Source organism: Lactuca virosa, chromosome 5, assembly GCF_052849685.1.
Source record: "Lactuca virosa cultivar CGN04683 chromosome 5, Lactuca_virosa_CGN04683_v6, whole genome shotgun sequence".
Classification (NCBI taxonomy): domain Eukaryota; kingdom Viridiplantae; phylum Streptophyta; class Magnoliopsida; order Asterales; family Asteraceae; genus Lactuca; species Lactuca virosa.
In genome coordinates, this window is record NC_136430.1 from 399,402,575 (window position 1) to 399,546,753 (window position 144,179).

A 144,179-nucleotide genomic window follows, 5' to 3' on the forward strand; every position below is an offset into this window, starting at 1 on the left:
AAATTAAAAGGATGTAAGACCATGATATACCTCTCGGAGGGAAGTGGTCAATACCATGATAGACGGATAAAAGGGAAGTGGTCAATATTAGGTCAACTAGAGATAAAGCTCATGGAGGGAATCTAGTGGATTGGAGTTAGTTATGCTAGCATATATGATATGTGATGGTATGTAAACTAATATGTGAACATTACTTGATGTTTATGTGTGCAATATGAAAATGCATAAGATTTGTATAATGGATAAGTGTTATGATTACTCACTAAGACATAGGCTTAGAGTTGTTATTTCATGATTTAGTTGCTGGTCCTCGAGGTTCGAAGGGCAAGGAGTTGTCTTTATTGGGATATTTGGACATTCTCATGGCATGGCATCTATTTATGTTTATCTTTTATGCTTTGGTTTAAAAACAAGAACTTACATTCTGCATTTGACGATGTCCATGTAATACTATGTTTTATGTTATTATGGATGTAACCCCTTTTTTCGTAATGTCATACTCTGATTTTGAAAGATTTCAAAAGTTGGTTTTTAGAATGTTACATGGTCCTTGTGGAACTTGTGGTTTTTTGAGTAGGTTCATTAGGTTGTGGTTCTTGTGGAACTTGTGGTTTTTGAGTAGGTACATTAGGTTGTGGAACTTGTGTACTTTCATTAGGCTTATTTCTTTTGGAAGTTCCACCACCATTGTTATTTAATTGTCTTTTGAAAAATTTGTTAATAGAACCCTATAATAAAAATATTTCAACTATAAACTTGATTTCAAGTTTCAACAACAAATAATCATTAACTATTAACCCTAAGTTCCTAATTAAACAAACATAATTGCTAATTTATAATTTTTCAACACAATGACAAATAATGGAAATTTGAAATAAACTAACAATAAATAATATGATTGACTTAATTGGGATTCTTACTTGTTTCATTGTGAAAAGTATGGGGAAGCTCAAAGCTCTTCGGCAGGAGAAAAGACATTTGGCGGTAGAAGGATCATCGGCAATAGCTACAGCAACGTGAACATGGAGCAACATGGGGGAGGGAGCAGGGGCCTCGATCGATGCCTTATGTTTTCTTTAATATCTTCCTTTTTTTAACAACTGGGTACTGGAATTGGGCTATTTTTATTTCATTAAAAGATTTGGGCTATTATTTTGGGCTACTTTTAAAGAGTTGGTTATTAAATTTGGACTTTAAACATTTTGGATTTATAAATTAAGGGTAGTATAGCATCGTAATATAAGAAAATATTATGAAAATTTTTATGCTTTCAGTCGAAATTTACTTTTATGCTTTCAGTCGAAATTTGAGGGGTAGCACGGGCTACCCCGGACATCCAAGTAAATCTGTTAGTGAAGTCACAAGGTATTTTACCTACATGTCATAAATGAGTATTTCAAACCATCAAGTCATCATCCATGGAAAGCTTTGCACCTAACAGTTTAAAATGAAGTTGTGTTTTAGATGGCATACCAATATATAACATTGTGATTTTATACTTTGTCAAGTAATGTAATGATGTCCTTTTCCATTTACATCATAGAAAATAGTCATGAAAGTATAAAAAATGGTTGGTACCATGTAATTTTTTAAAACCAAAGAATTTATAGAATTTTTGTGAAAAAAGTAAAAGAGCTAAAGTAAAATAAAAATTTGAGACATTTTCATAAACTGAACCAAAATAATGGGACTTTTGTAAAATAACCGAGTAAAAAAAAAGTTTACCGGTAAAAAAGGGTTGATTTGAATTTTTTATCCAGTAATCAAAACTTTTTTGTTAACAAAATAAAATTTAAGACTTTTTCATCAATTGGACAAACATATTAGAACTTTTTTTTTTGAGATTTCCCTTACATAAATGGTTCATGTTGTTTAAAAAATCACAAATATACTCACTGCGCGCACACACACACACACACACACACACACATATATATATATATATATATATATATATATATATATATCATTGAAATTTAAAAAAAAATAGAAATCTTAAGATTTCTTTTTATTTATATATGATTAATAACATCATATTTAGTCATACATTTTATGCAATATCTTAGTGTTTTTAGCTGCATTTTAGTTATTCATTAAGATAATTGATATTTATTATGTTTATATTTCGTTTTGTAGCAGCACAAGCATATTCAAGATAAAAGTAGTGAAAATGCGTTGTTAGAAGCAAGATTGTTGAAATGAGTCAACAAGGATCGAATTATGGAGAATCTTGAAGAACCACGACGTGGTCACATTATTGCCATGTCATGGTGAAGAGTCATCAGTCGATATACTTAACGAATGAAGTACAAGTCAAAACTCTTGGAGGGCACGCAAAGGAATCTATACCACGACGTGGCCTTAACTTTTCCACGACGTGGTGGCTTAAATTTGGAAAACATTATATATTATGCTCTCATTCATTATTTGGAGTATTCAACAAGTTTTGGACGAACCCTAGCGATCAGAAAGCTTAAGGTTGCTTTCTGATTCGAAGAGAATACCAGTTGAAAAAAGAGATCGATAGCGAAGCGAGATTCCAAGAGATCGAGAGACGAATAACGATTAATCATACGGGTTGCTTGTCTTAAACATGTTTAATTCAGTTTACTTCATGTTAATTCGTTTTTCTGATTTATTTATGGGCTAATAATCATAAACTTTCGTTTATAATAGATGAATGTAACGCCTGTTCCAAGCATTACTTAAATTATTTATTTAAGTTTAAGGTTTTGTGCATGGACTCGGCGAGTTGGGAGTTCAACTCATCGAGTAGGAGCCTTATGGGTTGACACGGGATCGAGACCTACTCGACGAGTCGGAAGGTCGACTCGACGAGTAGGAGCTGTAAAGAAAAACCCTAATTTTTAAGGGTTTGTACCCTATATAAAGAACATAACCTGCCCTTATGGCCTCCCTTAGCACCTTATCACCCAGAGAAGAGAGTTTGCGGCCGTAAACCCGTCTTGAGTGAGAGAAATAGTCCTTGTGAGCAATCTTGGAGTAATTGTGAAGTGATTTGGAGCTTGAAGAAGAAGGAGATAGGAGAGGAACAGTAGATCCAACATCTACTTCATATTGGCCATCATCCTAAGGTATAAAGTTGTGACCTTGACCTCTAGTTGTTTAGATCTCTCTTCTTGGAAGTAAATGGCCATTCTTGGTGCAAATGGATTCAAACTTGGATATGGACTTATCACAAGGATAAGGTTCCAGATATGGACCTCTTTAGGTCCCAAATACCATAAAGTTGCTTCCTTTATGCAGTTTGGTCTCTTCCCATGTACAAAAACCTTGTAAGAAGCCTAGTTTTGAAGTTAAAGCCTTGAAGGACCTTGCATGCACGTAAAGTTTGCAACTTTACGTGGTATCTGTATTAGGAGAACTTGGATCTGGAGTTTGGGACCCTAGATCCCACTAAAAAGGGCTGAACTTGAAGAAGACTGAAGGAACTCGTCGAGTCCCTTAGCTGACTCGACAAGTCGAATGGGGTTTACCCGTTTTCGGTTGTAAAGAGTTTTCGGTTGTCATGAGTTTTTGGTTGTGGACAAGGAGGGACTCGGCGAGTTACACAGGTAACTCGGCGAGTAGATGGATTACTCAGAAACTCGACGAGTTGCTGGATGCACTCATCGAGTTGAGGTTAACATGGACTGTTGACCTTGACCGGTGACCTTGACTTTGACCAGGGTTGACCAGAGTTGACCTTAAGGGTAATTATGGGATTATGACAAGTTAATCACATAATGATTATAGGCAGCTGAGTGGGAGCAGCACGTGGGACCTATCTAATTCTAGCTTGTCAGTTCAGCATCCGAGAGGTGAGTCTTCTCACCATACCAATGGGTCTAAGGCACCAAGGCCGAACCATTATGTGATTATGTTTATGTGTTAGTCATTTCAGTGATTTGATATGCTATGTGATTGTGTGTTATTGCATGGAAGACCCCGGGGGGGGGGGGGGGGGGAGCCCGTGGCATTGGATGTAATACCATGTGGGGTAGCTCATGGCATTCCTAGGTAAAGACCATGTGGGGTAGCCCATGACATTGGATGTAAGACCATGTGGGGTAGCCCATGGAATTCCTAGGTAAAGACCATGTGGGGTAGCCCATGACACGAAGGTGTAAGACCCTGGGGGGAGCCCACGACATCCTTACATGTTTATGTATGCATGGCTTATGTGTTATATGTAGCTTTTATAGCTAACAAGATATGTGATATGTGTATTGTGTGTGGTATGCTCTGGAAAACTCACTAAGCATTTAGCTTACAGGTTGTGGATTTGTTTCAGGTACTTCAGATCACAAGGGCAAAGGCAAGGCGTGATGACGCGGCGTGCACTCTCTCCCAGGCGTTTTTATGGACACTCTGATGTTTGGAATAAAAGTTGTATTTGACATATGTTTTGAAAACAATTATGATTGAATTTCTTAAATCATGGAAATGTATTTGACTATTCAAAAATGAAAATTTTCTTTGAAAAATTAGGTCGTTACAATGAACCACAAATCTATACGTTGATTTTGATATTTACAGATTATTCTTAGTCGTTTATTAGTTACGATTGCTTGGTAAAGAACCTTACGTATCAAAGTGTGCTTTTACTATTTATTGTTGAGTATTATTAGTGTTAGACAATCAATCTATATTATATCATATGATTTTCTGACTTTGATATTATATGACTAGTGTTTGATCAAAACCTAGGGTTAAATAGTAAAGTCGTGATTTTGATGTTTGAGAATGCATGTGATGATTATTCATATGTAAGTAATTGGTATTCATCATCATTAATATCAACTAAAAATCAAGTCTTTCATAATACGAACTGAATACTGATTTGTAGGAATACTAGTTCACTTGATAACTGAATTTGATAAACTTATAAAATCAAAGGATTGGTAATCGGAACATGAATGCTAGTCATGATAGCAATTGGTAAATGACTACGAATAATTCATTTAACTTTTACAGAAATCAACTATAGTGCAGTGGGGAATTGAATCTAGACGAAAGTACTTTTAAAATCTTGCTTGAATCGTTATTTGTTCTATCTGTTTAATTTAGTATTTATTTGCTATTGAATCGTTTGAAGTTAATACTAGAATTTTTTGAACTTTAAAATCATAAAACCCCTCCATCTAATATCGTTTCTTAGTAATATTAGTAGTAGATATTTTATTAGAATCATACTCATTCTGTAAGTGTTCGACAACTCGTTCTTACCATCATTATACTGTTAAACGAATGTGTACACTTGCCTAGTTGTATAGCAGTCCCTAGTTGTGATTACCTCCATACTTATAAGTATTAAAACTAGTATTAAAATAACACGTCGATGATTATTCAATAATCATATATTAATAATCAAAAAGGAAAGAATAATCATATATAATTTATATATGAATATGTTTTTTTTCGTTTTGATTAAATCATATATATGATTATTCAAATATGTCTATTCTCTTTTGATTATACATATATGATTATCGAGTAATCATATCTAAAAATTAGTTACGAATCTTCATACACTCAAACCCTCTCACTAAGCTCCAAGAACTCAAAATTAAACCCTAACACCACTGTTGCAACCTACCACCTATTTAACTACTACCGTAATCGACCCCACCATTGTATCCTCCACTTTGTTATAATCTTCACCATTGTTGCCTTCACGATGTCGAACCCACCAAAACTAAAATCAGATCAAGATTAATTGATTCTCGCTTCTTCTACGCCACCACTGTGGAAACCACCACCAGATCCATATCAGAAGGAAAGAAGAAACCTGACCGGGGCAGTCATGATGCAACTTTACGGTGACGATTAATGTAAAATATTGAATTGGTGTGGATAAATGTCATCGTGAAAGACGGAAGCATTTAGGTGCGAGTAAAAACTTGATATCAATTCGTGATTTCTCTAGACTTCCATAAGATTTGACTACTCGTTTTCTTCAATTTCGCATATCCCTACACGTCTCTCTCTCTCTCTCTCTCTCTCTCTCTCTCTCTCAATTAAGTTCTTTTTCTTTTTTGGGTCTTTTATCTTCACAAGTCTGTAAATCCTAATACCTAATTTACCCCTTTCGATTTTAAGTTAACTTTCCTATATAGGTATTTTGGTATATCCTAGTAAACATGTATTTTTTGGCCTTTTAAATATTTTGGACTTATTCAGAACATGTTGAATACGCTAAAGGTTCGTATGTTACAAACATATGCTAAAGGTTCATATGCTAAAGTTTCATACACTAAGGTCGGTCTTATGTATATCCTTTAACAAAAAAAATGTTTCGACATACTAAAACACCTACATGACATGTTGGGCCTTGCAATCTCATTATGTGGTACACATGATGGTTCATAGTTTACAAAACATAAGAGAACTTAAAACCTCTTAATATTTGGGTAGACTTTGTGCTAACTGTTATAACATGTTCCATTTAAACATTATAACTTGGAGAGCAAAGGGGAATCCATAACCACGTGGCTGTGGGTTTGAGCCCATGGATGGCGATTTTGTTAGTCAGTGTCATTATTTTTTGCAATGTGAGACTAGTCCACTTGGTATAGGTAGAACCTCTTAGATTGAACGTCCCTAGTTCAAACCCGAACGGAGGATAATCAACTAACTTGGTAAATTTAACTTTAACCACTAAACATCCGTTAAAAGAAAAGGAAAGAGAAACAAGTCTGACATGATTTGAGAATCGGGTTCGAGTGTTTTTTACAACTTGTTTTGTTTTAAAAGTACGGTATATGTGGGACTTTCATGAGATGAAAAGATTTAATAAAATTTTAACAAGCCTTATACATTTTATTTCAATTTAGCCCATATGGGTTGTTTCAAAACCCAAATTTGTTTTTGCATTTGGTCATTTTGGTGGGTACATCGAAAGTGAATAACTGACCTTACATCTCACTTGAATATTTATTAAAAAGGGGCAAAATAAAGAAAATGCGGATGTACTTTCGCTAGTTTATAATCTTGACAAGTCAGTAAGAGTATAATAATTATTATATAACTAAAAAAAAATGTCTTAAATCAAAATAAGTACGTTTTGTTTCTTTATTTTATATAGTTAATGTTCTTTATCGTAAATAATTTTTAGGATAGTCTATTTCATAAGATAAAAATGTTATTTTTCTTAAAGTTATTTATGAAGCAAAAAAAATTCAGGGAAGGTTTACCATATATTTTCGTAAAAACACACGTACATTTTGCTTTGTTTTCGCAAGTGACACTATTAATTCCTCATAATTAAAGATGGAAACGGGACCGAGAAATAGCAGGGACTCCAATCCTAATTCTCGTCCCCGTCCGCGAATCCTCATTCCAATCTCCATCCTCATCCCAACCCCAACGGAGAATATAAACGACAGGGCCAGTCCTGAGGATTCAAATGCCCAGGACGAGCCGAAAAAAAAGGCCCTTAGCCATAACATGTAACGAATTAAAATACATAAAGTATTTTTTTTAAAAAAAGACGATAAACTTTATAGCAATAAACAAAGCAAAATCATAGTATTTTAATGACTAATTACATATTGTACATCTAACCGACGACCCGTGAAGCTCTTCTAACATTACTGATATCAAATTGGTTGATCAACTTTTTATAGTTTATACTCTTTAAGATTTCGTTCTCGGTGGATAAGTTTAGGTTTTACTTTATTGACGATGAATTAAATGTGTGATACCAAAAAAAAAAAAAATACAAGTCCAATACTTTTAAGTTTGAAGATAACATTAAGTTTATTAAAATAAAAATAGCGATGTTTAAAGAAAAACTTAATTACAATTTTAATAATATAGTTTTTAACTTTTTTTAATTAATTTAAGGGAAAACTGCAATAAAGTCCCTACATATTGGCCTTATAATCGATTTAGTCCCTATATATATTTTTTATTCAATTAAGTCCCAAATACCGGTAATCGTATTCAATTTAACCCTTTGACCCGGTCAACAGGTCATCCAACTTTCAAAAATTACATTTTTGGCCCAGATTTCAAAATTTATTACAAATTTGGTCCAAAATTTACACTTTTGGCCCAGATTTGAAATTTTGTTATAAATTTGGTCCAAACTTTACCCTTTTTGCCCAAATTTTAGAATTTTATTATGAATTCATCCTAACTTTAGTTTTTTTTACAACTTCTCAAAGAATTGTTTCTAATATGTTTTTTCTTTATAAAATCATATTTATACAAAAAAAAATGTATTTTCACATAAAAATCTTATATTTTCTATATAAAAACTTTTTTTAAAAAGTTTTTGTGTATGAAATATCTAGTTATAAAAATATGTATTTATTAAGTATATAAATATATACAAATCCGTTTTTTTTAAAAGTTTTTTTTATAAAATCGTGTTTGTTTATATTTTTTTATAAAAACATGTTTGAATAATTTTTTATATAATACGTGTTTGTATACATTTTATAAAATCGTGTTTGTATAATTTTTTATATAATACGTGTTTGTATATATTTTATAAAATCATGTTTGTATACATTTTATAAAATGTATAAAAACACGTATTATATAAAAAAATTATTCAAACACGTTTTTATAAAAATGTAAAAAAACATGATTTTATAAAAAAAATATAGATAAAATAGGTGTTTGTATACATTTTTTTTTGTAAAATACGTTTTTTTATATATTTTTTATTTATAAAAACGGATTTGTATATATTTATATACTTAATAAATACCTATTTTTATAACTAGATATTTCATATACAAAAACGTTTTTAAAAAAAGTTTTTATATAGAAAATATAAGATTTTTATGTGAAAATACGTTTTTTTTTTGTATAAATATGATTTTATAAAGAAAAAACATATTAGAAACACTTCTTTGAGAAAAAAAGTTGTAAAAAAAAACTAATGTTAGGATGAATTCATAATAAAATTCTAAAATTTGGGCAAAAATGGTACAGTTTGCACCAAATTTGTAACAAAATTTAAAATCTGGGCCAAAAGTGTAAATTTTGGACCAAATTTGTAATAAATTTTGAAATCTAGGCCAAAAATATAATTTTTAAAAGTTAGATGACCTGTTGACCGGGTCAAAGGGTTAAATTGAATACGATTTCCAGTATTTGGGACTTAATTGAATAAAAAAATATATATATAGACTAAATCGATTATGAGGCCAATATGTAGGGATTTTATTGCAGTTTTTCCCTTAATTTAATTATTATAAAATTACAACAAAATGTTGATGAATTAACTAACTCGATCTGTTCGAGTTTTGATTTACGATCAAATGTTCGTCATTTTTAACAAAGTCTTATCCGTTTTAACTATTTCCATTGAGAACGCATAACTTAAAGTAAAATCAATTGCTTTTATAGAGACAAATTGTATTCGTTTGTTAAATCCAGAAACCTTACATTCATAGTATTTGTTGGATTATCTTTCCATTAAGATATGGGCATAACAGGAAAAAAAAAATTGGGCCCCACTAAAAAATTGGGCCCTGTGCACAAGCCCCTATTGCCCACCCTTACAACCGGCCATGATAAATGAATCTCATTCCCCACCCCCAAGGGAGATTGGGTTCCCCTACGGGGAATCAGATATTTCTTTTTCTATTTTAATATGAAAACTTTTACAAAAAGAAAAAATCTAAATTTCAATTTTACCAACATACGATTAAAAATTTTACAAACCATAAAAATATTAATAAATTTCATAAACTATAAACAAATTTTTTACCAAATTTAAATACATAAATAAAAAATCAAGTAGAAAAAATTATGAGAATGATATTTGAGGAAATAATAGATAAATCAACTAGAAAAAATTATACACAAGTTTAAATTAGATAAATGAATAAGGAAAAATATAATTTCAACCAAGTAATTTAATAATGAGTTGGATTACTTGGATCAATGTTTAAGTATTGTAAATTTTATTATAAATATATGTTTTGTTTTAGGATTAATATCATAAAAGTCATAAGTTTTAACGCGTAATTGGAGAAATCTCTAACATATTTTTTTTGTTATGACCACAACTTTCTCGTAGAATTATCATTCTAGCCCACTTAACGAGTTTCATGGATAACTCTGTTATCTTTTTTGCAAACTCAGTCCTAAAATTATGTTTAAAGTTCAAATTTGGTCCATGTAGTTTGCAAAAAATTACACTACATGATTTTTTAACTTTATTTTTCGTTTTTATATACTTAATTTTTTTTTCGTTTTTATATATATACCTTTTTTATTTTCATTTTATATATATATACTTTATTTATTTTCGTGTTTTAATTTTAGTTTTCAACAATTTGATTTTTTTACCATTTGTTTTTTATTTTTTTAATTTTAATTATTTGTGGTTTTTCTAATGTTTTTATTTATTTTGATTCAAGTAAATGAATTTGAATTATATTTAAAATATTATAACAAGTTTTTTTTATAGAGACCGACTATTATTATTTCTTTTGTTCTTTCTTTTAGTCTGTTATCAAATTGAAAAATATTATCTTGAATTTAAACTATTGATATCACATATAGAAATATTATTTAATTTGCAAGTTATATCACATATTGAAACATTAATTCTCAATAAATAAGTTGTTTGTTTTTTTTTTCTTTTTTTCGTAACATAAATTTAATATCACTAAAGAACAAAAAAATAAAAAGAAAATAAGTTGGACCGAAATTATAAATATAAGTATAACTTTTTTATTTACTTGAATAAAAATAAAAAAATTACAAAAACTATAAATTACCAAAATTATAATATACTCTAATATATTAACACATTTTACATTTTTTTTTGAAAAAGGTCAAGAAAAAAGTTAAAATTACGAAAAAAATGAAAACATATAATATGAAAACCAATACGAAAAAAAATAAAAATACGAAAAAACCAAGATATAATACGAAAAAATATGTAAAAAACTAAAAAAAATACAAAAAATGTAAAATGTATAAATATATTAGAGTAAATAAAAAACAAAAATAAATAGAATATATATATATATATATATATATATATATATATATATATATATATATATATATATATATTGTAACGTCTCAAAAATACTAAGTGAATTTTTTTTAAATCAATCAAAAACAACCATTCATTTAATTCGAAATCCCATCAGAATATAAAAACATGTCATATAGTCATCAAAGTACAAAACAAGTCAAATAATGTGGAACACTGGTGGATGTGGTGCAATCACGTCGAGCTCTTCTATTTGAAACCGGAAGTACCTCAAAATACTTTATACCATACATATATATCATACATATATATCAGCTCGAAGCTATACGAGTAAGCATAAAGCTTAGTAAGTTCCTCAAAATACTTTATATCATACATATATATCAGCTCGAAGCTATACGAGTCTATTTCACCCCCGAGTCTATTTCAACTCAATCCGTATTTTCTAACCGTACGGGTCTATTTCATCCCCGAGTCTATTTTAACTTCATCAGTATTTTTCAACCGGATGGGTCTATTTCACCCCGGGTTTATTTCACCCCACATACAATCATCATACAATCATATCAACAAGAGTCACAAAGATAACAAGCATATACATGCATATCAACAAGTGACACAAAGACCACTATCATCCTACAACATAATCCAGTGGGTCGGCATTGGTGCCTTCGACCCACAAGTACAATGAAGAGACTCACCTCTCAGACGGTAATCAGCTGCTACTGCTCTAACTGCTGAATGTTATACACCACATATATAGTTACACAAGGTAAGCCCCTAGCCCTCCTTCCAAAACTAGGAGTTTGACCAAAAGTTAACTCAAGTCAGAAGTCAACGGTCTAAATTGACTTTAGTTGACCGGCATGTCGTGACCCATAAACGACAACACAGATGGTAATTCCGCAGACGCCACACTGTGGCTACTTAAGGCCACGACACCACGTCGTGGCTACTTAAGGCAACGACGTAGGCACCAGGTTCCTAGCAGCTTAATGGGTTAAGCCGTTTTCTTCGATTCTAAGAGCTTGAAAGCTCAAATCTGGTCCTTCCTATGGTCTAGATGGATAAAGTTCCCTACTTTATCCTTTGAGACCCTCCAAGAGATCAAGATGTCAAACCCTAGGTCCAGTAAAAGCAAAACACAACATGGACTTTATCATTAAGCACTAAATCTTGAAAGTTTCTTGTCCATTAACTCTATAAGAGTTCCTAGCACCAATACAAACATAAAAATTTATGCTTTACAACAAAATAGGTCAAAATAAGGGTTTTATGACCAAAATTTCATGCATGAAACCAAAACCCATTCTTACTTCAGATCCAAGGCCTCAAACACCCTAAATGTCCCAAAGATTCATAAACTTGTAAACTTTATGAGATCTCACCACTCCAACCCACCAAAACATGAAGAATAAGGGACAAATCTAGAGATCTAGCAACTTAGCAATGTAAAGACTGAGTCTTAGACACTCACCAAGGTCCAAATGATATGTTAGAAGATGAAGATGATGCTTGCAAGGCGAACCACTATACCAAAAGGCTTCCTTCTCCTTCAAAGATCACAAGAAGTACCAAAATGAGCTCACAATATGCAAAGGAGGCTAGGGTTAGGGTTTCTGAGCTTGGGAGGGTGTAGTTGTAATTGAATTGAGTATGAATTACGAGATCAGAGTAAAGTAAGAATGATGAACACAAGATGTAAATAAAGTCTGTTTGGCTCAATTATGCTTCCAAGAGTACAGAGAGTATTTAGACAAAATGAAAAAAGTTCTTATCTATCTCTAGTACAGATCCCATATATATAGGGATACGGAAAGCACACAAAAAATATAAGGGACTTTACATTAAAGCTTTGAAACAAAAATGCCCTTATAATAACATTACACACTATCAAAGCTTTCTATGATCATCGACACCTCACAATACTATTCGACATCTACATTCTCCCCTTTTGTGAGCAGTGACAAAACAGGTCATCAACATATTTGCAGCTTGATGAATAACCCTTTGAATCTCAGCATACCAATTAACAATCTTCCGAATTTCAACCTTCTCCTTATCATTGTTCTTGGCACAGCTGTTCATTCGAACCATGAGATTTGTGTAATTCGAACCATAGTAACTATCTATAAAAACCTTTAAATGAGCAAAACCATTCAAAAAATCTTCTTTGTTGGTCACTTGCAGCTTCAAAATATCAACACTCTTCATAATCTTCACAACAACCAGCAGATCATGAAGATTCATCAAAGGGAAGTCTGCAACCGAGAAGTCGAATGCAACGTTGTTGGCTCGGACTGCATGATATCGATAATTCTGTAACATACCCTCGAATAGAAAAACTTTGGATATGCCAAGAATTCGAACTATCTTAACAAGAGACCATATCTACTCCTCCCTTTTTCCAAGTACGGCGTGGAATCGAAACTTCAAACGCTTAAACTCAACTTTGTCCTTGTATTTATCAACAATTTCGAACTGCTCATCCAAGAACATCATCCTGTCCACTGGAAAGTCCAACTGATTCAGGTTTGTGTTCTCAGTGTCGAAGCTTTTCTTAGGAGCCTTCGCAAAATCATGCATCTCCCCTGTAACTGTTAAAGCTTCGATATTCTCACAAGAATAAAGCTTTGTAGGATCACCTTTGTTAAGACCAGGAGGATCATTTGATCTTTGATGAAGAACACTTTGTATTTGCTTCGGTTTTTCCATTTCTTGTTTAAAGGCAGCTTTCTTCTCCTCTTTCGAAAGCTCAACACTAACACCTTTTCCCTTCCCTTTATATGCTTCAATAGGCTTGAGTTTCGAAGAAGTTGAATCTCCAATCACAATTCCTTTTGTCAAAGGATTTGTTGTTGTTGTTGTTAATGATGTTATAGTGGAAGTTTTTGGTTAAGAAGTTGGAATTTGAGTCGTTAAAACTTTTCCAACAACTTTCGCATCACCACCTGCATTTCCAGAACCTCATTCTCCTTTATTGATGACAACACTCCTCCTTTTCCCCCTTGCACCCCTGTGACAATAGGTGGGGCAATCGTTGGCATGAAGTTTGCAAACTTCGCAAGTGGAGCTAAGTCATTGTGAATGGCTGACTCTAGCAAGCGAAATTTCTCAGTGAAAATTTCAGGAGAAAGTAATGAAGACTTCGAAGATTCAGACTATGCCATAAGATCCTTTAACTCTCCCAACAACTTATCAATATTTCCAAAACTTGTAGCATCCACTTCAGCCTTCTTATCAAGTTTCGGAGCCATGGATTGATACCATTGAACCATTTTCGTGATTGTGTCAGCAATTAGTCTTGCTCCAACTGCCATCGGTACTCTCAACTTTGTGCTATTCGTCAATCCAAACTTCTCAATCAGATTTCTTGTATATTTTTCTTGATTGATGAATATTCCTTCTCTGCTTTGATGAATATTTAATCCTAGAAAATTGTTTATCTTCCCCATCATGCTCATCTCAAATTGGCTTTTCATTAAATTTTCGAATTCTCTTGACAAAGCAGGGTCAGTAGAGCCAAAAATAATACCATTAACATAAATTTGAACACTCATGAGATGATTCCCAAATTTCTTTCGAAAGAGAGTGGGATCCACTGATAATTGTTTAAAATTTGATTGCTTTAAGAAATTGGTAAGAGTTGCATACCAGGCTCTTGGTGCTTGTTTTAACTCATATACAACTTTATCTAAAATATACCGAATGATCAAGGAATTCTTCGTTAATAAAACCCGGGGGTTGTTCAACGTACACGTATTCTTCGAGTTCACCGTTGAGAAACGCACACTTGACATCCATCTGGTAGACATCGAAATCCTTGTGTGCTGCATATGCTAAAAATATTCGGACAACCTCGAGTCTTGCGACAGGGGCGAAGGTTTCCTCATAGTCTATACCTTCTTGTTGCGAATAACCTTTAACAACAAGCCTATCTTTGTTTCGAACAACATTACCATCTTTATCAGTTTTATTTTTAAAGATCCATTTTAAGCCCACGATTGAAACATAATTTGGTTTGGGAATTAGTCTCCAGCCCTTGTTTCTCTCGAACTCAGCAAGCTCATATTGCATGGAAACAACCCAATCAGGATGTTCCATAGCAGCCTTGACTGATTTAGGTTTAATTTTTGAAATAAAAACATTGAACATGCAAAATTCCTGGTGTACATTAAGTACCTCGTTCTTTGCACGAAGTTAAGCTCGTGTTAACACTCCTTCATGAGGATCACCAAGAACTTGTTGCTTTGGATGACTTCGTGTCCATCTATCCATTGGAGGATATGCAGGATCAAAGTCTAATGGTACATCTTCGAACATTTCTTCAGTTTCAGATCCATCACCTCCATTTGACAAATTATCATTAATATCATGAAATTCATCATTTTGAACATTCGAAACATTTGTATTATTTCCAACTTGATCCCCCTCGACAATTGGATTATTATCAGGATGCTCCCCCTCGACATTAACAATCATTCTTTCTATCCCCCCTCGAAAGTATGCTCCCCCTCAACTTGAGCAGACGAATTCAAGTGCTCCCCCTCCACATGAACATTCGTTACAACATGCAGACTTTCATTATTGCTTGAAGAATTTGTTGATGAAAGCGAATCGTTGTTATCTTGTGTTAGAGTGGAATCATCAGAATGTTTCGATGCTTCAGGCACTTGATTGTTATCAGCATTAACTTCTGCATCAATAGTCTGATCTGGAACACCAAAAAATCAAGTCATAATCAAAATCTAACGAATTCAATGATTGAGATTCATTGTTTGATTCATTCATTATTGGTTGTTGTTCAAAAGTATTTTCTAATTGTTTAACATAATAATCATCAAAAGTGAGATTAAATGTTTCTTCAATTTTCCTCGTTCGTTTGTTTAACACCCTGTAAGCAACCGAATTATGAGAATATCCCAAGAATATCCCTTCATCAGCTTTTGACTGAAATTTCGAAAGATTATCCTTGAGATTCATAATAAAGCACCTGCATCCAAAAACATGGAAGAATTTAACATTTGGTTTTCGGTTGTTGATAATCTCATAAGGAGTGATGTTAAAACGACGATGAATAAAAGATCGACTTTGAGTAAAACATGCAGTTGAAACTGCTTCGGCCTATAGATATTGAGGAAGATTCGCATATGTGAGCATTGTTCTTGCTGCTTCGCAAAGTGAACGATTTCTCCTTTCTACAACACCATTTTGTTGAGGAGTGTAGGGTGAAGAAAAATTATGCGAAATTCCTTTGTCGGTTAAGAACGAATCAAGAACATTAAATTATGAGTCATTGTCACTCTTGATCTTTCGAACCTTTTTCTTCAAACTTAGTTCAATATGCTTGATGAAGTCGATCATTGCTTTAGCAGTTTCCGATTTCAATCTTAGAAAATATACCCAAGTAAACCTTGAAAAGTCATCAACAATGACCAATATGTATCTCTTCTTGTTGAGAGTCTCAACATTTGAGGGTCCACAAAGATCAATGTGAAGAAGTTCCAAAGGTTCAACAATCTTTGAATCAATAACAATCGGATGACATTGTCTGTGTTGCTTTCCTTGTTCGCAAGCTGCACACAAAGTATCATTATCAAATTTTAACACATGTAAGCCTCGAACAAGATCGTTTACCACCAATTTATTCAGATTTCGAAAATTTAAATGAGAAAGTCTTCGATGCCAGAGCCAGCTAACATCAGATGAAACTTTCGAAAGTAAGCACACCGAGGGAATCCCAACAATTGGTTTGATGTCGAGAGTAAACATATCGCCTTTTCATTTTGATTTGAGCACTACTTCCTTTGTGTCTATGTTCGAAATCACACTTCCTTCTTCATTAAACACCACTTGTGTAACGCCCTGTTCTGAATTGACTCCTAGTCTGAGGCTATGGCCCGAAGGCCGGTCATCATAAGGATTATGGCTTTTGAAAAGGGTAAGATCTAGGCCATTTTGGGTGCGAGTGATGTATTAGAAGCGATCTGGATGTTCGGTTTGTGTTTTGGAGCCTAAGGGTATTTTGGTAAAGTGTCAGTTTGGGCTTTTGTGGAAAATGGACTCTTGTTGGGAAGGTCTTAAGGAATATATGAGTTGATAGAAGTGTAGGGCTTCTCGTTACCTTTTCGTGGATATAAGGATCGTCGAAAACAGATTTATAACGAAGAAGTTATGGCCTTCGAAAGTTTAGTGGTTTCAGGCTTAGCCGAGTACGCTGGGCGTACTAGTGAAGAAGGCAGTACGCTGGGCGTACTTTGGAGTACGCTGGGCGTACTGACCAGGATGGATCGCGAATGTTCTTCGGAGTACGCTGGGCGTACCATATGTACGTTGGGCGTACGCCAATCAGACCTGAACCCTATTTTAGGGTCTTGGACCCTATTTAAGCTCATTATCTCATAACCTAACCCTAATATCTTCAGCCTCCACCCTCTAAACCCTAGAAATCGACCCTTAGCCCTCATTTGAGTGATTTTGGAGCTTGGATGGCCATTAGAGGAGTATTTTGGAGTTTTTAAAAAAGAAGGTGTTTAGAGAAGAAGCAAGAGATTGAAGGGAGCTTGTAGATCCAGAGGTTTTACATCATTTCCAGCCTATTGAAGGTATAAAGTTCTCATCTTGGTGCTTCTACATCATAGATCTAGGTTCTCATGGATATTGTCCCTTTTTGGTTTCAAGAATGGATTTTTATGATGCAAATCCGTTTCTGGACTTTGGGTTGCCACACATGAAGTTATTTGAGTCCCTTGAGCAGTAAAGTTGCAATCTTTAAGGCCCATTCACATCCATGCAATAGATCTAGCCATTTCCATGAAGATAGTTGCTATTTTTCCAAGTTTGATCTCATTTGGTGGGGTGCAAGCCACCAAGTGATCAACTTTATGGGTTAAGAAGGATTATTAGACTCAGATCTGAAGTTTGGAAGTTGTGTCTTAAGGGATTAAGCAGTTTTGAAGAATATGGCTTATCAGGGGAGTACGCTGGGCGTACACGCCAGTACACGCAGCGTACAAGCCATGCAAGCTGTACGCGCAGCGTACAGAAGAGTACGCTCAGCGTACACTCAGACTGTGGACTTTGCGTTATTGGGCCTCGGTTTGGGGCCAGGCTTTGGGTTAGCAGATGTTGGGCCGTGATGGGTCACCAGGAGACAGTTAAGGGCCCAAGGGCTAGTTTGGGTTTGGGTGGAAAGCCTATTTGAGGAGTTGGGCCCAATTTAGAAAATTGGGCCATTGGAGGACTTTAATGGGCCTTAGTCAGTTTTTAAGGACTAGAAAGGATTGGGCCTGGGTCATGGCCCAAATTGGATCAGAAGGGTAAAATAGTCATTTTACCCATAGAAGGATCCTCATTTTTGATTAAGTGTTTTTATTGGTCATGATAGCCGGAGAGCAGTCGGGGCAACAGTCAGGGATCCTTCACTCAGATTTTCAGCAGTCAGTTCTTGGAGGTGAGTTTTCCTTCCAGTAGGAACGGGTCTACGACCACAATGCCGACCCGTTTAGTTAGCAGTAGTTCCGGATTTCGGTCCGATGCAGTAGTTCAGTGTGCTTGATGTCTTCGTGACTCAAGCATGTATGTGTGTTATGTGTTCCGGACTTCGGTCCGATGTAGTATGCAGTATATGTGTTTATTCTAGTAGTTATGATTATGCTATGCTATGTTCAGTTAGTTCCGGACTTCGGTCCGATGTAGTTTCCGGACTTCGGTCCGATGCAGAGGGCAAGGCCCTGGTTAGTTCCGTACTGCGGTCCGATGTAGTTTCTGGACTTCGGTCCGATGCAGAGGGCAAGGCCCTGGTTAGTTCCGGATTTCGGTCCGATGCAGTTTCCGGACATCAGTCCGATGCAGAGGGCAAAGCCCTGGTTAGTTCCGGACTTCGGTCCGATGCAGTTTCCGGACTTCAGTCCGATGCAGTGGGCAAGGCCCAGTAGTTGCTTTATATGTTATTGTATGGTATGTGGTAGTTGGGGAGACTCACTAAGCTTCGTGTTTATAGTTTTCAGTTTTGGTTTCAGGTACTTAGTTTTCAAATGAGGAGCTCGGGAAGATTGCAGTGCACACACCATTTGTTCAGCCTGGGATGTTTATACTCTGATATACATGACAGTTGCTATATTATTCTGAGATACATTGTTGTGATTTTTCTGACGTATGATGACTATGGTTTTATTACTGATTTAAAACGAAATTTTTAGACTGTATTTTTGGGATGTTACAAGTTGGAAAAAAAAGGAAAAAAAAAACATGAAGTTTGTCAAATTTAAAGATAATTTCTTGTTTTGTGAAAAACTAATTATTTGTAAAATTTGAATCATTTGCTATATAAGTTGAATTAGGTCAAATTTAGTAAAAGATAAAATGATATGATTATTTTATTAGTTTTAAAAGTTTGATCTAAATGTTTTAAGGAGTTACAAATTTTGTCATAAAATTTTGGAACTCAAAAGTTTTTTTTTAAAGTTGTGATCTTAAGAGTTTTGAAACTTCCATAAGTTATGGATATGAAAGATTTTTTTTAATAAAAAAAAATTGATTCAAAGTTTTTATGAAGTTACAAAACTTGGTGTTAATGTTTTAAAGCATTCCATAACTTGTTCTTAAGTTATGGAACATGGAAAGTTTCATCATAAAACACCATTAATTCCATAAGTTATGGAATCCAAAGGTTTTCAAGAGTTACAAAACTGGCCCTCAAGTTTTGGAATTTGAAAAAAGTTTTTTATGATAAAAAAAGAATTGAATTCTAAGACTCTTGGGTTCATAACTTAAACAATTAATTAAATGGTTTTAATTTTGAATTTAATAACTGGAATTATGATGTTTTGTTGAATAGTTCAAATTAACTTTTATGGACTTTATTAATAGTTAATTAAAACGTTTAATTAAAAGAGTATTATTAAATCCATAAATAAAGATATGGTTTGAGTTTAATTAAATTAAAAGTTTAGTTTAATTAATAGATTAAACCACCAAGTATTTTAAATGTCTAAAATACACCCTTATATTATTATAATATTAAAAGTTTAATATATTATATGTATAAGAGCAAGTCGTCTTACCATTAGTAGGCCTCATTCACGAAGCCGGTCTATAAGGGGGGTATAAGGTTACTGCCTATAAAATGGCAGTTTAATGGGTGTTCACTCTCACCCACCGCTTCCTTGACCGGTGGAGGGTCGTTAGCCGAATGGGTAGGACAATGACTATAATTCTCCCTTCATTAAAAGTATTAATGATAAATACTAAGTAACTAAACATTTATAAATTTCCAATCTTAGTTACTTAGGAAAATGTGAATTTAGTGCTAACCCATGAAATTACACTTTGCACTTTGCTTAAGTCGTTAGTGGAGCGTGTGTGGTTAACCGGTACACTAACCTGGATTTAACAAAGTAGGCAAAGGGTAACTTAATATTTATTATAGTATCGGTGGAGCGCGTGTGGTTAACCGGCACATCGATTGAGTGATAAATATTAAGGGTACCAAGTATATTTGCATGGTTATTCACACCTTGTTTTGTGATCGTCGGCATCCCAGTCACAAAACTTGAGAGGGCACAATCGAGATTGAAACATGCCATTGAAAAGTTCAATGAATCTCAAAAGATCTAGGAGTTTCATATGCAATTAAAACTTAATTATATTTCGTTTTTCATGGTGGAAATTGGTAAATCGTCATTTACCTACCTTTAACTATTTTATAACTTGGATTACGACATCCCTCTTCTAGTTATAAATAGGTTGTTGGGTCCTAGCCTTAATATTTCGTATTGGGTGTTATATTAAGGACTTTAAATAAGCTAAACTTGAATTTCTCCCATTATAGATGTCTAGTTAAGACAACTATGGTCTTCCCAAATCTTTAGGAAAAAGCTTTCCTGATGAAGATGATATTCCACATGGCAATCAAGGTGGAATATTAATCCCTTTGTTGAGCATTAATGGGACTGGAAATCATGCTTCACTTCCTCCACCTCCTCCAATTATTCTCCCTATCCCACAAGTTCAAATACTTGAAAAGTTCAAGGTCACTCAATCCCTATTGGCAACCCGGGAGAGTCGGGTGTCAAAGTCTCGAGGTAGCTGGCTGTTGACTTGGTTCTTCAGTCACTCCCTGATGACAGACCATGAAATGACCCATAGTGATCTTACCTATTTGCTTTGTTGATGCTAAATCAGCAATGATTTGGAGCATTAGTAAAGTAAAATTTGGTTGGAAGATCAACTTCCCAAACTTCCATGGACATTGACAATGGTAACATTAGAAGTCCAGAAAAAAACTTTCTCTTCCCAATGGAAAGGGATCGGCCATGGTCAAGTCACTTGACCTAATGGTAAAGAGAAAGGATAAGTCTGAGATAGGCTCATGTACCATTTCCAAAGAGTCCATATGTTTCTTTTGCCAAAAGAAGCTGCCAGATTTACCTGAAAGATATCGTAAAGTCTAAAGTTTGACTCTACTTCAGGTAAAGTCCATTATCTAACTCTATTAAGTATATTTTGGAGATTCCTAATACATAATGTAATCTAATTACATCTTGATGTTTTAGAGAATCAAAGGAAGCTTAAAGAAAGAGTATGCTGATTCTGATCGCGAAGTTGGTTCGGTGATCAGAATTTTGAGCAACTGCTTAAGAGTTACGATAGATTGCTTAGGAATAGATATCAACATAGTTTTCATATGTATTTGCATTGTAAGGGTAAGATTTTTCCGCAAGTTTTAAAATAAAAAAAACAGTTTTGATTTATTTATTTTAAGTATCCTTACAATGGCATTTGTGAAAAAATTGTTGTTTACATGTTTCCATTGATAGCAATATTGGAAAATGGATTTGATTCCTTCACTTGTGGTAGTGTCATAATTTACCAAATAAGGAAAGATTCTCATCACCCAAGTTTCAGTTGGATAGAAACTTGAAATCATGCAAGTTGTATTGTGTGATGAATGAGAATTGTCATCTTTGGGAAATTAAGACTAAGTCCTTATTCACATGTATATGTGGCTCAAGTGTAGGACTAAGGGATCAAGTACACATTCTTGTGTACTAGTTAAAGTCCACCACACAAGATCAATAAGACTATTCGTCATGATTTACTAAAGTTTAGTAAATATGGTTATACTTATAAGCTTAAGTATAATTCTGAGACATTGGAAAAGTTTCAATGTATGGCAGAGCGAATGAGAAGAATCAAATTTGGTAGAAGGATAAAAGTGTCTCAAATCTGAAAAGATTGGAGAGCACTTTAAGTATCATGTTTTATGATCATCTTAATGATTATGAGACCTTATCACAATTCATCCTTTAAGTGCATTCTGATGGCTAAGAAGAGGAGTCATGAATTGTTGAAGTGGTTAAATCAAGAAGATGATTCATACTTCGTTCCAAAACAAATCTTAGAGTCATACTCCAAGATTGTAACTTGAGTGACATATCTTAAAGAAGGTTTATTAACACTTGTCAAATGTAAGAGTAAAAGTTTTCTACTTTTACATTTGAAGTTGGTAAGTTGTGATGTTTTGGATAAAACAAAGACCAACTAAGGCCAATTGTGTGAAGTGTTTGTCTTGATTAGAATCCACACTATCTCTTGAATATTTGACAAGAAAGTCTTATAGGTCAAGAAGACAGTGGGAGTATAAAAGATCATGAAATAGTTTCAAGAACTAATCAAGAATAAAACCTGTATTTCATCACTAGCACACGACTAGAGGTTTATAACCTATCGTGTTGACATTTATGTGCCCATTCCAGTAAAGTTGGCTATACATTTGAGTTCTACATGTTCTCAATTGTTTGCATAACTACTTGGAAGCAATGGAAGGCCCTGTAGTTAAGATTGCACAAGTTCAATCCATATGAGTTTGAATTTGTCACTAACCTTGTCTTGTGATTATGGTTTTGACAAATTCACATGGATAAGAACACATACACCATAAAATCTAAGTGTCACAAGGTTTCTCTCCGACTCATGAAAATGATGGTGAGGAAACACTTTCACTAAGTAGATTTTAAGAAGATAGCAACTGTGATATTTGCAGTTCTCAAAGTCGTTAGTGGAGCGTGCATGGTTAACCGACACACTAACATGGACTTATGAGAAATGGCAAAGGTCTAAACAATTGAGACTATGATTACGGCATCCCTTTTCATAGTTCTAAAATTGTTTAGACACACCTGTAAACTATCTAAGATAAAGTGTATGAGTTTGATAAAGTCTTATCAAAGTAATCTCGTATCAGAAATCTGAACTTTGGTAAGAAAGTCAATAAAGTATTGACTTCTAGAAGTCCAGCTGTTTTCTGGATACATGTCAAAGCTAGTGGGAGCATAAGTGTTATGCTAATAATCATCATGTTAGTGGGAGCATGATAATTATGATAAGTATTGCAAGTTAGCAATGTTAATTATAGAAAACAAAAGTTTCAATTCGTGAAGTTGCAAGGGTTGAAAAAGTTGTTTTGCTATAATTAAGGGAGAGGATATATATATGAATTTCATGTTGGATTGGTTCAACTTAAGGAAATTCTATATATTGCGTTCTCAAAATTCGATTATGATTATGGAATCCCTCTTCATAGTCAAATTTTGAAAACATGGCAAATAAAAATATTGTAGCAAAAGACTGGTCTAGAATCATGTCTTTATGTGAGACATTATGAATCGTGTCCCATTTGCTTTGGGTACAGGATCGATTGCATGTGCTATAATATTTGTCCTTTCTAAATTTTCCAAATTCCCAGAGGCATTAAGAAGGGAAAAGGTCTAGAATTGGATATGACTAAAATGATTAAGCAATTGTCGATGACAATCTAAGGTTTACCAAAGATTGGTTGCTCAGGGACAGTTGGAAGTATAGTGCTAATTTTGGAAGGTCCATATTGACATATTCTGAAAAGAGGCATCTCTTGTTCAGAAGTGATAGTCAAAATGAGAATATGGAGTTGTCTCCATAGGTGGAAGTTATCTGTGTAAGATTAGAAAACTTAATGCAAGAAGCATGTTCAAAGCAATGTACTTTGAATATGAGACTTAGTTTACATGGAGTTGATCTCCATTGGAATACCTTATAATGACTGTTGACAAGTGTTTGTGACTTTGTACATATTCATTACAAGAGGGTCAGTGCATATAAGTTTAAAATCTAAACAGATTTCGATAAATGATAGGAATTTGAAATTCTCACATTTTTCGATAAGGATTTGGGAGTGTGAAATTAGAATCATTGAAATTATGTTCAATTGGTTTATTTCACAAAGTAAGGATCATAGACAAACATAGAGTGCATACTTGGTGTATGGCAAAGCTATTGTTTTGAAAAACATAGTGTACATGCTTGGAGCATCGGACAACTAGTGTTTTTAATTCAAGTATAAAGTTGATAAAACCGAAATAATGAATAATGAGTAATCAGTATGGTGATAAATAAAAAGTGTTCTATTTATATTCATAGGTTTTGATACCATATTGGATTCAATTATTCTTGTGTTTCATTTTGCATGTTTTGACTTCCAGAATAAACTAGGTCATTCTTTCGAATGACTAAGTTATGCAAACCATCCACAGTCGGTCATATGTTGGAAGTAGATATGAATCAAGACTGTCATGAGTTGGCTTGTAGATGTCTAAGATGTTGGACATAGCAAGAGTTGCTACAACACTCATGAGTACTCATAAGTTCTGAGTATTGGATTCAACCCACACTTATTTGAATCACTTCATGGATTTTATCACGAGTGAATCATGAGACGATAATATCTTATATTCTTCAAACCTAGAGATATGAGTTGTTACTATGAGTTGGTTATACATTGATTGCACAAAAACGCATTGGTAACTCGATGTTATAAAACGTGTCTTTGTGTATGATTCAACAAGTAGTAGAACAAGCCATATGAGTCGAAGTTTATCCATTCCTTTTACCTTCGGGATAAAAGCGATATCTGTGGGCCCCTCGATGATTTAGTGATGACACATGTGAGTGCTTGGCCAAGCCAGGACTGATTTGATTTGTTCAATCAGTCAGTCGTCATAAATCGGAAATCGGGAAACAACAAATGGACAAAGAGAATGATTATAATCCATGTCTCAGTCCATATGATATCTAGAATGGAGGAATATATGATCCCTTATCAAATGGACGCGTCATTGATTTGTTCAGAGTTTGACAGCGGCTTTTGAGAGCTACGATTGCTAGTCGGGTTATGAAGTCATACACAATAATAGTTTTTAGACTTATCCAAGTGGGAGACTGTTGGATTAATGTCCAAGTCCATAACTATATTTGGTATGTACTTGACCCGACCCGGCATGGTCCATTTGGGTTGCATGGCATCGGGACATTTGGATAGACCTTTTGTGAGAAGAGGATATTTGTGACATATTAGTATATTATAAGTTCTAATATATTAATATGAAATCATATTATTTAATTAGTATTGATCAATAATTAATTTGGAATTAATTGAGTGATCAAAGAGAGACTAATTAAATATATGGGGATTGATTGTGTAAATCATTCATTCTTATATATGTGGGCTCATGATCCATGATTCCTTATGTTGGGTTTAACCCATGTGGTGATCCATGGATACTCCATGGAGGTTAAAACACATGGAGCATAAGGAATGGGTAAAGTCATGAGTTACATGGTGTAACCCTAATGAGCACACTATATAAAGACCCCATTAGTTGGTGAAATTGGTACTAGTGCATAATATGGAGGGCAAGCCGATTTCTAACTATCATATCTTCTCTCATGGTTATTCCAAGATGTTCATGGTGTTGTGTGAACCATTTGAGGTGTCACACTTGGGGCACTAGGCACTCAAGCCTCATGGAGTCAAGCTACATCAAGGGGTATGTATTCTAACTTGTTATATTACCCAAGTATATGATATTTGTATGTTAGTATAGGGTAATATCTTGGAAACTTCATATTTGCATGTATAATAGAGAAAACATAGATCCAAGGTATTAAGGGTTGTATGTGCACCATAGGATGTTATAGTATACTAAAACCCAACAGTTTCCGGACTTCGGTCTGATGCAGTGGGCAAGGCCCAGTAGTTGCTTTATATGTTTGTATGGTATGTGGTAGTTGGGGAGACTCACTAAGCTTCGTGCTTACAGTTTTCAGTTTTGGTTTCAGGTACTTAGTTTTCAAATGAGGAGCTCGGGAAGATTGCAGTGTACACACCATTTGTTCAGCCTGGGATGTTTATACTCTGATATACATGACAGTTGCTATATTATTCTGAGATACATTATTGTGATTTTTCTATGACGTATGATGACTATGGTTTTATTACTGATTTAAAACGAAATTTTCAGACTGTATTTTTGGGATGTTACAACTTGATTGCCAGTGCCCACAACAAGTTGCGAAACACTTATCAAGTTATGTTGAAGACCTTTGACATAAGCTACCATGTTCACTGTGAATTTCCCATTCGTTACTTTTCTATAACCTTTCACATAACATTTGTTATTGTTGCCAAACTTCACCACTCCAACATTATCTAGACTTCGATAATCACACAAGTTTTCCTTCTTTCCAGTCATGTGGCGAGAGCAACCACTATCGATATACCATTTGTCGTCATATTGCTCGTCACTCAAAACCTGCAATCAGTGAAAGAATTTAGGTCCCCAAGGTTGCTTGGGTCCTTGGTTATTAGATTGAAAAACACTATGAAAAGAAGATCCTATGATCCAATTACGAACTTTAGACTTGAGACTATCAAGTAAGTCAACTTCGTTAGTTAAAGGCACAAGAATGTAATCATTCACAGGTTTAGGATGATCACTGACTTTCGCCTTTTGTTTCTCAGTTCGTTTCTCATTAACCTTTGCTTTCGGAATAGCTCTCCATAGTTTGACTGAAGGATTCGATTCCTTGGATGAAGAACTTTCATTCGAAGATTCATTCAGATACTATTCATAAGCATCCTTGATTTGTTGTTGAGAAAACTTCCCTGATTGAAATGATTTCCCTTTGCCTTCAAGCCAATGGTTAATGTTTTTCACATCTGACTTTCCTTTGACATACGAAACATTGGAAAATTGTTTCGTAGGAGGATTGGGAAAACTTGGTTGTTCTGGAGTGAAAGTCACATTTCTTTTAGAATGGAATTTATCAAACTTTTGAGTTGAAAACACCGGTTTCGTTTGAGAAGAAAAACGATTTTGAACATTCGTTGGTTTATTCAAAAATTGGTTGTCTTGAAAATGATTTTGTGAAAACCGTGTTTGTTGATTTGAATTGAAATTCCTGGTTGAATGATGATTTTCAAACCTCTTTGCATTTGATGTTTGACCTTTTGTTTGGAAATCTGATTTTGACTCTTGAGTTTTAGACTTTGAAAAATCATTTTGTAGTTTATGTGGAGACACATCTTTTTGAGTTAGAGCGGAATTTTTCTTATTTTCAACTTTCTTTTGAGAAGAAGTCTAAACCGATTTAGACTTTTTCTGTTGAGATGATTTATTTAACATAACATTTGGTTTCTTTCGAGACTCAATGGTTTGCCAAAAAACTTTCTTTCTTGCTTGTCTCTTTGAAATACCACTTTCTTTCGAAATCTTTTCAATTTGTTCCTTAAACTCTTGAGAATTAATTTTGACATGTTGAGAAAAAATGTCATCTTGTTTTGAAACATCTTTTGATTTTTTAGATTTTTCAACCAAAATTCGTTGAGGTTTTTGTCATTGAAAAGTGTAAGAATTCTTTGTTAAACTGTTTTCGATAGTACTTTGGTTTGAGAAAAATCATTCTTTTGATGCTTTCTTGTTATCATCTTCAACCATTTTATTAAACTCAAGTTTAATATTATCACTATTTCCTTTTGTGACAAAAACCTGATTCATAAAGATAACCTCTTCTGAGCATTTGAAATTCAGATACACAACATTATTTGTTTCAAGGTAATGAGAACCTTTTTCCTTCATAATTACGTCGAATTTCTCAGTTTCGTCAAAAACCCGATCAACTATAACCCTTAGAATTGTTGTTTTTTTCGGAACATCATTATTGTCATCATCATTGTCTGTTTGACTATCTTCGATAGTCACATGGTTACGATCATGAACTTTCGAAGTTGAGGGTTTGTTAGTGTCAACTTTAACCGATGAATCATTACATTTTTCTTTGCCTTTAGCCATTGATGTAACATTAATGACAGACAACTGAGAACAATCAATAACTTCCTCCTCTTCAGTTTCACTAATATCATCAGAATCATCTTCGATATCAGCGAAATTAGTTTGAGGGTCAGTTTTCGAATTCTCAGTTCTTTTCAAAATCTTTATTTGTTCATTCTTGGTCAAGGTCTCATTGACAATATCAACTAATTCATTAGCATCCAGACATTCATCAATTTTCACTATACCATAAGCATATCTATTATCTGTAACCTTATCGAATTCAGCAATAGTCTTTTCACAATCATAGGAAATATAGTCAATTTTCTCCCTTTTGAATGCTAAAAAGGGCAAAAGTTTCCTATGTTGTTCTTTGCTAATATCCGATGAATGATGCAATGCTGTCAATTTACCATAAAACGTTTGGCTGAGTTATAGTATATATTTCTTTGTTTTATCATGTCACACCCCGAAACCGTGATGGCGGAATCGTTCCGGGGTGGAGGACGTCATGCGTAGTATCACAACATATGTATGGCAAGCATAGTAAACACAACCAAACATTGAATACAAATATGAAAAGTGTTTACATCATTTTGAAACTTGTTTTAAATACATCAAAAGTATGTATAATATAGAAAACATGACTCTTATTGCTCCGGCTTCACCGAATTCCTCGAAGTACCTGTCTACTAATTCCCTGAGAATACAAGCAGTTTTGAAAGAATATCAGCATAAAACTGGTGAGTTCATAAGCATTTAGTTTTAGAGATAAATGTTCTTTGATTCTTTGAAAAGTGTTCCTCAAGAAAATCCTATATTTTCTTATGAAAGGTAGTGTTGAAAGAGTATCAATTAGTAGAAGATAAACCATCAGTTTTAGAAAACATGTTGTCCGCCCTAGAGGTAGAGATGCCAGTTTTGAAATCCCTGAATGCTATCAGTATATATAAAAGTAGTTTTATTACTCAAAATAAAACAAATGAAGGGCAGAGTCTGTAAACAAAGTTAGTTTATACTTATTTGTGAGTCGTATAACCATACTTGATATGACCGAGAGACCTTTATAGCGTTCTTCAGGCGTTAAGCTAAATGACATTTGTTCACCCCAGGCGTGCCCGCCTAACTGTAGCTAGCAGTTCAGGTGTGGGATTGTCAGTCCCGAATAGATCTATTCACAAATCTCACGCTCTCCCTCCAGGAGACTCTGGTTATACTGAGATAGGATTTATCACTATACACCTAAGGGTACAGTATTGAAGTAGAGCCTCACAATTCTGTATAATCTAGTTTACTAGCGAGAAACAGTATAAAAACATTTATTATCCTTGAATAATAGTACTTTATACTCCTGATAAAATATATAACATGAACTAAATCTACCATAGTTTATATATTCATTTATGAAATCTGATTAGGTAGAGACTGCCTAGAGGGTTATCCCAAACTATACCCATTATAGTTTATTAGAGTTGATATGGAAAATGCTTTGTAAAAGCCTTTCTGAAAACTATGAAGTTGGATTTCCAAAATAGAAGTTTCCCTTATGCTCAACATATTACAAAAAGAGATAAAATATCCGAATATGTTATTAAACGTGGAAATCATTGGACTGCATTAATAAGTTTAAAACTTAATAAAATATTTAGAGTTTGGCTTGTATTCCCCCCTGAAAACATTAAAAACACGGAAAATGTAGGGGTATGAACTCACCTCGGGTGATTTGAATGTAGGATCGACACGAAATGCTGGATGTTCAAGTGAAGCCTTGAACACGATTTGACCCTAAATTACATGCAATGACACATAAAGGAGTCAAATGGAGGTATTTCACCACTAAATGTGATGGAGAACCACTCTAGGAACTTGGGACTACTTGCACTAAGTGTTAGAACCTTGAAGGATTGCATGAGGGGAGTGTATGGCCACCTTTAAGGTGTGTGCGGCCATGGGTGTGCGGCCCAAGGGGTGTGCGGCCATACACCCATGATGGAAGGTGTTCTTGGGGTGTTTCAAGGTCCATACTTGCAATCCATGAAGTGTTCTTGGTCCAAACTTAGTTGTAGTACAAGCCTAGGGTCTTAGAAGTGGGTTTATGGTCCTAGAATGAGTGTGTGGTCGCACACTTGGGTGTGCTGCCGCACACTTGGAGTGTGATGCCGCACAAGGGTGTGTGCGGTCGTACACAGGTGTGTGCGGTCATACACCCCACACAAAGATGTCCAGAAATGCCATTCCAAGGTACATCAAGGCTAGGGGCATGTCTACATCGAATATGGAAGTTAAACTCTCACTTTGGAGGGTGTTTTAAGGGTGTGCGGCCCACCTTATGAAGGTGTGCGGCCGCACTTACTTCCAACACGAAGAACATGTCCGTTTTTGCACACTTAAGGCCTAGATAGAGGGGTCTTTCATGAATTGCAAGCTAGGGGAAGAAGTACTCACGTTCTTGAAGCTTTGGAAGGTTCAAAGTTGGAGAAACTTGAGAGGAAATGATGTTGTGTGCTGCCAGGTTGTTAAAGGAATGAAAGGGAAGGGGTCTACCCTTTATATATGGTGGGTGTGCTGCCTAGAAGGGAGTGTGCGGCCAAGAGGTGAGTGTGCGGCCGCACACCCATGTGTACGGCCATACACTCCCCCTAAGGGTATGTATGGCCTGATTTTGTCACTCTATGGCTTGCTGACTCATTCCTAAACTCAACCTTGGTCATACTCGAGCTTAAAATCACTTAAACGAACCCTCAAACAGTGCCAGAAGTAAACAAAACATGTTTAACTTTGATTGAATTGACTAAGTGTGCGAGATAAAAGTTCCGGGTTGTCACATATCAACAATTTAACATCAAGACTTAAACTATCCCTATCACACATCAAATTCGTTATTTGCATATCTAAGTACTCTATTTTCACTTTCTTCGAATCCAACATCCTCTGAGTTTCTAAGAGTCGTGTCTTCGACTTCTTAGCATCATTACTAGCAGAAATAAGTAGATCATTAACATAATTAATTGCTGCATCAAACTCAGATAGAACCGAATCATATGCACTAGAGGGAATATTAAAAGATTGTAAAAGAGAACGTACCTGAGAAGTCATTGGTGATTTGTGTGATGATGTCGAAACAAAGCACTTCCCAGTAATTTTATCTTCCTCATGCATCGCGAACATAGCCTCGTGTGTAGGGTTTCACATCTCGTCGTCGTCAGAACCAGATGACCAAATCTGGTATGTTCCATCTTCGTCATCCACACCTTTGGCCACCAGATACAATCCCTTCGAATTTGCACACACCTCTTCCAATTTCTCAACATAATAAGCTTCATTTTTAACCTTGTTCTTCTTCTCATCACGCTTTCGCAACATACAATCATTGGCCATATGTCTCGCCCCATTGCAACAATGGCAGTCGAATCCAACATCACCTTTCAGCTTTTTCTCTTTTTTCTCTTCCTCAGCACGAACTTCCTTTTTCTCAACCTTCTTCTCATCATTCCCAGATTTTCCATCAAAACTTCCCTTCACATCATTTGTTTTCGACTTTGCATTGAACGACTTCTTAAAAAATTTCTTTACTCGATTGTTAGAGTAAAATGCAACATCTTTATCGTCAGAGTTTACAATTAGACCTTCATCATCCTTCTCTGCAGCCTCTTTCTTAGCGTCCCTTCCCATAACTTTCGAAACCAAAGCAAGTGGACCACCCAGACTGATCTTCGATTCTTTACCAATTTCATTAACTTTGGATTCATGAGTTTTCCACAGATTGTAAAGATCATTCAAAGAGAAATAATCGAAGCTTTGCTGAGTCTTCACCATCAAACTAACATTTCGCCACTCTTTGCGAAGCCCCATAATGAATGTGAGATTGAACTCCATTGTCGACCTGGTGATCCCATATCGATTGCACTTGTATATGAGTTCATTCAGACGATCATAGTACAATTCGATGGATTCACCTTCTTTTTGTTTAAATTCTCTTAACTCCACCATAAAATGTTTTACTGAACGGATTTTTGTCTTTTCACTTCCTTGATACTTTTTCTTCAAAGTATCCCAAATCTCTTTTGCAGTCTTACAGCTACGCACGTAATTGTAAACAACAGGAGGAAGAGCACCTTTGAGTTCTTTCATACACTTCTTTTCATTCTTCAACAATCTTTCAGTCTGTTCATTGACATTTTGATTATTGGAAGAAGTTCCAATACTCAAAACAGCAACAGGAGGACGAACATCACCGAGAATACACTTCCATAGTTCTTCATCAATTTCGTTCAAGTAATCCTCCATTCGATCAGCCCACTGATCGTAGAACTCGGGAATCAACATCAGAATCTTCATTGATGAACCAAGGAGATGAGAGTAAGAAGTCATCGTGTTCATGTTAAAGTTCGCCATTGTTGTACGGAAAACTTTTGAGAAAAGCTCAAATTAGATTAAGATCAATCAGCTAAAACGGTTGCCACACCGTGGCGATCATTAAAATCCCACGATCAAAACAAGTACAACCACGTCGTGGTGAAGCCCCACCATGTCATGGTCACTCTAAAAAGAAAACTTAAAATTATAAATCAATTCATACCTGAAATTGGTGTCACACACACACACACACACACACAGATATATATATATATATATATATATATATATATATATATATATATATATATATATATATATATATATATATATATATATATATATGAAAATCACTCGACGGTAGTTTGACGGTTGACTGACGTTAAACGATAAATCGAATTAGGCGGGGATTAATCGGGGACCTTAAATTATTAATAAAATTAATATATCCTAAAAATATGTATTCGAAAAATTTATATTTTAAAATTTTAATATAATATTTTAAAATATGAGAACTTAAAATTTTGAAAATTTAAAATTTTGGTGTAATATTTGAAAATTAAAAAATTTGATTTTTTTTAAATATTTCCCGCCTATGACCGCGAAGCTTGAGTTTGACCGATTTCCCATTTCCGCCAAACACCCTAATCGTAATTGGGTCAAGGCCGTCAAACGATTAATCGGCAGCCAAGACCAATTTCTGCAACACTGATATATATATATATATATATATATATATATATATATATATATATATATATATATATATATATGGTTTTTTAACTTTATTTTTCGTTTTTTATATACTTTATTATATATATATATATATATATATATATATATATATATATATATATATATATATATATATATATATATAATAAAGTATATAAAAAACGAAAAATAAAGTTAAAAAACCATATGATGTATTCTTTTGCAAACTACAGAGACAAAATTTGAACTTTAAATCCAATTTTATGACTGATTTTGCAAAAAATATAACATATTTAACCATGAAACTCGTTAAGTGGGCTAAAGTAATAATTCTGTGACAAAGTTGTGGCCATAGAAATAAAAAAAAATATTAGTGCTTTTGTTAACTACACATTAAAAACTTAAGACTTTTATGATATTAATCATTTGTTTTATTTTTATTTATTAATATCTACTACGATCGGGGTATAGGGGTATCCCCATCCCCATATTTTTATTTGGGTATCCTCATCCCCATCCCCATATTTTTATTTGGGGATTCCTCATCTCTGTCCCATCACGGATCAACTTAGAGATTTATCCATCAAACCCGGTATAAGTTTCAGGTTATCCATCTGGTTTGGGGATTTTTTTTCCATCCCTACTCATGATCATCTTTCAATGAAGCTCCTATTATTAAGACTTGAAGTCTTTGAATCTCTCTGTGAGGAGCCGCTATAAGATAAAAAAAAATTTATTACATTAAATAAGAAATGATCCAAAAATAATTATCCTTTTATACAATTTTCCTTCATTCTCTTGTCTCAAAAACGAAAGTAATATTATTAAAACAATATAAACGTAATCAATAATTTATTATTGAATTGTATATTTAAAGAAATATAAAAAATAAATGTAGTCAACACCAGCTATTTGTCTTAAAGTTTTCCATTCATTGTACCAAATTAGTCATAAAATTGTAATACTCCATAAGTAATTGTTTTCTCATATGCTACCAAAAGAGTGAACAGTTATTTTGTAGAAAAATCTTTTTCAAATACAGACGACAGTGACAACCCATGAAAAACAATGACAACCTATGAAAGGTGGTTAAATTTAGGGTCGTTTCATTGATTTTGAGGGGTTTATTACGAAAAATAAAAATAGGCCCTAAATATAAATTTTTTAATATATATATATATATATATATATATATATATATATATATATATATATGATAACTTGATAAATGTTATAAAGACAATATAAAAAAATACAATATATAATCTTGCATGGTTAAATGAATCATGAGACTCTCATAACATTATTCAATTATTTAGTATGTTTGTTAGTGTGTTACAGTCGTTAATCAACAACAACAATCTGAATATAAAATGAGATGGCATCAAATTTAGAAATTAGATATAGTAAAATACTTAGTTGTTTAATTTCAGTTAACAATAACAAAGTAGAGTGATAGTGCAATATAAACGAGAGATAGAGTTTAGTGGAATCCGAAAACCAAGAAACAAAAAATATCGTTTAAGCTTTGTAGTTGCTGTAAATTTGGAAGTTTGGAGTTGGAAAGAAAACGTAAGCTATTGTTTACGGTAAATTTACATTAGCCCAAATGTAATTTTTAATTTTAAGCCTAATTTTTGAAACGTGTTGTAATTTTTAATTGTAGTGTTAGCTATTAGAATTGAAAAATATATTTGAGCTTTTGACTTTTTGATTGTATTGATAGCTATTGAACTTGAAAAATACATGAGCTTTTGTCTTTTTGATTATTGAATTATCGATTGCTAGACCGTGAACTTAATCATATGTAAAATTGGGTCCCCTCCATAACATGGACCCTATACGGTCGCCCACCTCGCACACCTTCAAATACGTCAATGGCTAAATTCACAAAACCAGTTTCTACATTAATATTTACTACTTATGCCAATGAAGTTATGTTTCAATCATACGACAGTTACTTATTAACTTGCACAACGACCTAAACGCACGCCATTAATGCATTCATGTACACACACATATACATGCATAAGTATTCAACATAGTTTAAAGGGTGCATGGAACCAACTTCTATGTCGGTCCCACCACATATCCACTTAAAAAAATCCTCCAAAAATATCTCTTCTGCAGAAAGGGGCCATCTCGACATCATCTTTTGTTGAAAAATAAAACTTTCTTTGGAACTATTTTTTCGATAAAAAAACTCTAAAAAATCTTGAATTTTCATTATTTTTATTTATTTTATATGTTGTTCAATTTTTATCAATAAAAAACCAATAATCTAAAAAGCTGTACACAAACAATGAAAATAAAATATTATAAGGAGGAGAAGATAAATTTTCATCTCCAATCCTAGGAGATCATAATTGATTAGGATAAAATCCTCAATCAATTATCAAATTCAAATTTAAAAAATAAAGTTGTCGAAAAAAAAAATAAAAAAAATTGTTTTTGTGGTCACAAACGATCCCGAAAAGCCGAAAAACACCACACGTCATGGCGAAACGCTAAATTCTCTTAATCGACCCATTTTACATGTCGTGTGCGAATTTCGTCCAATTCTAAGCTGTTAGATTATTTCGACGGATTTGTAGCTAATGTCATCATACTTCTATTCCTACTAGTGTTGATTGACATCATCAAACCATGTATCAACACTTGTGAATTGATAATGTTTATACGTCACAAAAAATCTTTATAAAAAAACTCTCTTATTATATTATAGATGCTCTAAGTTAAGTTAGAATAGGCAGATCCATAACAAAATATTAGGGATAGCACAATAAATCGAAAAAAAAAATTCAAACAATTACCAATGCATCTAAAAATTTAAGAGGTGGCACACGCTACTACGGGCTCCCACTAAGGTCGGCTAGTTAGATTATTAATTATATAAAAAGTAAAAATATTTTTATAAATTGGATGTTTGGCAAAAATAAATTATTGCTTATTAACTTATTGACTTATAAACTAATAAGTTAGAGTGAAATAACTTATGAAAAAATGGCTTATTAAAAGTTTCCCACAACAATAAGTTATTTTTATCCAATTGTTTTTTTAGTTTATAACCGTGACTAATAAGTTAATAAGTTTCTTAAATAAGCTTAACCAAACACCATTTAAAACACAATGGGTAAAATTCCATAAAATTAAAAACCGAAACTAAAACTTATTTTCATATTTTTAAAACCTAAACCGAAAGAGTCACACCGTTCCAGACTTCCAGTTTCAGAAACAGCAAATTCCCAAACGATTTGGGTTTTAAATATGGATACTCGGTAGCATTTAATTTGTAATAAACTTGAGAAACGTGGTGAATGGAGGCATGGTCTATTCGGAGGCCGGATGTGGATGATGATACACATGGATGTTGTATGGAGGTTAAGAGACACCAACGCAAATGCAATTGGTTCTCATCCATGGATAGTGTAGGGACTACGGAGTCGTTTTGTTTTTTTATAAGTTATTCTGTTAATTCATTATCCGATCAAATTTTTTATAATATACGTGTAAAATTTCTAGCTCATATGATTTGAATACGATTTCAATTTTAACGATGTGTGTAAATTAGATAAAATTTCAAGATTTTCAACCCAAAAATGAAATTTTAGATTTTTTTTTTAATTTGTGAAAATTAAGAAGTGAGATGCAACGAATAACAAATATGTGATCTTTTTCGAAGATCATTGCAACAGGTTAAAATAAGAAATTAGAGTCACACTTTGTTTATAAATATAGCAGACCTCCATTTTAATAAGCGGGCGGAAATTATAAAAAATTATGGTTATTAACGTGTAAAACTTATTATCAATGGAGATTATATAAAACAAAGACGCATGCATAATAGAAATTTTGTAATCTAAGTATCTAACCAGTTCTTATGCACTTAGAAATATGAAAATTTAGACAATTTGTCAACTCTATTAGGGATATTTGATTTTTGGGATAATAACTTTTGAAAGGTAACCAATTATATATATATATATATATATATATATATATATATATATATATATATATATATATATATATATATATATATATATATATGATCATTTAACTTTTTTTCGTGTATGGTTAACACTTCAACTTGTTTCTTTGTTCAAAATATACCATTATGACCGGGTGTGGAGGGTTTTTCCGGTTTCCGATGTCTTTTCCGGCTAAGTATGATTTGCCGGTCATCTTTTCCGGCCAAAATAGATTTTCCGGCGAGATGAGTTATAAATACATTTTTCAGATTTCTTGTTTCTCTCTTCCTCTCTCTTTCTTAATAGTATTCTTGAGACTTGTTTGGAGTTCTAAGATCTGGAGCATGAACACAAACATATATCAAGCTTCAGATTTCAAGATTCATTTAAGATTTTAAAGCTTCATTTCATATTTTAAACAAGAACAAAAAACCCTAATGATTTCAGAAATCAAGCTTCTTTTGGAGCTTCATTTCGTTTTTTCAGATTCATATTCGATTTTGAAGAACAATAACCCACCTGCAATCAATTTCCTTTGGAGAACCCATTGACTTAGGGTTTTTAATGAATGAAACCATCGTTTAGATCCGATTTTGGGGTTCTCAGGAAAACGAAACCCATATATTTAGGGCTTTTTGTGTTTTCATTCTCACGTATCCTATCGTTGTTTTCATCGCCGTGAATCCAAAATTAAATACTCTTACACATCGATTAAGCTTATTGGTTTCATTATCACATCGATTTCTATTTGTGGTTATATGTCTTCTATTATGGGGGATTTAGGGTTCATCTTCCATCTTCGAGTTCATCATTTTTTTCAACCAATATTCTGTGACTGTCGATTTTGATTTGAATCGTTTGGGATGAAATGAGTTTTGTATTCCCAATGATTTCACTAATTATATTTGTATATCGATGATGATATTAATTTTTGTAAATCTGGAAATACTTTGAATTGGTCAATATGAAGAATGTTGAAGATGGTTTAACGTTTTGAAAGATATGTTTGGATGTTGGATTCGAATCACTGATTTCGAGTTCTTTATTTTATTAGAGACTCTGATGAGGGATGAAGGTGTTTTATTTTCTGGATATGGAGTATTATGATGATCAATCAAAACGATGATTATTAATTTCTTGTTTCTTGTGGTTATTGGGTTGAACGAGGATGAAATGGGTTTTTCGTTTTGCTCATTGATGATAGATGCGATGATATAATCCGGAGAAGTGAGGCTGGAGAAGATGATCGAAGATGATAGATACGAATTCTCAGGTTTGTTCTTCCATAAAAGGAACTTCGCCGGAAAACTCATGTTTATTGGAGAAGATGACGGAAACCGGCAAAAACTCACTATACCCGGTCATAATTGTATGTTTTAAACAAAAAAACAAGTTCAAGAGTTAACAATACACGAAAAAAAGTTAAGTGACCAAATATGTACAAGGGGTATAGTTGTGTAACATCCCGATATCAGGTATTTTTATTATTTATTGTATCTTTATCAAAAGTGGAACATTTGGTCCCTTGAAGAAAAGCCTTGTGATTTTGGTTGTACGCAGGGTGTACATAAGAGTACGTGCAGCGTACTCATGCAACATGAAAATCGCGGATGACCAGCTAGTATGATGGGCATATGTGTGGTACGCCGGGCATACTAGCCCAGGCTTCAAACCCTAATTTTAAGGGTTGTTCCCTATTTAAAGAACATGATGTCCCCATTTGATCATCCTTATCAGCCACCAAACCCTCCTTAAACCCTAATTCTGAACTGAGTTGCTTGTGTGAGTTTTTGCAAGATTTTTGAGTGTTCTTGGTGCTTTTAGTGGAATAAGGAGACTAGAGAAGAAGGATTGGGTGCTAGCAAGCTTGTAGATCTAGAAACCTTTCCTCTTTGTGCATCATTTCAAGGTATAAAGTCTATACCTTGGCAAGTTTTTCATTAGATCTTCATGGTTGAAGTTTTATGAACTTTTTTCCCCAAGATTGGATCTTTATGAGTTTGGAGCACTCCAGGGAATTGTAGCTGTCCTTTCATGCATTTTAGGACCTATAAATTCATAAAAATGGTTGCTTGATCATTCCTTTTGTCTCATGCATGAGTAAAGTAGCTTAGAGTGTGTTAGAAGTTATAGACTGTTGCATTGGGTCCTTCCTAGCCATGCAAAGGCTTAAAGCCAACGAATTTATGGGTTAAGATATCTTAGAATATTCAGACCTAAGGTTCGGTTAGTTGTCTTAAGGGATTAACACACAAAGTTGGTGAAAGTAGAAGCCGACGGAGTACGCCAGGAATACTCCTGGCTACACCCCGCGTAGCTGGTTCCGCCCCCCCAATGGGTTCTGATTCCGTTATACGCCCCACGTAAAGAAGTGTATGCCCATTGTATGCGCTGGGCAGTTGAATTCATTGACTTTTTGACCTTTGGTCAAGATTTAGGGTTTTGGACCATAAGAAGGGCAAAATAGTATTTTTTTTTCCCTTAGAGGATTTAGTTGTAGGATTTGGACTTGCAAGATGAGTTTTGGACCTTAATTATTAATTAGGGTTAATTATTTTGTTGATTAGGCGGAGTCTAGTTCCGACAGTTCGGGTGTGAGATTTACTTGTCGTCTGTATCAGGTATGTCTCCTCACTTATTCTTACCTGTGTGGTAGAATAGATGTATATGTGATGACTAACATGGTCTAGCAGTTATTACTGTGTTATCCTGTTACTGAGACTGCTGATAGTCTCCAGGGTTGCAGATAACCCATAGGGCGTGCTATTAGCCCACTGAGACTACTGATAGTCTCCAGGGTTGTTGATAACCCACCGGGCGTGCTGTTAGCCCACTGGTACTGCTGATAGTCCCCAGGGTTGCTGATAACCCATAGTTGTTGTTAACGTTACCTCACGACCACACTAAGTGTAACGGAAAATGTAACAGAAACGTTACATCCTTGGCTAAGACCCGGTCTTGGCCTAAGCGACCCAAGGCCAGGGCAGCAGCTCATTTCTCATCACATGGTAAGAACATTCCATGTGATCTTCTCATTCACTCACAACCAATGAGAATGCAACAAATAGCCCGGGTGACGCCCAAAACTGACGTCACCTGATAGTTAGTTAGCGTGAATAGCTCTCCCAGTAAGAGGAGGCCACGTTTTATGCTCACGAGGCACGGTCCCCACGATCAGTTAGTAACAAGTACAAAAGGATCTCTTCCGCCTCAAGGAAGGGATCCATCTTCTCTCCTGAAAAAAGACTTCTCTCAGATTTTCTCTATCCCTCAGAAAAAACTAACTTTATCGTCCGAGCGACGTCCCGGGAGATCACCCGGCCGTCCTCTAACGGTTCTCTTGTGATTGTGTTCTCAGGCAAGCACCCCAGACGGATCCTTCGTTCAACATCCAAACCATCTGTGAACATGTCACAACATTTGGCGCCATCCGGACGTATCCTCAGAGTGATACAGCCAAAGGACGACACTGGTTCTATGTATAAAGGGGATCTAAGCCCAACAGTATCTGTAATGGCAGTACAAGATCTGTTCGAAACACACGAACCATCCCAGGTGCTGATAACACAGATCCCATCGGTCGCGATAAGAACAGCAAAACCATGCCTCCAGAGCAGTTTTCGGCAATTGTCATCGAATATCTCAAAAAATCGGACGACAATATTAAATCCCAATCTATCTCACACGAATCTATTTGACGGCACTAAGGTATTCACTATCTCTAACTCCCGTAAGAGGAACGCACCTCACCATGCAGAAAGCTAGATTGAGGAACTCTTGAGAAACCTACTCAACATCAGCTTCTCGAGCAACGATCCCAGACCATCAAATTGGGATCCACGAGACCTACTCCTCATATCAGGGTTCATTCGCAACGCGAAAATCCACTGAATATACATTGACAATGGTAGTTGCTCTGATATACTCTATGAACATTGTTTCCGACAGCTACCTGATACGTGGAAGAAAGGGCTACAACCCCCAACCGGTGGACCATTAGTAGGATTCACCGGGCATAGCTTGTGGCCACTAGGTACCATTCGGCTGCCCTTAATGTTGGTCAGCCACAACGAAAGGGATTGGATCACAAGGACAGTCGAATTCTCTGTGATGAACACAACATTCTGCTTGGGTGATCAGCAATCACGCTACTACATCTCGTGCCATCGACGATACATGGCATCATTAAATTCAGCAGTCGATCCTCGCCACAAGCAGCAACACACAACATTTCCACTAAATCATAGCCGCCCCGCAACTTGTGCGAGCGCCAAAGAAGTCTAAGGAGGGATGCTCCACCGAACAAAACCAGATAAACATGGAGTATCCAGAACAGCTCGTGCGAATTGGCGCTCACTTAACAGACGAAACTAAGACACGGCTGGTGGCAGTCCTGAGGTAATACTCCACCGTATTCGCCTGGAAGCCAACGGATCTGACAGGCGTCGACCGACATGTAACACCCCGTTCCTGGTATGTATTTAAAACATTATTTTCTTCTTATGTTAGAAGCTACTCGACGAGTCAGTGGCCCTAACTCGTCGAGTAGCAGCGGGTCAGCACGTGGAGTTGGCGTGGCGACTCGACGAGTCCATATTCCGGACTCGGCGAGTCCGCCAGTCTGGGTGAAGCCCTAATTTTAGGGAGTGTACCCTATTTAAACACCATTATAGCCCCAAACCAGCCTCCTTCACCTCTCAGAGACTTATTCCCGAAACCCTAGCCTCCTTGAAGTGCGTGTGAGTGATTTTTGCCCTTGTGAAGAAATTTTGGTGCATTGTTGAGCAAGAAGAAGAAGGAGAAGGTAGAAGAACTCAAGGAAGAAGAAGTAGATCCAGATTATACTCCTCTTTGGCCATCCTTTCTGGTAATAAAGCTTTCATCTTGGTTATTGTATTGCTAGATCTAGTTTGTCCCCAAATTGATGGTTTTGAGCTCAAAAACCCCAAATCCCTAGTGATGAAGCTTTGTAATCAAGCCATATCTCAGATCTAGCCTCTCTTGAGTTCCAGGAGCTCAAGAAGGCCACCTTTTGGCAGCCATGGCCTTGTTCTAGACAAGTAACCCCCATTATAGCCAAGTTTGAGTGTTATTGCTTCATTGCATCATAGATACACGTAAAGTTAGCAACTTTACGTGTTCAAATTGTCCCAGAAACCCAGATCTATGAATTGGATGCACTGAAACTGATTAGAATCGGCTGAATAGAAACTGCATGCAAAGGACTCGGCGAGTCGTTCTTCGGACTTGGCGAGTCAGGTCGCGAGTCTTAGATTCCCTGTTCAGTAGTAGCGAGTTCATTAGTGAGTGGAGTAAAGACTCAGCGATTTAAGACATGGATCTGAGTGTAGAGGGACTCGGCGAGTCTATGCCCTGACTCGGCGAGTCCAAGGCAATCTTCTTACCCGTAAGAACAGACTCGACGAGTTGTTCATACAACTCGGCGAGTCACAGACTGGACGTGTTCTTATGTTGAAGGTGAACTCAACGAGTTGATCATACAACTCGGCGAGTTAGATGAAGGTAGACTCGATGTTATTATAGAAGGAGAACTCGTCGAGTCTTCACTAAACTCGACGAGTAGAGTCGGGAATGGGAGTATAAGGAAAGATAGGGACTCGACAATTTGGCGGCCCAACTCAGCGAGTCAGGTCAACGGATTGTTGACTTTGACCAGGGGTAAAATAGTCATTTTACCTTAAGATTAGTTATCAGTTTCTGATTAAGTGTCTTTTGGGAATTGTAGCCGGGGAGTTACCGGAGCAGCAGTCAGATAGTTCCCGAGCAGCATTTCAGCAGCCAGCCTTACGAGGTGAGTTTTCCTTCTAGTAGGAACGGGTCTACGCCCATAATGCCGACCCGTTTAGTTAGCAGTAGTTCCGGACTTCAGTCCGATGCAGTAGTTCAGTATGCTTGGTGTCTTTGTGATACAGGCGTGGTATATGTTATGTGTTCCGGACTATGGTCCGATGAAGTATGCAACATATGTGTTCATATTATATGCTATGATTATGTTATGCTATGTTTAGTCAGTTCCGGACTTCGGTCCGATGCAGTTCCAGACTTCGGTACGATGTAGTGGGCAAGGCCCTAGTCAGTTCCGGACTTCGGTCTGATGCAGTTCCGGACTTCGGTCCGATGCAGTGGGCAAGGCCCTAGTCAGTTCCAGACTTCGGTCCGATGCAGTTCCGAACTTCGGTTCGATGCAGTGGGCAAGGCCCTAGTTAGTTCCAGACTTCGGTCTGATGCAGTGGGCAAGGCCCAATATGTGCTTTATATGTTATTGTATGGTATGTGGTAGTTTGGGGGAGCTCACTAAGCTTCGTGCTTATAGTTTCAGTTTTGGTTTCAGGTACTTCAGCTAGCAAAGGGAAGGGCTCGGGATGATGGCATGGCACACACCACAATTTTAGCCTGGGAGTTAGACTCTGATATTTTGATATGATCTTGACACTAGTTTCGATTTGATAAATTTATTATGACATTTTGAGATACATGATTCATGGTTCTATCTTTTATTATTTGATATTATGGTTTAGTAAAGTTTTCAAACAAAAAATTTGGGTTGTAATTTTTGGGATGTTACACGATAGGTCATAGAACACAGCCTCAACATCGCACCTAGAAGTAACCCTGTGAAGCAAAAGAAGCGAGGACAGGCGGCAGACCGTAATAAGGCTATTAACGCAGAGGTGGCTGACCTGGTGAGTGCTGGTATACTCAGAGAGGTAATGTTCCCAACATGGATAGCAAACCCGGTCATGGTGAAGAAAGCCAATGGGGCATGACGAAAGTGCATAGACTATTTGTTGGAGATAGTGTCTAAGTCCATAACTATATTTGGTATGTACTTGACCCGACCCGGCATGGTCCATTTGGGTTGCACTTCACCTGAACAATTTACGGATAATCTTTTGAGAATAGTATAAGTTATGATTTATTAATATATTATAAGTTCTAATATATTAATATAAAATCATATTATTTAATTCGTATTGATCTATAATTAATTTAGAATTAATTTAGAGATCAAAAGTATGACTAATTAAATATGGGCTCTTGTATTTATATAGTGTGGGCTGATGCTTATTTGGAATGGGCTAGGCTTGAATGGAAAGTCCATGGATACTCCATGGAGCTTTAACCCATGGATCTCATGGAAATGAAAAGACATGGGTATTAGGGTTTACATGGATGTAACCCTAATCCACCACACTATATAAAGGAGGCTTTGGTTCTTGAAATAACACTAGTTGATGTGTGTAAACCAAGAGGGTCGATTTCAAGAAGTTTGTGACTATTCTCTCAAGTTTCCAAATTTGTGGTGATTTGTGACTTCCATTTGAGGCATCCACATTATTGGTGCTAGGCTCTCAAACTCCAAGCAATCAATACTACTACAAGGTAAGTAATTCTACTAGTTTTATTTGATTCAAGTATCCCATGCCATGCTAGTTAGGATAAGAACCTTGGAAAAATAATTATTTGCATGTATCTTAGTCAAACATAGATCCAAGGTTTCTAGGGTTGCATGTATACCATAGGAGTGTTAGAATGCTCAACACCCATCAGTGGTATCAGAGCCTGGTTTGTTTATTTGATACTTGATGCAAAAAAAAAAAAAAAAACTTGAAAATCGAAGTTTTGTTCAAAAGCTCGTATCAAAATTTCAAGTTTTTGTATATGTACTTACGATTCTTGAAATTTTTGATATGAACATTCATAAACATATGAGTTTAGAAGATCATAGTAATTATGTGCTAATAATTGATTAGATTAATTCTTGATCTTTATGTGTTTTAATGGAGTCCATAACTAGTTCTTAAGTTATGGATAACCAAAAGTCACATTTATAAATAACCATTAAAAGAACACATAGGTTACAAAAAATGAAGAGTCTTCATTTTTAATAACCATTAACTCATAAGTTATGAGAAATGAAAAGTTTTGAAAGTTTACAAAACATGCCCTCAAGTTTTGGAACATGTAAAGTCATATTAAAAACTTTAGTTCCAACCCCTAGAATTTTAAAAGTTAAAATTCAACCCTTATACTTTATAATATTATAAGTTTAATAATATTTATATATGTATAAGATCAAGTCGTCTTACCGCTAGTACGCCTCATTCACGAAGCCGGTCTATAAGGGGGGTATAAGGTTGTTGCCTATAAAATGACAACTTAATGGGTGTCCACTCTCACCCACCGCTTCCTTGATCGGTGGAGGGTCGTTAGCCGAACGGGTAGGACAAGGACTTATAAATTCTCATTAAAAGTATAATGATAATACTAAAGTAACTAAACTTTATTGAATTCCCAATCTTAGTTATTTTAGGAAAATATGAATAAGGTGCTAATCCATGAAATTACACTTTACACTTTGTTTAAGTCGTTAGTGGAGCGTGTGTGGTTAACCGGCACACTAACTTGAACTTAACAAGGTAGGTAAAGGGTGACTTAATGTTTATCATAGTATCGATGGAGCGTGTGTGGTTAACCGGCACATCGATTGAGGGGTAATACATTAAGCGTACCAAGTAATTTGCATGGTTACTTCACATCTTATTTTGTGATCCTCGGCATCCCAGTCACAAAACTTGAAGGGCACACTCGAGATTGAAACATGCCATTGAAGAAAGTTCAATGAATCTCAAAGAATCTAGGAGTTTCTAAACCAATTAAAACCTAATTAAATATTTCGTTTTTCATGGTGGAAATTGGTGAATCGTCATTCACCTACCTTCAAATATCTTATAGCTTAGATTACGACATCCCTCTTCTAAGTTATAAAATATTGTGTTGGGTCCTAGCCTTAATATTACATTTGGGTGTTTTGTTAAGGACTATCTCTATATCTAATCTAATCTATTCCCTCTTCTTTTCAGATGTCTTCCAATAACAATGCTTCTGGCTCAAACCCTACTAGCTCCTTCTCTCTCATGAATCTTTGTGGGAGAGTCATCTTTGATGGGTCAAACTTTACAGATTGGATCAGAAACATCAGGATGGTCACTCGGTATGAGAACAAAGAATATGTTCTCGACAAGGAGCTGAAGGTACCCGAGCCAACTGCTACTCCTGAAGAGCTTGCTGAATATGAGGTACATGAAAGAGATGCTACAAAAGTGGCATGCATCATGATGGCCACCATGACAGCCGAGCTCCAAAAGTTCTATGAGGACTATTATCCTTTTGAGATGTACGAGGACTTGATGGACCGCTACCATCAAAGTGCTCGTCAAGAGCGATATGAAATAATCTCCTCCATGATAACAACCCGAATGAAGGATGGTGAACCCATCACGGGCCACATGCAGAAAATGCAAAGGTATGTGGACCGTTTACTGAAGCTGAATGTGAACTTCCCTGAGGAGTTAGCAATAGACATCATTTTGCACTCCTTGCCATCGTGTTATGATCAATTCCGCATGACATATCACATGAACAAGGAAGAAGTCACCCTTAGCAAACTTCAAGGACTCTTGAAGACCGCCGAAAGTGGTCTAAAGGGTAAGTCAGTTGTTACTACTCCTACTCCTACTCCAACTGCGGCCAATGTCTTGGCAATCGGGCATGGCAAAGGGAAGAAGAGAAAGAACACTTCTAAGGGTACCAAGGGTAAGACCCTTGAAGGCTCCTCTTCAAGCAAAACTAAGAAAGGTTTTGTCACTCCTTCTGCTAACCCTAATGAGGCTGAATGCTTCTATTGCCATGCAAAGTCGCACTGGAAGCGAAACTGCCCAAAGTACCAGCAAGATTTGAAGGATGGGAAAGTAAAACCCAACCATGCAGGTATATACACTATATTGTCTAATAACTCACCTCATTCTAAGTCTTGGGTCTTTGATACAGGTTGTGGTATTCACATATGTTGTGATTTGCAGGGACTAAAAGGAAGTGAGAATGTGGAGCAGGGAAAGATAAACTTGATCATGGGAAACAGGAAAGCTTCACCTGTCACCAAGATAGGAGTTTATTCCTTAGTGCTAAATAGTGGGTTTACATTAGATTTGAATAAATGTTATTATTCGCCAGAAATGGCAAGAAATGTTATTTCCTTTCATGCATTGTATAAACAAGGTTTTACATTTTATTTTGATAATAATAATGGTAGTATTGATGCTTTCTTTAATAATGTTCTTTATTTTAAAGCACTACCTTGTGATGACGTGTATGAAACTGTATCTGTTGTAGATAGTCTAGGAAATAATGTATTGTGTATTAACTCTTCCACTAGCTTAGATAAAGCATCCTTATGGCATTGTCGTCTTGGACATGTAAGCAAGAAACGCATAGGCCAACTCCAAAAGGATGGAGTCTTGGAGTCATTTGACCTAAAGTCAGATGATAGTTGTGAATCTTGTTTGCTTGGTAAAATGACAAAGTCACCTTTTATTGGCACTTGTGCTAGGGGTGAAGGTTTGTTGGACCTCATACACACGGATGTGTGTGGACCCTTCAGAACCGCCACAAGAGATGCTAATCGGTTCTATGTGACTTTTACTGATGATTTTAGTAGATATGGATATGTCTACCTAATCAAGCATAAGTCAGAAATCTTTGAGAAATTCAAAGAGTTTAAGCAAGAAGTGGAGAATCAGTTGGGCAGGAACATTAAGATGCTTCGATCCGATCGTGGTGATGAGTATCTTAGTACTGAGTTCCTTGACTATCTTAAGGAATGTGGGATTGTCTCACAATTGACACCTCCTAGGACACCACAGTTGAATGGTGTATCTAAGAGGCGCAATCGGACCTTGTTGGACATGGTTCGTTCCATGATGAGTCGAGCTTCACTACCAATCTCATTTTGGGGGTATGCCTTAGAGACTACCGCCCATATCCTTAATCTAGTCCCTACAAAGAAGGTTGCCAAAACACCTCACGAGGTGTGGACTGGAAAAGTTCCCAATCTAGACCACATCAAGATTTGGGGTTGCGAGGCTTTCGTGAGACGCGAGACTCACGATAAGCTCGAACCCCGAAGCGAAAGGTGTATTTTCATCGGCTACCCACATAAATCCTTTGGTTACATCTTCTACAGACCCAGTGATAATGTGGTCTTTGTAGCAAGAAGAGGATTCTTTCGAGAGAGAGAATTCATGAGCCAAGGAGACAGTGGGAGGCAAATTGACCTTGAGGAAATTCAAGAGTCAAGTGGTGAAGGAACCTCAAACCCTAGCCCTCAACCTGAGGAGGAAACTCCTGTTGAGCCGACTGAAGAATCTATACCTCTGAGGCGTTCCACCAGAGTTAGGAATGCACCTGAGCATTATTATGGTTTTCATATTACTGCAGAAGGTGAGACACTTATCAGTGATAACACACTGGTAAATCTGGATGAGCCTAACAGCTACACGGAAGCCATGGCAGGCCCTGAGGCTGCTAAATGGAAAGAGGCTATGGATAGCGAGATACAGTCCATGTATGACAATCAAGTTTGGAACTTGGTTGACAATGTACCTGATCGTAAGATAGTTGGGTGCAAATGGATCTTCAAGAAGAAGACCGACATGGATGGTAATGTACACACTTATAAGGCACGACTGGTTGCAAAGGGTTATTCTCAAACTCCGGGAGTTGATTATGATGAGACCTTTTCACCAGTGGCCAAGATTAAGTCTATTAGGGTTCTGTTAGCCATTGCTGCATTTCATGATTATGAAATATGGCAAATGGATGTCAAAACTGCTTTCCTTAATGGAAAGTTGGCTGAAGATGTTTACATGGTTCAACCAGAGGATTTTGTCAGTACAGAGTACCCCAGTAGAGTGTGTAAGCTCGAGAAATCCATTTATGGATTAAAACAGGCACCTCGCAGATGGAATCTTTGCTTTGATGAGAAAGTCAAAGAATTTGGCTTTTCAAGGAGTGAAGATGAATCTTGTGTCTATATCAAGGCTAGTGGGAGTATAGTCAGCTTTTTGGTACTGTATGTGGATGACATACTACTCATAGGAAATGACATCCCAACCCTGCAGGAAGTAAAGTCCTGGCTTGGGAAGTGTTTCGCTATGAAGGACCTTGGAGAAGCTGCCTATATCCTAGGGATAAGAATTTTGAGAAACAGGAGTAAAAGACTAATTGGACTTAGTCAAAGCACCTATGTGGACAAAGTGTTGAAAAGGTTCAACATGCATAACTCCAAGAAAGGAGAGTTACCCATCCAGAGTAACGCCAGATTGAGTAAGACACAAAGCCCTAGTACTGAGGCTGAGATAGCAGAAATGAGTCGAATACCTTATGCTTCAGCTGTAGGATCGATCATGTATGCTATGACGTGTACTCGACCTGATGTAGCCTTTGCTTTGAGCATGGTTAGCAGGTATCAGGGGAACCCTGGCAAGGCACACTGGACTGTGGTAAAGAATATCCTCAAGTACCTACGGAGGACTAAGGACTGGGTCCTTACCCTCGGTGGCAGTGAGGACTTGAGAGTTGTAGGGTACAGTGATGCTAGCTTTCAGACTGACAGGGATAATTTCCGCTCTCAGTCCGGCTGGGTCTTTACTCTAAACGGAGGGGCAATTACTTGGAAAAGTTCCAAGCAGGAGACAGTGGCTGATTCCACTTGTGAATCAGAGTATATAGCAGCAAGCGAGGCAGCAAAGGAGGCTATATGGCTAAAGAACTTCATCGGAGACCTTGGAGTTGTACCAGCTATAAAGGAGCCAATGGAGATTTTCTGTGACAGCAATAGTGCGGTTGCCTTAGCCAAGGAACCAAGAGATCATGGGAGATCCAGACACATTGACAGAAAATATCACTTCATTAGACATCGAATAGAAGAAGGAATCCTCGTGGCAAAGAGGGTATCATCGGATGAGAACCCAGCAGATCCCCTCATGAAGGGACTGACTCGGGCTAAGCATCTCCAGCATGCTCGGAGCATAGGGCTGAAAGATGATATTAGTTTTAGTAGTTAGATAATCTTGAAATTTGTAAAATGTAATTGACATTTGATGATAAATAAAAGTTGTTATTTATGAGTAAAGTGTTGCTATCTCTTGTCAATCGTTTACTATTATTTCTTTTTGCATGTTTTGACTTCCAGAATAATTATGTTATGGTTTATATCATATTATTCAAACTCTCCACAGTCGGTCATATGTTGGAAGTAGATATGAATCAAGACTGTCATGGGTTGGCTTGTAGAGGTCTAAGATGTTAGACAAAGCGGGGCTACAACACTCATGAGTGCTCATAAGTTCTGAGTATTGGATTCAACCCACGCTCACTTGTATCACTTCATGGAATTTATCTCGAGTGATCGTGAGACGGTAATATCATATAAGTCTTCAAACCTAGAGATATGATTTGTTGCCTATGAGTTGGTTATGCATTGATTGCACGAAAACGCATTGGTAACTCGATGTTATAAACCGTGCTTTTGTGTGTAATTCAACAAGTAGTAGAGCAAACATATGAGTCGAAGTTTATCTGTTTCTTCTAGGATTAGAAGCGATATCTGGGCCCCTCGATGATTTTGTTTTGACCTATGTACCGGGCCCGGTCAGAATTAAATTGATGTGTTCAGTTAAGTTCTATGTCAAACAAATCGGAAATCGGGAAACAAATGCTGGACAATAAGCAAGACCATGTTCCATGTATTTGTCCGACTGATATCTAGAACAAAGGATTATATGATCACTTATCTAAAATGGCGCTTCATAGTTCAACCGAGTTTTAAGAGCTATGATTGCTGATCGGTTCCTGAAGTCATACTTGCAACTATAGTTATATGACTTATCCAAGTGGGAGACTGTTGGAGATAGTGTCTAAGTCCATAACTATATTTGGTATGTACTTGACCCGACCCGGCATGGTCCATTTGGGTTGCACTTCACCCGAACAATTTACGGATAATCTTTTGAGAATAGTATAAGTTATGATTTATTAATATATTATAAGTTCTAATATATTAATATAAAATCATATTATTTAATTAGTATTGATCTATAATTAATTTAGAATTAATTTAGAGATCAAAAGTATGACTAATTAAATATGGGCTCTTGTATTTATATAGTGTGGGCTGATGCTTATTTGGAATGGGCTAGGCTTGCATGGAAAGTCCATGGATACTCCATGGAGCTTTAACCCATGGATCTCATGGAAATGAAAAGACATGGGTATTAGGGTTTACATGGATGTAACCCTAATCCACCACACTATATAAAGGAGGCTTTGGTTCTTGAAATAACACTAGTTGATGTGTGTAAACCAAGAGGGCCGATTTCAAGAAGTTTGTGACTATTCTCTCAAGTTTCCAAGTTTGTGGTGATTTGTGACTTCCATTTGAGGCATCCACATTATTGGTTCTAGGCTCTCAAACTCCAAGCAATCAATACTACTACAAGGTAAGTAATTCTACTAGTTTTATTTGATTCAAGTATCCCATGCCATGCTAGTTAGGATAAGAACCTTGGAAAAATAATTATTTGCATGTATCTTAGTCAAACATAGATCCAAGGTTTCTAGGGTTGCATGTACACCAAAGGATGCTTAGACAAAAAGCAATTCAAATGGACAGCGGAAGCGGATGTGGCCTTGCAAAAATTAAAAGACGCACTGCAACAACTTCCAGCTCTCGCCTCTCCGCTCCCGGGGGAGACGCTACAGATGTACTTAGCAGTGTCTGAGGAGGCTATCTCCTATGTGTTAGCAGTGGAAAGGGAAGGCAAGCAAATCCCCATTCACTTCGTCAGTACTCAGTAGGGCCCTACAAGGGCCAGAAGGAAATTACCCGGCCTTGGAAAAACTGGTCCTCGCCCTGGTCTACGCAGTTAGACGTTTACGGAGGTATTTTCAATCCCATAAGGTGGAGGTACTGGCCAGTTACCCAATCAAACAAGTGCTGCTAAGACCGGAAAAGTCCGGACGCCTGGCCAAGTGGGCCATAGAGTGGGGCGAACACGACATCCAATACCACCCCAAAACCAGCATTAAAGCCCAGGCCCTTGCTGACTTCCTGGTTGAACTCGTAGATACCATCAAAGGAGTACTAACGACAATCTCTGTCGACCCACTCGAGCCTGAGGCCGGCAAAGAACTTTGGAAGTTGTATACCGATGGCGCAACAAGTAAAGAAGGCTCAGGCGTAGGACTGATCCTCCAAAGTCCCAAAGGTGAAGAAATCACCTACGCACTACGATTTGACTTCTAAGTATCTAACAATGAAGCAGAGTATGAGGCACTCCTGGCTGGACTAAGGATAGCTAAGGAGGTTGGTGCAAAACAACTAGCAGCTCTTAGCGACTCGTTTCTCGTCACAAACCAAATCAACGGAGTATACGAGGCAAAGGACCCTAGGATGCAGAAGTACCTAGATACGGTCTGTAGTCTAGCCAGCATGTTCAAAAGCTTTTCAATAAAGCAAATATCTCGGGGGAAAAATGCACGGGCAGACGCCCTTAGCAAGCTGGCCTCTACCTCCTACGATCATCTCACAACGAAAGTGCTGGTCAAAGTACTCCAGGAAAGGAGTATTGATAACCAGAAGGTCAATACCATATCAACCCCTCTAGAATGGACAAAACCATTCGTTGATTACCTACGCCATGGCGTGCTTTCGGATGATCCACAGGAAGCTAGAAAAGTCAAAATCAAAGAACCGCATTTCGCCATAAGGGAAAATCAGTTGTACCGGAGAGGATATAAGCCCGTGGCTCAGGTGCATCTCTAAGACGGAAGGGCAGGCGTTTCTCGAAGAAAGCCATTCTGGGAACACGGCAGCACATGAAGGCGCCCACACACTCACATGCAAGATACTCTGCCTTGGAGTATACTGGTCGGTCGTGTATAACGATGCCGCAACCTTAACCAAGAAATACAAGGAATGCCAAGCATTCACACCCTTCCAAAATCAACCAGCCATGCCATTGACAAGCATCACCAGCCCCTGGCCCTTCCACCAATAGGGGATCGACATAGTGGGACCATTTCCACCGGCGCCGGGAGGAGTAAAGTTTTTACTGGTGGTCGTGGACTATTTCACCAAGTGGATAGAAGCGGAACCATCCCTTACTAACTCCTTTACTGAACCAAACGATCGTGACTGAACTCCCTGAATCCTATAAATGACTGGGGAAGTCACCTCGCTTTGATGACTGCCCACCATTACTGTTGTTGAACCCAAATTAGCAGATATCACAATCCTTAATGAAGAATGAACTTTAACTTTTACCCTAAGCCAACGAGTACCCAACCGCTATACCTGAAACTGAAAACCCTGAACGATGTCTGAATCTTAGACATGCATAACCAATCAAACTGTACCCATAAAGACTCAACTTCACAACCCGAACCGAACAAACCTATCCGGCCTGAACATATTTACAAATACCTGAAAACATATACACCCCGACCACCTACCAGATCCCTGATAAAAGTTGATCCTAATATATGATGGCATTCCAATAATCAAACCAATCCTAAGTAGAACTCACATACCGACTATGGACGATTCCTTTCTCCCACTGACCTTAAACAATAAAGGACAACCATCACAACTCAACTCAAAACCAGGAACCAAATACCTTATCTGACTTTCCAACATACAAAACCATTCTAAATTACAGCCAATATGGCTCCACTTCTCAATCTAATCCGAACAAAATCCTTACGACCCTAAATTATCCTGCTGACCAACATTCACATTTTCGATCTATCCAAGATCTTTTGAGCTCCAAGCTGATCTACCAATTATCTGAAGCATTGGATTCCCGACCGGTCGCTGAAAGCGACATCCTTTCAAATAACTGTACCACGAGACTCTATTCAAGAGTCTGTCTGGCCAAGCTACTCTAACCTACTTGTATATAAGGCTTCAATAGCCCTCCTGTTCCAACTAGGGATATCATAACCAACCATCACACTGATGCAATGTAACTTACTTTGCTCTAAACGAATGCTAGACATCCAACTGTAGTCTTACATCACGACCGACCCCATACAACCCACATCCTTCCTTGATTCCACGAATGTTATGGCCTTCCCACAGTATCACAACACCTCTATTACTACCTGCCAACCTAGTGAATGCTACGGTCACCCCACATTCTTACGCACTTCCATCACTACCATGGACCCAACCCATGGTCTTACCGTGCATCTACCATACCAACCATAACCATCATGAGTCGAAACCTCATCCGACTATACCCCAATAAAGTGTTTAGGTTATGCTTCAAACCTCAAAGCCTTCATCAGACAAGAACATGCAAAAATGATCTAACACAATCCCTCAACCTGAAACTAATCACATACCCTCCATGCGCCACCACTAATGTGCAAGGTATACTGAAATCTCATTCCTTGTGTAATCCCTTAGTCCAAGCGGTTCTCCCCCACTTGGATTCAACTGCACTCTTCCAACCAAAAATTTGATAGATTTCCAATCTATCTCACAACCTGACTACTCGAAGCTGCCGACCACCTGAGCCCACAAGTACTAACGTGCCATTACTAGCCAATCCTAGCGAACACACACCTGCCAAAACTAAATGAATACTCCCCGAATTCTCAACGAGCTCAATATTCCTGAGTACTTTCCACTGAATCCACTGTAAGTCCTTGGCGACTTTATCAGATAACGAAGAACAAAATCTCAACTATTGAAATGGGTACCCAACCAATTCAATGACCTACTTGCACTAGAGTAATTCCCATACGAACCTGAAACTGACCACACTTCGAAGGTATGAACTTGACAATTACCGATCTTACACCCACGATCAGAATAATTCCTCATTGGCTCGTATTCCCGAATGACCCCTATAATTCCTACATTCAAACCAAACACGCCCACCTTGCGGATTTCTTGAGTTCCTTGATGATACCACCAAAGATCGAACTGGTTGTTGGTCTTCTCTCACTTAAAGCTTGATCTGATGGTGGTCAATGCCTCCCACACCGACATCCAAAACCGGCTCACCCGAAAATCTTCTAAGCACAGCTCTCAGTATGCAGAATGGCATATGAAGATTCTCAAAATAAAATATCTGCGACGTTAACCGGTGGAACTCGGATCTCCTCAGCCCGCGACTGCAATGCTCGGCTCCTCACCATGTGGACATCTACTCTTCCCTCACGCCCATCAGTGATCCTCAAAGTATCTAGAGCAGGTACACACACTGCTCCACCCCAAAACATCAGACAATCGGCCTTGTCGTGGCCCACCTGGTTGCAATGGAAACATAACAGACTCGTACCCTGGGGACAAACTCTGTTTACCTGACCAAGCCTGCCACACGTATAACAACCCGAACCCCTAAATCAACATACTCCATTATGCTGCTTCCCACACGTGTTGCACTAACCTCGGCCCTGTTGGCCTCTCACTCGCTGATTAAAAGTCTTGGGTATCTTCACAGAACCCCTAACTGTCTGCACCTGCTTTAGTTTCCTCTTTCCGAGGTGCTCCAAATCAATCTCCCGCTCCCGCGCTCTAAATATCATGTCCTCTAAAATCTGACAAGCTGAAAAACTGACAAACTCCCTTATACCATCTCGCAACATATCATGGTACTTTGTCTTCTTCATCCCCTTGTCTGTGGCATACTGCGAAACCAAAAGAGCCCTCTCCCTAAACTTGGCAGTGATCTCTTCCTTAGTCTCATTCGTCTGGCGAAGGTCCTGAAACTCCCTCGCCAACTGCTACACCTCAATAGCTGGTGTACAGTCTGCCCTAAACCGGGTCACAAACTCCTCCCGAGTCATCATTTCAATGACATCACCTACCAAAGCGAAGTCCACCTCCTCCTACCAATCTCGGGCTCTGTCTTTCAGAAGACAAGAAGCAATCTGACCTTTGACCTCTCGGGGTAGAAGCTCGACCGAAAAACGTTCACCAAGTCCATTAACCACCTATTACTAGCAATAGGGTCCTTCTCCCGAAAGAACTCGGGAACTCCACAAGCACGAAACTTGAGGAAGGAAAGAGTGCGAGTCCATACAATAGCCAAAATCTCTGTGCGCAACATGCCTAGGCGCGCATCCAAAATCTCCATAATTCCTTCCTTGTTCAAACCAAAGATCATAGGAGTCTGCTCCAAAATGTTGTGGGTGTTCTCCGACGAGATGAAGTCTCGCGTCTTCTCATCCATCGGTTCAATGCTAACACCTAAGCCTGAACCATAGTGTAACATCCTAAAAATCATGACCAAAAATTTCATTTTTGAATCACTAAATTGTTGGATTAATGTCTAAGTCCATAACTATATTTGGTATGTACTTGACCCGACCCGGCATGGTCCATTTGGGTTGCACTTCACTGGCACAATTTATATGGATAGTCTTTTGAGAATAGTATATTTATCATTTATATTAATATATTATAAGTTCTAATATATTAATATGGAATCATATTATTTAATTAGTATTGATCAAGAATTAATTTAGAATTAATTAAGTGATCAAAAAGAACTAATTAAATATGGACTCTTATATATATGGAATGGGCCAAGTTCATTTAGGTTGGGCTAAGCTTTCATGGATGGTCCATGGAGCTTTTAACCCATGGATCCTATGTAAATGAAAGGTCATGGGTATTAGGGTTTACATGGATGTAACCCTAATCCTCCATAATATATAAAGGGGTCCTTGGCTCACAAAATTGGCACAAGTGTGTGAAAATAAGAGTGGGCCGATTTTAGTGTGCATACATATTCTCTCAAGTTCTTCCAAGGTGTTTTGGTGATTTGTGATTCAATTTGAGGCTTCCACACTATTGGGGCTAAGCTCTTAAAGCTTGAAGACATCAAGCTACATCAAAAGGTATGTCATCTAACTAGAACTTTGTAGTATAGGTGCTTCATAATATGCTAGTTAGGATGAAACCTTGGAATAATTAATATTTGCATGTATAATAGAGAAAACATAGATCCAAGGTTTATAGGGTTGCATGTACACCATAGGAGTGTTAGAATGCTCAAAACCCAACAGTGGTATCAGAGCCATGAGTTGTTTTCTGTTATATTGATGCAAATGTTTTATTTTCAAGCTGAAAAAAAAAGAAAAAAAAACATTACGTTTGTCAAATTTTAAGATAATTACTTGTTTTGTGAAAAACGAATTATTTGTAAAATTTGAATCATTTGTTATATGAGTTGAATTAGGTCAAATTTAGTAAAAGATAAAATGATATGATTATTTTATTAGTTTTAAAAGTTTGATCTAAATATTTTAAGGAGTTACATATTTTGTCATAAAATTTTGGAGCTCAAAAGTTTTTTTTAAAGTTGTGATCTTAAGGGTTTTTGAAACTTCCATAAGTTATGGATATGAAAGTTTTTTTTAATAAAAAAAAATTTGATTCAAAGTTTTTATGGAGTTACAAAATTTGGTGTTAATGTTTTAAAGAATTCCATAACTTGTTCTTAAGTTATGGAACATGGAAAGTTTCATCATAAAACATCATTAATTCCATAAGTTATGGAATCCAAAGGTTTTCAAGAATTACAAAACTTGCCCTCAAGTTTTGGAATTTGAGAAAAGTTTTTTATGAAAAAAAGAATTGAATTCTAAAACTCTTGGGTTTATAACTTAAACAATTAATTAAATGGTTTTAATTTTGAGTTTAATAATTGGAATTATGATGTTTTGTTGAATAGTTCAAATTAACTCTTATGGACTTTATTAATAGTTAATTAAAGCGTTTAATTAAAAGAGTATTATTAATCCATAAATATATGGTTTGAGTTTAATTAAATTAAAAGTCTAGTTTAATTAATAGATTAAACCACCAAGTATTTTAAATGTCTAAAATACACCCTTATACTATTATAATATTAAAAGTTTAATATATTATATGTATAAGAGCAAGTCGTCTTATCATTAGTATGTCTCATTCACGAAGCCGGTCTATAAGGGGGGGTATAAGGTTACTGCCTATAAAATGGCAGTTTAATGGGTGTCCAGTCTCACTCACCGCTTCCTTGACCGGTGGAGGGTCGTTAGCCGAACAGGTAGGACAAGGACTATAATTCTCCCTTCATTATAAGTATAATGATAAATACTAAGTAACTAAACACTTATAAATTCCCAATCTTAGTTACTTAGGAAAATGTGAATAAGGTGCTAATCCATGAAATTACACTTTGCACTTTGTTTAAGCTGTTAGTGGAGCGTGTGTGGTTAACCGGCACACTAACCTGGACTTAACAAGGTAGGCAAAGGGTAACTTAATGTTTATCATAGTATCGTTGGAGCGTGTGTGGTTAACCGGCACATCGATTGAGGGGTAAATATTAAGGGTACCAAGTATATTTGCATGGTTACTTCACACCTTGTTTTGTGATCCTCGACATCCCAGTCACAAAACCTGAAGGGCACACTCGAGATTGAAACATGCTATTGAAAAGTTCAATGAATCTCAAAAGAATCTAGGAGTTTCAAAACCAATTAAAACCTAATAATACATTTCGTTTATCTTGGTGGAAATTGGTGAATCGTCATTCACCTACCTTCAAATATTTTATAGCTTGGATTACGGCATCCCTCTTCCAAGTTATAAAATAGTTTGTTGGGTCCTAGCCTTAATATATCATATTGGGTGTTATATTAAGGACTTAAATCAACTTTACGTGAATTTCTCCCATTGTTGATGTATGGTTTAGACAACAATGATCTTCCCAAACCAAGCTTTCCTAATGAATATGACTTCCCGAGTTTGGCTCATGGAAGTCATACTTCTCTTCCTCCACCTCCTCCAATTATTCTCCCTAACCCACAAGTTCAAGGTCACTCAAGCCCTAATGGCAAGCAAGGTCTATGTGTGATCACATCTTAGAGATGAAGTCACATATTGACAAGCCGGGAGAGTTGGGTGTCAAAGTCTTGAGAAAGTTGGATGTTCAATCACTTTCTAAGTCACATAGTGAGTTCCTTTGGGACTACTATGAAACAGACTATAACATGAACCTTAATGATCATATCTATTTGCTTGGTGCTGTTGAATCAGCAATGATTTGGAACGATAGTAAAGCAAATTTGATTAGAAGATCAACTTCCCAAAAACTTTATGGACAGTGACAATGGTGACACTGGAAATCCAGAAAAAGCATTCTCTTCCCAATGGAAAGGGATTGGCCATAGTCAACCCGGTTGACCAAATGGTAAAGAGAAAGGCTAAGTCTGAGATAGTCCCATTACCAAAGGGTCCATATGTTTATTTTGCCAAAGGAAGGGGCGTTGATTGCAAAGCTGCCAAATTTACCTAAGGATGTTAAAGTCAATAAGTTTGACTCTACATCAGGTAGAGCCCATTATCTAATTCTGTTAAGTTCTATTCTGAGATCCTCATTACATGATGTGACTGGGTCACATGTTGGTGTTTTAAGAATCAAAGAATAGAGAGAAATCTTAAAGGAAGTATATGTTGATTCTGATCGCGAAGGTGGATTTCGATCGCATCAGAATTTTGAGCAGTTGCTTAAGAAGTTATGATATATTGCTAAGGAATAGATAACAACAATTTTCCATGTGGATTGTAAGGATAAGTTTTTCCGCAAAGTTTTAAAATAAAAGAAAATTGTTTATTTTTATTTATTTGAAGTATCCTTACAATGGCATTTGTGGAAAATTGTTGCTTATATGATCATAGACAAACATAGAGTGCATACTTGGTGTATGGCAAAGCTATTGTTTAAGAAAAACATAGTGTACATGCTTGGAGCATGGGACAACTAGTGTTTTTAATTCAGGTATAAAGTTGATAAAACCGAAACAATGAAATAATGAGTAATCAGTATGGTGATAAATAAAAGTGGTCTATTTATATTCATAGGGTTTGATACCATATTTGATTCATTTATTCTTGTGTTTCATTTTGCATGTTTTGACTTCCAGAATAAACTAGGTCATTCTTCCTGAATGACTAAGTTATTCAAACTATCCACAGTCGGTCATATGTTGGAAGTAGATATGAATCAAGACTGTCATGGGTTGGCTTGTAGAGGTCTAAGATGTTGGACAAAGTGGTGTACAATACTCATGAGTGCTAATAAGTTCTGAGTATTGGATTCAACCCGCGCTCATTTGAATCACTTCATGGATTTTATCACGAGTGATCATGAGACGATAATATCATATATTCTTCAAACCTAGAGATATGAGTTGTTACTATGAGTTGGTTATACATTGATTGCACGAAAACGCATTTGGTAACTCGATGTTATAAAACGTGCCTTTGTGTATGATTCAACAAGTAGTAGAACAAGTCATATGAGTCGAAGTTTATCCATTCCTTTTACCTTCGGGATAAAAGCGATATCTGTGGGCCCCTCGATGATTTAGCGATGACACATGTGAGTGCTTGGCCAAGCCATGACTGATTTGATTTGTTCAATCAGTCAGTCATCATAAATCGAAAATCGGGAAACAACAAATGGACAGAGAGAATGATTATAATCCATGTCTCAGTCCATATGATATCTAGAATGGAGGAATATATGATCCCTTATCTAATGGACAAGTCATTGACAAGGTCAGAGTTCGACAGCGGCTTTAAGAGCTACGATTGCCAGTTAGGTTTTGAATTCATACTCAATAATAGTTTTAGACTTATCCAAGTGGGAGACTGTTGGATTAATGTCTAAGTCCATAACTATATTTGGTATGTACTTGACCCGACCCGGCATGGTCCATTTGGGTTGCACTTCACCGGCACAATTTATATGGATAGTCTTTTGAGAATAGTATATTTATGATTTATATTAATATATTATAAGTTCTAATATATTAATATGGAATCATATTATTTAATTAGTATTGATCAAGAATTAATTTAGAATTAATTAAGTGATCAAAAGGAACTAATTAAATATGGACTCTTATATATATGGAATGGGCCAAGTTCATTTAGGTTGGGCTAAGCTTTCATGGATGGTCCATGGAGCTTTTAACCCATGGGTCCTATGTAAATGAAAGGTCATGGGTATTAGGTTTTACATGGATGTAACCCTAATCCTCCATAATATATAAAGGGGTCCTTGGCTCACAAAATTGGAACAAGTGTGTAAAAATAAGAGTGGGCCGATTTTAGTGTGCATACATATTCTCTCAAGTTCTTCCAAGGTGTTTTGGTGATTTGTGATTCCATTTGAGGCTTCCACACTATTGGGGCTAAGCTCTTAAAGCTTAAAGACATCAAGCTACATCAAAAGGTATGTCATCTAACTAGAACTTTGTAGTATAGGTGCTTCATAATATGCTAGTTAGGATGAAACCTTGGAATAGTTAATATTTGCATGTATAATAGAGAAAACATAGATCCAAGGTTTATAGGGTTGCATGTACACCATAGGAGTGTTAGAATGCTTAAAACCCAACATAAATAAACCATAGTTACTAAAAATCTTTTATCAAAACATATGTCAAATGTATATCAGAGTATCACATCAAAACTCATTTTAAAATATCAGAGTAAAAACATCCCAGGATAAACAAATGGTGTATGCACTGCAGTCATCCCGAACTCTTCCCTTTGCTACCGAAAGTACCTGAAACCAAAACTGAAAACTGTAAGCACGAAGCTTAGTGAGTCTCCCCAAGCTACCACATACCATACACATAATCATGCTACTAGGAGATACGGGCCCCGCCCACACTCAAGGAGATACGGGCCCCGCCCACACTCGGCTAACTAGGAGATACGGGCCCCGCCCACACTCTGCTGACTACGACATACGGGACCCGCCCACACTCGAATAACTACGAGACAAGGGCCCTGCCCACACTCGGCTAACTACGAGATACGAGCCCCGCCCACATTCAGCTACTAAACATACATACAAGTATCACACAGACAATAAGTATAGTCAAGTCTATCAATCAGTCCTATATCCATACTCAAATAATGCTATGAGATACGGGCCTCGCCCACACTTAGCTATATATGAGATACGGACCTCACCCACACTCAGCTACTAATCAATACAAATAACATATACAGGCCGGCCTAGGTGCCTTTGACCCGTTCAAATCGGGAGGAAAACTCACCTCACTGTCGGATGAAAGCTGAAACGTCTTTGCTCGGAATCAACTCTACTCACTCATGAATTAAAACAACTCCTCAGATACCATTCCATACTCATAAACCTTAAGGGTCAACTTTGGTCAAGTCAAAGTCAAAGTCAAGTCAAATTCAACGCTCCGAGTTGACTCAACTCGTTGAGTTTACCCTTCAACTCGTCGAGTTCTCATGAATCACATAATCGTGAAATCGCTATCTAACTCGTCGATTTTTCCTCCAACTCGTCGAGTTTCTCCTTCTCAACAGAACGAGACTTTCCTAGTATAACTCGTCGAGTTCCTTTGTGGACTCGCCGAGTTCCATTAACAGAATTGGGAATGCTCGACCCAACTCGTCAAGTTCCTCTATGAGCTCGCCGAGTTCCTCGCATTTCTAGTCTATTCAGCCCTTCACTCAGATCTAAGGTTCCAAAATACAGATCTACATTGTTTCCATGGCATGTCTCTGTAAAGTCAACAACTTGATGGCTTTGCATGCCTCAAATGAACCCAATCTCAAGATATAGCAATCTATTTCTATGGACATGGTCTTTTCTTGGACAAGAACGGGTTTAAGACCCGTTTTATGAATCGAAGGACCAATTAGCACTGGGTATGGAAGTTCTTATCATCAGGACTAAGGGGGTTATCATGTTTCCAACAATGGGGTCAAAAAGACCCATAAAACAAGACTAATAGAGATCTAAGATATGAATCATCAAGTTATGGACTTTTTACCTCAGAAAGTTGCCAAATATGGACGAGATCCCAGATCCAGTGCTTCCCTTCAAGCTCAATGACCTTCTAGTTTTCCAAGTCCTTCACTAAGCACAAAATCACACAAATTCACTCAAAACCTCAAGTTTCTCACCAAGGACCTCACGATACGATTTAGTGTTTCAGGGAGGCTGATGGGGGCTGGTGGGAAAAGATGAAGTCCTTTAAATAGGGTGCAAAACCCTAGAAATTAGGGTTTCATCCCATCCGGTCTATTCGTCGAGTTGAGGCCTCTCAACTCGTCGAGTAGATTACTTAAATCACGCAGTCCTGACAATCTCTGCTCGACGAGTTTGGGGATCCCAACTCGTCGAGTTGCTCTAAAACATGAATAAATTTTGAATTAAATGCATACCAGGAACCAAGCGTTACAATTCTCCCCCACTTTTCTCAGACTTCGTCCTCGAAGTCTGTTTCCTCGAATAACTCTGGGTAATGCTCTCTCATCCCCTCCTCGGGCTCCTATGTCCACTCTGACCCCTTGCAGTGCATCCACTGCACCTTTACTAACTGTACAACCTTGTTCCTCAAGGTTTTCGTCTTGCAATCCAGAATCGCCACTGGCCTCTCAATGTAGTTTAGGCTGTCATCCACCTGGATGTCTTCTAAAGGCACAACTGCAGAGTCATCCACCAAGCACTTCCGTAGCTGGGAGACATGGAAAGTATTGTGGATCTGGCTGAGCTCTGCTGGAAGATCCAAACGATAGGCCACACGACCCACCCGATCCGAAACTTTAAAAGGACCGATGTACCTGGGTCCCAGCTTGACCGACTTCCTAAACCGGATGACACCTTTCCAAGGTGACACCTTCAGGAGGACCATATCTCCCACCTGAAACTCCAAGTTTGAACGACGCTTGTCGGCATAGCTTTTTTGCCGACTCTAAGCAGTCTGAAGCCTGCTCCGGACCTGTTGAATCTTCTTAGTGGTCTTGAGTACCACTTCGGTACTCCCCATGACTCTCTGACCAAACTCGCCCCAATAGACTGGGGTCCTACATTTCCTCCCGTAGAACATCTCGAAAGGAGGTGGATCTATGCTAGCGTGGTAACTGTTGTTATACGAAAATTCTGCTAACGAAAGATACGTATCCCAACTACCGCCGAAATCCAATACACACGCACACAACTTGTCCTCTAGAGTCTGAATCGTCCTCTCACTCTGCCCATCCGTCTGAGGGTGTAAAGCGGTAATGAAGTGAAGACGAGTACCCATCTCTTCATGAAACCACATCCAAAATATGGAAGTGAAAGAACATCTCGGTCTGACACAACCGACACCGGCACCCCATGACGTGCCACTACCTCGCGTGCGTAGATCTCAGCCGATATACTCTCTTGGATCGGGATGAAATGAGCACTCTTGGTCAACCGATCCACTATGACCCATATCGAATCCACTCCTCGTGCGGTCCTGAGAAGCTTGGTGATGAAATCCATAGTGATATCTTCCCATTTCCACACGGGAATATCCAACGGCTGCATCTTGTCGTGAGGTCGCTGGTGTTCGGCCTTGACTTTCCTACAAGTCAAGCACCTCTCCACATACCATGCTATGTCCCGCTTCATGCAGGGTCACCAATAATCGGGGCGAAGATCCCGATACATCTTCGTCGCCCCAGGATGGATGGAGAATCTCGACTTGCGAGCCTCATCCATCAGAACCTGGCGTACCCCACCAGAGTAAGAAACCCAGACCCTCCGATGCAGGGTCAACAACCTACGGTCGTTATAATCAAATGAAGCCACTTGGCCTACGATATGCTCACTCTTCCGGTGCTCTTCCTTCATACCCTCGACCTGCGCCTCCTGAATCCGTTCCATCAACGGAGTAATCACTGTCATCCTCAGGCATATGTCTCGAATCGGAGCTGCCACCACTTTGCGGATAAGAGCATCGCTCACCATATTGGCCTTCCCTGGGTGATAAAGGATTTCACAATCATAATCCTTCACCACATCTAACCATCGATGCTGCCTCATGTTCAGATTCGACTGATCCATCAGGTACCTCAAGCTCTTGTGGTCCGTGTAAATGGTACAACGAAACCCATAGAGGTAATGCCGCCAAATATTGAGGGCAAAAACCACAGCCCCCAGCTCCAAATCATACGTCGGATAGTTCGCTTCATGAGGCTTCAACTGCCTCGAAGCGTATGCTATCACGTATCCCCGCTGCATCAGCACTGCACCGATACCCGTGATCGAAGCGTCACAGTAAACCACAAAATCGTCGACACCTTCCGGCAAGATCAGGATCGGTGCCTCGCACAACCACTGTCTGAGAGTCTTAAAAATTTGCCTGCTGCTCAGGCCCCCAACAGAATGTCACCGACTTCTTGGTCAGTCGGGTCAAGGGAACAACAATCTTGGAGAAATCCTGGATGAATCTCCGATAATAACCCGCCAGACCAAGAAAACTCCAAACCTCAGATGGAGACCTCAGAATCTCCCACTGCATAGTAGCCTATATCTTGGCCGGATCAACCAGAATGCCCTTCTGGTTGACAAAGTGCCCCAGAAACTGCACCTTGCGAAACCAGAACTCACACTTGGAGAGCTTTGCGAAAAGTCTCTCCCTCCTCAGTGTCTCTAGCACTTCCCTCAGGTGCTCCTCATGCTACTCCTGAGTCTTGGAATAAACCAAGATATCATCGATGAAGACTATCACAGACCGGCCCAACATCGGTCTGCATACACGGTTCATGAGATCCATGAACGCGGTAGGAGCATTGCTGAGCCCAAACGGCATCACCACAAACTCATAGTGACCATAACGAGTCCGAAAGGATGTCGTCGGCACGTCGTCGTCCCTGACTCGCATCTGGTGATAACCCGATCGCAGATCAATCTTGGAGAACCAAGATGCACCCTGAAGCTGGTCAAATAAATCATCAATCCTCGGGAGGGGATAACGGTTCTTCACCGTTACCTTATTCAGCTCCCGATAATCTATACAAATCCGATGTGACCCGTCCTTCTTCTTCACAAACGGGATTGGGGCTCCCCATGGCGAACTGCTCGGCCTGATAAATCCCTTGTCTAACAGCTCCTGCAGTTGTGTAGACAACTGGTGCATCTCGGGAGGAGCCAACCGATATGGTGCCTTGCCTATCGGAGCCGCACCAGGAACTAGGTTAATCCTGAACTCTACCTGCCTCTCCGGAAGTATACCAGGCAAATCCTCTGGAAATACGTCCGGGTACTCCCGTACGATCGATACATCATCCACGGTCACCTTACCTTTATCCCGAGTATCCATAACATAGGCGACATAACATGCGCAACCCTGCTGAAGGTAGCGCCTAGCTCTCACTGCTGAACACAAGGTCGCCCCATGCTGCGGCCTCTGGCCCTGAATCATTAACCCTCCCCCACTTAGGGTCCGAACTTGTACTAGCTACTGCTCGCAGTCGATCACCACCCCGTTGGGGCTCAACTAGTCCATACCCACGATAACTCTATTCCCTCGCAGGGGAATAGGGACTAAATCCACGGAAAACTGCTCATCGAACAACTGCAATGTACATCCATGATGGACCCTCGCTACCTGCACGGTCCTATCATCCGCTATCTCTACATCGAGTGGAAAGTCCAACTCTCCTGGAGCTCCAACAAATCGCTTTACAAAAGATTGGGAAGCCCCTGAATCAAATAATACCAGAGCAGATATGTCGTTCACTAAGAACGATCCTATAATGAAACACATAAACATAAGCAATAAATCAATATAAATAGACAAAGAGATGATACATACCCGTCACAACATCGGGAGCTGCACGTGCCTCCTCTGCTGTCAGCTGGAAGGCTCTACTCTTCGCCACAGGCACCTCTGTCTGGCCCTGATGACCATCAATTATCCTCAATGTAGCAGGAGCGGGTGCCGCCACCCGTTCTGCTGCTGCCAAACTCGGACACTAGGACCTCTTGTGGCCCCTCTGATTGCACTGGAAGCAAATCATATCAGATACTGCAGCGGTGATGGTGGTAGCAGTACAGTCCATGCTGACTTGACCAGTTCGGCTGCACTTAAAGCAACCCGAACTACCCGCCCTACACGTCCCCTCGTGCGACCTACCACACTTTCCGCATCGGCCTCGGCCATGTTGGCCCTTCCCTCGGGAATCTACCTTAGGCTTCTTGCCCGAGCCCTCCATACTAGCTGTCACATCTGGGTTTCTCTTCCTCTCCATCTCTAAATCAATCTCCCTCTCACGAGCCCTCGTTATCATATCCTCCAGCGTCTTGCAGCTGACCGACTCACAAACTGGCGGATATCACTTCATAACATCTCATGGTACCGAGCCTTCTTCATCCCCTCGTCCGCCACATACTGCGAAACAAGAAGGGCCCTCTCCCTAAACTTGGCGGTGATCTCAGTCACCGTCTCAATCGTCTGCTGGAGATCCTGGAACTCCCTAGAAAGCTGTTGCACCTCAATCACAGGTGCAAACTCAGCCCTAAACCTGGCCGAAAAGTCACTCCAGGTTATCGCGTCTAAAGCTGCATCATATCTAATGGCATGTCCGACCTCCACCCACCAGTCACATGCACTGTCCTTCAGGAGACAGGAAGCAAGTCGGACCTTGTCCCCCTCAGGACATCGGCTCGTACGGAAGACATTGGCGACATCGGCTCGGAACTCCCTGAATGTCATCGTGCGCGCCCCTAGCATGGCCGCCATCTCGGTGCAGAATGCACCAAATCTCTCGTCAAGAATCTCCAGAATGCCCTCCTTGACCGAACTGAAGATCACAGGAGTCTGGTCCAATATACTGCGCGTAACCTTAGATGAAATGAACTCTCTCATCTGCTCATCGAGCTACCCGACTCCAGAGCCCGAGCCTGATCCCTCGCCTGCGCCAGAGCTGCCAACTGGCCTAGTGCGTAACGTCACCATCCTGAAAAATACACCATAACAAACATTAGAATACCCATCATGACTCGAGGGATCATTATAACACCGTAAATTTTCAAACAAAATTTTCATTTAAATCAGATAATTCTCATAACACATTTCACAAAAATCTCATTTATTTAATTCACAATTCACAACTCCTTAAATGTTTATTTAAGACTCCAGGATCCTCAAAATATAACTCTTTCTCTGGTGTGTACAATCAAGCCGACGCCTTCCCGCGATCCTGAGAAAAACCTGAAACACATATCACATAATACGATAAGCACGAAGCTTAGTGAGTTCCCCAAAATACCACACCCAACGCATTAGCCACTCGAGGCTATAACTCTGTAAGTCCCTCCGGTCCCACAACTCTGATGGACCCTCCGATCCTAACTCTGTGGACACTGTGGTCCTAACTCTGTAAACTGTGAATAACACATAACATAAATCACACAGACACAATGCAGGATAACACAATACTCAATATAAACACATAAGACATCTCAGTCACACAAAGATACCACTCACGATAACGTATAGTGAGAAGACTCACCTCGGATGATGAACAACCCCTATAAACGTTGCTGCTACGCACCGACCACTAACTATGTGCCAAACCCACAATTATCCCAATTAGGAACTAAGTCCAAACTCTCACTCATTAGGTCTAAAGGTAGTCCACTAACCAGCCCATCAATGACCTAAAACCCATTGGGCTCACCAAGGCCAAATAATAAATGGGCTCTCCCAAGGCCCAACTCTCAATCTAAATGGCAAGCCCAACTCAAGGGCCCAAAGCACAATATAATATTTCTCTGCTCAAAGTCACTAATACACAAGCCCAAAAGTCCGGGCCCACCCCTTAGGGCCCAATAATAAATTCAGCCCAATAGCTCACAGAGAGGTTACGCGGGGCGTACCTCCCTTGGTACGCTCAGCGTACACTAGCATGCACGAATCTGATCGGGGACACCAACCCAGTACGCGAGGCGTACTGGAATTACGCTGGGCATACGCCCAACTTTTCTTAGTCCATTCTCTTGGTCTTAACCCGTTTAGACCATAGCTCATTTCTTAGATCTGGACTCCCTAATAGCTCTTGCTCCCTAAAGTCAGTGACTTTAAGCCTTTGCATGGCTGATATGGTCACAAACACACAAAACACCCAATCTCTTATCTTAAAAAGCTCATAACTCATGCATGGCTTTATACCAATGTCCAAGACCTCATTTTTATGGACCCTCTCCACTAGAAATACTCTAAATGACAAACATTAGGCTCTGGAGTGCAACAACTCATAAAGCTTCAAGCTTTGGGACCAAAAACCCTAAAAGGGACCATAACATGCACAAATCAAAAGGATGGGAAAGCTTTGAGCTATATACCTTCAAATGATGCTCCATCCACAGAAAAGCTCAGATCCAAAGCCTGGACTCCAACTCTATTCTCTTCCATGCTCCTTCTCCATTCCAATATCTCACAAGAACACTTACAACACTCAAGGGCTCTCAAATGCATCCACAAACTCCATGAATAAAGGTTTAGGGTTTAGGAGGGTTTGAAATCTGAGGGTGGTGGCCAGGAATGAGGCCATCTCATTCTTTATATAGGGACACCCCTACCAATTAGGGTTTTCCTTCTGTGCCTAGTACGCCCAGCGTACTAGGTGGCTCCGCTTAAAAGTCACGCACATGAGTACACTAAGCGTACACACACGTACGCCCAACGTACTCCGCTGCCACCTTTCTCAATTAAAGGACTTATCCTGCCATAACTTCAAACTGCCAATGCTTCTTCGATATAACTCCGCTTCTCAATGAATCTCATATCCTCGGAAAGGTGTCAAGATGCTCTACGCTTCCATCAACTCGTCGCTACCCCGAGACTTCCTAATGCCCGGGTTGCAGTCCACAAACCCTAATCTCGGACGATCCGAAACAGGATGTTACAATTCTCCCCCACTTGAATTAGATTTCCCCCTAGAAATCGCTCCTTACCAACACATAGATCGAGCCCAAAAACCCGAGAAGCACCACCGAAGGACCTCATATCACATTAGAATCACTTCCAAAGACACCTGATCCCAACAGGGACTTCCGACCCAAAGAAGGACAGACTCATCTGCCGCTGCGGTACTCAAAATGACTCTCCAGAACTTGAAAACTCTAATGGTCTGTCTCCATGCCAGACCACCCTCGCAAAATATCATCTTGTTTACCGCTCCTTGAATAACAGACTCTAAGAACAATCTACAACTCTGATTCTCTAATCGACCCCGGTCGAACTCAAAAGGAACGGAAAGGTCATATCCCACCAAGGACCCACCGCCTGAGAAGCTATCATAACTCTTCTAAAGGAATGATCCTCAAACTCCCATAATCATAAGCCCCAGTTCCTCTCAAATGTACCTTCCGACACTGAACACCAGGTCAAATCCCGACCCGACGGTTGGACCTTCAAGGCTACTCATTTCTCGTCCAACCAGTCATTCTTTATAACTCCCTTTCACACTAGTTATCTCAGCCCTTCATGTGACACGCGAAGTCACGAAGTTCGCCTTACCTCAAGCGAACACTACAATCCCCTCCTGGAGTCACCTCACTCCCGAACTCGATCGTCTACTACTTACTAGTTCCGTGTGTCTCGTGGTCCTTCCCAAACCAACGAACTAGCTCACTCAAATCTAAAACATCAGACGGAAAAATATATCTCTCATGATGAGATCCACCCGAAGTCTCAAACTGCTCGTCCTCCACACAGATAGAACCAAACTCACCCACCAGAGTCTGTTCCGACACAGAATTTAAACCACTCGTCCCCATCTAGCACTCAACTCATGACCCATGCTCCACGATTATGCGCATGCTTTACCCCTCGATCCGTCCGATCCACGACAACCCCTTTTTAATTTAAAACACAACGGTTTTCGACCACTGCCGAGTTCCCAGTCTCGCCCTTGGTTCGGCCCCCAGGTTCTCACAGACTCTTCTGGTAAGGCTACCCATGCCTAAAAGCCGCTCTGCGTCATACCCTGACTAATAAGGCTGCGGCTCCCCGCAGTTATACATCACTTTCTCTCACTTACTAACAAGTGCTATGGCTCCCCGTAGTCCTATGGCACTCTCTCATTCCCTCGCAAATGCTACACCCGCCCCCCTCCCCCTATAGTCTTGTGATATTCTCTCTCTCTCTCTCTCTCTCTCTCTCTCTCTCGCTGGCTCACTAATGCTACGGCTCCCCGTAGTCTTACAATACTCTTTCTCTCTCTTGCTGACTCATGAATGCTACGGCTCCCCGCAGTTACACGATACTCTCTCTCTAACTCATGTATGCAACGGCTCCCCGCAGTCATACGATACTTTCTCTCTAACTCATGTAGGCTACGGCTCCCCGCAATCACACGATACTCTCTCTGGCTCTCCCCACGGTCTCCCCTGACAGGCCTAAGTGATTACTCCCACCCGGATCTGCTTACTCTCTTATTACCCCATATTCTCATTCTCAAGTCGTCACTACACTGATTCCACTATCAATTACTCCACGGTCCAACATAGGTAGGTGCACTCACCCATCCATGTTAAGTATTACTACTACTGACGACAACCGTCATGACAAACACTTTCTCTTGTTGCAATTCACATACTTGGATAATCCCGTTTGATAAGGGTTCCCAATGGAACAATAGCCACTCGGTACTCCACTTGCCATCTCACAAACTTAAGTCTCAATAATCCTAAAAGTCTAGGGCGTCATACTCAGATACCCCGGTTCGCCATCACAGAACCTCACGATGTCTCGTCTCATCCACATATGTTCCACTCACGACACCATACTCGGATACCGCAACATACCCTATCAGATCCTCATAATATCTTACCTCGACCGTCGATCTTCCACTCGCACAACTCGAAATCCTCGAAATACTCCCATCTCACAAATTGAAACACGGAGGAACCGTCAACGACTGAAAACACGTTGACAAAATCCGAAGCTCCATCCTCTAGTGATCTCTACCCATACGAAACTACTCATACCGACTCTGAAATTGGTTGACAAATCAACTGCTGCCCCTCCTGGAGTATAGGTCACAATCTATACCGATACCCATAAATCTCAACAATTGCACCCTGAACTCAGCGACCCAACCGCCTCAAACTCAACATTGCAACTCCAAAAAAACAAATCCCTGGCCACAATAAATTCTCTGACCAACGGCCACCTGTCGTGGATTCACTTATCCTTTCTTAAGCACATACACATACATCATCCCACCTTGCACTTCGCCTCATCCACCAATAACCCAGGTCTCATGTGTCCGCCCTGCAGATCTCCATAACCAATTTTCTAACCATACTTGAACGGATCGTTGATCCTCTCAATAGAATACCCAGTTCTCCCTCACTCAGGGTTCGAACCATCACCAATTGACACACCAACAATATACTCCATAAACTGTTTCACCAGGTGCATCACACTTGACTCTTGTAACGTACCACGTAATCACATCAATGATATTCCCGATGGAAACCAAGCAACTCCAAATATCCCGTAACTCGTACAAAAATCTCAGAATCCTCTCAACGTGACTGCCTCTAGTCATCTCGAAGCCTCAGACCGACACACTGCCGGATACCCCAACTGTTCCGAAACAGTCCTGACTCTCCATCTGGAAATAATGCGCTATCACGCACCTCGTCTCTGATTCCTCGAACAGCCTCCCAACGCAGAAATCATCAAGGAATCGAGAGACCTCACTCTCACAGTCGATACACAATGTAGACAACGAGGGTCACCGCCCCAGTATACTCCTCTTGATCACTTGCAACCGCTGCTGAAGGCATGCCTGACTCGGCCAAGGCATCTCTTTGTCCTCATCTCAGTCTCCACTAATAGCTCTCTCGTGGTATAAGGAATACCTCGTAGCAAACATACTGCCCAAATACTCTGGTGAAAAGGTTGCAACCCTATGCTACCCACAGGGTTTACCTCCAACTCCGAAACCGGAAGCTCAATATCTCGTTTTTCTTCTCCCAGGAAACGGGAAAAGTGCAACTCTGTTCATAGAAAGTGACATCTCAACTATCGTTCGATTGCTCAACTCGGACCGCAATTTTCCATAAAGTCTCATCTATACTCATCCCTGTGTCTTGCGACTCCAACTGGCATCTCACCAATGAAAATCTCTCAAAACCAACTCGATTTCCCTCTCCAGGTATGCTCCATTAAAACTCGCTCGACATGGCCCTCTGTCCCCACATTCTATCACATATGTTCTCAGACTAATCAACCACAATGGGACAACTGGTAAAACCAGAAGCTCTAACCGCCACGAATCATGGTACTCGAACCATGTGATCACCTCTTAATCTGCTATGGATCATGGTACCCGAACCATGTTATCTCCTCTCAATCTGCTACTTAGAACCTCTGGTATCCTCCCTGTTTCGAGTACGGGTCCTCTGCTTTCAGTAGTACGGGCCCATACTACATGCCACATCTACCCGTACTTTCCACACGGATCGTCCTAGAATTCCTAAGTAGCTCCTCAACCTTCTCGACCACCAATCTCGCTAACTCTGGTCGCTTCTCAGCGACTACTCTCCTCTATCAGCGTACTAATTTGACTAAGGCCACTCCCTAGGCTCTTTCTAGGCTCCCTCACTTATCTGCCATCAGCTGCTGAAGAACTCCTTATGATGCCAGCCATCTACCTCCTGAAGATCGTCATATTCACTTAGTAGCTGACTCCCATCATCAAGAGTTCCCCAAAGCACGAAGCAAGCAACAGTCGGGCATCGAATAATCTCTACCAACACGTAAAACCACTCTAGGTTACCACTCCACTTGCTCTACTCACACTCGAAAGGTATCAATATACTCAAGAAACTCTACCCCACGCGGGTATCTAACTACTCTCTCAGTAGGCTCATCCACTGCTCATCTAGGTATCTCTCCTAGATTACTCCTCTACTCAAAGCTCTCTCTATCTAGAAGATTCCCACTGGATACTCTTACTCCGCATATACTCAAAGAACATCACAGATAGCAAAATTCCTAGGCTAAGGCATCACAAATCAGGAAACTCTAGCCCTAAAATATGAAATACCTAGCCTATCTTCTAGCATGCATCACTAATATCTCAATAATAACTCATAACTCAAATAAGTAAGGGTATTTTGGGAAATCACCGATCAGGCTCTGGCTGATTGTACACACTGCTCCTTCTTGTTTTTCTCTTAGAAACCCTTGCTCGTTTTAGAAAAATCATTTCTTTTGAAATTTTTTCTCAAATCCTCACTTTGAGTCCAGATATACCCGAAGGTGCATCTGAATCCCTCAAACCAAGTCTCTGATACCAACTTGTAACACCGTAAATTTTCAAACAAAATTTTCATTTAAATCACATAATTCTCATAACACATTTCACAAAAATCTCATTTAGTTAATTCACAAATCACAACTCCTTAAATGTTTATTTAAGACTCCAGGATCCTCAAAATATAAATCTTTCTCGGGTGTGTACAATCAAGCCGACGCCTTCCCGCGATCCTGAGAAAAAACTAAAACACATATCACATAACACGGTAAGCACGAAGCTTAGTGAGTTCCCCAAAATACCACACCCAGCTCATTAGCCACTCGAGGCTATAACTCTGTAAGACCCTCCGATCAATGTGTCTCAGTGGGACCCTCCGGTCCTACAACTCTGATGGACCCTCCGATCCTAACTCTGTGGACCCTCCGGTCCTAACTCTGTAAACTCTAAATAACACATAGCATAAATCACACAGACATAATGCAGGATAACACAGTACTCAATATAAACGCATAAGACATCTCAGTTACACAAAGATACCACTCATGATAAGGTATAGTGAGATGACTCACCTCGGATGACGAACATGTTGGGTTTTGAGCATTCTAACACTCCTATGGTGTACATGCAACCCTATAAACCTTGGATCTATGTTTTCTCTATTATACATGCAAATATTAACTATTCCAAGGTTTCATCCTAACTAGCATATTATGAAGCACCTATACTACAAAGTTCTAGTTAGATGACATACCTTTTGATGTAGCTTGATGTCTTCAAGCTTTAAGAGCTTAGCCCCAATAGTGTGGAAGCCTCAAATGGAATCACAAATCACCAAAACACCTTGGAAGAACTTGAGAGAATATGTATGCACACTAAAATCGGCCCACTCTTATTTTCACACACTTGTTCCAATTTTGTGAGCCAAGGACCCCTTTATATATTATGGAGGATTAGGGTTACATCCATGTAAAACCTAATACCCATGACCTTTCATTTACATAGGACCCATGGGTCAAGTACATACCAAATATAGTTATGGACTTAGACATTAATCCAACAGTCCCCCACTTGGATAAGTCTAAAACTATTATTGAGTATGACTTCAAACCCTGACTAGCAATCGTAGCTCTCAAAAGCTTCTGTCGAACTCTGACCTTGTCAATGACTTGTCCATTAGATAAGGGATCATATATTCCTCCATTCTAGATATCATATGGACTGAGACATGGATTATAATCATTCTCTCTGGCCATTTGTTGTTTCCCGATTTTCAATTTATGATGACTGACTGATTGAACAAATCAAACCAGTCCTGGCTTGGCCAAGCACTCACATGTGTCATCGCTAAATCATCGAGGGGCCCACAGATATCGCTTTTATCCCGAAGGTAAAAGGAATGGATAAACTTCGACTCATATGGCTTGTTCTACTACTTGTTGAATCATACACAAAGGCACGTTTTATAACATCGAGTTACCAAATGCGTTTTCGTGCAATCAATGTATAACCAACTCATAGTAACAACTCATATCTCTAGGTTTGAAGAATATAAGATATTATCGTCTCATGATCACTCGTGATAAAATCCATGAAGTGATTCAAATGAGCGCGGGTTGAATCCAATACTCAGAACTTATGAGCACTCATGAGTGTTGTAGCACCACTTTGTCCACCAACTTGGACCTCTACAAACCAACCCATGACAGTCTTGATTCATATCTACTTCCAACATATGACCGACTGTGGATGGTTTGAATAACTTAATCATTCAGGAAGAGCGACTTAGTTATTCTGGAAGTTAAAACATGCAAAGTGAAACACAAGAATAAATGAATCAAATATGGTATCAAACCCTATGAATATAAATAAACACTTTTATTTATCACCATACTGATTACTCATTATTTCATTGTTTCGGTTTTATCAACTTTATACCTGAATTAAAAACACTAGTTGTCCCATGCTCCAAGCATGTACACTATGTTTTTCTAAACAATAGCTTTGCCATACACCAAGTATGCACTCTATGTTTGTCTATGATCCTTACTTTGTGAAATAAACCAATTGAACATAATTTCAATGATTCTAATTTCACACTCCCAAATCCTTATCGAAAAATATGATAATTTCAAATTCCTATCATTTATCGAAATCTGTTTAGATTTTAAACTTATATGCACTGACCCTCCTGTAATGAATATGTACAAAGTCACAAAGACTTGTGAACAGTCATTATAAGGTATTCCAATGGAGATCAACTCCATGGAAACTAAGTCTCATATTCAAAGTACATTGCTTTGAACATGCTTCTTGCATTAAGTTGTCTAATCTTACACAGATAACTTCCACCTATGGAGACAACTCCATATTCTCATTTTGACTATCACTTCTGAACAAGAGATGCCTCTTTTCAGAATATGTCAATATGGTCCTTCCAAAATTAGCACTATACTTCCAACTGTCCCTGAGCAACCAATCTTTGGTAAACCTCAGATTGTCCTCGACAATTGCTTAATCATTTTAGTCATATCTAATTCTAGACTTTTTTCCTTCTTAATACCTCTGGGCATTTGGAAAAATTTAGAAATGACAAATATTATAGGACATGCAATCGATCCTGTACCCAAAGCAAATGGTACACGATTCATGATGTATCACATAAAGACATGATTCTAGACCAGTCTTTTGCTACAATATTTTTATTTGCCATGTTTTCAAAATTTGACTATGAAGAGGGATGCCGTAATCATAATCGAATTTTGAGAACGCAATATATAGAATTTCCTTAAGTTGAACCAATCCAACATGAAATTCATATATATATTCTTGACTAAAGATGATTAAGGTCTCAATCTAAGCCTTTAGAACTGAAATGAAGTATATCCTCTCCCTTAATTATAGCAAAACAACTTTTTCAATCCCTGCAGCCTCACGAATTGAATCTTTTGTTTTCTATAATTAACATTGCTAACTTGCAACACCAACAATAATTATCATGCTCCCACTAACATGATGATTATTAGCATAACACTTATGCTCCCACTAGCTTTGACATGTACTCAGAAATCAGCTGGACTTCTAGAAATCAATACTTTATTGACTTTCTTACCAAAGTTCAGATTTCAGATACGAGATGCTTTGATAAAACTTTATCAAAATCATACACCTTTCCTTAGATAGCATGCATGTGTGTCTAAACAATTTCAGAACTATGAAAAGGGATGTCGTAATCATAGTCTCAATTGTTTAGACCTTTTACCATCTGCTTCAAATCTACTTGGTGGAAGTGTTTCCTCACCATCATTTTCATGAATCGGAGAGAAACCTTATGACCCTGAGATTTTATGGTGTATGTGTTCTTATCCATGTGAATCGTCAAAACCATAGTCACAAGACAAGGATAATGACAAATCCAAACTCATATGGACTGAACTTATGCAATCTTAACTTCTTGCCACCTGGCAGTACAGGGACTGCCATTGCTTCCGAGTTGTTATGCAACCAATTGAGAACTTTCAGAACTCCTATGCAAAGCCAACTTTAACTGGAATGGGCACAAAATATGTCAACACGATAGGTTATAAACCTCAATTCGTGTGCTAGTGAAGAACCTCGGGTTTTATTCTTGATTAGTTCTTGAAATTCTTTTTAGGATCTTTAAGACTCCCACTGTCCTCTTGACATATAAGACTATCTTGCCAAATATTCAAGAGATAGTGCGGATTCTTTATCAAGACAAACACTTCAAACAATTGCCTTAGTTGGTCTTTGTTTTATCCAAAACATCACAACTTACCAATTTCAAATGTACAAGATTAGGACACTTTTACTCTTACATTTGACAAGTGTTTTAAACCTTTCTATAAGATATGTCACTCAAGTTACAATCTTGGAGTATGACTCTAAGAATTGTTTTGGAACGAAGTATGACTCATCTTCCTGATCTAACCATTTCAACAATTCATGACTCCTCTTCTTAGTCATAAGAATGCACTAAGATGACCTTTAGAGGACTAATTGTGATATGATTTCTAAATCATTAAGATGATCAAAAACATGATACTAAAGTACTCTCCCATCTTTTCAGATTTGAGAAACTTTTATCTTTCTGCCTAATTTGATTCTTCCCATTCGTTCTGCCATACATTGAGACTTTTCCAATGTTTCAGAATTATACTTAAACTTGTAAGTATAACCATATTTACTAAACTTTAGTAAATCAAATAGTCTTAATGAGCTTTGTGGTGGACATGACCAGTGCACAAGAATGTGTACTCGATCCTTTTAGTCCTTCACTTGACTCACACATCCATGTGAACAAGTAATTAGTCTTGATTTTCCAATGCTTGAAAGTTCTCATTCATCATACTATTCAACTTGCATGATTCCAAGTTTCAGTCCAATTGAAACTTGGGCGATGAGGAACTTTCCTGATTTGGTAAATTTAGACACTACCACAAATGAAAGAATCAAATCCATTTTCCAATATTGTTGTCAGTGGAATCATATATGCAACAATTTTCCACAAATGCCATTTTAAGGATACTTCAAATAAATAAAATTAAACAATTTTCTTTTATTTTAAAACTTTGCGGAAAAACTTATCCTTACAATCCACATGGAAAATTGTTGTTATCTATTCCTTAGCAATATATCATAACTTCTTAAGCAACTGCTCAAAATTCTGATGCGATCGAAATCCACCTTCGCGATCAGAATCAGCATATACTTCCTTTAAGATTTCTCTCTATTCTTTGATTCTTAAAACATCAACATGTGACCCAGTCACATTATGTAATGAGGATCTCAGAATAGAACTTAACAGAGTTAGATAATGGGCTCTACCTGATGTAGAGTCAAACTTACTGACTTTAACATCCTTAGGTAAATTTGGCAGCTTTGCAATCAACGCCCCTTCCTTTGGCAAAATAAACATATGGACCCTTTGGTAATGGGCCTATCTCAGACTTAGCCTTTCTCTTTACCATTTGGTCAACCGGGTTGACTATGGCCAATCCCTTTCCATTAGGAAGAGAATGCTTTTTCTGGATTTCCAGTGTCACCATTGTCACTGTCCATAATATTTTTGGGAAATTGATCTTCTAATCAAATTTGCTTTACTATCGTTCCAAATCATTGCTAATTTAGCAGCACCAAGCAAATAGATATGATCATTAAGGTTCATGTCATAGTCTGTTTCATAGTAGTCCCAAAGGAACTCACTATGTGACTTAGAAAGTGATTGAACATCCAACTTTCTCAAGACTTTGACACCCAACTCTCCCGGCTTGTCAATAAGTGACTTCATCTCTAAGATATGATCACACATAGACCTTGCTTGCCATTAGGGCTTGAGTGACCTTGAACTTGTGGGTTAGGGAGAATAATTGGAGGAGGTGGAGGAAGTATAGTTCCAGGAGATTTGGGAAGATCATAGATGTCTGAACTAGACATCTTTTGGGAGATATTCAAGATAGTTGATCTAAAGTCCTTAATATAACACCCAATATGAAATATTAAGGCTAGGATCCAACAACCTATTTATAACTGGAAGAGGGATGCCGTAATCCGAGTTATAAAATAGTTGAAGGTAGGTAAATGACGATTTACCAATTTCCACCATGAAAAACGAAATAATTTAATTAGGTTTTTACTTGGATCTGAAACTCCTAGATCTTTTGAGATTCATTGAACTTTTCAATGGCATGTTTCAATCTCGAGTGTGCCCTTCAGGTTTTGTGACTGGGATGCCGAGGATCACAAAACAAGGTGTGAAGTAACCATGCAAATATACTTGGTACCCTTAATATTTACCCCTCAATCGATGTGCCGGTTAACCACACGAGCTCCACCGATACTATGATAAATATTAAGTTACCCTTTGCCTACTTTGTTAAATCCAGGTTAGTGTGCCGGTTAACCACACACGCTCTACTAACGGTTTAAGCAAAGTGCAAAGTGTAATTTCATGGATTAGCACCTTATTCACATTTTCCTAAGTAACTAAGATTGGGAATTAATAAAAGGTTTAGTTACTTAGTATTTATCATTAATACTTTTAATGAAGGGAGAATTATAGTCCTTGTCCTACCTGTTCGGCTAACGACCCTCCACCAGTCAAGGAAGCGGTGGGTGAGAGTGGACACCCATTAAGCTGTCATTTTATAGGCAACAACCTTATACCCCCCTTATAGACCGGCTTCGTGAATGAGGCCTACTAATGGTAAGACTGACTTGCTCTTATACACACACATATATATATATATATATATATATATATATATATATATATATATATATATTATTAACATATAATATTATAAAGTATAAGGGTTGAATTTTAACTTTTAAAATTCTAAGGGCTTAACTTGGAATTAAAGTATTCATTAGAGAAAACTTTTCAAATTCCAAAACTTGAGGGCAAGTTTTGAAACTATTCAAAACTCTTGGATTTTCATAACTTATGAGTTTTAAGTAAAGCTTTAAAACTTTTAATGAAGAGACTCTTGGACATCCATAACTTGAGGACAAGTTATGGAGCCATAAAAACTATTTATAAGAAAAGACTTCATTTTTTTTGTAACCTAAGGCATATTTATGAATTTTTAAGATTCATAAATGTGACTTTTCATATAACTTGAGGACAAGTTACAAAAAAAAATACATTTTATGAACAACTTTTAGATTAATTAGGATTGAAAACAACTAAAAACCAATTTTTTTTCATTAATCTAAACTAACTCATAAATCAAGGAAACATAGAACTTTTGGTAATCCATAACTTATGGAGTTAAATGCTTGTTTTATGATGAAACTTTTCATGTTCCATAACTTAAGAATAAGTTATGGAATTCTTTAAAACATTAACACCAAATTTTGTAACTCCATAAAAACTTTGAATCAATTTTTTTTAAACCTTTTCATATCCATAACTTATGGAGGTTTCAAAACACATAAGATCACAACTTTAAAAAAAACTTTTTGAGCTCCAAAATTTTCTGACAAAATTTGTAACTCCTTAAAACATTTAGATCAAACTTTTAAAACTAATAAAATAATCATATCATTTTATCTTTTACTAAATTTGACCTAATTCAACTCATATAACAAATGATTCAAATTTTACAAATAATTCGTTTTTCACAAAACAAGTAATTATCTTAAAATTTGACAAACGTCATGTTTTTTTTCCTTTTTTTTTTTTCAACTTGAAAATAAAACATTTGCATCAATATAACAGAAAACAACCCATGGCTCTGATACCACTGTTGGGTTTTGAGCATTCTAACACTCCTATGGTGTACATGCAACCCTATAAACCTTGGATCTATGTTTTCTCTATTATACATGCAAATGTTAACTATTCCAAGGTTTCATCCTAACTAGCATATTATGAAGCACCTATACTACAAAGTTCTAGTTAGATGACATACCTTTTGATGTAGCTTGATGTCTTCAAGCTTTAAGAGCTTAGCCCCAATAGTGTGGAAGCCTCAAATGGAATCACAAATCACCAAAACACCTTGGAAGAACTTGAGAGAATATGTATGCACACTAAAATCGGCCCACTCTTATTTTCACACACTTGTTCCAATTTTGTGAGCCAAGGACCCCTTTATATATTATGGAGGATTAGGGTTACATCCATGTAAACCCTAATACCCATGACCTTTCATTTACATAGGATCCATGGGTTAAAAGCTCCATGGACCATCCATGAAAGCTTAGCCCAACCTAAATGAACTTGGCCCATTCCATATATATAAGAGTCCATATTTAATTTGTTCTTTTTGATCACTTAATTAATTCTAAATTAATTCTTGATCAATACTAATTAAATAATATGATTCCATATTAATATATTAGAACTTATAATATATTAATATAAATCATAAATATACTATTCTCAAAAGACTATCCATATAAATTGTGCCGGTGAAGTGCAACCCAAATGGACCATGCCGGGTCGGGTCAAGTACATACCAAATATAGTTATGGACTTAGACATTAATCCAACAGAACAACCCCTACAAACGTTGCTGCTATGCACCGGCCACTAACTCTGTGCCAAACCTACAATTATCCCAATTAGGAACTAAGTCCAAACTCTCACTCATTAGGTCTAAAGGTAGTCCAATAACCAGCCCATCAATGACCTAAAACCCATTGGGCCCACCAAGGCCCAATAATAAATGGGCTCTCCCAAGGCCCAACTCTCAATCTAAATGGCAAGCTCAACTCAAGGGCCCAAAGCACAATATAATATTTCTCTGCTCAAAGTCACTAATACACAAGCCCACAAAAGTCCAGGCCCAATAATAAATTCAGCCCAAAAACTCACGGAGAGGTTACGCGGGGCGTACCTCCCTTGGTACGCTTAGCGTACACTAGCATGCACGAATATGATCGGGGACACCAAACCACTACGCGGGGCGGACTGGAATTACGCTGGGCGTACGCCCAGCTTTGCTTAGTCCATTCTCTTGGTCTTAACCCGTTAAGACGTTAGCTCATTTCTCAGATCTGGACTCCCTAAAAGCTCTTACTCCCTAAAGTCAGTGACTTTAACCCTTTGCATGGCTGATATGGTCACAAACACACAAAACACCCAATCTCTTATCTCAAAAAGCTCATAACTCATGCATGGCTTGATACCAACGTCCAAGACCTCATTTTTATGGATCCTCTCCACTAGAAATACTCTAAAGGACAAACATTAGGCTCTGGAGTGCAACAACTCCTAAAGCTTCAAGCTTTGGGACCAAAAACCCTAAAATGGATCATAACATGCACAAATCAAAATGATGGGAAAGCTTTGAGCTTTATACCTTCAAATGATGCTCCATCCACAGAAAAGCTCAGATCCAAAGCCTGGACTCCAACTCTATTCTCTTTCATGCTCCTTCTCCATTCCAAAATCTCACAAGAACACTTACAACACTCAAGGGCTCTCAAATGCATCCACAAACTCCATGAATGAAGGTTTAGGGTTTAGGAGGGTTTGAAATCTGAGGGTGGTTGCCAGGAATGAGGCCATCTCATTCTTTATATAGGGACACTCCTGCCAATTAGGGTTTTCCTTCTGTGCCTAGTACGCCCAACATACCCTCTGATACGCCCAACGTACTAGGTGGCCCCGCTTAAAATTCACGCACATGAGTACGCTAAGCGTACACACACGTATGCCCAACGTACTCCGCAACCACCTCTCTCAATTAAAGGACTTATCCTGCCATAACTTCAAACTTCCAATGCTTCCTCGATATAACTCTGCTTCTCAATGAATATCATATCCTCGTAAATGTGTCAATATGCTCTACGCTTCCAGCAACTCTTCGCAACCCCGAGACTTCCTCATGCCCAGGTTGCAACCCACAAACCCTAATCTCAGACGATCCGAAACAACATGTTAGAATCACACACACTACAAGTTCCCTGGATTCATCTCAGCTTTCCTTGTTTCGAGTACGGATCCTCTGATTTAAGGAGTACAGACCCATACTACCTTCCACATCTATCCGTACTTTCCTCAAGAACTGCCTTGACTCCACCAAGTCCTTTCCACTACTACTGCTCTCTTCTCGATAATCTCATCCTAGGCATGTGCTAGGGTAATCTCCGACCCACTCTCCGCCATCAGCCGCATAAGAAGTCCCTACTATCTCCCCCTAACTAACTTGTGAATACCATTACATATCACTAAGACCAGATAATTCTTCGAATGAGAGGTCCTACCCTACAACGGTTACACTCAGATGAGAGCTGCAAAATAGAGCTAAACCTAACCTTTTGAAATTATTTAGTCCTCGTAATATGTAACTTAACGTATTCGTTTACTAGTTAGTTAAAGATAACTAGAACTCCTAAAAGCACAAAGCAAGCATCATTCGAGCATCGAGTAAACTGAATCAAACATATCCTATTCAGGCCATGATATTACTAACTAATCAGTACTAGCATGCGGTTCAATAAGCTCATACAGTAGGCATACAAGGCATCCTTCCTAGATCCTCAACCCTAAACTAACATGCAGTTCTCATACACATATAGCAGGCATACAAGGCATCCTTCATGGATCCTTAGCCCAAATCTAGCATGCAGTTTTCATAATCATATCATATCATAACAAACATGTATGGGTAGTTTGGGAGAACTTACTTGAGCTCGGCTAATTGCTTGCACCACACCCTTTTCTCTTTTCAAAATCCTCTTTATAAAGATGGCTTTCTTTTAAAAAATTGTATACCAAGTCCTCAGTTTGAGTTCATACACACCCGAGAGTGTGCCCGAATCCCTCAAAACAAGGCTCTGATACCAACTTGTAACATCCAAAAAATCATGACCAAAAATTTCATTTTTAAATCACTAAATAAACCATAGTTACTAAAAATCATTTATCAAAACATATGTCAAATGTATATCAGAGTATCACATAAAAACTCATTTCAAAATATCAGAGTAAAAACATCCCATGCTAAACAAATGGTGTGTACACTACAGTCATCCCGAGCTCTTCCCTTTGCTACTGGAAGTACCTGAAACCAAAACTGAAAACTGTAAGCACGAAGCTTAGTGAGTCTCCCCAAACTACCACATACCATACACATACTCATGCTACAAGGAGATACGGGCCCCGCCCACACTCAAGGAGATACGGGCCCCGCCCACACTCGGCTAACTAGGAGATAAGGGCCCCACCCACACTCTGCTGACTACGAGATACGGGTCCCGCCCATACTCGGCTAACTACGAGATACGGGCCCTGCCCACACTCGGCTAACTACGAGATACGGGCCCCATCCACACTCAGCTACTAGACATACATACAAGTATCACACATACAACAAGTATAGTCAAGTCTATCAATCAGTCCTATATCCATACTCAAATAATGCTATGAGCTACGGGCCTCGCCCATACTCAGCTATCTATGAGATACGAGCCTCGCCCACACTCAGTTATTAATCAATACAAATAATGCTATGAGATACAGTGCCTTCGACCCGTTCAAACCAGAAGGAAAACTCACCTTACTGTCGGATGATAGCTGAAACGTCTCTGCTCGGAATCAGCTCTACTCACTCATGAATCAAAACAACTATTTAGATACCATTCCATACTCATAACGCTTAAGGGTCAACTCTGGTCAATTCAAAGTCAAAGTTAAGTCAAAGTCAACGCTCCAAGTTGACTAAACTCGTCGAGTTTACCCTTTAACTCGTCGAGTTCTCATGAATCACATAATCGTGAAATCGCGATCTAACTCGTCGAGTTTTCCTCCAACTCGCCGAGTTTCTCCTTCTCAACTAAACGAGACTTTCCTAGTACAACTCGTCGAGTTCCCTTGTGGACTCACCGAGTTCCATTACCAGAATCGAGAATGCTCGACCCAAGTCGTCGTGTTCCTCTATGAACTTGTCGAGTTCCTCACATTTCTAGTCTCTTCAGCCCTTTACTCAGATCTAAGATCCAGAATACAGATCTACATTGTTTCCATGGCATATCTCTGTAAAGTCGACAACTTGATGGCTTTGCATGCCTCAAATGAACCCAATCTAGATATATAGCAATCTACTTCTATGGACATGGTCTTTTCTTGGACAAGAACGGGTTTAAGACCCTTTTTATGAATCGAAGGACCAATTAGCACTGGGAATGAAAGTTCTTATCATCAGGACTAAGGGGGTTATCATGTTTCCAACAACGGGGTCAAAAAGACCAATAAAACAAGACTAAGAGAGATCTAAGCTATGAATCATCAAGTTAGGGACTTTTTACCTCAGAAAGTTGCCAAAGATGGACAAGATCCCAGATCTAGTGCTTCCCTTCAATCTCAATGAGCTTCTAGTTCTTCCAAGTCCTTCACCAAGCACAAAATCATACAATTCCACTCAAAACCTCAAGTTTATCACCAAGGAGCTCACAATACGATTTAGGGTTTCAGGGATGTTGATGGGGGCTGGTGGGCAAAGATTAAGTCCTTTAAATAGGGTGAAAAACCCTGGAAATTAGGGTTTCATCCCAGCCGGTCTAGTCGTCAATTTGAGGCCTCTCAACTCGTCGAGTAGATTACTTAAATCACGCGGTCCTGAAAATCTCTACTCGACGAGTTTGGGGCTCCCAACTCGTCGAGTTGCTCTAAAAAATGAATAAATTTTGAATTAAATGCATACCAGGAACCAGGAGTTACACATAGCCTGAACCTCCTCCACGAGTGCTCATCACCATACTGAAAAGAAACCATACAATAATCGGAACATACTCAAAGAATCCTCTTCCCACAGGCTTCCTAGATTCTCTGTGACTCCCCTCGATTCGAGTATGGATCATGTTCTTTCAGTAGTACGGGCCCAATACTACCTTCCACAATTACCCATACTTTCATCAAGAGTTATCTCGAATCCTCCAAGTCACCTTCTCAAATCGATACTCCAAGTACCTGCTAAACAACGCAACCTAACCCGCTAAAGCACTTCCTAGGGTCTCATAGGTTCCCAACCTCACCCTGCCATCAGCCACTAAAAAACTCCCAATAGTGTCAGCTAACCACTTCATGAATAAAATCACATGCAACAAAGCTTAGACAATCATTCGATTAAAAGACTTAACCCTACAACGGTTGGAATCAGACAAGAGTTGCGCAATAGAGTCAAATCCATCACTCTGAGATTATTTAACCTTTGCAACATGTGGCTTAACATATTCACTTAATAGTTAACTCACATCACTAAGAGTTCCACAACGCACAAAGCAAACATCATTCATGCAGTAACACTCCAAGCCATAAAACAAACAAAGGGCATCCCACACTCACTTGCTACAACCATGCTAGGAACTTCTACTCTCACTTCCGGTTGCCTTATGCATGCAAAATATACACAATCCAGGATCAAATAGACTAACGAATTAAAGATTCTACCCTAGGACAACAACCAGACAAGGAACAGGAAATAAGGCCAAATCAATCATTCTAGGGCTATATGATCCTATCCGTATACAATTTTTAAACCATATACTTAGCAATTACTGTTACCAATACATATTCCCAATCATAGCATCCAATGCTTCCTAGGCTACAAAGCATCACATATCAGGCCGATCTATCATGCAGTTCCTGAAAGTATCCCTAGCCTTATCATAACATGTGAACATTCATATCATATATCATATCAACATGTGTGGGTATTATAAGAATCACTTACTTGAGCTCGGCTGAGTGCACGCATCACACCCCATTTTTCTTTATAAAAATCTTTTCAGAAACTTAATTTCTTTGCAAAAATCTTTTTAGAAACTTATTTTCCTTCAAAATATTACCAATTCCTCAGTTTGAGTTCAAACATACCCAAGAGTGTGTCTAAATCCCTCAAACCAAGGCTCTGATACCAACTTGTAACGTCCCGAAAATCCAAGGTATTTTTTTTCATTTTTAAAACAATAAATCATACAAACGAGTTGTTCCAAAACCGATAAAAGTGAATATATCATTTAAACATCAGAGTAATATCAATAATTGCCAATGCAGAAAACTTTGGGGGATGCTGTGCAGTCATGCCAGGCCCTTCCCTTTCGAACCAAAAGTACCGCAAACCATAAATATGAAACCGTAAGCACAAAGCTTAGTGATTTTCCCAAAATAACACATACCAAAACATACAAGTGCCATGGTCTACCCCCATGATCTTTCCTTGCATTGCCGAGGGCCAAATCCCGGTCTTACATACAAGTGTCATTGGCTACCCCCATGGTCTTTCATACAATTACTAGGGGGCGGATCTTGGTCTTTCATGCAAGCTTTATAGAGATAACTAGCCTTCCACATAAAAAAGTAATAGGCCAGCATTGGTGCCCTCGACCCATGGATATAGTAAGAAAACTCACCTCATAATCTAAAAGAACAGTTGCACCGATCACTTCTATAAAAGCTATCTCTACCGGTCACCTATACAATTGACACGAACCCAAATCTCAAACTATAAATCAAATTACCCAAAATGCCATTAGGTCAAACTTGGTCAACCTTGGTCAAAGTCAAAGTCAACGGTCAAGGTCCAAAAGTCAATTTTTCTTCCCAGAGGAGTACGCCCTGCGTACCAAGAGAATACGCCCAGTGTACTCTGATGTTGACCAAAAGTGGGGCGCTGACCACGTACGCGCAACGTACCACCAGGTACGCCCATTGTACACAACCCAGTCCCAAAACTCCATTAAGAGCTTATTCCATTAAGCCCTTACGTCCAAAACTCAGATACAAGCCCAAAATGATATCCTAAGTCATAAAGTTTCCAACTTTATGACTTTGCATGGTTATAAAGTGCTTAATGACCAAAACCCTAAGTTCTTAACCCAATAAGACATCACAACTCTTGTATGGAAGGGCCAAGATCACATTTTTATGGTTCATAATAGTTCCATAATGGATAAAGTTTCCAACTTTACCATTAGAATGGTCCCAACAAACAAGATCTAGTCTTTATGTCTCAAAGGGACCCAAAAGTGCATATTTTTCAATTTAATCCATTAAGTACAAGTCTCCAACCTTCAGATCTGAACCAAAATGATGTTTAGATGGATAGAGTTTCCAAATTTATCCATAACAAGGTCACAAACTTTCAAGATCTAAACTTTATGCACTTAAAGTGACCAAAAGCTGATAACACCCAAAACTAGCTAGATCTAACAATTTCATCATCAAGATTCAAACTTTATACCTCTAGAATAAAGATCAAGGTGAACAAAGTCTGGATCTACAAGCTCCAATGTAACCAACACTTCTTCAATGAGTTCCTTCTTCTCCAAAGTGCACCAAGAACACTCCAAGGCACTTAAAAACACCTTATTTTTGCTCATAAGGCTCAATCTAGGGTTAGAATTACAAGAGAGGGTGTTGGAGAGGTGGGGGCTGAGAATTGAATGGGTTTGGGGAGTTAAGGAGCTTAAATAGGGATCAAACCACGAAAATAGGGTTTGGGAACTGATCGCGTACGCCCAACATACTAAAATTACGCCCAACGTACTAGGGATGCGCTAGTACGCCCAACGTACACTTTGAGTACACCCAACATACGCGGATCAACCCCAAAACCGCCCTAACGTCAAACGGTCATAACTTCTTTGCTCCAACTCCGTTTTCGACGATCTTTATATCCACGAAAAGGTGTTGAAGAGCTTTATTGCATAACTTACTTGGACTAAAAACTTCTCAAACAAAAAACCTTATTTCATGCAAGAACCCGACCTATGACTTTTCCTGTTTTACCCACTGACTCAAAAACACAATTCAAAGGTTTAGATCTCATAAACATCATTACCTCCTTCCAAAAGGTCTAAAAATCGCCTCCTTAAGGCCCAAATCCTTTACACAATCGACTTCCGACCCAAAGCCCTGAATCACAGAATGATCCCGAACAGGGTGTTACACAAATAACGAGGGGAATGGAGATCTTGTGAGGTAGAGCAGTGATGTGAGAAGTCTAGAGTCAGTATCTAGATGCTTAGTTGTGGTTCTAAGGAACGAGAAGGGCGAGTCCATAGCTGATTTGAGGAGATAGAGTCCTTACGACTTAGGGCTTAAGGGGACGACTCGAGACAAATACGGGTTGGTGTGGAAGGTAGTATTGGGCCCGTACTACTGAAAGAGCTGGATTCTTAAGCGGCTCGAGGAGTAACTTCAAGGAACTAAAGAGCTTGTAGGAGTGTGTGGGTGTCGCTATATGCTTTAGCATGATTTTTGATAAATTTATTATGTGTTTCAGTATGGTGGTTACCCGAGGTTCAGGCTCTGGCGACCCCGAGAGGCCGAGTGCCAGCGATGATGAGATCCGCATGATTGTTGCCGCGGAGGTGGCCGCAGCAATCAGAGAGTCTATTCAGGAGATGTTTGGGTCTATCAAGACCATGCTGATTGAGACTTTTGACGAGCGTTATGATGCCGTCACTGAGGATGTTGCTGCCACTACCACCGCAGTTGTTATTGTTGCGAGACTGCAGGGGGTGATTCGTTGTGGTACCGAGAGTTCACCAACACGAGGCCACCTGATTTTAATGGGACCCAGGATCTGATTGCTGCTATGAGATGGATCTCTGATGTTGAAGGATGTTTTTATACTTTCTACCGTCTGGAGAATTTGAGGGTTTGCTTCACACTGAACCTGCTTCGCTTGGGAGCGAAGGACAAGTGGAAGTTTGTGACAACTGACTACTCTATTGCAGAACATGTTGTGGTGACTTGGGATAGATTTACTGAGATGTTCAGGGATGAGTTTGTACCCGCGTTTGAGCAGGAAAGGTTGGCTCAGGAGTTCCTGTCTCTCAAGCAGAAGACAAAGATGGTGACTAAGATCACCAGGATGTTTCATGAGAAGGATTTGTTTTGCCTTGAGCAGGTGTCCACAGAGCAGGCCCGTGTGAGTCGGTATTAGAGTATTCTGAGGACAGATGTCTGTGAGTTTGTGGCGAACACCAAGTATCGGACATTGGATGAGCTGTAGACCAATGCCAGGAGGAGAGAGATTGAGCTGGAGACCCATGATAGAGAGGAGAGGGAGACCCAGGGGAGAGATTGGAGGCCAGTACAGTCGCAGCCGGTGACTAAGCGGCCCAAGCCCACTGATGAGAGAGCTAGAGGCCAGAAGGGCCGCACTTGCAGAAAGTGTGGCAGGGACACGAGGGACCCTGTCAGTCAGGATCGACTTGCTACCTGTGTGGCAAAGAAGGGAATTTGGCTAGGAATTGCCGTAAGGGGTTTCAGTTTTGCTTCAATTTCAACCAGACGTGTCACATGAGGTCAGAGTGTCCTCAACTTGCATCTAGGGTGGTTCAGACTCCGGACCCCGCAACCCTGCGTATCACTGTTGGCCGGTAGGGGAAGGCTGAGGCACCGATGGCTCGAGGCAGAGCATTTCAGTTGACAGCAGAGGAGGCTCGTGCAGCTCCAGACGTCGTGGATGGTATGTGTTCTCTATATTTCTGTTGATTTATTTATGTTGCTTATCTTATCAGTTATGTAGGTACTTTTCTTGTGAATTCTGTGCCTGCGGTTGTGCTGTTTGACTCGGGAGCGAGTCGATCGCTCGTGTCGTCATATTTTTGTCGTGGTTTTAGTATTACGCGAGAGACCTTGAGCAGACCCTTGAGAGTCTCGATACCTGATGAGCTTAAGTCTCTGCTACTGATATCTATCGGGGTTGTGTATTGGAGATCTTCGGCGTTGGTTATTTGATAGATCTTATCCCTATCACGATAGGAGATGTGTGATCGTGGGTATAGATTGGTTGAGCCGATATGGGGCTCTGATTGACTGTAAGAGTCAGTTGGTGACGGTTCGAGACCCTAGTGGGGGAGTACTGACTATCTAGGGCGAGGGTACTAGATCGGGATCAGCCTTCTGTTCTGCCGCTAATAGGGGTGAACGCGGTGCAGTTATTGGCCAAAAACTCACCACTAACCGCAAATGCAGTTAATCCATTTTCAAAACCGCTTGGTACAGTTATTTTTGCGGTGCATTTTTTTTTGTGTTTCGGTTATTAACTGCATGGATTTGGTGCGGTTATTTTGTGTGGTTTTTAACCACAGTTTAGAGTTCAAACGGTTTAAGAGTTCAAACATATTACTTGTAATAATAAAAAAAACCATAAGATATAAGACACTTAACTTAAATCACAAACAACTAATATCTTAAAAACGTCAAATGACTAGTAATTAACAATAAATATCTTAAAATTGTCAAATTTCATCATTTTCCAAAGTTAAACATAACACAAAATCAACATTTTTGTATTCTAGTATTTTGATCTTCTTTGATCCATGAAACTTGTCTTATTTTTATTATTTAATATATTAATAATTAATAAAAAAATTGTATATAATATATGTGGTGTTGTGCGGGTTTTTTGCGGTTTTTGAAAACTAATAACTGCACCACACCGCAAATTTGTGGTTTTTGAAAAACAGAAAACCTCACCATCGGTTTTTATTGCGGTTGCGGTTTATCGGTTGTGGTTTATGCAGCTAATTTTAGTTGTGGTGCGGTTTTTGCTCACCCCTAGCCTCCAGGGTAAGACAGAATTTGCAGCATGGGTGTATGGGTTATCTGGCATATGTAGTGGATAATAGGGTTGAGGAGAAAGGATTGACCTCTATTTCTGTTGTTCCGGTGGTACGTGATTTTTCCGATATTTTTCCCGAGGAGTTACCAGGTGTGCTGCCTGGGAGGCAAGTGGAGTTTTGGATCGATCTGATTCCGGGTGCGGAACCGATCACCAAGGCACCGTACCGTCTTGCACCTCCTGAGATGCAGGAGTTATCATCTCAGCTGCAGGAGCTGTTAGGAGAGGGGTTTATTTGGCCGAGCAGTTCTCTTTGGGGAGCACTGATCCTTTTTGTCAGAATGAAGGATGGTTTACACTGGATATGCATCGATCATCGGGAGTTGAACAAGTTGACGGTGAAAAAACATTACCCATTTACGAGTATTGATGATCTTTTTGACCAACTTCAGGGGGCATCTTGGTTTTCAAAGATCAATTTGAGGTCCGACTATCATCAGATGAGGGTGCGAGATGAGGATATTCGGAAGACAGCCTTCCAAACTCGCTATGGGCATTACGAGTTTGTGGTGATGTTTTTTGGGCTTACCAACGCACCGACGACGTTTATGGACCTCGTGAACAGGGTGTGCATGCCTATGTTGGATTGATCAGTGATCATTTTCATCGATGACATTCTGGTCTATTCGAAGACTAGGAACAACATGAGGAGCATTTACAAGAGGTTCTTGGGGTTTTGAGGATGGAGAGGCTATACGCCAAGTTCTCAAAGTGTGAATTTTGGTTGCGTGAGGTTCAGTTTTTGGGTCACCTCGTCAATCAGAACGGTATCTTGGTCGACCCAGCCAAGATAGAGGCGGTGATGCAGTGGGAAGTGTGGAGATCTCCATCTAAGATTTGAAGCTTCCTCGAATTGGCGGGTTATTATCAGAGATTCATTAGAGACTTCTCCAAGATTATTGTTCCTCTCACCAGGTTGACAAGGAAGGATGTTGCTTTTAGTTGGGGGCCTGAGCAGTAGGAATCATTTAAGACTCTTCGCTAGAGATTTTGTGAGGTGCCGATACTTGCCCTCCCTAAGGGAGTTGAGGACTTTGTAGTCTACTGTGATGCATGCGTTGCAGGGCTGGGTGCTGTGTTGATGCAGAGGGGGCATGTGATAACATACGCTTCAAGGCAGCTGAAGCCTCACGAAGCGAAGTATCCCACGCATGATTTGGAGTTGGGGGCAGTGGTTTTTTTCGTCAGGATTTGGCACCACTATCTCTATGGTGTTTGGTGTACCACTTACACAGACCATAAGAGCCTGAGGTATCTTATGGATCAGCCTAACCTGAATATGAGGCAAAAGAGATGGTTGGATGTGGTGAAAGACTATGACTGTGAGATCTTGTATCACCCGGGCAAGGCCAATATGGTGGCCGACGCCTTGAGCTGGAGGGCGGCGAGTGCCCTGATGCAGGATGTGTGCATGAGGATGACTGTGATGACTCCAGTCTTAAATATCATCAAGCAAATGCAGTCGAAGGCCATAAAAGAGGAAATCGGAAAAGTGAGCGGGTGATCGGTCAGATTTCAGCCTTTGATATTGACAGCTGAGGACTTTTGACCTCACATAGGCGGGTTTGGGTACCGTATGCGGGCGGGGACCGACATATTTTTATGGAGGAGGCTCACAAATCGAGATTTTCCATCCACCTAGGAGCTACCAAGATGTATCTCAATCTGAAGCATAATTATTGGTGGCCATGTATGAAGAAGGATATGACATGGTTTGTAGAGTGATGTTTGACCTACCGGATGGTCAAGGCCGAGCAACATCGGCCTCATGGAAAGTTGCAGCCTCTAGAGGCCCCCCCTATGGAAGTGGGAGCAGATCACCATGGATTTTATTACAAAGTTATCGATGACTGCGAGGGGTGGTGACACTATCTAGGTGATAGTGTATTGTTTGACGAAGAGTTCTCACTTCTTAGCCACTAGTGAGAGCTCTATTGTGTTGGACTGGGATGTGCACTTCACTTCCAGGTTATATAAGAGATTTCATGAGGAGTTGGGGACCCGACTACACTTCAGTACCGCATACCATCCACAGATGGATGGGCAGATCAAGCAGACTATTCAGATGCTCGAGGATATGTTGTGTGCATGTGTGACAGATTTTGGCGGGAGTTTGGACTCCTACCTTCCGTTGGCTGAGTTTTATTATAACAACAACCATCATGCCAGTATTGGTATGCCCCCCTTCGAGCTTCTATAGGGAAGGAGATGTCGGACTCCTATTTGTTGGGGCGAGGTTGGGTAGAGGGTCATGGGGAGCATGGAGGTAGTGCTGAGGACGACTGAGCTTATACAACAGGTTTAACAGAGATTGCTGACAACTCAGAGCTGCCAGAAGAGTTATGTGGATCGGCGACGCTCTGAGCAAGAGTTTCAGGTGGGGGATCTAGTGCTTCTGAAGGTGTCACCCTGGAAGTGTTGCATTTTAGTATACTACAACATCCTATGGTGCACATACAACCCTAAATGCTTTGGATCTATGTTTTCTCTAATTATACATGCAATATTGTTTCGAAAGCATTAAGCCTACAACTAGCATACAATTGACATAAATAACATAAAATACTAGTTAGGAGTTTACCTCTTTATGTAGCTTGTAAAACTTGTTGTAATTGGCCTTTAAGAACTTAACACCCCAAGTGTGATGCCTCAAACGGTTCACAACACACCTAGGACAAAGGAGAACTTGAGAGAGATGTTGCTAACTCCAAAATCGGCTCTAATGAACTCCAAGAACTGTAGTGTCCGATTTTGGGTACTAAGGGAGTCCTTTTATAGTGTGGCAAAGTCTAGGGTTACATCCATGCAAACCCTAATGCCCATGACCTTTCATATTACTTAGGCTCCATGGGTTAAACCTCCATGGACTATCCATGGAGTACCATATTGGTTTAGCCCATCCTAAATAACAATTGGCCCACACTATAAGAATCATTGATTTACCAAATCAATCCCTATATATTTAATTAGTCTCTTTTGATCACATAATTAATTCCAAGTTAATTCTTGATCAATACTAATAAAATAATATGATTTAAAATTAATATATTAGAACTTATAATATATTAATAAATCATAAGTAACCTCTTACTCAAGTATCCATCCTATCAAATTGTCCTGGTGATATGCAACCCGAAATGGACCATGCTACTCTCGGTTCAAGTACATACCAATTACAACTCCAAAATCCCGACTTGGATAAGTCTAATAACTATTATTGCAAGTACGACTCCAAAATCCCGACTAGCAATCGTAGCTCTTAAAAGCCGTTGTCGAACTCTGACCTAGTCAATGACACGTCCATTAGATAAGGAATCATATATTCATCCATTCTAGATATCGTATGGACATAAGACATGAATTATAATCATTCTCTATGTCCATCTGTTGTTTCCCGATTTCCGATTTATGACGACCGACTAATTGAACAAATCAAATCAGTCTGGGCTTGGCCAAGCACTTAGGGTTGTCATCACTAAATCATCGAGGGGCCCACATATATCACTTGTATCCCACTTTGGGTAAAAGGAATGGATAAACTTCGACTCAAATGCTTGCTTGTACATACTCATCAAATCACACACAACAATATGTTTTATAACACCAAGTTACTGGTGCGTTTACATATGTCAATGTGTAACTGACTTGTAAATTACAACTCACATGTCTTGGTTTCAAGAATATAAGATATTATCGTCTCACAATCACTCGTGATAAAATCCATGAAGTGATTCAGATGAGCGTGGGTTTAATCCAATACTCGAATCTTATTCCAGAAGTACTCATGAACACTACAGCAAACTTGTGCTATGTCTAAACGCCTTTAGACAATCTACATACCCATTCATGACAGTCTACCTTCATTACCTACTTCCAAAGTATGATCGACTGTGGATAGTTTGAATAACTTAGTTATTTGGGAAGTCAAAACATGCAAAGTGAAACATAATAATAATCGAATCCAATATGGTCTCAAAACTTTTGAATATAAATAAAACACATTTTACTTAGTCACCATATTGATTACACATTATTCATTGTATAATGTTTCGATTGATCAACTTAATACTTGAATTAAAACAATAGTCATCCCATGCTCCAAGCATGCACACTATGTATTACCTATGGTCCATTCATTGTGAAATAGATCAATTGAAATCATTTCAATGACACTCATTTCACAATTCCAAATCCTTACCGTAAATGTAAGAATACCAAATTCTTGTCGTTTAATGTAATCTGTTAGATTCTAAACTTAAATGCAATGATCCTCTTGTAATGACTATGCACAAAAGTCACAGAGACTTGGCAACAGATATCACAAAGTATTCCAATGGAGAGCAATTCCATGGAAACGAAGTCTCACATTCAAAGTACATTCCTTTGAACATCCTTCTTGCATTAAGTTTTCTAATCTTACACAGATTTAAAGAATAACTTTCACTTATAGAAACATTTCCATATTCCCATTTTGACTATCACTTCTGAACAAGAGTTACCTCTTCTCAGAGTATGCCAACATGGTCCTTCCAAAATTCACACTATACTTCCAACTGTCCATAAGCAACGAATCTTTGGTAAACCTCACATTGTCCTCGACAATTGCTTAACCATTTTAGTAATATCCAGTTCTGGTCCATTTTCCCTCTTAATGCCCTAGGCATTTGAAAAATTCAGAACACATAAATATTATAGCATATGCAATCGACCCTATACCCGAAGCGTATGGGATACGATCCATAATGCTCACATAAAGACGTGATACTTTACCAATCTCTTGCTATAATATTTCCATATATAGAATTTCCTTATGTTGAATCTTTTCAACATAACATTCATATATATTTTTGACTAAACTTTATTAAAATCTTAATCTAAGCTTTTAGAATTGAAATAAAGTATGAATTCCTGTCCCTTAATTATAGCAAAACAACTTTTCAAACCCTGCAACTTTGCGATTTGAAACTTTTGTGTTTTATAATTAACATTGCTAACTTTCAACACTTACCATAATAACTATGCTCCCACTAGCATAATAATTATATTCTTATTTGCATAACACTTATGCTCCCACTAGCTTTGACATGTACCTAGAAATCAGATGGACCTCTAGAAATCAATACTTATTGACTTTCATTACCAAAGTTCAGATTTCTGATACGGGATGCTTCGATAAGACTTTATCTAGGCTTCTCAAACTCATACACCTTTCCTTAGGTAGCTCACATGTGTGTCTAAACAAATTTAGAACTTACAACAATAAGTCTCAAATGTTTAGACCTATTCCATTTCTTACAATTCGAACTATGAAGAGGGATGCCGTAATCATAATCAAATTTGAGAATGCAAGTACCACAATTGCTATCTACTTAGAATCTACTTAGTGAAAGTGTTTCCTCATAATCATTTTCATGAAGCGGAGAGAAACCTTATGAGACTTAGATTTTATGGTGTATGTGTTCCTATCCATGTGAATTGGTCAAACCATAATCATATGACAAGGTTTGTGACAAATCCAAACTCATATGGACTGAACTTGTTCAATCTTAATTTCTTGCCACCCGGCAACACAAGGGCCTACCATTGCTTCCAGGTTGTTATGCAACCAATTGCGAACTCTCAGAACTCACATGCATAGTCAACTTTAACTGGACTGGCCACAGAAACAAGAATATGTCAACACAATAGGTTACAAACCTCAAGTCGTATGCTAGTGATAAGTTTACTCTTGATCAATTCTTGAAGCTTTTCAAGATCTTTAAGACTCCCACTGACCTCTTGACATATAAGTTTCTCTTTGTCAAGAGACATTACTTGACAAACAAATATTCAAGAGTTAGTGCGGTTTCTTATCAAGACATACACTTCACACAATTGGTCTTAGTTGGTCTTTGTTTTATCCAAAACATCACAACTTACCAATTTTAAATGTACAAGAGTAAAAAACATTTTACTCTACATTTGATAAGTGTTATAAACCTTTCTTAAGATTATGTCACTCAAGTCTCGATCTTGGAGTATGACTCTAAGACTTGTTTTGGAACGAAGTATGACTCATCTTCTTGATTTAACCATTTCAATAATTCACGATTCCTCTTCTTATCCATACAAATGCACTAAGATATCCTTAGAGGATCAATTGTGATATGGTTTTCCATAATCATTAAGATGATCATAAAACACGATACTAAAGAACTCTCCCATCTTTTCAGATTAGATAAACTTTTATCAATATGTCTAATTTGATTCTTCTCATTCGTTCTGCCATACATTCAAACTTTTCCAATGTTTCAGAATTATACTTAAACTTGTAAGCATAACCATATCTACTAACTTTTAGTAAATAATGAAGAATAGTCTTATCGATCTTTGTGGTGGAGCTGTCCAGCGCACAACCAAGTGTACCCAATCTCCTAGTCCTTCACTTGACTCACATATTCATGTGAACAAGGAATTCGTCTTAATTTCCAAAAGACGAAGGTTCTCATTCATCACACAATACAAGTTGTATGATTCCAAGTTTCTATCCAACTGAAACTTGGGAGATGAGAATCTTTCCTTATTTGGTAAATTTTGACACTTCTACAAACGAAAGAATCAAATCCATATTGCTAACAATAGAACCATACAAACATCAATTTTCACAAATGCCATTGCAAGGAAACTTTAAAATAAAATAAAATCAAATTTTTTTCTTTTATTTATAAAATTGCGGAAAAACTTGTCCTTACAATGCAATTGCAAATGAAAACTATGTTACTACATATTTCGAAGCAATCTATCATAACTCCTAAGCAGCAGCTCAAAATTCTGATAATCGAACCATGCGATCGAAATACATCTCTTCGCGATCAGAATCAGCTTACTCTTCCCTTAAGCTTCCTTTCTTTTCTTCGATTCTACAAAACATCAAAATGTAATTACATTACATCATGTATTAAGAATCTCCAAATAGGAACTTAATAGAGTTAGACAGTGGACTTAGCTGAAATAGAGTCAAACATTTTGACTTTACCATCTCTTAGATCTCTCAAGTAGTCAGGGCAGCTTCGCTTCCAATGTCCCTCTAAATGACAGTAGCAACAAATGGTTTCTTTCGCATCGGCACATGAGACAATCCCAGAATTGGCCTTTCTCTAAAGTTCAAACTTTTTAACTTTAGCCAATTTCTCTCTCCTAGGAAAAGAAATCATTTCTGGATTGTCATGGTTGTCCTTGGAAAATTTGGAAGTAGATCTTCCAATCAACTTTGCTTTACCAGTGTGCCAAATCATTTCTGATTCAGCAGCAATAAGCAAATAGGTAAGATCAATAAGGTTCATGTCGTCGTCTGTCATATAGTAGTCCTTAACGAACCCGCTATATGACTCAGGAAGTGATTGAAGAACCAAGTCAACAACCAACTTCCTCAAGACTTCGACACCCAACTCTCCCATCCTGTCGATGTGTAACTTCATCTCCAAGACGTAAGCACATACATAATTTTCATCTTTGTGTTTGCTTGCCAATAGGGCTTGAATGACCTTGAACTTTTCATGTCTTTGAACATGTGGGTTAGGGAGAATAAATGGAGGAGGTGGAGGAAGTGAAGTATGATTTCCAGTCCCATCAATGCATGAAAAGGGATTAATCTTTCACCTTGATCGCCATGTGGGATATCATCTTCATTAGGAAAGCTTTTTCCAAAAGAATAAGGAAAACCATAGTTGTCAGAACTAGACATCTATTTGGGAGAAATTCAAGTTAGTTGATTTAAGTCCTTAATATAACACCCAAATGAAATATTAAGGCTAGGACCCAACACAATATTTTACAATTCGGAAGAGAGATGCCGTAATCCAATTGTAAAATATTTGAAGGTAGGTAAATGCCGATTTACCAATTTCCACCATGAAAAACGAAATTGATTATTAAGTTTTAATTGGTTTGAAATGTTGGATTAATGTCTAAGTGCATAACTATATTTGGTATGTACTTGACCCGACCCGACATGGTCCATTTGGGTTGCACTTCACCGGCACAATTTATATGGATAGTCTTTTGAGAATAGTATATTTATGATTTATATTAATATATTATAAGTTCTAATATATTAATATATAATCATATTATTTAATTAGTATTGATCAAGAATTACAACAGTGGTATCAGAGACATGGGTTGTTTTCTGTTATATTCATGCAAATGTTTGATTTTCAAAGTTGAAAAAAAAAGAAAAAAAACATGAAGTTTGTCAAATTTTAAGATAATTACTTGTTTTGTGAAAAACTAATTATTTGTAAAATTTGAATCATTTGCTATATGAGTTGAATTAGGTCAAATTTAGTAAAAGATAAAATGATATGATTATTTTATTAGTTTTAAAAGTTTGATCTAAATGTTTTAAGGAGTTACAAATTTTGTCATAAAATTTTGGAGTTCAAAAGTTTTTTTTTAAAGTTGTGATCTTAAGTGTTTTGAAATCTCCATAAGTTATGGATATGAAAAGGTTTTAAAAAAAAATTGATTCAAAGTTTTTATGGAGTTACAAAATTTGGTGTTAATGTTTTAAAGAATTCCATAACTTATTCTTAAGTTGTGGAACATGAAAAGTTTCATCATAAAACAAGCATTTAACTCCATAAATTATGGATTACCAAAAGTTTTATGTTTTCTTGATTTATGAGTTAGTTTAGATTAATGGAAAAAAAAATTGTGTTTTAGTTGTTTTCAATCCTAATTAATCTAGAGGTAGTTCATAAAATGTGTTTTTGTAACTTGTCCTCAAGTTACATAAAAGGTCACATTTATGAATCTGAAAACTCATAAAAGTGCCATAGGTTACATAAAAAAAATGAAGAGTCTTTTTCATTAAATAGTATTATGACTCCATAACTTGTCCTCAAGTTATGGATGTTTAAGAGTCACTTCTTTAAAAGTTTTGAATAGTTTCAAAAACTTGCCCTCAAGTTTTGGAATTTGTAAAGTTTTCACTTATGAATACTTTAATTCCAAGTTAAGCCCTTAGAATTTTAAAAGTTAAAATTCAACCCTTATACTTTATAATATTATAAGTTAATAATATTTATATATATGTATAAGAGTAAAGTCGTCTTACCATTAGTAGGTCTCATTGACGAAGCCGGTCTATAAGGGGGGTATAAGGTTACTGCCTATAAAATGACAGTTTAATGGGTGTCCACTCTCACCCACCGCTTCCTTGACCGGTGGAGGGTCGTTAGCCGAACGGGTAGGACAAGGACTATAATTCTCCTTTCATTAAAAGTATTAATGATAAATACTAAGTAACTAAACTCTTATTAATACCCAATCTTAGTTACTTAGGAAAATGTGAATTTGGTGCTAACCCATGAAATTACACTTTGCACTTTGCTTAAGTCAGTTAGTGGAGCGTGTGTGGTTAACCGGCACACTAGCTTGATTTAACAAGGTAGGCAAAGGGTAACTTAATGTTTATCATAGTATCGGTGGAGCGTGTGTGGTTAACCGGCACATCGATTGAGGGGTAAATATTAAGGGTACCAAGTATATTTGCATGGTTATTCACACTTTGTTTTGTTATTCTCGGCATCCCAGTCACAAAACCTGAAGGGCACACTCAAGATTGAAACATGCCTTTGAAAAGTTCAATGAATCTCAAAAGAATCTAGGAGTTTCAAAACCAATTAAAACCTAATAATACATTTCGTTTATCTTGGTGGAAATTGGTGAATCGTCATTCACCTACCTTCAAATATTTTATAGCTTGGATTAAGGCATCCCTCTTCCAAGTTATAAAATAGTTTGATGGGTCCTAGCCTTAATATTTCATATTGGGTGTTATATTAAGGACTTTAGATCAACTATCTTGAATATCTCCCAAAAAGATGTCTGGTTCAGACATCTATGATCCTCCCAAATCTCTTGGAACTTCACTTCCTCCACCTCCTCCAATTATTCTCCCTAACCCACAAGTTCAAGGTCACTGAAGCCCTATTGGCAAGCAAGGTCTATGTGTGATCGCATCTTGGAGATGAAGTCACATATTGACAAGCCGGGAGAGTTGGGTGTCAAACTCTTGAGAAAGTTGGTGGTTCAATCACTTTCTAAGTCACATAGTGAATTCCTTTGGGACTACTATGAAACAGACTATGACATGACCCTTAATGATCTTATCTATTTGCTTGGTGCTGCTGAATCAGCAATAATTTGGAGCACTGGGAGAGCAAATTTGATTAGTAGATCAACTTCCCAAACTACCATGGACATTGACAATGGTAACATTGGATATCTAGAAAAGCCTTCTCTTCCCAAGGAAAGGGATTGACCATAGTCAACTAGGTTGACCAAATGGTAAAGAGAAAGGCTAAGTCTGCGATAGTCCCATGTACCATTCCCAAAGAGTCCCTATGTTTCTCTTGCCAAAGGAAGGGGCATTGATTACAAAGCAGCCTATTTACCTGAAAGATCATAAGGTTGATCAAGTCAAGAAGATTGACTCTACTTCAGGTAAAGTCCACTATCTAACTCTGTTAAGTTTCTATTATGAGATTCTTGTTACATGATGTGACTGGGTCACATGTTGATGTTTTAAGAATCAAAGAAAAGTGAAGAAACTTAAAGGAAGTATATGCTGATTCTGATCGCGAATATGGATCTCGATCGCATGGTTCTGTGATCAGAATTTTGAGCTGTTGCTTAGGAGTTATGATATATTGCTTAGGAATAGATAACAACAAAGTTTTTCATGTGCTTTTGCACTGTAAGGATAGTTTTTCCGCAAAGTTTTTAAAATAAAAGGAAAAAAATTTTGATTTTATTTATTTTAAAATATCCTTACAATGGCATTTGTGAAAAGGAAAAAAATTGTTGCTTATATGATTCCATTAATAGCAAGAGTGGAAATATGAATTTGATTCTTTCATTTGTGGTAGTGTCTAAATTTTCCAAATAAGGAAAGATTCTCATCACCCAAGTTTCAGTTGGATAGAAACTTGGAATCATGCAAGTTGTATAGTATGATGAATGAGAACTTTCAAGCATTGGAAAACTAAGACTAATTACTTGTTCACATGGATGTGTGAGTCAAGTAAAGGACTAAGGGATCGAGTACACATTCTTGTGCACTGATCAAGCCCACCACAAATGTAACTTGAGTGACACATCTTAAAGAAGGTTTATTAACACTAGTGAAATGTAAGAGTAAAAGGTTTTCTACTCTTGTACATTTGAATTTGGTAAGTTGTGATGTTTTGGATAAAACAGAGACCAACTTAGGCCAATTGTGTTAAGTGTTTGTCTTGATTAGAATCCACACTATCTCTTGAATATTTGGCAAGAAAGTCTTATAGGTCAAGGAGACAGTGGGAGTCTAAAAGATCCTGAAAGGGTTTCAAGAAGTAATCAAGAATAAAACCTGTATTTCATCACTAGCACACAACTAGAGGTTTAAACCTATCGTGTTGACATTTCTATGCCCATTCCAGTTAAGTTGGCTATACATTTGAGTTCTACATGTTCTCAATTGTTTGCATAGCTACTTGGAAGCAATGGCAGGCCCTTGAGCTGCCAGGTGGCAACAAATTAAGATTGCACAAGTTCAATCCATATGAGTTAGGATTTGTCACTAACCTAGTCTTGTAATTATGGTTTGACAAATTCACATGGATAAGAACACATACACCATAAAATCTAAGTGTCATAAGGTTTCTCTCCGATTCATGAAAAAGATAGTGAGGAAATTCTTTCACTAAGTAGATTTTAAGTAGATAGCAATTGTGATATTTGCAGTTCTCAAAGTCGTTAGTGGAGCGTGCGTGGTTAACCGGCACACTACCATTGACTTATGAGAAATGGCAAAAGGTCTAAACAATTGAGACTATGATTATGGCATCCCTTTTCATAGTTCTGAAATTGTTTAGACAAACCTGTGATCTATCTAAGGTAAGGTGTATGATTTTGATAAAGTCTTATCAAATCAATCTAGTATCAGAAATCTGAACTTTGGTAAGAATGTCAATAAAGTATTGACTTCTAGAGGTCCAGCTGTTTTCTGGATATATGTTAGAGCTAGTGGGAGCATAAGTGTTATGCTAATAATCATCATGTTAGTGGGAGCATGATAATTATGATAAGTATTGCAAGTTAGCAATGTTAATTATAGAAAACAAAAGTTTCAATTCGTGAGGTTGCAGGGGTTGAAAAAGTTGTTTTGCTATAATTAAGGGAGAGGAACTTATACTTCATTTCAATTCTAAAAAGCTTAGATTGAGTTTATAATCATTCTAAAGAACTTATATTGAGATTTTAATCACCTTTAGTCAAGAATATATATATATATATATATATATATATATATATATATATATATATATATATATATATATATATATATATATGAATTTCATGTTGGATTGGTTCAACTTAAGAAAATTCTATATATTGCGTTCTCAAAATTTGATTATGATTACGACATCCCTTTTCATAGTCAAATTTTGAGAATATGGCAAACAAAAAATTATTATGGCAAAAGAGTAGTCTAGAACCATGTCTTTATGTGACACATCATAAATCGTGTCCCATTTACTTTGGGTACAAGATCGATTACATGTGCTATAATATTTATCCTTTCTGAATTTTCCAAATGCCTTGGGGCATTAAGGGGAACAATGTCTAGAATTGGATATGACTAAAGTGAATAAGCAATTGTCGAGGACAATCTAAGGTTTACCAAAGATTGGTTGCTCAAGGACAATGGGAAGTATACTGTTAATATTGGAAGGACCATATTGACATAGTCTGAAAAGAGGCAACTCTTGTTCAGAAGTGGTAGTATAAATGGGAATATAGAGTTGTCTTCATAGGTGGAAGCAATCTGTGTAAGGTTAAAGAAACTTAATGCAAGAAGCATGTTCAAAGCAATGCGCTTTGAATTTGAGACATCGTTTCCATGGAATTGATCTCCATTGGAATACTCTGTAATGATTGTTGCCAAGTCTTTGTGGCTTTGTGCATAATCATTACAAGAGGAACAGTGCATATAAGTTTAAAATCTAAACAAATTTCGATAAATGTTAGGAATTATTATATTTACGACAAGGATTTGGAAGTGTGAAAAGAGAATCATTTAAATTATGTTCAATCGATCTAGTTCACAAAGTAAGGATCATAGATAAACATAGAGTGCATACATGGTGTATGGCAAAGCTATTGTTTAGAAAAACATAGTGTACATGCTTGGAGCATGAGACAACTAGTGTTTTTAATTCAGGTATAAAGTTGATAAACCCGAAACAATGAATAATGAGTAATCAGTATGGTGATAAATATAAGTGGTCTATTTATATTCGTAGGGTTTGATACCATATTTGATTCATTTATTCTTGTGTTTCACTTTACATGTTTTGACTTCCATGATAACTAGGTTATTCTTCCGGAATGACTAAGTTATTCAAACCATCCACAGTCGGTCATATGTTGGAAGTAGATATGGATCAAGACTGTCATGGGTTGGCTTGTAGAGGTCCAAGTTGGTGGACAAAGTTGTGCTACAACACTCATGAGTGCTCATAAGTTCTGAGTATTGGATTCAACCCACGCTCATTTGAATCACTTCATGGATTTTATCACGAGTGATCATGATACGATAATATCTTATATTCTTCAAACCTAGAGATATGAGTTGTTACTATGAGTTGGTTATACATTGATTGCACGAAAACGCATTTGGTAACTCGATGTTATAAAACTTGCCTTTATGTATGATTCAACAAGTAGTAGAACATGCCATATGAGTCGAAGTTTATCCATTCCTTTTACCTTCGGGATAAAAGCGATATCTGTGGGCCCCTCGATGATTTAGCGATGACACATGTGAGTGCTTGGCCAAGCCAGGACTGATTTGATTTGTTCAATCAGTCAGTCAACATAAATCGAAAATCGGGAAACAACAAATGGACAGAGAGAATGATTGATAATCCATGTCTCAGTCCATATGATATCTAGAATGGAGGAATATATGATCCCTTGTCTAATGGACAAGTCATTGACAAAGGTCAGAGTTCGTTGACAAGATCAGAGTTCGACAACGGCTTTAAGAGCTACGATTGCCAGTTGGTTTTTGAAGTCATACTCAATAATAGTTTTAGACTTATCCAAGTGGGAGACTGTTGGATTAATGTCTAAGTCCATAACTATATTTGGTATGTACTTGACCCGACCCGGCATGGTCCATTTGGGTTGCACTTCACCGGCACAATTTATATGGATAGTCTTTTGAGAATAGTATATTTATGATTTATATTAATATATTATAAGTTCTAATATATTAATATATAATCATATTATTTAATTAGTATTGATCAAGAATTACAACATGAAATTCCTAGATCCTTTGAGATTCATTGAACTTTTCAATGGCATGTTTAAATCTCGATTATGCCCTTCAAGTTTGTGACTGGGATGCCGAGGATCACAAACAAGGTGTGAATAACCATGAAAATTAGCTTGGTACACTTAATGTTACAAATCATCCAATTAATGTGCTGGTTAACCATACACGCTCAATTGATATATGATTAACATCGAGCTACCCTTTTCCACACACTGTCAGTCCCATATTAGTGTGCCGGTTAACCGCATACGCTCCACTAACGACTTAACAAGGTGCAAAGTGCAATTTCATGGGTTAGCACCAAATTCACATTTTTCCTAAGTAACTAAGATTGGGAATTTATAAGTGTTTAGTTACTTGGTATTTTCATTATACTTTTAATGAGAATTAATGTCCTATCCTACCCGTTCGGCTAACGACCCTCCACCAGTCAAGGAAGCGGTGGGTGAGTGTGGACACCCATTAAACCACCATTTTATAGGCAGTAACCTTATACCCCCTTATAGATCGGCTTCGTGAATGAGGCATACTAACGGTAAGACCGACTTTTTACTTATACATATAATATATTAAACTTTTAATATTATAATAGTATAAGGTGTATTTTAAACTTTTAAAATACTAAGTGGTTTAATCTATTAATTAAACTATACTCTTAATTTAATTAAACTTAAACCATGTCATTATGGAATTATTAATTCTCTTTTAATTAAACACTTTAATTAACTATTAGTAAAGTCCATAAGATGTAATATGAATTATTCAAAACATCAAGATGCTAAAACAAAATTAAAACTATTTATTTTATTATTAAGTTATGAACCCATGAGTTACACTTTTGAAAACTTTTCAAATAACTTTAGTTTTAGAATTCAATGTCTCATAAAAAAAACTTTTCAAATTCCAAAACTTGAGGGCAAGTTTTGTAACTCTTGAAAACTTTTTGAATTCCATAAAAGAGACTTTCCAAGTTCCATAACTTGAGGGCAAGTTATGAAACTCTTCAAAACCATTTATAACAAATTTTGTAACCTTTGAAGACTCTTGGAATTCATAACTTAAAGAGTTAATGAATGAGACTTTTCACATCCATAACTTATGGAAGTTTCAAAACTCTTAAGATCATAACTTTTAAAAAAGACTTTTGAGTTCCAAAATTTTATGACAAAATTTGTAACTTCTTAAAAACATTTAGATCAAACTTTAAAAAAAAAAAATAATCATATCATTCTATCTTTTAATAAATTGACCTAATTCAACTCTGGTAGTAAAATGACTCAAATTTTACAAATAATTAGTTTTTCATAAAATCAAGTAATTATCTTCAAATTTGACAAACTTCTTGTTTTTTTTCTTTTTTTTTTCAACTTTGAAAATCAAACATTTGCATCAATATAACAGAAAACAACCCATGGCTCTGATACCACTATTGGATTTTAGTATACTACAACATCCTATGGTGCACATACAACCTTAAATGCTTTGGATCTATGTTTTCTCTAATTATATGTGCAATATTGTTTCCAAAGCATTAAGCCTACAACTAGCATACAATTGACGTAAACAACATAAAATACTAGTTAGGAGTTTACCTCTTTATGTAGCTTGTAGAACTTGTTGTATTTGGCCTTTAGGAACTTAGCACCCCAAGTGTGATGCCTCAAATGGTTCACAACACACCTAGGACAAACGAGAACTTGAGAGAGATGTTGCTAGCTCCAAAATCGGCTCTAATGAACTCCAAGAACTCTTGTGTCCGATTTTGGGTGCTAAGGGAGTCCTTTTATAGTGTGGCAAAGTCTAGGGTTACATCCATGCAAACCCGAATGCCCATGACCTTTCATATTACTTAGGCTCCATGGGTTAAACCTCCATGGACTATCCATGGATTACCATATTGGTTTAGCCCATCCTAAATAACAATTGGCCCACACTATAAGAATCATTGATTTACCAAATCAACCCCCATATATTTAGTTAGTCTCTTTTGATCACATAATTAATTCCAAATTAATTCTTGATCAATACTAATTAAATAATATGATTTCATATTAATATATTAGAACTTATAATATATTAATACATAATAAGTAACCTCTTACTCAAGTATCCATCCTAACAAATTGTCCTGGTGATATGCAACCCAAAATGGACCATGCTACTCTCGGGTCAAGCATATACCAATTATAGTTATGGGCTTAGACACCTAATCCAATAGGAAGGGTGTTATCCACTTCAGGAAGTGGGGCAAGTTGGGTCCCAGGTTTATTGGCCCTTTTTCGAGTTTTGGTCCGTGTGGGAAAGGTGGCTTACCGGTTAGAGCTACCGGAGGAGTTGAGACAGATCCATGATACCTACCATATTTCCCAGCTGAGGAAGTGTATAGCTGTCAAGACAGTTGTGGTTCCTTTGGAGGACATTCTGGTCGATGATCACCTGAACTACGTTGATAATCATATGGAAATTATGGATCTTAAAGTGAAGACCTTAAGGAACAAGGTAGTAAACCTCGTCAAGGTTGAGTGGCAGCACCGTAGAGGTTCAGAGTGGACGTAGGAACCCGAGTCAGAGATGCGTGAGCACTATCCCGAGCTTTTTCCTGAGAATGACTTCGAGGGCGAAGTCTGATTCTGGTGGGGGAGAATTATAACATCCCGATATCAGGTATTTTTATTATCTCTTGTATCTTTATCAAAAGTGGCATATTTGGTCCCTTGAAGAAAAGGCTTGCGATTTTGGTCGTACGCAGGGCGTACGTAAGAGTACACGCAGCGTACTCATGAAACATGAAAATTGTGGATGACCAGCTACTATGATGGGCGTACGTGTGGTACGTCAGGCGTACTAGCCCATACTTCAAACCCTAATTTTAAGGGTTGCTCGATATTTAAAGAACATGATGTCCCCATTTGATCATCCTTATCAACCACCATACCATCCCTAAACCCTAATTCCGAGATGAGTTTCTTGTGTGATTTTTTGCAAGCTTTTTGAGTGTTCTTGGTGCTTTTAGTGGAAGAAGGATACTAGAGAAGAAGGAGTGGGTGCTAGCAAGCTTGTAGATCCAGAAACCTTTCCTCTTTGTGCATCGTTTCCAGGTATAAAGTCTATACCTTGGCAAGCTTTTCATTAGATCTTCATGGTTGAAATTTTATGAACTTTTTTCCCCAAGATTGGACCTTTATGAGTTTGGAGCACTCGAGGGAATTGTAGCTGTCCTTTCATGCATTCTAGGACCTATATATTCATAAAAATGGTTGCTTGATCATTCCTTTTGTCTCATGCATGAGTAAAGTAGCTTAGAGTGTGTTAGAAGTTAAAGACTGTATCATTGGGCCCTTCCTAGCCATGCAAAGGCTTAAAGCCAACGACTTTATCGGTTAAGACATCTTAGAATAGTCAGACCTGAGGCTCGGTTAGTTGTCTTAAGGGATTAACACACAAAGTTGGTGAAAGTAGAAGCAGACGTAGTATACCGTGCATACTCCTGGCTATGCCCCACGTAGCCAGTTCCGCCCTCGATGGGTTCTGATTTTGGTGTACGCCCCGCATAAAGAAGCATACGCCCAACGTACTTGCTGGGCAGTTGACTTCGTTGACTTTTTGACCTTTGGTCAATATTTAGGGTTTTGGACCATTAGAAGGGCAAAATAGTCTTTTTGCTCTTAGAGGATTTAGTTGTGGGATTTGGACTTGCGAGTTGAGTTTTGGACCTTAATTATTAATTAGGGTTAATTATTTTGTTGATTAGGTGGAGTCTAGTTCCGGCAGTTCGGGTGTGAGATTTACTTGTCGTCTGTATCAGGTGAGTCTCCTCACATATTCTTACCCGTGTGGTAGAATAGCTGTATTTGTGATGAACATCAAGGTGTAGCAGTTATTACTATGTTATGTTATTATTGAGACTGTTGATAGTATCCAGGGTTGCTGATAACCCACATGACGTGCTGTTAGCCCACTGAGACTGCTGATAGTCTTCAAGGTTGCTGATAACCCACCGGGCGTGCTGTTAGCCCACTGTGACTGCTGATTGTCCACAGGGTTGCTGATAACCCATAGTTGTTTATTTTTGTTGTGTTGTATGTGGTATGTTGGGGTACTCACTAAGCTTCATGCTTACTGTTTTTTATTTATATGTGGTAGGTACTTCCGAGGACCGCGGTGATGGGTTTTGAGCATAACAAACAAAAATTCCTATGTGTTCATGCAACCCTAATTCTTGATCTATGTTTTCTCTAATTGAACATACAACTTTGAATATCAAAAGGAAAACCCTAGGAAACCTATACTAGTTTTGAAAATAGTAACTAGGGTTAGAATACATACCTTTGATTGCTATTGATGAATAACAAGAACACTTGTGTTGTTGAAGCTTAGAGAGTAAGCACCACAAATGCCGTGCCTCTAGTAGATCACATCCAACACTAGCATGAGGATGAGAGAGGAGAAGGGAGCTTGAGAATTTTGGATATCTCTCTAGGGCTTCAGGTGGCCGATAATCCTAAGGGGTAATGGTCTATTTGTAGTCCAACAAGGATGCCCTAGATAACCCTAATCTGAATATAATAATAATATTTTAATTTGGTAATTATGCAGCTCCTTATTTATCCAAATGGGATAATCTAGAAACCCTAGATTATCCATATGAAAACCGTCCAACCCTTCCCTAGGAAGGTTCTAGAACCTCTTGTTCAACTATTGAACAATTACATTTTAGACCCTACACTTTTAATTAATGCTTTTAATCCCAAAATTAATTCCAATTAATTTATGATTTAATATTAATTAAATATAGTTATTTCTAATTAATATATTATTCTCATAATATATTAAAAAAATTATTTATTTAAATTTATTAATCAAATAATAAATTCAAACTCTCTCTCCACAAGTCATCCTGTCTAGTTGCTAGTTTTGAGGGCAACCCAAAAGAACTGTGCTACTATCAATTCAAGTATATAGAAATTATAGTTATGGGCTTAGACACCTAATCCAACAATCTCCCACTTGGATAAGTTTAATAACTATAGTTGCCAGTATAATTTCTAAACTGATTAGCAAATTGTAGCTCTCAAAAGCTGCTGCCGAACTCTGACCCAGTCAGTTAGGTGTCCTAAGATAACAGATCATATAATCCTCCATTCTGCAAGATATCATGTGGACAAATGACATGGAACATAATCAATCTCATTGTCCAATACTTTGTTTCCCGATTTCTTATTTGTAATGAAAAAGAACTACTAATCGAACACATCAATTTAGTTCTGGCCGAGCCCGACACAATAAGTCAATACCAAATCATCGAGGGGCCCAAGATATCGATTTTTCCCATTAAGGAAAAAAGGAATAGATAAAATTTGACTTATATGCTTGTACTATTTACTCACTAAATCATGCACAATAATACGTTTTATAATATCAAGTTACTGATGCGTTTACATATCATCAATGGACAATTGATTTGTAAACCACGACTCATATATCTCCGTTTAAAGATTATAAGATATTATCATCTCAGAATTACTCGTGATAACTTCCATGAAGTAATTCTCTGAGCGTGGGTTAATCCAATACTTAAAGCTCCATTTCAAAGTACTCATGAATATTGCAGCAAAACTATTGCTATGTATAAAACTCCTTCAGACAATCTACAATATGATTCATGACAGTCTTAATTCACTAGTTATTTCCAAATGTATGATCGACTGTGGATGTTTGAATAATCAAATTATTCGGGAAGTAAAACATGCAAAATAAAATACAATAATAAACAATTGACAAAAGATAGTAAACAATACTCATAAATAATTCTCCATTACTTAATCATCTAAAGTCAATTACATTTACTTTGTTACAAGTTTCTAAATACCTCTCTAACTACTTAAACTAATATCATCTTTCAGACCAATGCTCCTTGCATGCTGATTGTGCTTAATCCTACTCAGACCCTTTGTGAGGGGATCTACAAGATTCTCTTTTGATGATACCCTCTTCACGATGATGTGTCCTTCTTCTACTCTATGTCTAATAAAATGGCATTTTCGGTCGATATGTCTCGATCTACCATGATCTCTCGGTTCCTTTGTCAAGGCAACCGCTCCTTCATTATCACAGAAAATCTCCATTGGCTCCTTTATGGATGGAACAACTCCAAGGTCTCCGATGAAGTTCTTCAACCATATAGCCTCCTTCGATGCTTCGCTTGCCGCTATGTACTCTGATTCGTAGGTAGAATTAGCCATTGTCTCCTATTTGGAACTTTTCCAAGTTACCACTCCTCTATTAAGGGTAAACACCCAACCAGATTGAGAACGGAAGTTGTCTCTGTATGTCTGAAAGTTGGCGTTACTATACGCAGTTACTTTCAAGTTATCACTACCACCAAGTACTAGGACCCAGTCCTTAGTTCTTCACAGATACTTGACAATATTCTTAACCGCTATCCAATGGGCTCTACCTAGATTTCCCTGATATCGACAAACCATGCTTAAAGCAAAATCCATGTTAGGGCGAGTACATGTCATAACATACATGATCGATCCAACGACAGAAGCATATGGAACTCGACTCATTTATGCTATCTCTGCATCAGTACTCGGACTCTAAGTCTTACTTAGTTTGGTATTACTCTGGATAGGCAGTTCTCCTTTCTTGGAATTCTCAATACTAAAACGTTTTAGTACCTTTTCCAAGTAAGTACTTTGACTAAGTCCAATTAGTCTTTTGCTCCTGTCTCTCAAAATCCTTATCCCCAGAATATAGGGAGCCTCTCCCAGATCCTTCATAGCGAAACACTTTTCAAGCCAGGACTTAACTTCCTGCAAAGTCGGAATGTGGTTCCCTATAAGGAGTATGTCATCAACATACAACACCTGGAAGGTTACTATACTACTACTAGCTTTGACATATACACAAGATTCATCTTCACTTCTAGAGAAGACAAACTCTTTGACCTTCTCGTCAAAGCAAAGATTCCATCTGCGAGAAGTTTGTTTCAATCCATAGATTGATTTCTCCAGCTTACACACTCTATAGGGATAATTTTCATCAGGAAAACCCTCTGGCTGACTCATGTAAACATCCTCAGCCAACTTCCCATTAAGGAAAGTGGTTTTTGACATCCATCTACCAAATTTCATAGTCATGAAATGCAGCTATGGCTAGCATTACCCTAATAGATTTAATCTTAGCTACTGGTGAAAAGGTCTCATCATAGTCAACCCCTGGGGTTTGAGTAAAGCCCTTCACAACCAGTCGAGTTTGAAAGTGTGCCCCTTTCCATCCATGTCGGTCTTCTTCTTGAAGATCCATTTGCACCCAACTATTTTACGACCTGGTACATTGTCAACCAAATTCAAAACTTGGTTGACATACATGGACTTGATCTCGCTGTCCATTGCCTCTTTCCACTTGGCAGACTCAGGGCCCGCCATTGCTTCCTTGTAGTTAGAAGGTTCATCCAAATTTACCAGTGTACTATCACTGATACACGTATCATCATATGTAGTAATATGGAAACCATAAAACTAAGGTGACATTCTAACTCTACTGGAATGCCTAATATGTAACGACTCGTCAAATGGTTCAAGTGGAATTTCTTCCACAGGTTGAACCCTAGCATTTTCAGAGGTTCCTTCATCGTTTGACTCTTGAATTTCTTCAAGATCAGTTTTACTCCCACTATCCTCTTTGCATATGAGCTCTCTCTCTCTCTCTCTCTCACGAAAGACTCCCCTTCGTGCTATGAAGACCAATTTATCACTAGGTCTATAGAACAAATATCCAAAGGACTTTTGTGGGTAAACGATGAAAATACATCTCTCACTTCGAGGTTCAAGATTGTCGTGAGTCTCTCGTCTAACGAAAGCTTCACAACCCCAAACCTTGATATGTGCTAACGAGGGAACCTTACCTGTCCACATCTCGTGAGGTGTTTTGGCAACCTTTTTAGTTGGGACAAGATTAAGAATGTAGGCGGCAGTCTCTAAGGTATACCCCCATAATGAGATTGGAAGTGAAGCTCGACTCATCATGGAACAAACCATGTCTAACAAGGTTTGATTATGTCTCTCGGCCACACCATTAAGTTGTGGTGTCCTAGGAGGTATCAATTATGAAACTATTCCACATTCCTTGAGGTAGTCATGTAACTCGATACTAAGATACTCACCGCATCTATCAAATCTAAGCATCTTGATCTTCCTTCCCAATTGATTTTTGAATTATTGTTTGAACTCTTTGAACTTTTCAAAGGTTTATGACTTATGCTTGATTAAGTAGATATAGCCATATATGCTATAATCATCAGTAAAAGTCACAAAGAATCGATTTTCATCCCTTGTGGTGGATCTAAAGGGCCCACACACATCTGTGTGTATGAGATCCAACAATCCTTCACCTCTTTCACAAGAACCAGTGAAAGGTGATTTTGTCATCTTTCCTAGTAAACAAGACTCGCACGTACCATCTGACTCCTTAAGTCAAAAGATTCCAACACTCCATCCTTTTGGAGATGGGCGATGCGTTTCTTATTAACATGTCCAAGACGACAATGCCACAAGCATGCTTTGTCTTTACCATTAGACGAATCAATTTGAAAAAAAACACTATTACCTAAATTATCTACAATATTCACAGTTTCATACACACCATCACAAGGTAACGCTTCAAAAAAAACACCATTTTTAAAAGAAGAAATAGATCCATTCTCTTCATTAAAAGAATATCTAAAACCTTGTTTAAATAAAGCATGAAATGAAATGATGTTTCGTGTCATCTCTGACGAGTAGCAACAATTTATCAAATCCAAACCCAACCCACTACTAAGCACTAAGTTATAAACTCCAATCTTGGTAACAGGTGAAGATCGCCTATTGTCCATGATCAAGTTCACCCTTCCATGCTCCACATCCTCACTTCTTCTTAGCCCCCGCAAATCAAAAAAAATGTGAAAACCACATCCTGTATCAAGGACCCAAGAACAAGAATATGATGAGTTATTAGATAAGATAGTGTAAATACCTGCTGAGGTTGGCTTCACCTTGCCATCCTTAATATCTTGCAAGCACTTTGGGTAGGTTCGTTTCCAATGCCCTTTCTCGTGACAGTAGAAGCAAGTAGCCTATTTGGGATCGGAGGCAGGGGGAGCATTAGAACTGGCCTTTCTTTGGGTCCATTGCTTGATGACCCGACTTGGGATTTTCCGTTCCAATTCTGATTTGGAGGACCTTTCCTCTTCTTCCCTTTTCCTTGCCCAATGGCCAATACTGGAGCAGTAGCAGGGGTGGATGCAACACTTTTTCCCTTCATTCCTACTTTAGTAGTTCACAGGAGGTTCTGAAGTTGAGCCAATGTAGTCTCGTGGTTGTTCAAATGATAAGTCAAGATAAAATGATCATAACAACTGGCCAATGAGTGCAAGACTATATCAATAGCCAATTACTCATAAAAGTTCACATTGAGCTTTAGCAAGCGTTCCACGTATCGTTGCATTCTCTGCACGTGGCTACTGAAGGACTCTCCATCTTTCATCTTGCTAGTAATAAGGGAATTTACCACCTCATACTTTTCTTGACGAGCTCGTTGATGTTAATTTTCCATCAAGTCCTTGTTCATCTCGTATGGCCAGTAATCCTCGTAGAACCTTTCTAGCTCAGGAGTCATAGTCGCCACCATGATGCAAGCAAGTTTTGTTGCATCATTACAATGCTTCCTATACTCAGCTAGTTCTGCAACAGTAGCTTTGGTTTCATCAATCTCGAGAAGTTCTTTGTCAAGAACATACTCCTTGTCCTCGAAACGTAGAGCCTTTTTCATGTTACGCATCCAATCGTTATAATTGGTGCCATCAAAAGTTACCCTCGAGCAGATGTTCAACAATGAGAAGTTGTTGTTGGAGGAGGATGAGGAACTAGAAGCATCGTTTGGAGTAGACATCTGAAAGAGAAGAAAAATAGTTTTGGTTAGATAACAATAATCCTGAATATAACACCCAAATGAAATATTAAGGCTAGGATCCAACTAAATAATTCACAACTTAGAAAAGGGATGCCATAATCTAATTGTAAATTAAATAAAGGTAGGTAAATGACGATTTACCAATTTCACCACGAAAAATGAAATTTTACGAATTAGGTTTTTAATGAAATTCCAAGATCTTTTGAGATTCATTGAACTATTCAATGACATGTTTAATCTCGATTATGCTTTTGCATTTGTGACTGGGATACCGAGGATCACAAACAAGATGTGAATAACCATGCAAATTAGTTCCATGAATCAATGATAATTTATGAGACACCCATTGCCACTCTTTAATAGTCCCTATTAGTGTGCCGGTTAACCACAAACGCTCCACTAACGACTTATAAAGTGCAATGTGCAAATTCATGGGTTAGCATACAAATTCACATTTTTGATAAAGTAACTAAGATTGAGAATTATATAAAAAGAATTTAGTTACATTATAATTCATTATACTTATTAATGAGAATTATTTGTCCCATCAAACCCGTTCGGCTAACGACCCTCCACCAATCAAGGAAGCGGTGGGTGAGAGTGGACACCCATTCAACTACCATTTTATAGGCAGTTTCCTTATAACCCCCTTATAGACTGGCTTTGTGAATGAGGTGTACTAGCGGTTCGACTGACTTAGTCTTATACATATAGTAAATATTAAACATTTAATTTTACATATAGTATAAGGTGTATTTTAAACATTACAAAAGACTAAGTTTAACTACTAAATTTCGAAAATTAAAAACATTTAATTTAAATTTAAAATTAAACCAAATGATTTAATAATTATTTATAAATTAAACATTTAATTAATTAATTAAATCAATTGAGGATTATCCAATTAAATTAATCAAGATAATTTAATCCTAATCCTCTCCTCTTAATTTTCGAAAATCATGGGAGGGATAAAACAAATTTTATAATTATCCTATTTATCAAGTAAACAGATAATTACCAAAAATAAGAAAACCCTACCAAAACCCTAGGATTTTTGAAAAAGGCTTATCTTTGGGGGGGGGGGGGGGGGGGGGAGGGAAAGGGAAGGATTTTAATCGTTACGATTTTCGAAACCTAAAGGGTTAAGGAAACCCTAGAATCGAAAATTGTAGGGCAAGGGAAAGGGTTAAAATCATTTCCTTATTTTCGAAACTTAGGGTTCAAGAAACCCAAAAATCGAAAATCCCTTAGTCCAAAAGGGTTTAATTTCCATAAACCCTAATTGATCAAATACAAAACTATAATCCATTTTATAGAAAAAAACCAAGGCTCTGATACCATTGATGGGTTTTGAGCATAACAAACAAAAATTCTATGTGTGCATGCAACCCAAATTCTTGATCTATGTTTTCTCTAATTGAACATACAACTTTGAATATCAAAAGGAAAACCCTAGGAAACCTATACTAATTTTGAAAATAGCAACTAGGGTTATAATACAAACATTTGATTCCTATTGATGAATAACAATAACCCTTGTGTTGTTGAAGCTTAGAGAGCAAGCACCACAAATGTCGTGCCTCTAGTAGATCACACCCAACACTAGCAAGAGGATGAGAGAGGAGAGAGGAGAAGGGAGCTTAAGAATTTCGACTATCGCTCTAGGGTTTCAGGTGGAAGAAAAACCTAAGGGTTAAGGGTCTATTTATAGTCCAACAAGGATGCCTTGTATAACCCTAATATGAATATAATAATAATATTTCAAATTGGTAATTATCTAACTTGTTATTTATCCACATGGGATAATCTAGAAACCCTAGATTATCCATATGAAAACCGTCCAAACCTTCCCTAGGAAGGTTCTGGAACCTCTTGTTCAACTATTGGACAATTACACTTTAGACCTTACACTTTTAATTAATTCTTTTAATCCCAAAATTAATTCCAATTAATTTCTGATTAAATATTAATTAAATATAGATATTTATAATTAATTTATTATTCTCATAATATATTAAAAAATTATTTATTTTTATTTATTAATAAAATAATAAATTCAACCTCTCTCTTCAAACATCATTGTGTCTAGTTGCTAGTTTGAGGGAAACCCAAAAGGACTGTGCTACTATAAATGCAAGTATATACCAATTATACTTATGGGCTTAGACACCTAATCCAACACACGGGAAGGAGAAGGTCTGATTGTACACACTCGCTGAGATATTTGCTACTGGGACAGATGTGAACTCTGATATTTTATGATACTGATTGTTTTGGATAATTATGTATTTGATAATTTGGCTTGTGAAACCCTATTTTTGGTAAACTAAAAATGAAAATTTTTGTCTAAAATTTGAGATGTTACAAGTTGCTTACCCTTTCAAGTCATTATCCATTGATTTTTTCGAATCCATAAAAGAAAGTCATATTTGTACTTATATAATGTAAAAATAATATTAAGGTTAATGTCAAAACTAGACACTAAATTATTAAAATATTATTCATTTGGCCACTTAACTTCTTTAAAATTTAAAATAATTATTTTCAAAGTGGTTATTATGATGGATGATACTTCATTACCCATTGAGTTTGCTTTATTTGTCCATGTTGGTTGTATATGTCATCATCCTAAGTCGTATTGCCTTTTTATAATTGGTGTTCATCTCACCAAAATGGTCACTACTGTCTTGTCTTGTCTTCGTCTTCATCCAGGAGCACAAATATAGGGTCTTGATCTTCCTTTATTAATTAGGTCGATGTTATTGTAGGAAACAAGTGAAGACAAGAACTAGTTGGGCTAAAGAGAACTCATGTAGAGGTTCAACATGTGTCCTAATTATCTGGTAAGTGATTATCCAATAATATGTTGATGATTTGTATCACCAATATTATTTAAGTGTAATGGGATGAACTTGTTGACCGATGTAATCTTAATAAATATTGAACAAGTAAGGGTGGTGCGGAGTGCATACTTTTTTGAGTTTTTTCTGATTTGAAGTATATTGGTACTTAGGGGCGACGCCTGAGAACGACGGGGGTTCAGGGGGTATCGCCCCTGGTAGAGGGGTCCAAGGGCTGGCAACCCCTAGCGAGGTCCAAGGGGTAGAGTTTTTCGACAGTTCACACCCTAGGTTATCTTTCCGTTTTTGGTCATTCGAATCAGGTACAAACAAGATCATAACTTTCATATTCTCTGTTCAAGAAAACTATGTTTTATCCAGTTGAATTTTCGACTGTACCATCGAAATATTTCAATCTGAAAGTGATGGGTTTTGATACAAAATATAAGTTTGTTTTTCATAAAAACCGTAATGGAAGTCTTATAAAAATAACAAATTTATTTTTTAAGTTTATAACAAAACCATACCATCAAGGATCCATTTATAGAGGTTAGAACAGAATTAAAACAACCAAAGAGTGTTTTAGAATGACAAACTTTAAAATATTTGAACCCACTTGGTTTTGGGCTGTTGATGAAGATAGCAAAAATCAAAGAGTATGATTTCTCTATGTATATCCACCATCAAGAGTAAGACACTTGGAATGCTAGTTCCTTCTTGTATTCTTGGGTGTCTTAAGCCTTTAAGTGCTTAACTCAAATAAGCACTAAAGCAGACAACTAAAGAGGGCTTCTAATCTTGCAATAATCTTCAAAAGACAACAAGAAGAGGAAGAGAGGAGAGGTTTCAACCATGAGGGAGAATAGAAGAAAACTAGTGAAAAACTGGCCAAAAACTCATGCAAAACACTCTCTTATATACCCATGTAAAAGCAAAAGCAAGCCCATATTATAATCTAAAGTATTGGCATTATTTTAGAGGCATGGGGGACAAGGGAGAGAGGTTGAGAAGCAACCTCCCATGCCCTATACAACTTTTGGCCATCACCATTAAAAGAAGAAGAATTCTATAATTTTTATAAACTCAAAGTTTATAAAATATAAACTTTGACTTTAGGTAAAATACAAAAGGATTCAACTAGTCCAAAAGGTTGTGCACGACTTATTAATTCATACCATATGAAATAATAACTAGTTATGCTCTCTTATAATTATTATTTTCACAAAACAATAATTATTCCCTAATTAAATACAAGAATTGATATTATTTATTAATAATCATAGTAATAATAAATATACAAAATGTGCCAACTTGATAAAGGTGTGACTCTATAGGATCATATATTTTTAGCAATGTCATTCAATAATGATTCTTGGGCATATAGATTCAATAGAAAGTGTATCATAACTCTCAATGAATCCAAGCAATCGAAACACCCAAATTTCTAACATAATATCAATTTTCTTGATTTCTCGCCATAAATTTCTTTTTGATTTGTTGAACCCAAAGGAAGACTGTGAATACTTCGATTGAAAAGGCCCAATATAACCACATGATATCATAATATTTTGTTCAATATCCATGAGAAAGTACTGGTACACGAGGAATTGATGGAGAAACAAAAATTATTACTTGAAGTAATGGAGAAAGAGGTCAAAATTGTAGAAGTATAAAGAAAAGAACAAAGACTTGGAGAAGCGGTTATTTATGAACAAGCCTACATTAGGAAAATGTAGATGTTTTTTAATTGTAATGTTATTAATGTTCTTTTTCATGTAAAATAAGAATAGGCTTGGTGAATGTAATGGTAGCAGTAACAATGACTGCTACTAGTGTTTAGCAATGCTGTTTTCTAATGGTAAGATTGTAATAAATCAATCAAAATATCAAATCTCATTATTTTTTTAAAGTTGTTCAGTAAGCTTGAAAAATAGCATAAAACTCTGCTACCAAAATATTACAACATCATATTATCTTGCATGTTAAAATATGAAACATTAAGTTGCAATAAGGTTATCAAAATACCAAACATTAACTTCAATGTTGAAATATGAAGATTATCAATATACCAAACATATTATATACAATAATCATATCAAAATTTCATAAGAAGCTACAACCAAAAGACTAAAACATAATTTATCATGAAAAATAAATTGTCACAAGTACTAAGAGTTCTTCTAATTGTACATGCGGGTCTAGATTTCTACCTCTACTATCTTTGGCATAACCTATATTCCTAATCTTCATTTTCATTTGTGTAACAACCCAATTTTTTCAAATAAAATTTTCATTTTTAAATAAACAAAACATTCTCATAAACCATAAAATCTCATTGACAATTGTTTTCAAATTCATAACATCAACATTTTTTTTTCAAATATCAGAGTGTCCCCATATAAAATGCTGGAGAGTGCACGTCGCGCCATCAAGCCTTGCCCTTCCCCTTAGGCTCAGAAGTACCTGAAACAAATCAACAAATTGTAAGCTAATGCTTAGTGAGTTCCCAAAGCATACCCCACACAATCCACATAATCACATAATCCATATTAGTTGTAAAAGCTACATAAACCACATAAGCCATGCGTACAAACATATAAGGATGCCGTGGGATCCTCCCAAGGTCTTACTCCAGGTTGCCATGGGCTCCCACACATGGTCTTACACCTAAGTGCCATGGACTCCCCCATGGTCTTTGACTGGAAAGCCATGGGCTCCCTCACATGGTCTTACATCCGAGTGTCATGGGCTCCCCCCATAGACTTTACCTGAAAAGCCATGGGCTCCCCCTCATGGTCTTACATCCAAGCGCCATGGGCTCCCCCACGGTCATTCATGCAAGTATCAGATATACAACTAGCATACCTCCTAGCATATAACCAACTAGCATACCACAAATCACTACATCAACTAGTGTACCACATATCGCAAAATGGGCCGACCTTGGTGCCTTAAACTCATTGGTATGGTGAGGAGACTCACCTCTCAAGAATGCTGAACTGATAAGATATGATAAGTCCCAACCCGCAGCTCCAACTCAACTGCCTACAACCATCATCTGACTAACTTTGTCAAAATCCCGAAATACCAAAAATACCCTTAAAGTCAAACTTGGTCAACCATGGTCAAAATCAAGGTCAACAGTCCATGTTGACCTAACTCGTCGAGTGCATCTAGGAACTCATCGAGTTGCTTCAGTGTTCTGAAAAACTGGGGAAAAACCCTAACCAACTCGCCGAGTTATCTTATCAACTCGTCGAGTTTACTCTACATACAGGAAACGGGAAAACCCGATCCAACTCGTCGAGTGCCAGGGCAACTCGTCGAGTTTTCCCTTTTCTTAACATATGCAGTCCTTCCAGTCGAATCCAAAGCCCCAAACTATAGATCCAGTCCCTTAGGACTGAAATACCACGCAAAGTTGCAAACGTTACGTGCATGCAAGGCCTCTAGAGGCTAAAACACTAGAACCAAGTCTCATACAAGGTTTAGGGCATGTAGAACGGCCAAAGCTTGATAAAGCTTGAATCTTTAGGCCCAAGGAGGCCTAAGGTGTCCATATCTGAAGTCACAACTTCAAATCATGCTCAACTCCGAAAATGGTTCCAAAATGGGCTAAAAATGCACTAAACTTCCATGGGAGAAGATCTAAGAAACATGAGGTCAAGGTAAAGACTTTTTACCTCCAAGTGGTTGCTAACACAGGGTAGATGCCGAATCTATTGCCTCCTCCTCACTTCAATCTCTTCAATCTTCAAGTTTCCTTCCAAAGAGCACAAGATTTACTCTCCAAAGCTCACACACATATACACACTCAAGAAAGCACTAAAGCACGGCTAGGGTTTCTCTCTGGACAGTAAGGACGATGAGGAAGGCCACAAATGAGCCATAAGTTCTTTAAATATGGTACAAACCCTTGAAAATTAGGGTTTTCTTTTATAACGTATACTCATAGAGTTGGGGCCTTCCAACTCGTCGAGTAGACCCTAATTCCCGCGTCCAAAACGATCTCTACCCGACGAGTTGGAGCTCCCAAACTTGTCAAGTTTCAGTCTAAAACCCTAAAATCTTGAGAAATAAATGATACCTGAAACGAGCGTTACAAATCTCCCCCACTTGAACTAGACTTCGTCCTCGAAGTCTGCTGACGTAAACAAATCCGGGTAGTGGTCTCACATCTCATCTTCCGGCTCCCATGTCCATTCGGAGCCTCTTCGGTGCTGCAATTGCACCTTCACTAGCTTCACTTCCTTGTTATGAAGGACCTTAGTCTTCCTATCCAGAACCATAATGGGCCTCTAAATGTAGTTCAGGCTCTCGTCCACCTGAATATCGTCCAGAGAAACAACCGCGGCCTCGTCCGTGACACACTTCCGAAGTTGGGACATGTGGAAGGTGTTGTGTATCTGGCTAAGCTCGTCGGGCAGATCCAAGCGATAAGCCACCTTGCCCACTCGGGTAGAAATCCTTAACGGTCTAATATATTGGGGCCCTAGTTTGCCCCTCTTCCGAAACCTAATGACACCCTTCCATGGTGACACTTTCAGCAAGACGAAATCTCCCACCTGAAACTCGAGGACTGATCGGCGCCGATCAGCATAACTTTTCTGACCGCTCTGTGTGACTCGCAGCCGGTTGTGCACCTGTTGAATCAACTCTGTAGTCTTGGGCACCACCTCGGTGCTTCCCATGACTCGGTGTCCCACCTCTTCCCAATAAATTGGGGTCCTACACCTCCGACCATACAACATATCAAATGTGGGTCGGTCGATACTAGCATGATAACTACTGTTATATGAAAACTATGCTAGTGGGAGGTATGTATCCCAACTCCCTACGAAGTCCAACACACATGCCCGAAGCGTATCCTCCAGTGTCCGGATCGTCCTCTCACTCTGGCCATCTGTCTGGGGGTGGTAAGCAATGCTAAAATTTAACTGAGTGTCGAGTTCCTTGTGGAACTTTCTCCAGAATTTAGATGTAAATCGAACATCCCGGTCAGAGACCACTGACACTGGCACCCCGTGCCTAACCACCACCTCTCACACGTAAATATCCGCTAATTTCTCAGCGGAGATGCTCTCGGAGATCAGAATAAAGTGGGCACTCTTCGTCAATCTATCCATAATAACCCATATGGCATCCACACCCCTCTCCGTCCTCGGTAACTTCGTGATGAAGTCCATGGTGATCTCTTCCCATTTCCACATAGGAATGGGTAACGACTGGACCTTGCCGTGAGGCATATGATGTTCGACCTTGACCTTCCTGCAGGTCAAGCACCGCTCCACGAACCACGTAATCTCCCGCTTCATGTAGGGCCACAAGTAACTCAACCTCATATCCCTATACATCTTTGTGGCCCTGGGGTTAATAGAGAATTTGGATCTGTGTGCCTCCTCCAATATCTTCTGCCTCTCACCCCCGGTTACCAGTAACCACACCCGACCACACTGTGTCAGAAGAACTCGACTATCTCGAACAAACAGGGGAAACTGACCCTGAATCCGCTCTATCTTCCAGTTCTCTTTCTTCAAACCCTCCACCTGGGCCTCCTTGATCATATCCAACAATGGAGAGATCATCGTCATCCTCAAATAAACATCCTGAATCGGAGCACCCGCCGTCATGCGGCTCAAATCATTAGCCACTACGTTGGCCTTACCTGGGTGGTACAAGATCTCACAATCATAATCCTTCAGTACATCCGACCACCTCCTCTGCCGCATGTTCAGGTTCTGCTGATCCATCAAATACTTCAAACTTTTATGATTAGTAAAGATGGTGCACCGAACTCCATACAACTAATGCCTCCATATTTTGAGGGCAAACGCAAACGCCCCCAATTCCAAGTCGTGAGTGGGATAGTTCGCCTCGTGAGGCTTCAGCTTCCTCGAGGCGTATGCGATTACATGCCCCTTGTGCATCAAAACATCGCCTAACCCTGTGATAGACGCATCACAATACACCACCAAATCATCCAACCCATCGAGTAGTGCTAAGATCGGGGCCTCACATAACCTCTGTCTCAAGGTCTCAAAAGTCAACTGTTGGTCAGGGCCCCACCTAAAAGTCACATTCTTTTTGGTCAAACGAGTCAAAGGTACGACTATCTTGGAGATATCCTGGATGAATCTCCGAGAGTACCCTGCTAGACCCAAGAAGCTACGAATCTCATATGCGTTGTTCGGCACTTCCCACCGCATCACTGCCTCAATCTTGGCTGGATCAACCAAAATACCCTCTTGGTTGATGATGTGCCCTAAAAACTGCACCTCCCTCAACCAGAAATCACACTTTGAGAACTTGACATAAAGCTTTTCCATCCTCAGTGTCTCTAATACCTCCCTCGGATGCTGCTCATGCTGCTCCTTGGTCTTAGAATAGACCAAGATATCGTTGATAAACACGATCACTGACCGATCCAACATCGGCCTACACACCCTGTTTATGAGATCCATGAACGCTGTTGGGGCATTGGTGAGCCCGAATGGAATCACCACAAACTCGTGGTGACCGTACCTCTTCCTGAAAGCTGTCTTTGGTATATCCTCATCCCTAATCCTCATCTGATGGTACCCCGACCGAAGATCAATCTTTGAAAACCAAGATGCACCCTGCAGCTGATCGAACAAATCATCGATCCTCGGGAGCGGATAATGGTTTTTCACCGTTAACTTGTTCAGCTCTCAATAATCTATACACATCCTGTGTGACTCGTCCTTCTTTTTCACGAACAGGATCGGTGCTCCCCACCGGGAACTGTTCGGATGAATAAACCCTCGGTCTAGTAGCTCCTGAAGCTGCGTAGATAGCTCCTGCATCTCGGGCGGAGCTAGCCAATACGGTGCCTTAGCTATCGGAGCTGCACCCGACACCAAATCAATATGAAACTCTACTTGCCTCTTCGGAGGCACCCCTGGCAACTCTTCGGGAAAGACATCACGAAAATCTAGTACAACCGGCAACTCTTCGGCCCGCTTGTGGCTAGTCTGGTTGCACTGGAAACAAATCAAGCCCTTCTTGGGGCAATCCCTGCTCATGCGACCAGACTGGCCACACGCTTAACATCCCAAGCTTGCCGGCTGACAAGCCCTACTGTGTGGCTTCCCGCAATTAGCATACCGACCCCAGCCTTGCTGGCCCCTACCAGAAGAATCAGAGGTCTTAGGCTTTTTAGCCTAACCTACAGCTGTCTGTGCCTGCTCTGGTTTCCACTTAGTGCGGAACTCCAACTCCATCTCCCGCTCACGGGCCTTCTCCACCATCTCATTAAGGGTTTTGAACCCTGTAAAGCTCACAAACTCTCGGATATCATCCCTCAGCATGGAATGATACCTCGTCCTCCTCATATCCTCGTCTGTAGCATACTGCGGGATCAACAATGCTCGTTCACGAAACTTGGTGGTGATCTCCGCCACAGTATCGGTGGTCTGCTGGAGCTCCTGGAACTCCCTCACTAACTGTTGCACCTCAATGGGTGGTGCAAACTCCATATCAAAGCGTCCGACAAACTCTGCCATGTCATCTCTGCCACTCCAGCTACCCCCACCTGACTGGTCACCTCTCCCCACCAGTCTTGGGCTCGGTCCCTCAGCATACACGAAGAAAACCCCATATTTGCCGCATCAGGGCAAGAGCTTGTGTGCTGGGCGTTCTCCATGTCTGCCACCCAGCATCGGCTAACTATGGGATCCCTGACCTCGAAGAACTCCGACGCCCCACACGCCTTGAACTCATAGAACGAGGGAGTTCGGGCCCCGACCTGGCCCGCATCGATCTCGACTCTAAACGACCCGAGCCGCTCCTCCATGATCTCCATCATTCCTTCCTTGACTGTTCCAAAAATCACTGGGGTAGCGTCAAGGATGCCCCTCGTAACCTCGGCTGCAATAAGCTCGTGTAGCCTCTCGTCAATGGGCGTTGTACCGTCGCCCGACCCAGTTCCGGATCCTGATCCTGATCCTGATCCCCCTGCTCCAAGTCGCGTCACCACCATCGTGATAAGGAAGAATGATCAAGATAATCAAAAAGGGGGTCCTCCCACATCGGTTCTCCTTAGAGCTTCCAGATTTAACCCAAGTTCAGGTACAGGTCCTGTGCTTTCAGTAGTATGGGCCCAATACTACCTTACACACCTACCTGTACCTTCCCCAAAGCTCTACCTGATAAATCTAATTTGTCCCAAAACAAAACATATCTCACGGGCTACTGCATAATTCAAATCCTAGGCTATCCTAAGATTTGCTCAATCCCATCAAACTAGAACTCAAATCAATCATAACAGGTTGCCCTATGCATGCAAATTATACACAGAACAAGATCAAATAGACTTTCGAATAATAGACTCTACCCTAGGACCACAACCAGACAAGGAGCAGGAAATAAGGCCAAATCAATCATTCTAGGGCTATAAGATCCTAACCGTATACAATTTTTAAAGCATATACATAGCAAAATCCATCCGACTATCATAATCCAAATATCATTATAACATGGCTAACATATTAGGGAACTACTTACCCGAGAGTGTGCCCGAATCTCTCAAACAAAGGCTCTGATACCAACTTGTAACAACCCAAATTTTCCAAATAAAATTTTCATTTTTAAATAAACAAAACATTCTCATAAACCTTAAAATCTCGTTGACAATTGTTTTCAAATTTATAATATCAAATGCTAGAGAGTGCATGCCGTGCCATCAAGCCTTGCCCTTGCCTTTAGACTCAGAAGTACCCGAAACAAATCAACAAACTGTAAGCTAATGCTTAGTGAGTTCCCCAGAGCATACCCCACACAATCCACATAATCACATAATCCATATTAGCTGTAAAAGCAACATAAACCACATAAGCCATGCATATAAACATATAAGGATGTCGTGGGCTCCTCCCATGGTCTTACTCCAGGATGTCATGGGCTCCCCCACATGGTATTTAACTGGAAATCCATGGGCTCCCGCATATGGTCTTACACCCGAGTGCCATGGGCTCCCCCATGGTCTTTACCTAAAAAGCCATGGGCTCCCCCTCATGGTCTTACATCCAAGCGTCATGGGCTCCCCCATGGTCTTTCATGCAAGTATCACATATACAACTAGCATACCTCCTTGGATATAACCAACTATCATACCACATATCACTACATAAACTAGTGTACCACATATCATAAAATGGGCCGGCCTTGGTGCCTTAGACCCATTGGTATGGTGAGGAGACTCACCTCTCAAGAATATTGAACTGATAAGATATGATAAGTCCCAACCCACAGCTCCAACTCAACTGCCTACAACAATCATGTGACTAACTTTTTCAAAATCCCGAAATACCAAAAATACCCTCAAAGTCAAACTTGCTCAAAGTCAAGGTCAACGGTCAAGGTCAACAGTCCATGTTGACCTAACTCGTCGAGTGCATCTAGCAACTCGTCGAGTTCCTTCAGTGTTCAGAAAAACTGGGGAAAAACCCTAACCAACTCGCCGGGTTTACTCTACATACAGGAAACGGGAAAACCCGATCCAACTCGTCGAGTTGCCAGGGAAACTCGTCGAGTTTTCCCTTGTCTTAACATATTCAGTCATTCAAGTTAAATCCAAAGTCCCAAACTACAGATCCAATCCCTTAGGACTGAAATACAACGTAAAGTTGCAAACTTTACGTGCATGCAAGGCCTCAAGAGACTAAAACACTAGAACTAAGTCTCATACAAGGTTTACGGCATGGAGAGGGGCCAAAGCTTGATAAAGCTTGAATCTTTAGGCCCAAGGAGGCCTAAGGTGTCCAGATCTGAAGTCACAACTTCAAATCATGCTCAACTCCGAAAATGGTTCCAAAATGGGCCAAAAATGCACTAAACTTTCATGGGAGAAGATCTAAGAAACATACAATCAAGAAAGCACTAAAGCACGTCTAGGGTAAATACTTTTTACCTCCAAGTGGTTGCTAACACATGGTAGATGTCGGATCTATAGCCTCCTCCTCACTTCAATCTCTTCAATCTTCAAGTTTCCTTCCAAAGAGCACAAGATTTACTTTCCAAAGCTCACATACACTCAAGAAAGCACTAAAGCGCGGCTAGGGTTTCTCTCTGGACAGTAAGGATGATGAGGGAGGCCACAAATGAGCCATAAGTTCTTTAAATAGGGTACAAACCCTTGAAAATTAGGGTTTCTTTTACAGTGTCTAATCGTCGAGTTGGGGCCTTCCAACTCATCGAGTAGACCCTAAGTCACGCGTCCAAAATTATCTCTACTCAACGAGTTGGAGCTCCCCAACTCGTCGAGTTCCAGTCTAAAACCCTAAATTCTTGAGAAAGAAATGATACCTGAAACGAGTGTTACAATTTGCCTCTCGGACTTCCTGTTTTCTTCATAATCACAATGTGATGAACGTTAAGACTAGTCAATTAATGTTGTGCAAGAGTTTGTTTGCTAATATGCAACTACCCAACATAATCCACAACAACTTGATCTTGAACCTCAACATCTGGAACTCCTTGATCCACGTCAGCTTGAACCCCTTGATATTGAACCCTTGGTCTTGAACCAAATAAGTTGAACACATGCATTTGGAACCCTTTGAACCCCATCAAGTTGAACTCCTTGATCTTATTTTTCTTGAACACTACTTTTTCTTTCTGTCACATTGCTTGTGTATATTTTACCTTACTTGATGAACATTCAGTTGGAAATATTTGTGAGAAGTTTTTTTGTGTGTCCATTTTCCTTGTATGTGCTAAATGTGGTAACTATACCTTCCCTAGTTACCGAGTGCTTCCTAGACACATCCTATTTTCCAGTTCTATCCTTCTTTTTTATGGTTGGTGTCCCATGTATATGTCTTTTCTATAACACCAAGTGTTCCAGATAATTTCTTAAATTATTAAATGGTTGGATTTTTGCAAATTGGTCCATTACGCGGGGCGTAATCATGGTACGTTGGGCGTACCATAACGGGACTTGGACACAGGGATTTTCCCAAGTATGATGGTTGCACATATGGTATGTTGGGCATACCTGGGTCTAAAGCAAACCCTAATTTTGGGGGTTTTGGCCCATATTTAAATAAGATTATGGACATGAGGCTGCTCCCTCATCAACCTCGTTACCCTAAGAGTTATCCCACGAAACCCTAGCCCTCTTTTGAGTGAATCTTGGATTCGTGAGTGATTTTAGTGTGTTTTTGTGTATCTTGAAGAGGAAGAAGATTGGTGAAGGAGTATTGTTTGAGCTAAAGCTTGTGGATCCAGAGTGTATTCATCCTTCTAAACTCCCAGGAGGTATAAAGTCTTGACCTTGATTATTCCATGATTAGATCTAGGATTAAATTGAGGTTGGAGCATATTTTGGTCCCATGGATGATTTCTCGTGAGTAAATGTTACTCCAGAAGTTTAGTTGTCCCTTTTGATGATTTTGAGGCTACTGGTTCATAAAGTTTGCATCTTGATGGTTGTAGATCAACCAGGCATGAATCGATGATCATTGATGGAAGTAGAATGCTAAATCTAGGTTTTGGGTCCCTTTGATCCATGCAAAGGCATCAAGATGGTGACTTTATTACTTAAGACGTTCCCATGGGTCTAGATCAAAAAAATGGACACTGGACATAAAGCATTAAGCAATTAATGATGTTTTTGGAAAAATGGAGCGTACGTCGGCGTACGCAAGGGTACGTTGTAAGGTCCTGAAAAGGATCTTTACCAATGATCAAGCAACAAACAATCACAATAGAAGTAGAAGAAGAAAAGAAATCAAGCTTGAACACGTTTATAGCATAAAACGTCTGGTACAACTCGACACAGTACACCGTAAACTCTTTCGCATCAACAACAAGACAAAGACCTACACCACCACTATATATACTCGACTGGGCCGCAAACTGGGTTTACGGCCGTAAACGTGTTTACGGCCGTAAACTCACTCACCGACTGTAAACAGCTAAACAACCCAAAAATGCATTAAAGACTCATACTACACTAATACAATGAAAGCCTAGACCAAACCATTAACTGGACCCTTCAATCTCCCCCTTGGTTTGGTGCTAGCTTGGACTCAGTTTTTGTCGATCACCAGCACATCAGATTTTCCCATAGCTCCGTTCCACATCTCTTTCTTGATAATCTCAGCAACCATTGAAGTGTACTCCTTTGCAGCGGACTCAAAAAGGTCTTCAGCCACCTTGATCTGATGAATGGAGAGCTGATGTATATCCCACTTACCAAATTGAAGCAAATCCCTCTTGTCATACAAGCGGATACAATCGTCTTTAAGCTTGATGACAGCAAAAGCTGTAGTTTCATCAAACACCCAGTATTGCATGGATGCGAGAGAACCATCTGGATGATTTTGAAGAACAGGAATCTGATTTACTTGAGCAGTAGCGGGCCACATCACTGACCGAAGTGGCTGACTTGTTTTGGGATCAATGACGCTAGGGTAAATCTTGATGATAGACTCTGTAGTCTTCATTGAAGGGAACCCCTTAGCCACTTGATCTTCCAAAAATGATTTGAACTGAGTCGCCATGGGATTATTTGATGGATTTGAGAAAGGAGCATTAGACAGCTCCGTAAGATCAACCCTAGTAAAAGAGTGAAAATCGTGAGCATCTTTGTACATTTCAGTATTGCCGCTCTTTCTTCTCACTATCCACATGTTCATAGTGTCATGGAATCCCCAAGAAATGATCCTTGACCTATCACCATAAACGTCTCTGAAACGATTTTCTCCCAGATCTGTAAAGGTAATCTTTGATTGATCCCATGGAGCATTGTGATCTGAGCTCCTTTTGAATAAGAATTGACCCTTTTCAGCTGACTTGGCCAATTTAGCACGTTTCAATGCCACTATACTTGGAGCCTGAGCCGATTCCTTGTCAAAACGGTCAACAACGGTGGTTGTTCTTGTAGGTTGTGGAACTATGGGAGCATCTTGATCAGGAAGATAGATTTTTGGCTCGTCAACAGATGACTTGAATTTGTCGCCAAAATCTTCTTCCAGCTTCTTCTTTAGATCGTAGTAGCTGGCGGTCAATAAGTCGAAATGCGTCTGAAGATCTGTAATCTGCTTCGTCTTTAGAGCTTTATCTTTGATAAGTTCGGCAACTTGAATATTGAGCTTTGCATTTTCGGTCTGAAGGTCTGCAACCTTGATATCCAGCTCAATATTTTTCTGATCTAAATCAATATTTTTCTGATTCAGAGCATCAATCTCCTTCTGAAGTCCAAGTATTGAAGGATTCTCTTCTCCTGAGCTGCCACCCCCAATAGAAATTCCTTTGCCAGGTGAGGGAGGCGTTGTGAATTGTTCTTCGGCTAAAAACCTGGCTAGCCTCACAGAAACAGCATTATGGTCTGGCCTGGGAGGAGAGAAACCTATGGGGAAGGAAGAGCCACCAGCTTCATGGAAGGTGCTAGGACCTTCACTGATGGGTTCAGATGAAACTATGGCAGGAGTTGTTGTTGGTGGAGTTGTAAAGCTTTGAAATACACCCAAATCAGGAATTCCCTGTCTAGGGTCAAGTCTTCGTCTTTTTGTTGGAGGTTGAGAGGCTTGTGTAGTTGTGCGATCACTTTCCAATGGCTCAGATGTAGGTGGAACAACATCAAGGGGAGGAATCCCTGACACTGTCACCATAGGAATTGCTATTTCTGCCATTGGATTGGTAAGAGGAGGCGTGGCTTCGAGAACGTCTTCATTTTCCCTTATCTCTGTTGCTGGATGAGCAACTTCATCGACATTGTCAAGAAGCGTGTTGAGGTTTTCACCGGTCATGAAGTCTTCATTACTACCACAATTTAAAGGAATTTCATCGTTATCGAACCCTGTGAGATCGAGGTCTTCATACAAATCAGTCTTCGTTTCGCCTTTTGAAGACCCCTCATTATAATCACTTTGGACCTGAACAGATGTCAGTTCATGTTCTTTAGCTACTTGAGCATTAGGAGCTGGAGTGTCTTCTTCTTCAGCGCGATCTGACACTGTAATAACATCATCTTCCGAAATGACTCTCTCAGAAGAAGTGGGCTCAGATGACATTTTGTCTGACGTTCCATGAGATTCGGAGGATTCATTTATCTCAGCAAATTTTCCGAATTTCACAAGAGGATGTAATCCTTGGAAGACGACCTTGCCCTTGCGATTCTGCTTAATAAGACCAATAGTGTGAGGGCCTAATGACTTCATGTCTAGCATATCTCCATCTTTGACCATCTTTGGAAATTGGTTGTCAATGAACAACTGAATAAACCTAGGATATAGCAAGAAAGAATCTATGGTCTCCCGGCTTATAGCGTTGATGTTTACCAAGAACTCATCCAATATGAACTTTGAGAAATTGAATTTGATACCAGCAGCCAGTGAAACAATTGCCCCTGTGTTCCTGAGTGAGATTTCATCAGCACCTGATCTTCTGCCCGAGATACAGCTCACAAACACATACGCCAAGAATCTCCAGTAGGGTGGCAGAAGCTTTTTCACCGTGGGAGGGTAGATGCCTTCATACCCCATTTTCTTGAGAATCTTTTGCACATCTTCAATCCCGATTTCAGTAGGAAAATCGGGTTGATCATTGATCAGCAATGTTTCTCTGATGTACTGCTCAGTGATCATAATCTTGCATCCTTTAACCACAGCTTCAACTGTAATCACTCCATTAGCTTTTGACATCTTAGCAGTCTGCCAGAACTCCCTGATAATCTTCTAATAAATGACTGGATTCACAGTAATGGCAAAGGTCAGGCAGCATTCTCTCAGTTTGTATATCATCGACCTGAAATCTCCATGAGCAATAAGAGGGTCATCCAGAACAATTGTCAGGTTATGCATGTCAGCAAACTTAAGACTTGCCACTAATCTGCACTAAACCAGGCCAAGTAAGAAAACAAAGTATTTAAACAATTAAAGCTTTAAGTTTTCTTAATTAATCAATTTCATTTTGGCCTTAAAAAGAAATATTTTGATAAAAAATTTGGAGTTTACGGTCAAACATGGTCAAAGTTGGGTTTACAGTTCAAATAGGGTTTACGGTCAAAATGGTCAAAGTGGGGTTTACGGTCCAGATTGGGTTTACAGCCGTAAACCCACTGCAGTAGTCTCCTGACTGTAAACGGAGTTTACGGTCGTAAGCTCCTAGACCGTAAGCTCAAACCGTTTACGGTCGTAAGCCCTCCGTAAACCGTAAATGCCGACGAACACAAAAACCTCGATCAATCCTCCAATTTCAGTCGAATCGATGAACAAACCACATATCCTCAGTCGGTTTTAGCATACCTTTGATGTGGACTAAACGATTTTGCAAAATCTCACAAAAAAATTTCGAGGATGAGAGAGTGTGGAGAGAGTTTGCAGCCGGAAGGAAGAAAGGGGAGGTGGAAAGGGTTTACAGCAGTAAATTCCACCTTTTATACCTCCTTTGAATTTTACCTGTCTCCCACAGTGTATAAGGCACAGTCCAAATCCCAATTAATTTTTCAAAAATAAAACCTTTTGAGAATTTTAAAATTAAAGTAAAATTAAAATTAAACTAAAAATAAAATAAAATAATTTCTAAAATTTAAGAATTAAAGAATTTTTTTTAAAAAAATAATTGAATTTTGACAATTATAAAAATAAAATAAAAATAAAATAAAAGTAAAATAAAAATAAAAATAAAAATAAAAATGAGATAAAATAAATATAGACAAAAATTTATCTCAAAAATCACTGAAAGTTAATCTTGTGTTACTGAGATCAAAGTTGTTAGATAGCCTTAATCCACTTGTCGGTACCTTTATCTTCACGTCTTTGTCTGGTCGATCGCCGGTATTGTGGTCCACTTAAACACGAAAAATTGTGACAGAATTAGGACATACTATTAGTTACAAGACAAAGTGATCCAAAGTTCCTACATAATATTTCTTAAGGACCATTCAGCTGACGACGACCAGGTATATTGTTGTCCACCTAAATTGAGCAGCGAGATCTATAGACAATCTGTAAGTGTTCAATTTTAATTGTACTAGAACATGTTTCTCGCTTCCTGATATGCTCCAGTAATCAAGGACTTCCAGAATACTCCTTACATCGGGTGAGCAGACAATTATTAAGAGAGAAGATAGATTTAGAATGCATATGCTATACACCCAGGTCGAATCTCTTCCAATCACGCAGAGGGTGAAACGTATGACTAACTGAAGTTTTTAGAGGGATTGAGAAAAAGAATGATGCATATACTGTGTACCAGGTCGGATTGTGAGTCACGCAAAGGAGACAGTATATGGCTAACAGATAGAAAGAATTGCATAGATAGAGGATGCAGAGAAATAGAATTACATATGTTACAGTCCAGGTCGGATCTCTCGATCACGCAAAGGAAGCAACATATGACTAACAGACAGATAGAGAGAAAACAATTTTCTACAGACCTAATTTATCAGAATTCACCAGTCACCCCATCAATACTGCAATTAAGGACAGAATCCGCACATCGAGGAAAAGTTAATCTACGGTTCCGGATACAGGTTCTTTTAATGTGACCAGTAGATTCCCATATTTATCTCCCTGCTCAATCTATCCAAGTGTCGTATTGTTGGGCTAAACGGATCTAAATAGGTCAAGATTTGTCAAGTCTATGAATTCCTTAAGTTCAACTCTGCCTAGTCAAGTCCTTTTAGAATCTTTCGTGCCTACCAGCGCATCAAACACAGAGCATAAACAATTTAATTTTGGGTACGTTACGCAGACTCAGATTGCCTGTTATCAATTGATAAGATCACTTCCCAGTACTATATCTACAAGCAAAACTGAAGGCGACAATATTTTTTTTTGATTTTTCTGAATTTTTTAATGTTTTTGGTTTTTTTGAATATTTTCTGAAAAAGAATAAAACAGAAAGAAAATGTTTTTGGATTTTTTTAATTTTTCAATTTTTTTTGTTTGGTTTTTGTTTATTTCTCCCCCTAAATTTGTGCATGGGTGAAAATGAAATCACTAAAATGCGCAAATTTAAACTAACCTAAGTAAAAACAAAAATTTAATCCTCAAAACGAATCATTTTTAAAAATCCCACAAGCACATCGAATCGAGCTTTGTTAAAAGGCTTGGTGAACAGATCCGCCACATTATTAGCAGTGGGAACCTGTTCTATCCGGATGAGCGAGCGCTCACAACAATCTCTGATAAAATGAATTTTGATATCAATGTGCTTGGTTTTGGAATGTTGGACAGGATTTTTAGTAATTTGAATTGCGGCCATAATATCACAGTGAATGGGGGTTTCTAGATAATTCAAACCGTAGTCCAACAGCTGATGTTGGATCCAGATAACTTTAGAACAACAAGCAGATGCAACAACGTATTCCGCTTCTGCTGTTGAGGTTGAGACGGTATGCTGTTTCTTGCATTGCCACGACACCAGCCTATCTCCAAGGAATTGGCACCCTCCTGAAGTAGATTTCATGTCAAGCTCACAGCCTCCATAATTACTGTCAGCAAAATCATATAAATCAAATTCAGAATTCTTCGGATACCAAAGACCCAATTTTGGGCTACCTTTGATATACCGAAAAATCCTTTTGACAGCAATAAGATGAGAAAGTTTAGGATTAACCTGATAGCGAGCACATTGACAAACTGCAAACATGATGTCGGGACGACTTGCAGTAAGATACATCAACGATCCGATCATCGATCTGTAGTGTGTTTGATCTACGGATTCGCCATCAATATCTAGATTCAGTAGGGGTCTTTCAGCCATTGGTGTCGATGCAGATTTTACGTCTTGAAACCCGAACTTCTCAAGAATATCATCCACATACTTAGCTTGATGTAGCAGGATTCCGGTTGAATTTTGTTTGACCTGAAGCCCCAGAAACATGGTCATTTCACCCAGTGAACTCATCTCAAACCGCTTTTTCATCACGCCTTCAAACTCTTTGCATAGCTGTAGACTGGTAGACCCAAAGATAATGTCGTCAACGTAGATCTGGACTAGAATATGATCATTACCCACATGCTTGATGAATAAAGTTTGATCAATAGTGCCGCAAGAGTATCCATGCTCGAGCAAGTTCTTTGTTAGAGTCGCATACCATACTCGAGGAGCTTGATGTAACCCATACAACGCCTTGTCCAACTTGTATACATGATTAGGAAACTTTGAGTTAACGAACCCAGGGGGTTGATCAACGTAGATTTCTTCCTTCACCTTGCCATACAAGAAGGCAGTCTTGACATCCATTTGGTAAACCGTGAATTTCATGTAGGAAGCATAAGCAAGGAAGATACGAATAGTCTCCAAGCGAGCCCCGGGAGCATAAACCTCAGTATAATCAAGACCCTCAACTAGTCGAAACCCGCGAACCACCAACCTTGCTTTATTGCGCACTATTACACCAGAATCATCTTACTTGTTTCGATAGACCCAGCGTGTGTCAAGAGACCTTTTGCCCTTTGGTAACTCAACCAATTTCCAAACCCCGAGCTTTTCAAACTGATTTAGCTCTTCATGCATCACATCTACCCAGCTGGGCTCATTCAAAGCCATGTCAACGTTCTTGGGCTCTATTTGAGATATAAAGCAAGAGTAGAGACATACATTGACATCTCCACTCTGACTTCTGGTTTTAACTCCATCACCCAGCTGACCAATGACGTTATCAATAGGATGATCGCGTTGAATTCTTGAAGGTATGTCTTGGCTGATATCATTGAGTGAAACAGGAAGAGTGTGAATGTTGAAACCTCCATCATTTGCTGATTGATCCACATTAGATGAATCTGTTACAAACTCATTAGCAATTTCTTCAGGAAAGAGTAGTTCCATAAAAGTTGGAGTGACAGCGGAAGCATCTCTAGACATGAACTCTCTTTCAATAGGGGTAAGAGGTGTAGCGTCAGCATCAGGAGTTCCATTTTGAACTTTAGACTCTGGACTATCAAGTCGATCAGATGACTACCCCTCAGGTGGGGTAGAGGACTCCCCCTCAGATGGAGCAGAGGACTCCCCCTCAACCGTTGGAGGTCTGTAAACAACTTCTTCGTCTTCGTCTTCAGAAACAATCTTCGAACCAGAAGAGGATCCGTTTGAACCATCTGAAGACACATTTAAGGATTTGAAAAGCGATGTGTAATCAAATAACCAGTCAGGACCCACTCGAGCGTCTGTTTCATTCTCCTCCAACCAGCGCATGTCATAGGATTCGACAACCTACTTAGTCTTCTTGTTGTAAACCCTATATGCGGTGCGCACAGCATACCCTATGAAATAACAATCATCGGCTTTGGCATTGAATTTAGGGTTGGATTCCAAGTGAAGAAGGGTGCAAGGGCAGCCAAATACATGGAAATGGCTGACTGAAGGCTTGCGTCCATAGAGAATCTCATACGGTGTCTTCATCTGAGCTTTGTTGATTAGAACACGATTCTGCACGTAGCAAGTAGTGTTAATCGCTTCGGCCCAAAAGAAAACAGGTAATTTTGAATCACAAAGCATTGTCCTTGCAGCGTCTTTTAAAGTTCTAGTTCTCCTTTCAATAACACCGTTTTGTTGAGGCGTGTGAGCAGAGCTGTATTGACGCACGATCCCCTTTTCTGCGCAAAAATGGTCAAGAACTGCATTCTTGAACTCAGTTCCATTGTCAGTACGAAGCGCCTTCACCTGGTTGTTGGTTTGATTCTCAATCATCACAATGAACTTCTTTATCAGATCAGCAACCCCAGTTTTGTTGGATAAGAAGAAGACCCACGTAAAACGAGAGAAATCATCGATCACAACTAGACAGTACGAACTTCTGTTGATGCTCAGGACGTTGACCAGACCAAATAAGTCCATATGCAATAATTGGAGCACCTGACTGATTGAGTTGACTTGCTTCGGCAGGTGTGGTTTTCTATGATGTTTTCCTTGGGCACAGACACACACTTCTTAAATGTAATAAAGTATCTGACAGGTAAGCCTCGGACCATCTCATTCTTAGCAAGGCGATTCAGGTTTTTCGCGTTAGCATGACCGAGTCGTCGGTGCCACAGCATTGCATTTTGTTCGGACACTTTTGAAAATAGGCAAGTGACTTGTTCTGGTATGTTACTGTTCATGTCAATAATGTAAGCATTCCCATCCCACTTAGATTTGACGAGAATTCACTCTTCTGGGATGACAATGCCTGGCTTGAGAATCATACATTCTTTATCGGTAAAATGGGTAGAATAGCCTTTGTCGCAAATTTGGGAAACACTCAACAAGCTATGCTTTAACTCGGGAGAAAAGTTGACATTTTCAAAGCTTAGCACTCCATTTGTAACGGTTCCTCTTTGAGTGATCTTGCCACCATCTCCGCCCGCGAAGGAAAAATATCCCCCATTAAAAGATTGAATGTCGCTCAATTGGGAGATGTCTCCTGTGACATGCCGGGAGCAGCCACTGTCGACGTACCAAGGACGAACGACATTCCTCCGCAACTGTCCCTGCAAAATGAGCGGGATCATTTAGATTTGGGAACCCAGGTCATCACTGTCCTGGGTTTCCTTTTCGCTTTCTCTGATTTATCTTTTAGTGTTTTCAAATTAGGATCCTCATTCCTAATCACTTCAGAGGATGGTGATGATGGATTGGAAATTGATTTGGGCATCCAATGATATTTAGGTTTTATAACATTCTCAGGTGGTTTTGAAATAAGTTTCTTATTAGTTTGCACCGAGCCTCTGGATGTTCTACCAGAAGTGGTTGAAGATCCAGAATTGCTCTTTGATGAAACCGATCTTGGCGGAGCCTTGTTCGGTTTTGGCAAACTATTTGGAGCTTTGTTATTAAAAACCTTTTTATTCTTTTGAAAAACAGCCCTTTTTCTGCTTCGATCATCTTTCCAATCATCATTTCGAGAACGAGTTCTTGAGGATTTTCTAATTAAAGACCTTCCTCGAGATTCGTTCTCTCCTCTTGGTGACATATAGTTCAAAAAGATCCTATTTTGACAATTCCTAGCTATATGACCACCAACACCGCAATTAAAACAAATCTGTTTATTATTTGAACTTGTACTGCATTTTTCAGATTTATTTTCTTGACAGACACTCTTACTCTTCTCAGAAGAACATACATGAGAAATAGGTTGTGAGATAAGTGAGGGTGCCTCGAATGGTGTGAGTTGTGGAATTGATGGGTTTTCATGAGAATCACAAGCATCAGAATTACCAAACAATTCATCAAACATATCAAAGAAATTAAGTTCAATAGTAGCAGATGTGGAAACATCACACGAAACATTCTCAGTCTTAACATCAGAAACAAAAACTTTTTCATTTAAAACAAAAATATCAGAATCAGACGCAGAAACAAAAACAGATTCTCCAACTTCACGCTTGGCCTGATCTAAGGGTTGATCTGCAGGGGAAGTAGAAATGTTAGTACTTTCAACATTAATAAATCCGCCTGAAACGAAACCAGATGGCTTGCTATAAACCATAAATGGTTCTTTGGCAATCTCATCCTTGGATAGGGGTTGATACTGATATGTATGATTATATGGAGGAGGTACACTATCATATCCTAAACCCTTTTGTTGGTTTCGTTTGAACTGCATACAGTGATCAATCATGTTGGCAACTACCTCGCTTGATCCATCAAATTTTCTAAAATCAAAATTTGCAGTTTCAAATTGTCTTTTTAATGTATCAAGCTCGGTAATTAACTCATCATTTTGTCTCTTAACATAATCATAAAGCTCACATTTTTCACTGTATTCTGTCTGAATTCTTTTAAAATCTTTTATTTTTGTCTCTAACTGGGCCTTAAGGGGTTTCTGTCCTTTCCTAAGCTGATAGCCCTCATATCTAAGGTCCTCTACTTCTCTACGTAATAATTAAATTTCATCATGAAGAAGTTTAACATATTCATTACATGTCTGAGAACAAGACGGTAGATTTACCTCACTTTTCCTGGGCTCGGAAGTAGAAGACACCATCAGAGCAAACTGCAGCTCCATCATTTCTGCTTCAGGATCAGCTGCATCATTCTTCAGGGGATCATCATCAATTTGAGCTAGGTGAGCGTTTTCTGGCCCTGAAATATTCAAAGCCTACATCTGGTCCTCCCAGTCAAAGGACTGAGCGACCATAGCAGTCTCACCATTAACCGCAGCACCTGCACGGTTGTTTCCCACTGCAACCATCGTCCTGTTGTTGTTCGTCCTACGATCTGGTTTTGGACACTCACGAGCAAAGTGACCCGGCTCGTGACAGTTGAAACATCACAACATGCCCTTGTTGAATCCTACATTCTTGTATGCATTCATGCCCCAGTTGTTCTTCCCTGTCTTCTTAGCAAACTGCTTGGCCCTGAAAACAGCCATAGCAATCTGCCATGTAATGTCCATCTCTTCCACATCTTCTGGATGAATCTGATCCAGGTCAGCAAATGACAGCTGAGGTGGAAGCTCTCCAGCTACAAAGGCATTGTAGCAGTTAACAAGCCCAGTGGCTAGAGCCAGATTATCATCAGTGTCTTTCGTGTTTGAGGAAGAGGCTACAACTGGCACATTTGGAGGGGGAACAGCTTGTGGAGTGACAAATGGCTGGCTTTGAGAATAAGGAATGGATGATGCAGCAGCGAAGGTCTGAATCTGAGGTTGTTGAGTAGCAAAAGCTTGACCTGAGGAAGACATGATTGAGGAGAGAGCATTGTTGGATGAGATTCCAAGATTTGCAGTAGAGTACGAATTTACATGTTTAATTTCTCTCTGTTTGTCATCAATATCACAAGCTTTGATGATCGCCATGATTTCAGCAAGAGTGAGGCGATTTAGATCCTTGGTCTTCTTAATCACAGCAACATTCATGTCCCATGACCTGGGAAGAGCATTCAGAAGCTTCTTGTTAATCTCCGACTTGGTCAAGAAAATCCCAGATATATTCATGTCAGTGGTGAGAGTTGTGAACCGCTGCAGCTGTGCCTCAAGAGTCTCTCCGGGAATGTAGTTGAACATATTGAACTTTTGTCGCAACATGTCCTGGCGACTCTCCTTCATATCTTCATTTCCTTCATATACCTCAATTAGCGACTTTCCTGTTCTTCCACTTTTTCAAACTCCTCATCTGTGTAGTTTCAACAGCCTTGTCAATCACTTGTCCTCCAACTGTCATAGTGATTCTAACACGGCCTCTAAGAATGCTTCTCCAGACTTTAAATTCCTTCATTTTAATGTATTTTTCAATCCTGTATTTCCACTCAGGAAAACCATCTGCAGACATTAATCTTGGAATGCACGTAGTTGTGCCCATGACAATATCAAGTTCGTGAAAATGAGTTTGACTTTGAGATTCCATTTGAAATTAAAGCAAATTAAAGTCACAAAAGAGTTTACGGTTGATGTGATTATGACCGTAAACTGGGTTTACTGTTAATGAGTTTACAACAGTAAACTTGGTTTACGGTTGAGGTGTTTACGACCGTAAACTGGGTTTACGGTTGAATAGTTTACGACCGTAAACTGCGTTTACGGTTTGGATGATTACGGTTTGGACGTTTACGGTTTAAGCGTTTACGGTTATTGAAGCTTAGTTTACGGTTAATGAAGATTCACAATTTACGGTTGTTTAAGGTTCTTGAGTTTACAGCCGTAAACTGAGTTTACGGTTGGCAGTAAACTCCCAGAAGATCTTCAAAAACGCGTTTTTGGTGTAGATTCGGTCCCTTTAACCACGAAAACACTAAAACCAATCTCGAACAATAAGGAATGTCAGTCTAAAACAGCCTAGAACTCGATTGAGTGAAGCTTTGACACCGGTTTTTGCTCTGATACCAATTGTAAGGTCCTGAAAAGGATCTTTACCAATGATCAAGCAACAAAAAATCACAATAGAAGTAGAAGAAGAAAAGAAATCAAGCTTGCACACGTGTATAGCATAAAACGTCTGGTACAACTCGACACAGTACACCGTAAACTCTCTGGCATCAACTGTTGGATAAGGTATCTAAGTCCATAACTATTTCTGGTATGTACTTGACCCGACCCGGCATGGTCCATTTGGGTTGCATGGCACCATGCAATTGGATAAACTAAAATGAGAGAAATAACACTTATGGTTTATTAATATATTATAAGTTCTAATATATTAATAATATTATTTAATTAGTTTGATCAAGAATTAATTTAGAATTAATTAAGTGATCAAAAGATAACTATTAAATATATGGGTAAATTATGTAAATCTTCCATATCTTATATAGTGGGCTAAGAGGCTCCATGGATTATTAAGTTGGGTTCCACCCATAGGATGCTCCATGGATGCTCCATGGGAGTTACAAACCCATGGGTCATGGAAATGAAGAGTCATGACACATTAGGGTTTACATGGTGTAACCCTAGATGTGTCAACACTATATAAGAAACCCATTCTCCACCAAAATAGGCTACACTAAGAAACAAGAGGGCTAGAGCCGATTTTGCAAGTGTAAGATTCTCTCAAAGTTTACTCCTTTGCATTTGGTGTTGTGTGAAGCATTTGAGGCATCACACTTGGGGTGCTAGGCTCACAAGGTTTCAAGGATCATAATCAACAACAAGGTAAGTTATTCTATCTTTAATTCAAGTTAAAAATGTTCCCCATGTATGCTAGATAGGAATATAACCTTGGAATTCAACTTTGCATGATTATTAGACAAACATAGATCCAAGGTTATTAGGGTTGCATGTACACTTAGGAAGTGTTAGAATGCTCAAAACCCATCAGTGGTATTAGAGCCTAGGTTTGTTTGTTG